We start from the raw sequence: 143,145 nt of genomic DNA, 5'->3' as shown, positions 1-143,145 counted from the left end.
CTCTCAGAACCACTAAATGTCAGTAGACTGTCTTGCCACCAATTCTGTTTCTCCTAAAGAAATCATTCCATCTTTAGGATGCTTAGGTTTGATATCTTTTCTGTTACTGAACCTGTGAAAAACCAACAAGTCTTTTCAGACAGCCTATTATTGTTTAAGGTCATATATATACCACAACATGCAGTCGACGAGGGGATTATAATGAACAACAGCAGATTAATGGAATAAGCTTATGGATATAACTTGTCTGTAGGTAAATTATTTTCAGCCAACCTCTAGCCTTAGGGAGATTGTGTTTCATTTAGACGTTGAATGAGCTTGCTGCATCAGCAAATCCATCTGTCAGATACTGCAATTTATTCCCATCCAAACCTGAACCCCATTATGGGCTGTAGGCAATGAAAATTGCTGATCAAAATTTGTGTTTTTAAAGTGTTTGCACTGGTGTGATAAACAGCAGTGAGCTATAGCTGATGCTTCTTGGTGTGAGGAAAGATACACTTGATATAATGGTGTTGGTTCTTGTTATTTGTGAACGTTTCTGTCTCGATTGCAATGCACTAAACAATTCTGCCCTTCCTGTTGAACAAAAGATCACGTGATCTAGTATATAACCAAATACAATGCTCTGAAGGTTTGCTTGCTTTGTTCTTTTCTTTCTTCAAAAGCTCAGCCGACAGGGAAATCTATCATTTCTTTCCAGGTTTTAGCAATCCGGAAGAGTCACCTGTCTATAAGCAGTGCCCACGTGATGTGACTATTTCCATGACTGCAAGTCCAACCACAGCCAAACCATAGTACCATGACTCTAACAACCCTCTGCTAAATCATGTCCCTGAGCACCACATCCAAACAGCTCTTAAACACATCCAGGGATGGTGACTCAACCACCTCCCTGGGGAGCCTATTCCAGTACTTGACTACCCTTTCTGTAAAGAAGTGTTTCCTGATGCCAAAGACCTTATGAAAAGTCTCTCATCCATGTCACAGAGACACTTTCAAACTTGAAATAATGCTCATCTTGAGGAACAGAGGAAGAGCCCCAAACAATTTCAGTTTCTTATTTTCAACCATGTGCTTTTGAATTCTGTACTTACAAAATGAACACTGAAGATTTTGCTCAAAATGATTTAAGTGTAACTATGCAGCCTTTTAGCCAGCATCCTTAGTTTGATGTATTTGCACTTGTGCAAATAAAAACGTTGTGGTTGCTACAGAGTGAACCTTCTAATTCATTACAAAGCAGGATTTCATTTGATATTTGAGACAGAAGTTCTTTCTGCACACAAAGAAATCATTTTGTCCACGGGCTATACAATCTCACTAGAACACACCCAGACATGCTGCAAAAAGAACATCCCATATAAATTGAGCCTTTTGTCTTCATCCTCGCTGCAGAGAAAAAGAATGCTGCTATCCAGTTCTCAAACTTTAATTCCATAGGAAATACTCTCCAGAAATCAAGATCTACAAGTACTGTTCTATAAAATGTATGAGGTCGACTACCATAAGCGTGGCACTCAACTGTAGATGTCTACAGGAAGCATGAAAGTATAGAAGACGTTAATTGTAAAACAGTAATTAACTTATTGTTATAGGGAACTACAAAGAACAAATGTTTTGGAACCCAAGACCCTTCAGTTATAACAGTTCTGCACTGTTATTTTATCCCTTGGATTCCCTCCCGACTCACAGCAGAATAAAACAAAAATTTAATCCTTCTCTCCATTTAGCAATGACTCGCATTATGACTAAATTTCTGTATTGGCAGAGATCTAATGCCTAAGTTACAGACTGCCAACTTGAGCAATCGCAAAACCTTTTTCCTTTATGCTGTTATAATTAAAGTTAACATTTCCTCTGCAAGCAGCTGCACTAATGGAGTAGAAAGCAGACTAGATCTGGTTGCTGTTTAAGCTGCATCATACAGTCAGAAAAAAACTTGTTCTGACTCCTTATGAGCAGGATAGAGTGTTTGATCAGATAGGATTTCCCTTTTTCCCTAAGATCTCTGAGCCTCAGGAAGATATACCTGTAAGAATGGTTTCTGACAGACTCTGGTTGCTGGCCTGAGGGAAAGACCATCTCACTTCAGGGACTGCTGCATGCAAGTCCTCTTTTAGTTAGACCACTACCACGATAAAACAGGCTGTAGTCTATTCCCTCTTGAAGGTGTAGATAATTTTTTAATCCTACCTGGGGCTCACGTGTGGGATGTGATTACTGCCTGGATCAAGAAGTAGGTGTGACAATTGAAACCAATTAGAAACACACCAACCCAGTAACAAGAACCACACTGGTTTTTGGTAAGCCGCAAGCGTGAGGCCTGGATGTGGCCTGCAAAGCAAGGTTCATGCTTGTAATAGCAGAGAGCAAATGCCAGCGTTTGATATGCTGACATCAAATGCAGACACACCTGCTTTATGGCAAGTCTAAGAAGTACATATAGGTTAGATGTTATGAAGAAATCTTTGTTCAGAGGGTGATGATGCACTGGCATAGGCTGTCCAGAGAAGTTGTGGATGCCCCATCTTGTAAGGCGTATAAGGCCAACCTGGTTGGGGCCCTGATCAGCCTGGTCTGGTGGGGTAGAACTAGGTGATTGTTGATGTCCCTTCCAACATAAGCTATTCTATAATTCTGAGGAACAAAATGGTAGATAGCTCTGAGACAGCTAACAGCAGTCAGCTAAACAAAATATGTTACTACTGCTCGAAATTACTGTGATGGAGAGCAGAGCTTCAGTTCAGAAGAGCTGGATTTGCACAAATTCTGATCTCTTTTTTAAGCAGTGACATGAGCAACAGCACTGTGCTAATGGTTTGGGTGACTTGTGTGTGTGATTGTTCTTGTTATTTGAATGAGTAAGTCCAAAAACTATCTTTAAATGGTGAGCAACATGCAAATCATGTTTCTTGCTACAGGAGACAGAAAAGATGGCTGTAAAAATAGAGCAGAAGATATAAAATAGATCAGAAGCACATGGATAATATCAAGATAGCAGAAGTAATCGCCAATCGCCAGAGGAGGGGTAGTAAAAGACACGACCCGCTACAATTATCAGCCTGTAAATTTACACAAATACATGTATCCAATCTGTAAGTGGAACTATGGGCAGAAGAAGAACCAAGCACAAGGTAGTCTCCAAAAAACAATGTTGCCTTTCAGTAACCACTTGCACTCAACTAACCTCATCACTCCACAAGGAAATAAACGAAAATTTAAATTCAAGTAAAAGGCAGGGAGAGCCTCAGGGAAAGTTCTGGATTACAGTGCCGGAAGTTTGTAATGAGTCCTCTGGTTATTATTATTATTATTATTATTATTATTATTATTATTATTATTATTATATGTTCTATATAGCTCCAGCAAAGTTCATGACTCTGAAGAGAGTACTGACAAAATAGATTTAAAAAGTCTCCCAATTATTATCATCAGTAAGTTGAATTAATTTATGGCAAATACTAATTTATAACAAAATTCTGTAACTTGAATTAGAATTATCAGAAAAAATAACAAAAATTAGCAGCCAGGCAAGGCTGCTGTGTTGCAGTGTACCTGATCACAAGTGGTAGGATGGACTGTTCTCTATGCAAACCCCCAAGCTCCTACTCTGTGTGCAGGAAGCAGACTTGCTACAGGTGTAACAGTTTTGGTTAAGCAAAGTGCAAATAGACATACTGACACCTGAGAAACTTTCCTAACAGAGTGTTTGTTTCCCCATCCCTATACCTCAGGTGTGGGGTACAGCAGGTGCTCTGAGGGCAGAGCAATACCATTCATTGTGCTTCATTTAAGATGGCAGCACACAGACAGTCCTGCTGGTATAACCTGAATGAACTCTGCTTGGCAGCATGCTCACCAAAAGTTACAGCAAGACCGTGGTTAAAGCATTTGATCCTTAATTAATCCTGAGGATCCTGGGGGAAAGCTTAGAGCACACTCAAAATCCCCTCTCTGATGCAAGATCCCATTAGTTAAAACTTCACTTATTTTCTCAGGAAAATTACAGCTTAATCACAACTAATGACTATTTTTATGCTGGAGTTTTTGGTATTAGCATCTACTTAACTGAAGAATCCTTGCATTAGTTTCTTTTTACTTAACCCGAGAACGTTTTAAAATAATTGCTTAATAACAATCTTGAGCAAAGTTTGCTCAGTCAAGCAGAAGAGAACCCCGGTACATGATCTGGGTGCTTGTGAAAAGGAATTCATTTCCCTGTGAAGAAGGGAGACAGTTAAATGCTCCCACTTCTCAAAGCAGAGCTATGAAACATTTCAGAGCACAAATCTTGAAACCAAATCTTATTTGTTTGAACTGAATCAAAATATTTTTCTGTTTTTTCTTTTTTTGTCTTTGGGTGTTACTTTAGCTCTAGCATATAATTCCCATCTTGGCAGAGAACAAGCTTTTGTTGTCAGCAGCTGTTGTGGCTGTTGCTACTGTTGTAGCAGTGTTGCTACATAGCAGTAAATGTACAAGTAGTCAATTGTGAATCCGTGTTCTGGAACGTAAATGTCTTTTAAGAACAAGAAAAAAGTAGACCTCACTGCTAAGTCATTTGTCATAGCTCATAATACAGCTCATTAAAACCGATTAATCTGTATATTTCCCAAGATCCACAGTGTAAGCAAGCAAATGAGAAGCAGAGTTACTGAAGTTTCTGTTTTGTTTTTTAGTGTACATGTGCAACCTCAGTTTATTCTTGTCTACGGACAAGGCAGTGGGAAAGGGGAGCTGGGTCTAAAAAGCTCAATAAATAGGTGGCTTCACATCTGTTTTCATTCTGGACGTGAATGACAAATGAGTGGTATTCATTTAGTAAAATAACTAGATTACTTTAGACTGGCTACTCACTTAACCTGAACTTCTATAGAAGAGCAGGACAGAACACATCCTCATCAAAACTGAAGCAAGTACCAGCTATAAACTGATATATTGTTGTAAATGTCCATCCCTGTCCACCCGCTTCTGTGAATCATATGGCAACAAAATTGCAGGTGATGCTTAGCAGTTGGTGAGAGCTCAAAAGTAATTCATGTGTAATTGGGAATTTCGCCATTCTAGTGCTTGCAGAGCAGCAAGTTTAAACAACACTGTCAGCCCTGACTTAAACCATCCCTCCACTGCAAATCAAACTTACTCCTAAGGACCAGGCACAGTCTGGGTTTGCTCCATATGGAGACACCTGCTAAAGCACCTCCTCACAGTGGCAACTGTCACTGTATGAGTCCAAAACAGGTCAATCATGGAGGATGCTCATCCAGAAATATTAGAATTAAATGCAGCACTTGGAAACCATCTTTGCTGTTCCATTGCTGCTGGAGCTCTGTGTGACTGTGTGCCCATCAGCACACAAAAACCAAAACCATTAACCCTGACCTTTCTGCACAAAATGGATGAGAACAGGACTCTGTTGGGGTGATATCCTCTTGCTTTTGCAGCAGATAATGCACATATGCAGGTTTGACATCAAGCATCCAAGGTCTTGCTTTTTAAAATGATGTTGTTACTGTATGGAGGGAAGGGGGGAGAGGGGAGGTAAAGGTTTAAGTTTTCTCTCTTAATCTAGCTGAGAATTTACTAATTATAACTGAGTTCCTGTTTCCTACTGAAATCTAAACCATGTAATTATGAATTGGTAATATTTACTTAGAATGTTTTATGATTTATCCTTATACTGAAAGAGTCTCTGGTCCCTGTTGAGTATGGTAACTAAGTTAGCAACGTGCAGAGATTTGTCTGGGCTTCAGCGGAATACATGCGTGATAATCCTCTTCACAATCCTCTTGCTATCTTGGTTGATGAGTGTGCCAAGAAATCACAAAAGTGAAGTTTGAACACAAACTGTATCCATCTTCTAGAGGACAGAAACAGAACCAATCTATTGCCTCCAGTGTACAACCATGGGACTTAGGCTTCCCCAGTTTTGCTGTAGTGAAATCATCTTTGCAGCACAGCCGGCAATAAAACTTAGGGACTCTTCGGTATATGAAGTTAGACAGCAAAGAATTTTAGTACTTGAAGTTTATTCTGCCTTTGAGTGCTCATTTTAACATTTGCCTTGTTGACATACAGTGTGCTACATAAGCCCACATAATGACAACACATACCACTTCTTAGAAGTACTTGTTACAAATGAGAGGATAATATGAATGACATAATGCACAGGTCTTCCAGAAGGACTGGAACAGACGAGGCTCGTGCGTGAGGGAAAAATGTGTTCTTTCATTCTAATTCTGTACCATTCTCAGAGCAGTTATCCAACTGCAACCCAAACACACACCGAATAATTACACAAAATGCTAAGCCTCAATGTTCATCACAACAGCTGCCATTCTGCTTTCCACCAAGGAAATACTGTTTTTTTAATTAGTGTAAATCAGCAGGTGCCTGAATACCAACCTCCCGATGATGCTGGAGACCTCCCACCCCCAAGTCAGTGATCTAGAACTTGTTTTCTGGTCTGTGTAATGCCACCTATACAGGTAATTCTGCATGTAGTGATTCTGAACATTAACAAAGATTAGAAAGCTGGTTTTTCTTTTAACATTTAACTCAGAAGCTGAGGAGAAAAAACAATCTTTCTGCTGATTTAAGATATGGGATAATACATCCCTCCATGCCTCTATTGAGATGATTGCTAGGAGTGGACTCGCTAGCGCTGACAGATCACACAGATCTCCAGCAGCTGTGAGAAGCCAATTAACCCCTCGTTAAGTGTTTCTAGCACACAACAACCTGGCAATCCTTACCGCACTTGGGAGTGCAGGGACGGAATGGCAGTTAGGTGAGTCCCCAATTAGCTAACGTGTTTTACTAAGGAAAGAACATGCAACAGTTGCCATCTGGCTGTATTTGTAGTATGAGCTGTGAATAAACTCTAGAGGCTATCTTGTGAAGCTTGTGTTGTGACCCAAGTAGTAATTAAGTTCTATAAATAAAGCAATTATTGCACGTCTGATAGATAAAGATCTGGAAGGTAGTCGCTTGGCAGCTGTGAATTCTTGCCCAATTGGCAATGCAAAAACTTTTTTTAAAGAGGGCTGTTCGTCTTAGATTAACTTTTATTTAGAGTCACAGTGCCATCTAGAGACCGTATAGGGCCTTCGATCAGCTTTCAGGCCTGGTTAAGGTTCAGATGGGAAGTACTTTGTTTTTCTGACCTTCCTGGCATGAGTAGTGCTGGGAGGTGCGACTGCTTGGCGTTGGCCAGCGCGCTGCTTTCAATCTCAGTGAGTGTCTGCGGAGCATTACGTCTGCCCTGTGCTGTAACCTGCCGGGAACAAACGGTTGGCGAGAGCCAAACTCTTTTAGTTCTTTTTCTAGCAATGTAAATAGAGACTGGATATCTCAATAATAATAAATACTGGGTGCGTGTTGCAGAAGAATTGCTGGCAGGCACTGCTCTATTCCGAATCCCCATGTTTCCCACAGGTAGATCTCTGTGTCTTTTTGAAGCAATTGCTTTTCCTCTAGCAGTGGGAGGCCCTACTTTTTGTTGCTCCCATGATAACTGTGTGAGGGTGCTCAGCTGTCATTTGCTGATCTCCCTGTTGCTTTTGTCTGGTGGAAGGGCTTTGTGTTCTGCAGGTGAAGAAGGAATGCTGCACTGAAAATGGCTACTACAGCTAATGCAGGCTAATCGTTCTGTATGAACAGGATCTGTGCATCCAGGATCTACCTCATTATCCTCATGCAAAGTAAGTCTTGATGTTTCCTGAGTCAGCTGGCAGTATCTATATTTGCCGTTGTAAGGAAAAAGATGGATCGACCCATGTTTTACATTGATGGTTCCTTCTTAGTTTTTATATACAATTCAGTCCTAATTTAAAACAAAGAACTGGAGGAATTCAGTAACATTATCCAAAAATCTGGTTTTATTCCTGCTATGAAGGGATCTTGTGTGTTTTGAGGGTTTAAAGTCTTTAACATTTGAGGACCTTTCTCAAGTGTTCAAGCAGTCAAAATCTACCACCTGTTTGCCCAGCATCAAATGTAAAAATAGTAACAAGCCAAGTGAGCTGTTATTTCACAAGATCTTCAGGAAACCTGCAGGGCTCCTTTAAGTTTGACAGGATGATTTATTGAATCACTTTGACATGACAAACCAGTGTGACAGACCTTCCTTAGTTTTCAACAGTCGAGAAGTGACCTTAAGCTGTCACACAAGACCCAGTCTGTAGTAAAGTGTGGGAGTTGTGGAGCAGAGGGCTTTAACTGGCCTCCCTCAGAGGGCACACCACAAACCAGATCTATTTCCTACTTTTCTGATAGCTTTGTTAAAAACTGCTTGACTTTGGCACTCATGATCACAGAATCACAGAGAAGCCTGATGGTAAAAGCTAGTTTCGCTGTAAATCTGTGTGTTCCACCTGTACAGGCTTCACAGCCTTGTTCATGGCTCCCAGGGGGCACCATCATAGTGGTACCACCTGCTGCATGAAGGCTGTGCTTGGTGCCCCTGTAATCTGTAATTGGAGGCTGTCTGTACTGCAGCTTGTTTTTCTCTTTGTCTTAATTATGATTGCAGAGCATTATGGTGTCTTTTTGGTTGTTGTTTGTTGTTGTTATTTTCTTTTGGTGTGTACACCAAAGGAGTGTCTTAAGGCAAGGTTTTTTCACAGGTGAGTAAACAGGCTTTTGTGAATTCACATCTAGTGGGTGTCTTCTCTAGAATACACAACTGAGGTAGTGAGCAGCAAGTTGATGGATGGACTTGAGAAACCATGCCATGCTTCTAGGGCTAGAGTGTCAAGCTGTAAGAGCTATGAGCTGAAACACCATGAAAGTGCACAGTAAGGTTAGTTTTGCACTTTTTAATGTAGTCCATCTGTATATACAGATTAGAGCAGTCTTTATGTGATCCCATACTCATTCTCCACTACAGAAATTAAGAGAGCTTTGTTGATATACTCCTGGATTTGCAACACAAAATGGCAATGCTCGTGCCACTAATTTTCATTCCTCTTCCTTTCTTCATAGTTAACCAGTGCAATAGAGTTATTTTCAGAGGCATCAAGTCAGAGAATCATTTCACGCAGCTTTTCATGCTGTGAGATGGAGCATTTGGGTTTGAATATGAATTTGATAGCAGCAACAGCAGCAGTAGGAGGCTTTATCTGTCAAAGAGTCGAAATGAAACAGAACTAAGAACTCCACCAACAAATGTTAGTGAGTTACAGCTGTGCTGCTACACTTCAAGTCCTTTTTTTTTCCTGCCTGCTATGTTCCTACTCACTTCAGTGATTCAAATGCAGTTCATACTGCTCTAACGAATTGCTTGTTTGCTTATGCATCTCTTTAAAAAGAGAGGATTAAATTGGTTTTTTACCTATTTTTTTCCTTTATATCATTCTCTTCAGCCCTTATGGAAGATTTGGGTATTGTTTCACTTTCCTTCTCTCCTCTCTCTTCCCCCGTGGTTTACCTCATCTGCTGACCTTTGTAAGGTTGTAAATTAGTCTTCAAGTACTGTGATGTTCTTCCAGTGTGATTAGTCCCTTCCATTGTAAGGACTCTTCCTGTGATCTCAATTGGGTTTCCTATTAAGTCCTTCTCATTTTGTGTCCCTTCTACCTTGCAGTTTTCTCTGTTAAAACTATTCATGCTAAGGTTTTGAATTTTTAAGATTTTAAGGGCAGTGACCTGACAGACCCTTTCAGTGTCCTAAAGCACACTGCTTCTTGTCTTTTCATTTCACTGACTCCAGGTCTCCTGTGTTTCTTTCTTTTTTTTTTTTTTTTTTTTTCCTCAAGATTCAAGATCGCAGCACCCTCTCTGATGCTTTCTCTTCCTCTCTAGCTTTTCTTTGAGGAATCTCAGTAAATTCTGACTGATATCTCTCTTTTTTGCAGTGGTCACAAATGCGAATTGTTGACAAGTTGTTGACGTATCCTAATAGTTAAAAAGCTTCAGTTAAAATCAAAGCTGACAGGTAGCTGAACACCACACAGCCCTTTGTTCACTCCTCCTCCCAATGGGATGGGGGAGAGAGTTGGTGGGGGGGAAACAGGTAGAACTGATAGGTTGAGATGAAAGGTATTTACTAAGACAGAAAAGAAAGGAAGAAATATTAGTAATTTTAATAATACATAGAACAATAATGCCCAAAGCAAAACCACAGATTGATGTAGACATCATGCTACAGTTACAAATTTTGCCAAATTAAATGTAATTTCTTTCTGTAATGGTTATTTCTTGTAAAAGCCCTTGTTGTACAGTAATATATTAACTGACATAGGCAAGGAACTCAGACTTTCAGGAGACTTAGCTGGAAGTCAGATCAGCTTTCTGTCTACATCTACATCTTGTTTTTTTTGCTACCTGGTCAAATTACCCTACACGCCTGCACTTCCTGCTCTCTTCACAACTTTAGCCATTTTCAAGCACATCGGCTTTGCTTTTAGCTTCTTCTGACCATAGCTTTCAATTTAACTTTGATCTCTGCCCCACAGTTATCCATTGAAAATGTTTTTTTTTCTTATTTCATGCTGTTAAGCAACTTAGTTTTTCCTTGGCCTTACTTTTCTTACCAGAGGTATTATTAAGAGCTTGTATGTGTTAGAGCTGCAGCCTGTATAGATGGCAAGACCAGAATGGTGAGAGTGCTTGCTAATATGAGATGTTACAATGAAAATGCCTTACTCTGTTTTACAGAAACTGAAGGGGAATACTAAAAATATTCTAAATACTAAAAATAGCAGCAGAAAGCAAATTGGAGTTTCAGCCAAGCAGAGCTTGGCATGCTGCAAACAAAATTTTGCAAGTCTAGTTTCAGTAGCGTCTATTTTCTCCTGTAGTCAAACTACTTTGTTCAGACAGAGGCATAACATTTTAGAGAAGTAGTAGCCAAGGTGGTGTCCAGGTACAAGAAAGAGAACAATTGTGAGATTAGATAAAGGAACCTGTGGGGAAAGACTGCAGGAAGTGGTTGCGTTTTGTTAAGAAGACTGATTAGAGTATGAAGTGTTTTGACACATAGGAGATAGTGACAATATAGCCTTTTTTTCTACGTGGAGGTGAGAGCAGGAAAAACTGCTCAGCAGTCTTTTCCTTTCTCTAACATGTAAAATGACAGTTAATTAGCAGGAGGCTAACCTAGAAAGATTCCTTCTTTCAGTGGATGATGGGGAAAACAAACAAACAAAAAAACCAATCTAGTCCTATTTTGGAAAAGAGTAAAATTATTTTAAGAGTGGATTCACGCCAGACACAGCTTGATTTGGTGCTGCTAAAAATGTTAGTGATTATGCCTGAAGGCTTATTCTGGTGTGACTACATCCATTGCACAAACCCTGTTGCAGTTTAGAAGGATGTAGCCAGTACATTGTGCCTCTCTTGTGCCTTCTCCCTTCCAAATAGGCAATTTTGTACCATGGATTCCTCATCATGTTGATTTGGGGTATCACTGCTGATACCTTCCTACATCTTTTGTTATAAATTACACATAATTTGCAGCAGCTCTCAGTCTCTTTCTCCAGGCACAAACTATTCTACTGTGCTCTAGAGTGGCTTCAGGCTTTGTCGCCACTCTGCAAGCACAGACAACTTGAGAAGTAGCTGCATCTGAGGAACAGGAACAGTCTCATTCACAACAGCTTATAGCATCTGACTGGAAAGGCCTCCTCCACCAACCAGGCGCCCGGGCTCCTGCCTGGATGCCCCAGAATTGTGTGATGAATACCATGAATTCACTGATGAAGACTGCTTCTCTCCATCATCTAGGCAACACTCTTTCATTTTTCTTCTTTTTCACGAGGCCCTTTTAGACTTAAAGCAGTCAAGAATTTTCTGTCAATAAAGAGTTGTGAAGAAACCCAAATGTTGCCTTCCTTAGCCCATAATGTGAAATACACCTAGATTTCAACAAAGTTAATACCATTAGCTCCTGTTTCTGGCAACTCTTTGGACTTTTCATAGTGTGCAACCTGGATATGAGGGGTTGTATAAGCCAAAAATACTTAGGAGGAAATATTTGGTCTGAATTTGTGGGTGAGTTTCACCCATGGAGGTATGTCATTATATGATTTAAGCATAGACAGTAGAAGCTAAATATCACATGCTACAGATCATGGTGAGGTTTGTGACATAGCCCTGAGGTGTCAGACAAGGCTGTCTCTCATCACATTCCTAGAACTTACACAGCATCTGTCAACAAATATCTACATTTGTGACCTGGAAGTCCTGTTATGTCTTTGTCAGTGTCTTGCATTTATTCCATGAACTAGCCTACCGGTGCCAGAGTAAAATATATACACTTCTATGTATGCATTTGAGGGACAGTGAGGAGTTTGTGTCTGATCAGTGAGTTACACACGTGGTTTAGCAATAGACCAGATGACATTTATGGTGTCTCTCTTCATTTCTGTTGTACATTTCTGCGGTTTCTGCTTTGAAGTCAAACTCCAACTTCACCTGAGTACTGCAGATAGGCAAAGTAAAAGGATCACTTGAATCCCTAGGTGACCCTCTTCTATTTGAACCCTGTTGGCAAGATGCAGGAACAAATTGTCTTGATGTACTCTTTAAATTTTGAACTTTGTTTGAGTTGTGCTTGCACTGTGCACACTGAACCATGATTTCACAGTGAGAATTTCTGTCTGGGATCATTACTTGTTATTAGAACAAAGAACCCAAAACCCTAAAATGAACTGAACATCTACCATTACACAACTCTTCCCTCATTTTTCTATGACGTTTTCTAAGGTAAGAGATTTTGAAAACAGTCATATTAGATTAAATAGAGAAAAGCTCCGATATTCCCACATCAAGTATATCACTGACCCTCTCTTTTGCTGAAATAAATACACCAGAAATAAGAACATGCTTGTAAATAAATGGAGTGTGTTGCACAATGTAAACTGCTTAACTAGTGGTGCAAGAAATTTCTTTGCTTCCTAATAGGATCTTACTGTGCTGATTCAAATCTTCAAATTGTTTCTGAAGTTTAGCAAATCTGGTTATGCAGCTATATACCAGTAACGTACACAATCCCACACTAACTCAAATGTGTAGTTGATGGGAAAGGAGAAGCTCTTTTTTATCAAAATCAGAAGTGTTTCTAAAGAGAAGTAGAACCAATACTATTTTTGTAGGGAGGAATTCCTGGAGAAGTGAGCAACTGTTGTAAAAAAAAACAACAAACAAACAAACAAAAAAACAATCTTTCCTCAGAAGGGAAAGATACTGAGCTCATCATATTTTATTTTTAAAAGAAGCTGGTGGTTTTACTTCATTTTTCTGTGTCTAGAGCAGAACCAATTCTTTGAGAAGCAAAGTTGTATCTTCCTAAAATACAACAGGAGCAATTAATCACCATCTAGTGCTTCTCAAGATGTTGTAGTCACTCCAAGTGACTTCCATCTGCCCCTCCCAAAGGGAATGGGTATGCCCATGCCAGCCCAATGGAGCATCTCTGATGTCCTAACACATCTACTATAACACTTGGCCCTCATAGGTGCCCAAATCCCAGCTCACAGAAAATTTTAGAGATTATTTGGTCCAGTAGTTTTCAGACTTAAAAACAAAGAAGATTGACCAGAGTATCATCAGTAGTAGTATCCGGAGTTGAATGTCGTTTTCATTGCTACGGTTGCTCCAATACTATATGAATTCAGTAACTGCCCAGGACCTTGAAATACAGAAGGAGGTTATGTGTCTTATTGAACACGGGTAATTACAATTGTCTTTTATTATGTTCAGTTATCTAATACAGAATCTATTAGTCTTTACTGTTCATTCCAGTGTCTTTCAGTTATACAAGCCCTCCTCCCTATTCTGCCCCTTCTGCTCTTGTTTCATTCTCTTCAAAAGCCTTTTCTGTTTGGAATACTGAATTATCATAGGCTAACTCCTTTTTCCCTTTAAAGTGATTTTTCCCTTTTCAGATGTTCCTTTTGGGTATCCTCAAGCTCCTGTCTACTTGTCCCTCTTCTCTTTCTTTGTTTTGTTCTAGTTTTTCTGTTGGGTTTTGTTTAGTTTAGTTTAGTTTTCTGTTTGCTTTGTTTCTGATTGGTTGGTTGTCTTTTAGTACTGTAAGCATTACAGAAATAGAACATTTTTTCATTAACTTTCTATTACTCCTTAGCCGTTATAGCACTACAATATTAGCCATTCTCTCAGCTGTTATTCCAGATTTACTCATCCTTTTGTGTCTCTTAAAATTGCTACAAGGACCTTGTGATATATTCTCCTTCATCAAAGCCCCTGTATATAAGCTCTCTTCTATGTCCCAGTTCCAGTTCAGCATTTTTCACTTTTTTGAGATCCATTCCTTCTTCCCTTTCATATTTTTCAGTATCCTTCTTGTAACTTTGTTGCCTATCTCCTTGTTCTGTTCCTCCAGTTTTAGTGGCTGCTGTTGCTGCACCACACAGAATGTCCTCTCCATATCTTCTCTTCCTGCTGCCGGTGAGTTTTCTCCATCCAAACCCTGTTGTCTGCTCACTCTTTTCTGATTCCCTATTCTAAGAATAAGGTGACATGTTCATCTCTGGCTCAGATTCCGTGACGGCACTATTTGGAACTGAAACATTGTGAATTCTCTCTCTGATTGGTTAAGAGACGGACTTGTGGCTAACTGGTGGCTGGCGAAACAAAACTGCAACAGACTCGTGAATGCCTCAGAACAAACGCTGTACTGCACCACTCTTGTGAAAGCTGCAGAACAAATAGGTGTTGTGCTCAAGCACAATGGGAAAGTCGGAAGTTAGATGTCATGCTTAAGGTCCAACCCCAACCACAACCATCATACAAAAGGAGAAGGGTGGCCAGTATGGCATTTGCACAGCACATAGGTCCAACTGGAAGGGACCATCAGGTGGCATAAAAGGCACTGCCGACCCCCCTACTGGTGGCATATGCCCTACCACATCCTCAACCACCTCAGAAGAAGGAGGACAGGAGCTCAGGACATCATGATATCCATAGTGGTGGCTTGCTTTTCTTTCCTTTTTTTCTCTCTGTCCTTTTCCTTTCTCACTCGCCAGTCTTTTAATAATGGCATATCCTTTCTTGATCAACACCTTGACTTCATTCCAATTCATGGAGGAATTGGGATCGCTATAATGAACCACAAACCTCTTTGACTCGCAACATCTGTGTATGAGTCTTGAAGATATCTCAAGCCTCACCACAGCTTTGTGAGTGCTATTTTAAGGCTTCTAAAGAGCATCAAGGGAACAGAAAAGTTCTGACTTAAGCACCAATGCCAATGCTTCATCTGCCTTTGGCAGAAAAAGGGAGGACGAAGATGGACATGCTGCTGCTGTGTAAGATGGTCAGGTTGTGGATAGTGATCACTGCTCAAAGAAGGCCCCATCCCCCATTTCTCTTCAAGCACTTTCTTCTTCACATGGGTTTCTTATCAGCAGAGGAGCACCTGACTAAGGGATCAGTGGGTAAAGTGTGGCTGCCACTTCCGTTTAAATAGCCTTGTAGATGCAGACCTGCAAACTGACTGATTTTACTGTATTCTGTTTCTGCACCTAGGTAACGAGGTCTTTAGGGAAGAACATGTTACTATTATGCTCCCAAAAGAGGAATCATTGCATTAGAATCATGAAATATCCTGAGCTATAAGGAACTCACGAGGATTACTAAGTCTAACTCCACATAGAATCACCCAAAATTCAATCCTTATATTTGAGAGCATTGTCCAAAAAGCTCCTTGCACTCTGGAAGCTGGAAGATGTGCCCACTGCCCTGGCAGCCTGTCCTGGAGCTTGACCACCCTCTGGTGCAGACCATGTCCCTGACCCCCAGCTGCCCCTCCCCTGGCACAGCTCCATGCCATTCCCTTGGGCCCTGTTGCCATCACACAGAGCAGAGCTCAGTGCTGCCCTTCCTCCCCCTGTGTGGAGCTGCAGCTGCCATCAGGCCTCCCCTCAGCTCCTCTGCTCTGCTCTGGACAGGCTCAGCAACATCATCTATGCCTCATATGTCTTGACCTTTAGATTGCTCATTGTTTCCATAGTCTTCCTTTGGATACTCTATATTAGTTTCATTTATTTACTTTGTTACTTGTTAGCTTTCTTATCACTGAAGAGGAGAAAGAATGTACCTGAAGATGGGCAGTGTTAAGCAGCTGCTGTTCCTTTTCACAGCTGGAATTCTGTGTCACCCACCTTGCACTGCCTCATGAAAATTTTACATTCATGAGATATTTAGAAAACTGTACACACAGTCATACACCAACACCCCTTATCATACCTGATCAGTTATCACACTTCACTTGCACAAAAGGAAGAAAGCTGTAATTTTGCCAGTAACACACTATAACTCTGACATCTCCTAACAGACGAGTACTTGCACTTACAAGTTTCTTGGAATTTTTGTGAAATGGAGGAGGATCTGTAAAGAAGAAGAGAGAAAATAGCCAACCATCACTTATGGTATCAATGTCAAGGATCATGAGTAAGGTGGACTGCAGAACTGTACCATAGAAGTCACCAGCACTGCTTGGTGACAGAGAAATGGTGACGTATTATGAGATCTTCAGAGTCATCCACAGGTTACAAAGCTGGGAAGTGTAGATGCAAACAGTGATCTTTGAAATCAAGAAGACCCCTGCCAGTTCCAGCTCTTGTGGACCTGGACCATTTTGACTTTGAAAGCAAACTATTGCAGCAGTCCCTGATCCTTTTCCTCAGCTTTGAAGACTGTCTCTCCTGCTGTCTCTGTCCCTTCCTCCTTCCCTGGAAACTTAAACCAACTCTATCTGCAAGATCAGTGCTTGTTTCCTTTCCAGTCTCACCTTCTGAATCATAGCTACTCCTGTATCTTTGGGTCCTCCCGCAGTTTCCATTCCTTCACTAATACTGCCCAGCTTGGTTTTTATCTCTTGCTTCTCCAGGTCTGTTTGCTCTCCACCCTTCCCCAGTCCTTGCCTTCCAGTGAGAAAAGCATTAAATCCCTGTGAGAGTATCTCCCATAGAGCTGGGTAGCATTTCCTCCATCAGGGAGCAGCAGCTTTCCACATAGATGTATCCTGTCACATTGAACTGACAGCAGCTTCCTAGGGGTACCAAAAGGCATTGTCTGACCATCACCTCCTTCCTATCATGTTTTCTCTGTCATGACATAGACATAGCAGAACTTCTGGATAAAATTATTACACTTCACAAATGAGAAGGAGGCAGCAGAGAGAATGCCTCCTGAAAAATCTAATTCACAAGTACTGCTGACCAACTTTCACTGGTACTTGCAAAATGCAATAAGCCATAAGAACAGCAACAACATCTAACAGCTGTGCTAAAAGGTAAAGTTCAGCAAGGCTTTGAGCAACTTCATATGTAGAAGTTACCTTTAAAATGTAACTGTGATTAGGTGTCTGCTAAACTATTGCATAGCTTAGAAACGTAAAACACAAATCAGATGTTAGCTCTGTCATATAATGCACCAGAAGAGTGACAGTAACAGTACAGATGAATCATTTCCCATTTCCCACCCTGCCCTCATGGTGCTCATCAGCCTTAAGCTGTTGGCTAGCTGCACTACAGACAGACCAGTAACCACAACATGAGCCCATGACCATACTTCAAACCTCTAGTTTCACTTCTTAACAACTGTTTTTAGAATAAGTCGTCTTTTAATGCCAGTCTTCCAGCTTTTTCTAGAATTGGTCTGAAAGACGAGAGACTTTGTATCTATTTGTCCATGGAGTTCCCATTTTTTCATGGAAAGATATCACGTAAAGCATGTGAAGAACTGCTGTGCAAGAAAGGAAAGAATGGTAGCTATTTAATACGAGAGAGCGAAAGCATGGCTGGAGCCTTGTGTCTGTGTGTTTTGTAAGTATTTTAATATTAAATTTCTAATGAGATTTCAAATAGATAAAAAACTAAGACTTCTCCTTTTCTAACGTTAATAGTTCTTCCCTAATGTTAACAGTATGTCTGTAGATGTATTCAAGCGATGTTGGTTGCCTTAGGTTTTCTTTATAGTGAGTGGTGAGTGGGTGACATTTGTAAAAACAATTCATACAACAGAGAATGGATGAACTGTTCTCTGCTGATGCTGTTGTCTCTCTGCAGACAATAGAGAGATCCCAGAGAAAATACCTCAGCCTGCCAAAACACGGTGAGGAGAATCTCACTCAGAGTTGCTACCTGTGTTATAACAATGAGTAAATACCATTTTAGCACTGCTGAGACACTGAAAAGTCCCACAGTTGGACATAAAAATTTTCTTTTTCATATGCATGCTGATTATCTGATGAAACATTAGCCTTGTGTTTCCCACAAAGTTTATCTGATGTGAGAAGATAAGCTGAGATAGAACCTGTCACGTCCTACTCAAATTCATGACAAGCCCGTGAACAAGATGGGGATAGAAAACTGCTTAGCTTAAAACAATTAAAACTGGATTATTTTCTTCTGCTGTTGGGAACAGCACTTTTTTCCTGTTCATAAAGTCTGTTTTACATTTTTTTTCATAAGTAACCAATCTGTTCTTAATGTGTTCAGTTTATGAACTAGTAACTAGTCCTTTTTGTGTGAACCCATTGAATTTTACACATTCCTTGAGGGTGTGTTTGAGAGTGACATGAAAAAAATAAATGTAGCATAACATTTAATGAGCTCAGGAATATCAGGAAATATGTTTTATCAATAATCAAAATCTCACTGCTTTTAAAACAAATCAAAGGAGAAGGGAGAAAAAGGGAGGAGGAAATGGAATACTGTTGGGTTGGTGAGTAGAAGAAAGGATCATCTGGGAATGACAGAGGAGAAATGGCAGATGAGTTACAAACAGAGACCTTGAAGAGGGAGCTGGAGGAGCCTGCCTGCAATGAGTGTGGAAGGAGACAATGTACAAAGCAAAGAGATCAGGGAGGGAAATGGCATGCATAGTCTGTCTGAATCAACAAATGGGGATCCTGGCACGGAGGAAGCAATACTAGGCTTTGATGTGGGAGTACAGCTGTTGTGATCTTATTCAGTAGAGGCAGATGAAAAAAGCAAAGAGGTGCTTATGTCTTCTGTGCGTTAAATGAGTTTGAACTACTGCAGTAATAGACAGCATATCTACAGAGTACATCATATAGCCAAAGGATGTATGTGACTTTAGTTTGTGCATTAATACATACAATTGTTGAAATACAGAGTAGCAGCAACAGCATGATAGATACTGGCTTGCAGAGGTGAAAGTACAGGTTGCTTTCAGATAGCAAATGGGATGATGTGGTTCAGAAGCTGGCTCAGAAGCTGAGAGACTGGCTGTCAGTGATAGACTAGAGAAAGAAAAGCTGCTTAAGGGGAATGCATCAGTCCTAAAATTGGAGACATCAACACAGAAATTCTCGGTGCTGTTTCAAGACAGCTTCCGGTCTAGAACTGCATCTTAAGCATTGCTTAGCATGTAACATGGTTGATAAGAAAAACTGATGCCCACCTTGCTAAAAAATAAATAAAATAGTTCTCATTTGATCCGTGGACAGAGACAGCAATTCACAGGCTACAGAAAACAACCACAATTTGTAGTTGACCCACTGACTGAAGGGGAGGATCTAAGGGTCAGAATGTTGGGACTGGTCCAAAAGCATCTCAGCATTAACCATGCACAGTGCACACCTCTTTCTCCGTGGCATTCCTTCCAAACTCATCCACAGCTGTCCCAGGTCTTGATAGCGCCTCAATCCAGATCTATTGCCCTTGCTTCTGTTCTTGTGATTCAATATGTCAACCTATCAAAATAAATTCACCTCATGCTAGTTTTCTGCCTCTAGATCTCCCTTGTCCTCAAACAAGTTAGTTTGTTAGTTTGAATCATAATATGCAGTTATTTATAGGCATTTAATATTTGATTTGGAATTAAAAGTTTTCACTGTAATGGCAGTTTCATGTTTGCTTTATGTTACAATGACGGAAGCAGCTTTCAGTGAGCTTCTAGGCTCTATTTTGTGCTTTAGTGTCTATGAACAAGTAACATTGACATCCAGGCCTTTCTGGATGTAACTAGAAGCATTTTCATTACTTTGAATTACCAGATCTATTTTGTTTAAGCTCTAGTCATGTGAAACTCAACATTAAAAAAATGGACCTATGAAGCAGGAGGAGAGCTCAGGCAGTTATCTGATGCGAACATGATTGCTCAAGGTCTTCCATAAACAACAACAAAAAAACAAGCAAGCAAACAAAACCAATACCTTAGTGTCATATTCATCTGTAGTAGTCTAAGCCCTTTCCTGTGGTCTGACAGTTGACACAAACATAATGTATACAACAATGTTTTTCATAGCTTTGAAGAAATGATCTACACATATCGTATCTTCAAGGAATACAATGGATATTATAAAATACAGGTAAGCAAATCTCCTTTCATCTGTAAAGACCTCATTATTTAAAATTTTAATGAATTTTTAAAAAGTATATACTTGAAAAGATTAACTAATAATATAGGAAGCCTTCTCCAAAAGTAATGCCTCCTATTTTATTATGTTGGCCAGCAATGTCAGGGGCGGATGTTGGTGGTATGGCAGTAAAGGTTAAACTTTCCCACCAATATTCAATTACGTATTGTTGCTATGCAACAGATAGCAGTGGAGGGGCAGTCTGACAAACAGCACCTGAAATGGAAGTGCAGATGCCACAAAGGCGGCTGTCTGGCTGTGATGTGTTTCCTCCATGCTATTAAAATTACACCCACTGACATTCACTGATGTGTGCCAAATATTTACGGAGACCAAACAGCAAATGTGAGCACAGTGAGGTGGTAGGTAGTGTGTTTCATCACTAGTGAAAATGCATAGCTAGTGGCGATGTCTGTGTTGAAAAATAGTGTTTCATAGCTGAGAATTTGCTCAATCAAATAGTGCTATTGTGTTCTTTCATATCTGTTGTACTATGAAAATAAATAGGAGATGTTACTTCAAAACAACTTATGCACTTCCAGGTTCCTTTTCTGATATACTTTCTCATATACTTGCATATGAGTTTATAAGTAGTTACTATCTCTGTAGAAATCCCTTATTACCTAAATGAATCAGCTGTCTGTTGACCATCTACTTCCTGATTTGACCATTTCTTTTTTACATTGTTGAAGAAAAAACTATAGCTTTCAGCACTTATGTTCCTAATTAGCTTTTTCTATTTGGAAGCTCTTCCAGAGCATCTAGAGTCTAGGGGCTCTGAATATTGAACATCCTGATTTTAAAAGACCTGCTCATTAGAGTGAAGCTGCCACAATATCTATAATTCTGTGCTTTTCTGCAGCACCGAAAGTAATTACTTCAGATAATGCTGCTCGCTGCTGGAAAAGGCATAAGAGCAGACTGTATCAATCAGATCCCTGCACAAAGAAATCTTCAATTTATAGGCAAGCCAAGAGGACATTTTATAAACTGGATCAAGCCATGACTGGGAATAGGAATAGTCAACAGGACTTCCAATAATTAAGTAGCATTTAAGAAGAACGAGGTCATCAAACTCACTTTACAAAGGCCATACCAAAATGTCATATGCTGGTCACTCTTGCTTATTAGTGGTTTGGATTCAGTGTGAGAGATACAATTTCTCATGAAGAACTGAATGATTTGTTTTCAAAAAAAGTAATCTATTTTGGATTATAGCCACTCTTCAGGTTTTGCTGTCGCACCTATCAACGGAAAATAAACTCTTTAAGTTTTTTCAAACTTAATTCTCTTTGCAGGGCCTAGCCTGTGAAAGAAGTCTTCTGTTCTTCTAGTTTTTAAGTCAGATTAATTTGGTTTAATAAAATATACTGAAAATAGTATACTGATGGAGATGTGGGGGATTGTTTGTTTTTTTTTTCAATAGCCAGGTCTAGCCATGAACTTTCTAGAATGTAGCAGGCTGTGCTGACCCTGACCAGCACCCCTACAACTGCTTGCCCACACCCTACTCCTCCCAACAGGTTGTTGATAGAAATGAAATAGGAAAAGCAAGACTGAAAAAACTCAGAGATTAAGATAAAAGGCAGGTGATACAAACTGGGACAAAACTGAGACAAATAACTAATTCCCACCTAAAAGTGAAAGCTGGTGCTCATTTGGGCCCCCAGATGTGTTAGCTGCTTCTGCAGGTGTCCTTTCTCAGTCATGTTAATATAGCATAAAACACTTGGCTTCTGCTTGTCACATAGTTGTCCAAATCCAACATTTTAAATGGGATTGAAATATGTTCCTGATAAACTTGTGTTCCAGAGGGAAGTCTGTAATGCTTTCACTCTACTGAACAATGCTGTAGAGGACTGAGCCAAGCTTCAACTTTGTACTATATTGTATTTAGCAATAAAGAAATAGCTACAGGAGTCATAATATCTACTAGACTATCTAGAAGCAGTGATGGTGGATGGTTTCAGATCTTCAACCAAAAAATTGTTACGTTTGTTCTTTCTAAGATGGGAAGCCTGTGATCTAAAGCCAGGAAGCAAGCACTAAACAGCTTTCCCTTGGCTGCAGTGCACACAAGCAGGGCTGGTGAAGGAGGTTATGCTTGGTACCATAACCACACCACCACACAAGTGTACCTATTGTGTACAGAACAGTATTCTGTCACCATACATGCTTACAAAATGTCCCTTAGTGAACAAGTTATGCACGGTTCTCATTACAGATACCGTATGGAAACACAACTTCAAACAAACTTAGTTTTTCTTTCCTTGCAGACTGCTGAAGGTGTTCCAGAAAAGGTCTTCAGAACATTAAAGGATTTAATATATAACTATGAAAAGCCAAACCAAGGGATAGTAACAAAGCTTCGCTACCCAGTCAAGAAAACAAGCTCCTCACGAAGAATCCAGAAGCTCAAGTTAGGAAATGATGACATTTACAATGGTGAGAAATCTTGTTTAGTCTCTGTCTTTTTATTAAGACAACAATTGCATTGACAGGTGAATAATTTCTATATATTCTCTGAGACAAGCTTGCATGGACAGAAACTCAAGATCCTTCCTTCTTTTTTACATTCACTGGAAACTGATTAGTTCTAGATCACAGGTTACATACACTCATCTACCATAAATTAACAGAATAAATCTAGGTACAGATGGTAAAGCATGGTATTGCCCAAAACTCACTCCATGAGTATCAGTGCTCTTAGACTACAGAAGGCTGAGAAATAGTCTTACACAATGTGGTTCTGCCAAGCTGACAGGCCCTTATATTTCAGTGATAGTTGAGACTGTCCTTGACTTTGTTGTCCAGGTCAAAAGCTACTTTTATACCAAAATCTAGCTTGTAGGTTATTGTGATTTGTGTTAGGACATGACCTTTTTTAGTTAGTATGCTGAAAATAAGAAGTATACAGCCTTGTGCTCAGGATGACAGATCTGGAACCAGAGAGTTTAGTCCCTGGGGCTGCACTACTGGTTGTTAGACAGCTTTTAACATTGTGTTCTAGACCAAGAAACACTTTTCTGAAGGTGGCTACTTGAAAAGATGGTAGGTTTCAACACAGTGTCCTAAGTGTTCAATTTCTGCCTTTTCCCTGGATTCTAAATAATAATAATAATAATAAATCTAGCGAGGTCTAAGATGGTTTTTTGAGCTCTCCTCCCAGCTAAGGGCTTTTCTGTTGGGAATATTTATTAAAAGAACAAAAGCTGTGTTACACTACAATCACAGCTACCAGCACTATTGATCTGATTTACTGACTATATATGATTCAAGATGTTTAACTTTCTCAGGAAGAAAGTGCCTCATATGGATACAACCATTTAATTACAAAGCTTGCTGATTTAGAAAGGGCAATACAGGCTTTGCTTCCACATGCGGAATTGCCTGGAAGACCCAGTCCATAGAAAACTAAGTCTAAACACTGGTTGTGAAATAGCAGACAGAATACTGATAAATCAGACTGGATTAATAATATCTACATAGGTACATGGCAACATGCCATCTTGCTTAGAGGGGTCTTTCAGAAAAGCAATTAGCAATGACATGATCTGTTTCTTTCTTCTTTTACAGAAATTGATGACAGTGATTATGTTGATGTCTTATCTTGAATGATCTGCAACCTGATGAATTGGAAAGGCACCATTTTAGGCTGCACCACAGCACACCAACTGGAGAGAGTTAACAGTTGGATATTCAAAGCTATCTATCTATACCACTAGAATTAGTGCCTTTTGTAGATTAACAGAGCAACTGCATTTTACCTCCAGTAGATTCAGCACAAACTACTATGTATTTTTTGCTCATCATTAAGAGAATTAGTTTTTCTGACATGTGGATAATTATATGGGGGAAAGGGTGTGTGTACTTGTTTACTTGTGTATGTGTATTTGTTGTTTTTTTAAACAAACTTTCCAAGATGCTGACTGATGAACATAGAATCTGTTATTTTATAAATCTTATATCTAAAGACAGCTGTCAAGTAGATGGGGCCAGGCTCTTTTCAGTGGTGTCCAGCAACAAGACAATGAACAATGGGCACAAACTGGAACATAGAAAGTTCTATATGAACATGAGGAAGAACTTCTTTACTTTGAGGGTGACAGAGCACTGGCATGTGCTGCCCAGAGAGGCAGGTTTCTTCTCAGGAGATCTTCAAGACTTGTCTGGATGTTTTCTTGTGCAACCGGGTGTAGAGAACTGGTTTAGCAGGGGTTTGGACTCATGGGTGTCCAACTTTTTGGCTTGCCTGGGCCACAATGAGTGAAATTGTCTTGAGCCACACGTGAAGTATATAATATAGTTATTTTATATAAGTAACGACATTTATTTTTTTATTAAAGCGTAAGAAAAAGAGGACAAAAAAAAAATCATGAGTTTAGTAGGTCAGACAATACACGGACTAGATAATCTCAGACATCCCTTCCAATCTCTATGATTCTGTGGTGTTGTGAATCTGTTAAGAGAGCATTGCAAAAATAATGAGTGTTCATAATAAAGCAGTAGCTTATGGCAAAACTGATATATGCTTATACAAAGTATACACAATAAAAATCTGACATCATTTGATGCTTATAACTTCTAAACTCCGTTATTTTGTAGTAGGGATATACAAGTAGTATTTCACTATGGCCACTCCCATTCCGTGCCCCCGGAAGGAAGATGGCTCCCGTCGTGCCCCGCGGGTAGGCGGGCATTCCCGTTCAGTGTCGTCAAAATGGCGGCGGCGGCGGGAAGTACGAACGGGATATGCTGCTCGAGCCTCTGAGGAAGCGTTTCTGGGCGTCATGGATGCTTCAGGTTGCATGAAATCCCTGCTCCTGGCAGCCACGCAGTACCGGGCTGCTAAGACGCCGTCCAACGTGGCTCTGGTCCAGCGTAACCTGGAGGTGAGAACGGAGCGGCTTGGTCGGAGAGACGGGTTGAGCGCGTTGTTCGTTCTCTCGTGTGTCGGTGTGTGAGCGGCTCCTCTCGGCGCTCCTCAGTGCCCGGCCGCGGCTGGCTCCGCTCCGTGGCGGTCGGTCTGTGCTCTGGAATTGCTTTGGGTTCGGCCGGCTCAGCCTCTCGGCCGCGGCCTTCCCCTCGGCTCAGCGGGTGGAGACTGATAAACCGCCTGTTGGGGTCCTCTCCTGCGGGGCGGAGGAGGGAGAAACAGCTTAGATCTTTCCTGAACTCTAACAACCCTCCACTAAATCAGTTCCCTGAACACCACATCCAAATAGTTTTTAAACACATTCAGAGGTGCTGACTCAACCACCTCCCTGGGGAGCCCATTCCAGTGCTTAACTACCCTTTCTGTAAAGAAGTTTTTCCTGATATCCAGCCTGAACTTACCCTTGCAGAACTTGAGGCTATTTCCCCTTGTCCTGTCACCAGTGAGAAGAGACCCACCCTACTCTCACTGCAATCATCTTTCATGTATTTGAAGAGAGCAATAAGGTTTCTCCTCAGCCTCCTTTTCCCCAGACTAAGCAATCCCAGTTCCTTCAGTTGCTCCTTGTATGGCACATTCTCCAAGCTCTTCACAAGCTTTGTTGCCCTTCTTTGGACCTGCTACAGCACCTCAATGTCACTTCTGTATTGAGGTACCCAAAACTAAACACAGTATTCAGGGTGGGACCTCACTAAAGCCGAGCACAAGGGCAGGATGACTTCCCTAGTCCTGCTCACCACACCATTCCTGATACAAGCCAGGATGCTACTGGCCTTCTTGGCCACCTGGGCACACTGCTGGCTCATATTCAGCTGACTGTCCATCCGTATGTCAAGGTCCCTTCCTTCCAGGCAGCTTTCCAGCCACTCCCCCCCAAGCCTGCAGGGTTGCCTGGGGTTGCTGTGACCAAAATGCAGGATCTGACACTTGGCCCTACTGAAACTCTTATGGTTTACCTTGACCCACTGATTCAGTCTATCCAGGTCCCTCTGTAGTGCCTTTCTACACTCCAGCAGATCAACACTCCCTCCTAACTTGGTGTAATCTGCATTCTTACTGAGGGCGCATTCAATCTCCTCATCAAGATCACTAATAAAGATGTTAAATAGAAGTGGCTGCAGTACTGAGGCACTGGGGACACCACTTGTGACCAACAGCCAGCTGGATTTAACTCCATTGACCACAACTGTCTGGGCCTGGCCATCCAGCCAGTGTTTCACCTAGCAGAGCGAACACCCATCCAAACTCTGGCAGCCAGCTTCTCCATGAGGATGTTGTGGGGGACAGTGTCAAAGGCTTTACTGAAGTCCAGGAAGACCACGTCAACAGCCTTACCCTCATCCACTAAGCGGGTCACCTTTTCATAGAATGAAATCAGGTTTAACAAGCAGGATCTACCATTTGTAATCTTTTCCAGCCTCAGTGATTCTGTGATTAACTTCATCTATTGTAGAAAAGTACAGGGAGGATATGGGGGAAAAAAAATTACATTGTTCTATCATGCATATATAACAAAAGTCCAGTTATGTTGCTGTGCAAGTCTGTCACTTTTACTATCCCCTTAAATGGGCTTTCCTTTAACTCAAGGTTCCATTTTTCATTGTAATTGTAGAATTCTCACTAAACAGCACAATCTGTTACCACTGATCTTCAAGCAGAATGAAACCTTTGTATTTCAGTCCAGTTCTTCAGAAAACAGGTTATTGAATCAAACTGAGTACCACAGGTATGTACCAGAGATGCATACAGAGGAGTAGGACCTAGTTTGTTTTTTGTTTATTTTTTATGTTTAAATTTACACAATACAAACCTGAGCGTCGTACTAGATTGACAGTTATGTTCTCATTCTGTCAGATTTGGCAAAAATCTATGTAATATCACTTTGTACTATTAAATACGCTTTGTATAATGAATACTCAGTAGCAGTTAAGTAATTGAGGTTTTTTTTTCTCCTTTTATCTCCAGGTTATCTCAGGACTGAAGCTTACAAGATTATTTGCTTCCAACCAGATTCTCCCAAGTGAATGTCTTAATTGCCTGGTAGAACTCCTTGAGGATGCGAATATAGATCCTTCTCTGACATTGTCTTTGGTGACTTTACTATCACAGCTGGGTAAGGTTTGCACTATAACATTAATCTTGGATCTGAGAAAGAGAAGACAGATGTTGATTCTGTGGCATGTGTGATGAACTTCTTGGAAAAACCAGAAGTATGAAAAATGTATAGCTTTTGAAGTGCTTGCCTGGCCCACCAGACAATGCATACAAGATCAGATAAGGTGTTAAACCACTGTTCAAAACAGATTTGAAGTCATTATTGTGAAACGACAGTGTTTTGTATTTATTAGAATTGCTCTAGACCCATGTGCTTCAAATCTCCCAGGTTGAAAATAGATTCTAGAGCTTTTCATTTGTTTGTTGGGGTTGATTTTCTTTCATAGAAGTGTGACTTCTTCATTTATCTATGGAGCTCTGTGCTCACCATAACTGCATATGTAAGTTATGTGTACGTGGAAAAAATTCTCTTATCTCTCAGCTTAGGCTTTCTTGGTAGATGTGGGTGGTTCTTTGAGATTCAAGTTGCTTAGGATGACTTGTTGTTTATCTTCTCTTTTTTAAATTTTTGAAATGATTACTGTAAAATAATACGTTGTTGGGGTTCGTAATCCAACCTTTTGGATTTGGAGAACTTTAAGAATCAGTTATCCTCCAATTGTTCTATTGTTTTATCTTTCTTCCTTGTTTGCTGTGTCTTTTCCATGACTGTTTAAGCAGAACAGGTTTTTTTTTGTATTACTATTGCTAGATAACCTTATCAAGCAATCAGTTTTAGTCTGCTTGCCTATCTTAGCATGCAGAAGGAAACTAAGTTCATTGATTTCGAGCTTTAAAGCTTCTCAAGATTTCAAATTAAGTTGAAACTTTGTAGTTGAAACTTTGTCATTGTCCAAACATCTCAAGGAAAAGTCTTAGTGTTTCAACAGACTGTGAGCTCAGAATTGAGGTGGAGATTCAAGTGTGTAGGAGCTGTGATTTATAATAGTGAAGTATATGTGGAAAACTGATGAAAGGCTTTAGGTTATGCTTAGATCAGTCACTAATACAATAATTAGTTTTGCTGTTGCAGAGGATTGTGGGTTGGTGGTTTATTCTTCAATAATTCTTAAATTCTAGCTTCAGACAATGAGACAAGAGAAGCTCTTCGGGACACCTACAGTCTGACCAATGTGCTGGCAGGAGTGGTTCATCGAAGTTCTACTAATCTTAGTGATCCAGTCTTATTACAGGTAACAGGAACTAATGCTTAATAGTTGAAACAAGCTGGTTGTTTTATTTACTGTGTGAATCTAGCATGACAGGATTTTAGCACTGCAGAGTTCTGTGTATTCTGTCTGTAATATTGCTTGTACTTCTTACCTCTTCTAATTCATTTAGAGAAAAAAGAGAAATATTTTTAAACTAGAAGCTTCTACTGTGTGAAACTACCAGTTGAGGGCTTGGAAGCTTATTTTTCATTCTGTTTTTCATTGTATTTATTTTCAGTGAATATGCAACATCTCCCAGTCCAATTTCACCAACTTGCACCTATAATTTCTGTGCGCTCAGCAACAAAGTTGGACTTTCTTTTTTCCTCATACGTGGCTTTGTGTTCTCAGTATGTGTTTGCTGGCCATTTGTGGTCACATCTCTTTTCTTTGTAAGGCAAACAAAATATCGGTGGGAAGATGAGTCAAGCATCCAGTGCAGTATAGAATATTTTTCTGATGTTTAGCATACTTCTCAAAGTATTAGAAGTTCCAGAAGCTTTAAGAATCCCATTTGACTTGTCAGTCAAGGGGGAAGACTTTCTAGCCACCAAGTAAATCCATTTATAAGCCCCTTAAGCTCTTATGTCAGCTATTCTACACAGTGAGATTTCAGCTGCTATCCTTAGCTATGCTGTGGTTTTTATCATGTCTGAATATACTTGTGTCACATTTAAATAAGTTATATGACAAAAGAATGCTGAATGAAAGACAGTACTATCACAGTATCACAGTCTGGTGTGAGTTGGAAGGGACCTTAGAGATCATCAAGTCCAACCCCCGGGATTTGAGCCTCCTGTGTAGCAGTGTGACACTTCTACCACTTGCGCCACAGGGGGGATTCGAACCCGGGCCTCTGGTGTTGCAAGTGGCATTCCTATCACAACGCCAACGCAGATCATTAAATCTGTTGTCAGTCCTTATGGTACAACACACCTGTTTTACTATAAACGTACTTCCTGCTAGAGACTATAGAATACTTTGGATTTTGGTGAAACTTCTAGGTCTTTCACTGGCGGAATGGACAATTGACTGATGAGGAAAAAGGGGAGAATTGGATGGGCTAAAGTTGACTCTCTGCCAAAATAAAACCTTGCTAATATGTTTGGTCTTTTACTAAGTACGTGGAGATCAGTGTGGTAGGATGTTACTCAATGTGCTTACAGCAGCTTGCCTAATTGTGATGTTAACATCACAACTGGAAAATGAATCAATTTGTCGTGCTTTATCTCTCTATTCAGCTTCAGCTGCAAGAAAATACCTTATGTACTTAACATTCTTCAGTGAGATGCTGTAGGAAAGGCATGTGAATAGCTTTTTATTTCCTCAGAGTATTCAGTTGCTGCAGAGGCTGACCTACAACGTTCCAGTCTTTTGCGCTGGTGCCAACATCGATGAGCTGATTTCATTTCTAATGCATCACGTGTAAGTTTGTGTTCACTTATCTTTGCTCATGGGAAATACCTGGCTAGGTTTCTAACCTTTCTGAAGCCCATGAGCCTATTGCACTAACGTGGTCTGCAGAGGGTGCTGTGATATTTTTGCTCTGAAGTTACCAGAGATGTTTCTGAAAAACATGTTGTTAAAGGTTATTAATGTGGTGGCTGTGCTACTGTAGGTGTCTGAATATTAATAGGCTTCTTAGCCCACCCCCAGGGAGGGGAGCTAACAAAGACAAATGCCAGGAAAAAAAATCATCCCTGTCACTGTAAGCATGTTTTCTCTAGAATAATACAAATTGTGCACAAGTCTAATGACTATTAAAGGCATCTGCTATAAATGAAAACATCTTTGTTTAAACCTCTGGTTTTCTCTATTAAGTCAATCTACAGAAGATGAGCTAACAATACCGTGTTTAGGACTTCTGGCAAATCTCTGTCGTCACAACTTACCTATTCAAACTCAGATAAAATCTTTGGTAAGTGTTTTGTTTCTCTCTGACGTAGGGGTAAGAGTGAGTTACTTACTTGAGCTTTTTTTTTGCAGCAGCAGTAATAATCCTGTCCTTGTTGTACAGTGTTTTGTCAAACGATAGTGGATATTTCTCTCATGTTAAGGAAAAAAATCAGCAGAACTGAAAGCTGTGTGTTTTCTCTTGTTGCTGTGTTGTTGCACAGGCTTGTATTATGCATTCAGTTACTGCTGCTGTTCTCTACAAGTGAAAGGTGAACCTGAAGTTTGAATATCTGTTCCTTAGAAGAATTAAACGTTGTAGTATATATATATATTTTTCCAAGCTGCAGTAACTTTGGCCTGTAAAGAGATTTGCTTCTTCAAAAGATAAATCCATAAAATACCACTGATCTTGATGTCAGGTCAGGACCTTTGAATCTTCGAGTACACATCCATATCTGATCTACACAGTCTGTCTGTTCATCCATCAGTGCAAACAGCTTATTTCCTCAGTGGAGGAATATAAATTCATCTGCATGATGGCAAATGTTGTACTACTTACCTTGGAAGAATTGCAGAGGAAAAAAAGGAATTGTGTTATTATTATTCATTATTTGTATCTCTTGTTTATACATATTTGCAATATGTAAGTTTGGTGCTCTTACAGAACAAAATAAAATTTGTAATACCTGTGCTTCTCTGCATTTTAGAATAACGTGAAGAGTTTCTATCGTGCCTTAATAAGTTTCCTGGCTCACAGCAGTTTGACTATGGTTGTATTTGCACTTTCAATATTATCAAGCCTTACTTTAAATGAAGAAGTAGGAGAAAAAGTAAGTGATATTTTGAAATCACTTTTATTTTCAAGTTGTCAATAAATCTATTGACCACACTCACAAAATAATTGTAGCTAATTTTAATGTGCAAGAGACCTGAGCAAGCAAAACACGTTTGCATGTGTAATTTTATTTTTCCTTTCAGCTCTTTCATGCACGGAATATCCATCAGACTTTTCAGTTAATATTCAATATTGTTGTAAATGGAGATGGTACTCTAACAAGAAAATATTCTGTTGATCTACTTATGGATCTCCTGAAAAACCCCAAAGTTGCAGATTATCTTACCAGGTACGGCTTCATTAAAATTCACAGCTGCTTCTTGAGTGTTACTACATGATTAACTGCTGTATCTGAAGCTAAAGGATTCTTGTGTTACCTGTTTTACACAGAACCATACATCAAAACCTGTTCTGTAATTGCTGCTTAAGAAATGCTTAATGATTGTGTTCAGTAATTCTCAGTATTGGTGGTCAGACAATCTGATGAAATAGCTATCATGGTATTTTTTTGTAGTCCTGCAGTATTTTGAAGTGCAGTAGTGTTGTCAAAGTTATAATAACTTTCCTGCAGGTCACCACGGAGTTATGCAAAATGCTTGTCTACTGGTTCTGCACATTCAACTAATAGAACTTAGTTGCTAAACTTCAGTCCAGATCTCTAGCAGTAAAAATACTTGTTCTAATTCTGAAAATATTTTTAAAATTTACCTCATATGGCACTGAAATTACACCATCAGAAGTATTACTCTATTTGAAGCGTTGGGGGGTAAAAAGGAAACTGGACACAGGTATTCATTACTTGAATGCTGTTAGAGATTGATACCAAATTCTAAACTATTTTTTTCCATCTTTCCTTCCATGTGTGCTGTAGATATGAGCACTTCACCTCATGCCTTGGTCAGGTATTAGATCTCCTTCATGGAAAGGATCCAGATTCATCATCTAAGGTACTTCTTCATCAGAAGAGCAAGAGGATGCAACTCATAATATAGTTCCACATCTGTAGCCATAAGTAGATGCCTTGTGTGTGAGGGCTGATAATGAAGTAAACTGATATAAAGACTCTTTATTGACCATACAGTGTTTATCAGCTTAGGTCTAATTTTTCAAAAGACAATATGTTTGAATTTTTGCTTGGTGTTTGTTTCCTGGTAGTTCTAAAAACTTAGAAATACATTCTTCCACAGTATTTGAACAATTTGATGCCACGTTGGGTTAAGCAGTTCACTGCTGCATTCAACTTTGTCTCACTGCCACCCTACGTAATTGAAATATCAGCTACGTGGTGCTAAATGCTAAAATAGGACTTGCCCGGAAAATGTTTCAAAGATCTATGTTGACTAAACAATCTTAAACTTTTCTAATGAAAGCATTTTGCTTCATGGTAAATGATGAAAGCTAATGTTTCCATGTGTGTGGTTTTTTTTGTTGTTGTTGTTGTCTGTTGGTTATAATTTAGAAATGAGTTGACACAGAGCTTGGAGCTTTCGAGGGGTCTTTCATCTTCATCTCATGGCTATCTTTCCGTATCTCAGAATAGCATTTCTGCAGCTGATAGGTTATTAGAGAGCAGTTGGTCCTTTTTCTTTTTTATTTTTGATCAGTGGCCTAATGGACTGTGTTTCTGCTGCTGACTTGACTTTAAAGAAAGAAAAATATCCTTCACAGAATTTTAAAATGTCAAGAGCAATTGTTTATAACTTAGATATCCCTTTAGATTTGTGCTATGGAGTTGCAATTTCTGTATGAGTAATTGGTTTAAAAGTATTTGAACTCTTTCATTCACTTCATACAGATCTTAGAACTGCTGCTTGCCTTCTGTTCTGTGGTAGAACTGCGTCATACCCTGCGACAGGCAATACTGGAACCATCTGTCTTGCCAGTCTCTGGAAATACCAGATTTGTGACTCGCTCAAAGACTTTTGAACCATCTGTTTCATTGGTGCATTTGTCAAACCAACCATTGGAAGGCTCTGAAGACTGTTCAGTTCTAGCACTGCAGCTATTCAAAGAGGTTTTTGAGGTACGAATGCTAATGATTGAGTTTAAAGTACTTCTGAGGTGCTGTATTTTTGCTTTGATTGATTTTTAAACTTTTATTAGTGTTTTACCTGAAAAGTAGGATGTAAAAAATATACCAGAAACATTTTTAAAATTCCATAATTTGTCAAACATCTGTTTTTAAACACATTAAAAATGTATTTTGAAGACTGTATTATAAATATATCTTTTTTCTGAAAATTATGTTGGCCGTTCGTGAAGCAGACACAAAACTATTTAATACTTGTTTTCAAGGACTTATAGAAGTGTGTTTCTGCTTTTTCAGTGTTATTTGTTATACTTGCTTCTCCAGTATGTTACTGATCATATGTCTTAAACCTGAATTGCCCTGGGAAAGCTTGAATACAAGCTGAATGCAAGAAGTAGAGTAGGCTTGTCTTCCTTATTCTGTAGTTCTAAATATTGACATAAAATTTGTTTATTACAGGATGTCATTAGTAGCGGGAACAGTGCCTCAGCTGAACACTTTGTGGATCTTTTGCTGCCTGTTCTTCTTGATCATCTTCAGATGCCAGAACAGACTGTGGAAGAGCTGTTAGTGAAGAAAAAGTGTGAAAGAATGGTCAAGGCAATTAACATCCTCACAGATATCCTTTTTTTATGTGCCTATTGTCAGTTAATTTATTACTTCTCCACTATGATCTGTTCTAAGGCATTAGAAGAAACATCCATCTCAGCTCACTCTAACAGCTGTTAATGGCAATAACTGTACTGATCTTACTTAGGACTGTCATATTGAAGGACCTTTAGTAGCTTTATAATTGCTGTGAATTTATTCTGTGGTTCAGGGATTCCAAATAAGGTGTGCTTGTTCAACAGAATAGAAGCACTTTACAGATGAAAAACATAAGTGTTTTCTACAAGAGGCATTTGGGTGGCCTTCTTAATTGGTGTAATATTTTGGTCTAGCTAAGTCCATTGCAGTGTCCAGCCAAATATGGTGACGGTTTTGATCAGTGGAGCAAGAGGAAAAATAATGTGAAGTTGTTCCATTTTATACTCCCTGTTTCTTTCATTAGAATGTAAGAGCAGTTTTCCTTTTTCACTTTAACCTCCTGTCTGTGACAGGATTTGCACCACATTTGGTGTGGTGTTTGGTGAATAAGCAAATGCATCATGTCAACTTCTAGCATCCAGCTATGAATTTCTTGAGAAACATGCCACCTTCTGCTTCTGTGTTGCTTTTTTGAATTTGGTGTCATGAAATAAGAAGAACATAACTGCGGGATGTAGTCTGGCATCTCAGCTGAATTCTGTGAAGAAGTCTCTTGATTGGCTCTCCCTTAAAGCTAGTCCTTTCTTTAGGTACTGATTGTTCAATCCCTCTTGTTCACATTCCTTATGCAGTTCATATTATTGTAGTTTCCTTGGCTGTCTGTTTCCAAGTGCATACTTGATTTAGCTCAACAGAGCAGTTGAACACTTGGCTTGTGTGTTAAGCATGACTAAGTGGTTTATGCAGTTGGGCTTCAAAAGCATTTTTGGAGTATATCATGTTTTGGTATGCTAGCTTCTCTTTTATTATTAAAATAATGCCTTACGGTGCCAATACCTAGCATAGATCAAGTTTTATTCTTAACTCAGCCTACTGCTTTGTAGAGATGATGTACTGAAAATGCACACCTCAAAGCTACTGACTGCCAACAAATGTGTGTCTCTAATTGAACACCAGTTTACCTATAGTGGGATCGATGCTGGTTTTGGGACAAAGGTAGTGGACTCTAAAATGTGGTGAGCACAAAGATTTATCTAAAATTTAATTTACTTAGACTTGTGTGAGAGTTGCTATATTGTTCCAATAGTAAGTATACCACAGTTGAAATTACTGTTTAAATGCAAATAATTCAGTACTGTTTTAAAATCAAATTTAGTATTTTTATACCAATAAGATGTAACATGCTAGTCAGTTCAATGAATAAACCTAGCTTAAACATTCTGGTATTGCTTTGTGTGTAGGTTGGATTTCCATTTATGTGGTACAGTGATTTTTTAAATCTCATCCAGAACTTTATCTGTGTTGTTGCTTATCAGAAATGATGTCATCCATCATCAATGCTGGGGAAAGAGGAGAGGGATGTGGTTGCAGTGGGGGAAAAATAACAACATACAACAGAAAACACATCCCTTCAGTTCAGTGTCACTGATTTAAATGTCAATAAAACTAATAGTTATATGCCCAATAAAATAAAATTGACCTGTAATTAAAACCTCTTCACTTTCAAGGTCAAAGTGCTTTAGCCTTCACTGCTATCCACGCTATGCTGGAAAATCTCAGTAGACCATACAAGGAACTGAACGATCTCTCATGGTATTAGCACTCATGCCTTGCTAGAGATAGTTTATTTATGATGGTACTTATTTGCTTTGCCTTAATTTATTCATCAGTGGTGATCTGACAGATTTCTCTGTTTTTTTTTTCCCCACTTTGCTTTTGTATATTAAAAGCAAACTTGCTGCTGATATTATTTTGAAAACGCTTGAACTTATGAGCAGACTGAAGCAGGATGTACCTGGTATGGAAGTCAGTTTCTACAAAATCCTACAGGTATGAGTGTCTAATAAAGTGTCTTATAAAGGGTATCTGTGAAGGAAAGTACTATGGAACTGTAGCCCATCTAGCTCTGAATGCATGCTTATCTCTGACAAACTAAAAATTTTAGGGAAAAGCTACAGTTCTTAAAGATTGTTTCATGTTAATTCTTCTAAAACACGGCTAATTTGCTATTACAACTCTTATTTCAGTAATGCATGTGAAATATTTCAATAGCCTGGTAAGAATTATCCTTCTAAGGCCACATTAGGATTGCGGTTTGAGGGTACTAAGTGAGGGATAAGTAAAAGTTTCCACAGCTATGTAATTGAATAGCTTCTGAGGTTATTTAGCGTTAAACATATCCACCTACTCTGTGACTGCACAGTCAAGTGTTCGGTTACTGTTGGTCAAGATGCTTGCTCTGTAGGTAGAAAATAATCTGGGTAGTCAAGCATTTCATACTGTTTGGGAGAGGTTTTTATTTGAAGAATGGAAATTGTTTAGCAATGAGCATTTCACAGTTATCAGGAAATCCTCATAAAACTTCAGCTTGTGACCCTTTATGATGAAAATCAAGCAGATGAAAACTTGAAGGAATTATGTAGTCTCTTTACTGGTCATGTGAACTGAAGAAAACATATTTCTAAACACTCCAAAATGTGGGGGGGTTTTTTGTTGTTGTTTTTTTTTTTTTTAATTGTTTCATTAACCTTAGTATTCTGAAATATAGAGCATCTTCATCTGTTCTCATAGGCCTTGGTGTTGAGAATTCTGAGGTTGGTTTTTTTTGTTGTTGTTTTTGACTGTTATGTATTGTTCTGACCAAAGTGGTTTCTTGTTTAGGATCAACGCTTGATTACACCTTTGACGTTTGCTTTAACATCAGACTACAGAGAACAGGTCCAAGTGGGACTTAGAATATTGTTTGAGGCTGCACCCTTACCAGATTTTCCTGCTATTGTGTAAGTTTGTTTTTGTGATAATCACAGAATCACAGAATTGTAGGGGTTGGAAGGGACCTCTAGAGATCATCGAGTCCAACCCCCCTGCCAAAGCAGGTTCCCTACACCACATCACACAGGTAGGCATCTAGGCGGGACTTAAATATCTCCAGAGAAGGAGACTCCACCACCTCCCTGGGCAGCCTGAATCTGATAAGATTATCAGAATATCAGAATTATCAGAACTGATAAGATTATCAGAATAATCTGATAAGATTTCATGTTTTGTGACCTTAGTGATGCTCAAATTTCTTGACATATTACTTTCAGTTTATATGAGGCAGAAACTTCAAAAAAAATTGTCGTTTCCTTCTAATCTACAGGTAAAAGACAGTAGTGGTTTTAGAGGCTGGAGGAGATAGTACTGACTGGTACACAATTAACATTGGATCCTTGACAATATAATAGTGACTTCTGTCCCTCAGAATTAACCTTTCTCAACTTTGTGTGATAATGCAAATGTAACTATTCCTGTAGACTGTCTTTTCAATGAAAGATAAGTTAATTGTGCTGTGAAGTATTTCTCATCTTCAGTCCTTTGGCAGATTATTTTTAATATCACTTATGTTTTCACAGGCTTGGTGAAAGCATTGCTGCAAATAATGCTTACAGACAACAGGGAAAAGAACGTGCATCAAAAAGAATTCAGCTGCAGTCACCCTTGATCAGCAATGTTACAGTGAGAAGTTCTTTATCTTGTGTTAATGGTGATGAATCCACAACTTCAAGTATTCAGGAATTAATACAAAAACTTCATTCTGGACTAGAGGTTAGTATTATTTTATGTTATCTTTGCTCAATATTTGACTTTTTAAAATCAGAGTATTAGGCTACAGCGTGTGTATCAGTTGAGCTCAATTTATCTTCCTACCTTTTTTAGAGTTTTTTTACTGAGCTCCTGAGCCAGAGGTCAGTGATGTTTCTTTGTACAATATCCTAAGTTGGGCTCCCTATAGGAATTCCCTTCTCTGGCTGGGTTTCCCACCTTTTCCTAGATGCTGGGTGGAAGTAGGTGTCAGATTTAGTTGCAAGCAGCTGAAGCTGCTGGAACTTTGTATGGGAAATTGGTAATCACAGCCTGAACCTCTGATTAATCAGCTGAGGCAAGTTTCGGGTCAGCTGTGGGAGCACAGGTGAGAGTAATTGAGCTGTGCTCCTGGAAGGGGTGGAGCTTGACTCCACCTCCTCTAGACCTCATTTAAGGGCTGACCACCACTGAAGCAGTATCTCTTTGAGATTGCTCCTCGGTGGAGATTGCTTCAGCATTTTCCAGCAGATTGAAGGCCCCTATTGGGTGAGTCTTTTCTTTAAATAACCTTTGGATACTTATCACCACCTCTCTTGTACCGTCTTTGCGTTATTGTCACTACACAGCACTGTACAGATGTGTACAGGGAGTTCCCTTCCCAAGTGCTTGGCTTTGATACATTAATGGAAATCAACACAGTCACAGTACCTAATGGCAGCAGCTTACATTATCGTGACAGTTCATGCAGCACTTGTAATTTTTGAGGTAGAGAAAACAATGGTGTTTAGTGAATCTTTTCTTAGGCCTTCTAAGCAGTAGAGTTTTCCTTTAATAGTGCATTAGTTAAAAATCAATTTATGTAATCACTTAAAATACCTGATACTTCATCTTAACATGTTCCACAAGGCTCAAATATGTATAAAAACATATTAATCACTTTCAATAGTATTATTGTAGAGAGAAAATAAAGGGATCTTACGGAAGCTCTTCTTGTAGTCAGTCCTATATGCTTTTACATGTTACTTCAACTTTGCGAGTAGGAAAAGAAACTACAGAGCAATAAAATTAGCTGAAAACTGGAGCTATGTGGGAGCAACTGTTAATATGCCAAAATGGTGCAGAGAGGGTGCATTTTTAATAGGTGTTCATTGTATGAACAGAGAGATAGCTTGCACTTGTTCACAGGATAGAGCACGTGAACGCCTCAAAATTAGCACTGTTATAGTACTGTCTAAGTTAAAAAATAATAATAACCTTGAGTTACCCAGTTATATTCTTAATTGACTCAGGCATATTCTAATGAACACTGACTTCTTGAACAATAGTTGTGAAGTACTCCTCTAGTAATTTGATGGATTCAGCTAAAAATTTCTGTTTTGGTTAAGTATTCTTCCAGAACTATTCACCTCAGCCTTTTCTGATGGTCTACATGCTGAGAAGGCTGTATATTGTAAACAGTGTTTTCATCTTTGCATTTTTTGTTGTTGACATTGAAGCAAATGTTCTATGAGGGGTTTGCTAATTCTCTAGCGAAGAATAGAGTAATGGGAACAAAGTTAGAGTGGTTATATTATCTTTACATGGTGTATGACTGATTTGACTTGATAGGCCCCTGCCTCTGAAGATGATTATTCACCCTAATAAGTTTATTTACAGACTTTCTGCAAGAGTCAAGTGAACGTAATTAAATAGTCAGAAATTAATATTAAATTAAAAAACTCTAATGGACAGATTAAAGTTCACAAAACTAAGCTTTTAAGACACGTTATTTTTCCAAGTAAATGCAGATTTACAGCAGCAGTAATTGCAAAACATTTCCACAGGTTAAGGAACCAATCACTGACATGAGGATTTCTGACATAATGGATATCTATGAGCAGAAGCTTTCATCGTTAGCAGTGAGTACAACCTAATGTGTATAGATACGATGCTGTTGGTAGTTTCAGATTATGTTAATTAATAACATTTTTCCTTTGTACAGTCAAAAGAAACTCGGCTGCAAGATCTTTTGGAAGCAAAGGCTCTGGCTTTGGCTCAGGCTGACAGGCTGATGGCCCAGTACCGTTGTCAAAGGGCCCAGGCAGAATCTGAGGTGAGTGGGATCTCTTTCTCAAATTCTGGTATCACAGAATCGTAGAATGGCCTGAATTAGAAGGGACCTCAAGCATCATCAAGCTCCAACACCCCTGCAGTAGGCAGGGCTGCCAACCTCCATATCTAATACTAAACCAGGCTGCCCAGGGCCCTGTCCAACCTGGCCTTGAACACCTCCAGGGATGGGGCATCCACAACCTCTCTGGGCAGCCTGTTCCAGCACCTTACCACTCTCTTGGTAAAGAACTTCCCCCAGCATCCAACCCTCCTTCAACTTTAAACCATTTCCCCAGTGGTTTGGGGCAAAGTAACAACTGTCTGGGTAGCTTTGACTGTATTTGCACGTGTGGAAACTCTACTGCTTGTGCCTTTTAATTAGTTGTCATTTCATACGAAGATGAACTCTCAAATGCATACAGCAGTGATGCAAGCTTTATTTGAGGTATGTTTTGAAGGTTCATGTCTGTTATTCAAATACAGATTTGATAATTTGGGTTGCAGTTTAGTGAAGCCATATCCAAACTATATCAGATTTTACTTCCTTTCTTGCTTCACCTCTAGCACTGGATATAGAAGGAGCTGAAGGAATTTGGAATGAATGGATGAAGTTGTATTTAATATGAGGAGAGAGAAGTTGTTTTCTTAACATGGCATTTTAGTGTTAGATGTATGACTTTAAATATGCCTATTGAGACACGACTTATAAGACAGAAATGTTTCTAATTTCTTTTTCTTTTGGGGGATGTTTTCCACTGAAAGGCCCGAACTCTTGCTGCAATGCTAAAGGATGCAGAACGAAAAAATGAAGAACTTAATGTTTTGCTGAAAGCTCAGCAGGTAGAATCTGAAAAGGCGCAGACTGATATTGAACAGCTCTTTCAACACAACAGGAAATTACAAACAGTTGCGGAGGAACATGAAATGCTGAAAAAATCATCAATTGATCTTCTTCAGAGGTAAGAAGCTCAGGATCTGAAAGGAAATTTGAAATGTTCAGCTAGAATGATGAAGGTCCTGGTTAAATTGGGTGAGATCTGAAGTGGTAGATGTTAAAGATCTGATTCGGGAAATGACAAGAATTTTGAGTATTGCTTTCTAAAACAAACCATCAGTGCTTAATTTCTAATGGTTTTACACCATGTTCTTGGCTTTTTCCTTTACCTTATATGCTGTTTTGATGACGTGCTATAAATTGTCCAGAGAAACAGACAACAAAATGAGTCTGTGTAAGGTAGGACTTTTCATCTTTGATTGCTTCTATAGTAAGCCTGACTGGAATCAAGTGATGTATGGAGGAAAGATGTACTGTGTGTGTCCTAAATTATTTATGAGCATTATTTCCTTAGGGTTGTAGGCTAAAAAACGCACAAGGCGTGGGAAACATAAGAAGTACGTAAGGGTAGAAATTTCTTATGGAGAAATAACATGTTTAGGAAGAATAAAGGCTCGAAAGAACTTTGGCATCTCAACTTGCATGAGTTGTTTTCATCACTAGGTGTCAGCAAGGCAAAGAAGCTGGTAAAATTGAGACCAGTTTGCTTGCTTAAAGGTGGGTGCAGGAGTTATATTAGAAATTTTGAAGTCATGCATCTGCCAGTAATAGCAATTGAGGGAGGAAAAATGTTTATTCAGGAAAATCCATAATGGACAAGATGCATACATCTAGTATAGTCACTGTGGAAGTTCCTCCTTTTCTGCTTGAGTTGTACGTAATTGTATACTCTATGAGCAATTGCATGGAATAAAGCGTATTTTAATCTGTTATCTAAAAGCTGTAAATTTCCCAAGTAGGAATAAAAAAGCTTAGTGATTTTTACATTGTATTTATGAAGTAAAACCTTGCTTTCTCAATCTGCAGACTTTAAGTGCTGTTCCTTAAACATAACCAGAAAGCTGACATGGGAGGAGAGAGTTTTCCTTTCAGAAAGTAGTAAAGTGATTTGCTTCAAGTGTGAGATCTGCCTCAAACTTTTATTAATAAACTTTACACCATCTTCAGTATTTTCAAGTTCTAGAACTAGAAACTTGAGCACCGTAAAACTGGTGCTCATAAAGTGTCTCAGAGGATCTCTTAAAAGGTGACTACAAAAAGTTTATATCGTTTTGTATGTTTTGAACATTTAAATAGATCTGTGGGGGTTTTTTGTAGTTGTGTGGGGTTTTTTTGTTATTCCTGAAGAGTTTTATACTGGAGGAAGGAGGGAAGATCATTACTAATTAATGAAGATTGTTCTGTTTTTTTTCCCCAAGTATGTACTTTTAAAAAATATGTCTTGTTTTTAACTTGAGGAATGACTGAACAGAAGAATTCAAGTATTTTTTGACAGGCTATTAAACTAAAAGCTCTTCAAAAGCACTTATCTTCAACCATAGGCCTCTAATTTATTTGTAGGTATGAAACAACTGAAAGACAACTTAAAGATCTACAGATTACATGCAATTCCCTAAATAAAGAAATTGAAGCAATGAAGAAACTAAATGAATCACTGAAGCAGCAGAATGACAGGTAAGTTAGATTCAGTCTCTAAGCAAATTAAAGAAAAATAGTAAAATGAAATAGCACTTGAGCATTCAATTTGTCAGTTATCTGTGCTTCAAGTAGCATATGAGAGGTCTATTATCCATCGTATTTGAATGGTCATGGCAGTCTGGTGAAATTCCCACTGACTGGAAAAGGGGAAAAATAACCCCTATTTTTGCAAAGGGAAAGAAATAATATCCAGGGAACTACAGGCTGGTCAGGCTCACCTCTGTGCCTGGCAAGATCATGGAGTAGATCTGCCTGAAGGCCCTACTAAGGCCCATGGAAAATAAAAACAATATGATTGTTGTTAACCAACACAGTTTCACTAAGGGTAAGTCATGCCTGACAAACTTGTGAGAGCAGTGAGACACTGGAACAGGTTGACCAGCCAGGTTGTGGATTCAAGGCCGGGCTGGGTGGGACTTTGAGCAACCTGGTCTAGCAGGAGGTGTCCCTGCCTGTAGCAGGGGGTTTGAACTAGATAATTTTAAAGGTCCTTTCCGACCTAAACCATTCTGTGATTCTAAGTGTAGCTAGAAGAAGTTATCCTTTAGAGTTGTTTTCTATGTGTAAATTACATGAGAATCTGTATTAGTGACTTTTATGATTTTATCTTTTCTCTTGTGCTGGTTTGGAGCAGGAGGGAATCCCCACAGACTACAGCAACAGTAGGAATTTAAAAGACAAATGAAAACAAGGTTCTTGTTGGGAGAAGGGGAGAGTGTCTTGGTAATTGCTGAATTCTTAAATGTTGTGAGCCAAGATTTTCATATATTCCTTTTTATCTTACAAGATTTCTCTGTGACATGGTCAGATAGCAGCAGAAGTGTTTATATGTTATGTTTGTCTATTTCTCTGGAGAGGTTCAGGAGCCACCAACCTGTGTGACCCTCTGTAGGCAGCCAGTTTTAACAGGAGGGTTGGATCAATAATCTCTAGAGGTCCCTTCCAACCTCTACAATTCTGTGATGCTGTTTTCTGAAGGAAAAAGTGAATGGGGGGAAAAAGAAAGAGAAACAGAGAACCTAATAAATTAATACACTTTAAAATTACACTAGAAATAGTGATGATCAACATTACATCCTTGGTACTTCAACTATAAAGCTAGCGCTACTTCTTCTTGAGAACAAATGATAACTTTTTTCCTTTCTGATGGCTTAAGATAGAGACCTGGTGTATCTTTCACCCACATAACGAAATAAATAGGGCTCTTATTTGAGAACTTCATAGTTTCATAGTTTCGTGCGGGTTGGAAGGGACCTTAGAGATCATCGAGTCCAGCCCCCGGGATTCGAGCCTCCTGTGTAGCAGAGCGGCACTTCTACCACTTGCGCCACAGGGGGGATTCGAACTCCGGGCCCCAGTGTTGCAAGGCGGCGTCTTTAACCACTGCGCCACCGGGGCACACATAACTTGTTTGATATGTAATTTTGCAGAACACATTTTTTAAATATGCCTACAGTCAGACCCTATATTCACTTCAGAGATAAAGTGCTATTGCTAGTTTCACTTTGAAAGTTCATGTTATCCTTCCAGCCTCTTGCCTTGTTAGTGACTGAGACTGCTCTGACTGCTGCCTTGAATTCTGATTAGAATAGAAAACTGTGAATTCAGATGCATTTGCTTGCTTGTGAATAAATGTGGGCACTTACTTTCATGAGAGCAATATGCAGCTGGATTGAGGAGGTATTCTGAGAAGGCTCTCCCTTTTTTTAAGGCAAATGGGTTAGCAGTTGCTGTATAAATATTCTTGAATAGTTACATAAAACAGAATGGGCTATTCTTCTCCCCTTTTTTTGCCGGAGGCTGCAGATAAGAAACTGGTACATAGTAAGTGAATAAACAGTTCAGCAAGAATGACAATAGGTGTCATCTAAGTGGGGCAAATGGGAGATGGAATATGCCTTAGAAGTTATGCTAGCTAGCACTGGAGACAATAAATTAACTCAATGGAATTTGAAGTGCTTGTGTTACAGCTGTAACACTGGTGGATGACAGTGCCTATATATTTTGTGAGATTCTAAATATTATTCTAACTAGTAAAGAGTGCAGTAAGCCCATATTTGAGCTACAGCGAGGTCTTATGAAACTCATTTTATTTTGCTGCATGTTGCACAACTGTCTGGAAATGTTCAGAATGGTATCAGAAAACCTTTATGCACAGATATGTTTATGTAGATGGTAACACTTACCTGAAACAGGTTTTAGTAATGGCATTAGCGATTCAGGAGCATACTAAGAGCTAAAAGCCCATGTCGTCAGTTGTTAATGGCAGTGAATTCTGAATCAGGTTGAAAGGTGATTTCATTTCTGCCATGAATGCATTGTGGCTGTAATCAAGAGCCAGTTTCTGGTGTCTAGGCTGTAGGAAAAATAAAAACATTTTCAGTAGTTTCCATGTTATTTTTTTATTAAGGGAGACAAATAATCTTCATGGCAGGGAAAAAAGAAAATGTCTGTGCTCACACCCTGCATATTCATTGTTTTGCTGATCTGAATTTTAATCTTGTGACAAGAGTTACAAATGATACGAAAATAATTCTAGCTTCTTAGAGCAAAGGAATGGTGATATATTTTTCTTTGGGAATTAAAAATTTCTCTCTTCACTATTAGGACTGCTGCACAGTTGGTAGAATCTGAAGAACAAAGAAACAACCTACAGCAACAGCTACATGATAGAGAAAGCAAAATAGCGAGTAAGTCATTTAACCAAAAGATCACTAGATCTACAAAGCTTTATTAAAAAGATGTTACGTGCTGTAGAAAAGCATCAATGTTTTTCTTAGTAACTTGTAAATCTAAAAGGTAGCCAGTGATGTGTAATTTAGCAGTTGATGTGACAGATATATCTATAGTTTCTTAAATAGAGAAGAGCATATATTGATTTCACTAAATCCATACACAGCATGATTTGGGCTTTGAGGATCTCTTCGCAGCATGTCCGTTTGACTTATTTTCCGTGGGAATTGCAAATTACAAGAGTTCAACTTAACTCTTCAGCAGGTACCAGAAAGTAACTGCTAAAACTCAGCATTAGGTGGCACTACTCAGTAATGCACTTATTAGCAGCTATGTTCAGTATTAAAAATACATGAGTATACTTGTTTCTGAGGCAATACAGTATTCTTTTAAGATGGACAACCGATCTTTTAACATGTTGGTTTTTGTAAGGCTTGCAACAGAAAATAAAAGTTCAGGAAGAGAAACTGAAAGCTCTCCATAAAGAAAAAAACAATATGGAAGAAACTGTTGATGTTCTTAGAAAGGAACTGAGCAAAACAGAACAAGCAAGGAAGGAGCTGAGTATCAAGGTAAGGAATTATTTCCGCCAACACTCTAGAAACTGGAATTTTAAGTATCTATATAACTGATCGAGTTGAATAATCATTATTTCAGTGTCGAAATAACTAAATAAAACTAGAACTGACCCTATGGTGAAGAAGAATTAGCTTTTTATTATGTACCTTTTGAGTTTGGAAAAGCTGAGCTTGAATTTAAGAGCAAAGTCAGAGTATAAGGGCTGTGTGAAGCATAGTCTGCGAGTACGTAGTATTTGGAAAGAAAAGAAACCTGTGGCACAATATTAAATAAGTAAGCACAGCACATTCCTTTTTAGTTTCTACTTAACTAACTCAGACTTCACAGTAGATGTTACTGTTTTTTTTTCCTTCCCCTTTCTTATGATCTGCATTAAGATACTACATATGAATGTACCTAAACACTTCTGATTTTCTTCATCTTTGAAATTCTAAAGAATACCTTCTCTCAAAGCAGAAATAAAGACCAGTTTGGCTGTACTACAAAGTTAACAAGATAATGTGTGGATTTTTTTTTTCCTTGTTTGTTTCTTTAAAAAATCTCCAAAACCTCAACACAGCTTGTATGTTCTTGCTTATCATTAATACTCCAATGTGTATCCAATACACTCTCAAGGTACATGAAAACTAATTAGAAATCATGAAGTATGCAGTCTTTCAAAGCATTAATGGTATTCTCGCTCCCTAGGACAATGCTATGTAGTGGATAGCACATACTTCCCATCTTGGTAAATATTTATCAGTGTGTGGACTGCAATGAAACATGGATGGATGAACCGTGAACATTTCTGTTACTTAAATGGGACAATGATAATGTGGGGTTTAGTGCATCCCATTGGTATACAATGTTTTGGTGTGCATCAGTTGCTGTAAAACTTCCTCGTATACCAAATGTACACCTGAAGAAAGTATTTCTGAAACAAGGTTGTAATTTTAAAATCAGTTCTTTTGATTGCTCCCTTAACTCATCACCAGACTACTTAGCTTTCACTGTGTATGTTTTTTCAGTTAATGATGGAGTGAATAGTAACATCTTGGCTGTTTCTGCAGGCATCTTCTCTGGAAGTTCAAAAATCCCAATTGGAAGTACGCTTGGAAGAAAAAGAAGCGCTTGTAAAATTGCAGAAGGAAGAACTGAACAGACATTCTGCTATGATTGCAATGATTCACAGTCTGAGTGGTGGCAAGTTAAGCACAGAAGCAGTGAACCTTAGTTTATAGGGCTCTGTCATAAAGGTTTTAATAGAAAATAAATATGAATTAATGTATATTTAAAAAGTTTTAAACACGAAGCTAATATACTATCTGGCTAAAGAAGAGCCACCTAAAAACTGAAGTAGTTCAATATCGATTGAGAATAAAAGATAGAATTATGGAAGTTCTTTTTGAAACCACTGAGCTACTGTACAGCAAACAGATCTTCTGATGAGCTTGGTAGAACTATTATTTATCTGTACTAGCACCTGGATGTTACTGTTGTTGGTGACTAACCTTCCCAAATGGATAGATAGCAAAATGGGAGTCACTCAGCCTTTTTGTTAGTTTATTCTGCTATTGGCTATCAGGAAAGTATTCTTCATAGGGTAAGCACTTTCATCATTTAATCTTGTTAATTTTCGCTCTTCTGAATACCACCTATTATTTGTGCAGAGCTGCTTCCTGATGCCTAAGGCACAAGAATAGAAATAAAATGGATTATTTAATTAGAATGCATTATACTGAAAGCTGTATTTGCCAGCATATTAATGCAAATACTTCCTGAAAAATAAATGTGTGGATGTGTTTCTAATTTTGAGGAGATTAATTTGAGCAAGCAGATCACTGAATTGGAGTGATTTCTATTATTAATTTTTAGTAGAATCATTTTGGGAAAGTTTGCTAAAATGAAATACATGGATTCAGAACTATTTTTTAAATACTAGATAATACTTTCATAAGCCTGCATCGCTTTTTATATTCTTTAAAAAGATTCTGCACTTTTTTTAACAGTCTTATCTGATACACTGTTAACTGTTGTCAGAATTGCCACTTTCTGCTCAAACAGAATTTCATATATTGCTTATAGTATAACTATTTAGGAAATTTCTTCTAAGGTGTAATTTCATGTGAAAAATCTGGACTTGAACTTGAGTTCTTGCATGGCTGAACACTTTCCTGTCCTTAGTTCAAGTATGACATGAATGTCTTTTAGCAGTTGTCAGAATTACTTCATTAATATATGTGTTTTGGTAGAACTAACAGAGTTTATTTCATATATATCCTCTTCTGTAGCATTAGTGATTTTATTTGTATCTAATTTGTAATGGCTAGGTCTCAAGACACCTGAGTTTCTTATCTTCCTTTGTGTCATAGATATTTTATTGTATCTGCTCAACTCATGACTAAGTATAACCTTGTGCATTCAGTTGCAATTATACGAGTCATATGAATTGCATCTATTTTAGCCTGCTTCTAAACTGTACATATTTTTATGACATAATGTGTACGGCTTTTACTTGTGGTTGTTCTGGTCTCTGTGAAGACTAGGTGAATAAAAAACAAATTGCTATGTGTCCTAAGTATTCTGTTTAAGTGAGGTAAATTAGTAAAACACACAGTTTGGCTTCCTCTTTGCATAAAACATGGTTATTGCTTAAAATGGTCAGAAAATAAGTGTTAAAACTGCTGAGTTGAGTGTTTCTCGTTAACTATGAATTTCTACTTAAGTGTAATGGATTAAGAACTTTGAGTGTCAAAATAAGTTTGCAGACATTAATTCATTACTATTTCAGTCTCTTGGTCACAAGAAAGAGGCAGCTGAATGGTATTTTTTCCTCACTTTCTGCCAGAAACTACTCCTAAAATAAATAAATAAATAGATCAAGTAGGAAATGTCAAGCATGTTACTAATTAAACTGATAAATGATGGTTTAATTTTGATTTCAGATGATGGATTGGAGGGCCAAAATTACGTGCTGCTCAACAAAGTAAGGTTATACTTTTTGTAAGGCTCATGGCCCCAGAAAATAAGTGATGATGAACCCTTGGAGTTTGCATTAGAGAATCCACACTAAAAGGCATGGTATACAAATAACGATTGTTGCTTTTTTTTTTCCCTTGGAAAAATGTGCTGTGTCAATATGCTTTTCTAAGCCAAGTGTCACTGAACTCTGTTGGGACACACTGCAAATAAATGTGTAGACATGTCTAGCTGCTTTGACAGTATTTCTATGTTCCTTCCTGGCAGTGTTTTCTCAGGAATGAGTAGTGGCTAACAGGACTAGCAAATAAATTGGTTTCTGTTTCAAATTTTCTTCAAAATCTATAGCACTTCTCACTGCAGTGCATTGATACAGCAGAAGGAAGGGATGCCATTCAGAGGAACCTTGATAAACTTGAAAGGTGAGCCCTGGTGAACTTAATGAGGTTCAACAAAGCAAAATGTGAAGTGCTGCACTTGGGTTGAAGTAATCCCAGCTGTATATACAAACTAGGAAAAGAACTCCTTGAAAGTAACCCTACTGTGAAGGACTTTAGGGGTCTTGGTAGATGAAAAGCTTAATATGAGTCAGCAGTGTGTGCCTGCAACATGGAAGGCTAATGGTATTGTAGGCTCCATCAGAAGAATGGTGGCCAGCAGGGTGAGGGAGTAGTTTGTCCCTCTCTATTCTGCCCTCATGAGACCCCAGCTGGAGTAACGTGTCCATGTCTGGGATTCCCAACACAGTAAAGTTGTGTATTTTTGGAGAGGGTCCAGAGGAGGGCCACGAAGTTGATCCAAGGGCTGGTGCACCTCTCCTATGAAAAGAGGCTGAAGGAACATGTTCAGCCTAGAAAAGAGAAAGCTGTGGGGAGACCTCATTGCAGCCTTCCAATATTTAAAGGGAGTTTATAAATAAGAGGAAGATCTTTTTACAAGGGTAGATATTGACTGGATAAGGGGAAATGGTTTTAAACTCAAGGAAGGAAAGTTTAGATTGGATGTTGGGGGGAAGTTTTTTACTTTGAGAGTGGTGAGGTGCTGAAACAGGTACCCATAGAGGTTGTGGATGCCCCATCCCTGGAGGTGTTTAAGGCCAGGTTTAATGGGGCCCTGGGCAGTCTTATCTAGCACGTGATCTAGCAGCTGGTAGCCCTGGCTGTGGCAGGGGAGTTGGAACTTGAAGGTCCTTGAGGTCCCTTCCAACCCAAACCATTCTACAGTATATAAATAAAAGTAAACCAGTCACTTTTTACATTTAGTTATTTCTCTACATGAATTGCGTTCTAAAGTTTTGCTTTTAGTCATGTTGGTATTATCAACATTGGAAACGGTTAACTAATAAAGCTCCCTGGGCAGTTCTTATTGTATATAGTGTGCTGTTGAACTATATTTTTTTCCCACAGGCTCTCTCAGTTAGTACAGAGAGCATCTGGCACAATGGGCAGTTCCTCAATAGAGTCGATTTTTAATTATGTGTGTATTGTGTCAGGTTGTCAATTGCCTGTTTTACAAGTGCAGAGACACTTGAGCTGTCTTGATTCAAAGCAGTATCAAGTCTCATTATTGGGCTTTCTAGTACTTTTTATCTAAAAGTGGGTGCCTTTAATCCTATAAAATCTGGAGAAGGTTTTCAGTGTGCATGTGGTTCTGTCTAGCTTTGTACGTGAATCCTGCTGGTGGAAAAATAACCAGTTCTTTTTCTGTATTTATCAGCCCTACCCCTTGCTTTTGCTTGAGGAAGTCTGGCTTGCATTTAATTTGGGAGTCTTCTCTTGTGTCCTATTTGGATCTAGTAGTATAGAATCTTTTCCACCTCTGGATAAAACAGGTGGCTTTACTGAACTCAAACTTTGAGGTAAGAACAGTTGGTCATCTCTGTGTACAAGATGGGACATAAAGATTTTCCTGAACCAGACCACATGCCGTCATTGTCCTCCTGCTATGCTCACTCCTGTTACCAACAAGACAGAACGTATTTTTATTGGCACGGTCAAAATATCTGTGTTGTTGTACTTGTTATCACGGGCAACATAACAGGCTAAACAAAAAACCCTTTCCTCACAGGCATATGAATCTTAGTCATAGTACATCCCAAGTACTATGGGGATCTACAGGGATCTACAGGGATCATCATGTACAACTCCTGGCTCCACACAGGACCAAAAAATCAGAAAGCTTGGCTGGATTTTTTTCCCTTCATCCTCTAATATCCTGCATAAATAATACAGCTTCTGAGTCTTATGAATTGGGTGGCACGTACTACTTTAAGAAGTGAGTTCTAGGTGCAAGCAGTGGTAAGTAAACTACTTTAAAATGAGCGATACAGTGAAGCTCTTTGATGGATGCTCAGAAAGTATTCAGTACTGTCTGTAAATCATAGGACTTATTTCGAAGTAGTGTAAGCAAAACATAAAATTGTGCATAAAGAGGTCTGAAAATCCACTTACTGTACCGATACATCAATGCCCGAAGTGCTATCTGCTGGCCAGGACTGATGCATTGTTTATGCTTATGATTTTCTTGATTCAGAAGGGAGTCTCTACTCCAGGAATTCTTTAACAGTGTTCTTTTCTGAAGCAAGTGCAAGTAAAAATGAAACAAAATCTGGTGAAACTGCAGCGTTTGGCTTATGCGTTCTTGTGAAGATGCAAGGAGGTGTTTTCTGCTTTTTCTTACAAGTGGTTGTTGTTAGTGACCAAATATATATATATTTTAGACAAATACTTATTTCACAGAAATTTTCAACCTTGCAAATTTGGTTTGTGCATAAACAAAGTGCTCTGTGTGCTCCCATCTGGTTACTTTTCCAGATATAAACTGGATCCTTTCCTAGGAGTACACAGGAATGAGGCACAACGTATTAGGCTGAATTATGTAGAACTGAGAACTGTATAGCTATTTACGCAGATATCCTGGTAATCCTGGACCAGGCCTAATAGCTGGAGCAAGGGGCTTTTCCATTTTCCAAATGGTAAATCATAGAATCACAAAATGGCCTGGGCTGGAAGGGTCCTCAAGGATCATCAAGCTCCAACACCCCTGCAGTAGGCAGAGCTGCCAGCTTCCATATCTAATGCTAGACCAGGCTGCCCACGGCCACATCCAACCCGGCCTTGAACACCTCCAGGGACAGGGCATCCACAACCTCTCTGGGCAGCCTGTTCCAGCACCTCACCACTCTCTTGGTGAAGAACTTCCCCCTGATATCCAACCTAAATCTTCCCTCCTTCAACTTAAAAAATAAAAACGAAAATCTGGATTGTTTGATGACTATAGAAAATTGGCAGCGTCTTAATCAAAGAAGGTAGCCATCCCTGAACAGAAATAACAGGGTGTTATGACCCTCATTTGTATACTCACCTTCTGCCTAAATCTGCTGGGCCTGAGGTTCTCATCCTTGCAATCTCTTAAACTTGTCTTCCTAAGGAACAACCTTATGTCTCTTTTGACATACTGCTCTATGACAGCAGTGTGGGCTGGTGAGCTGGTGTTCCCTTGCTGGAGTGTTTTGCTGTCTTGTAAAGGGGAAAGAAGGGGAGAGAGCATTTTCCTTCTTTTCCGGTTTTGTTTGGCTTTATGGCATTTGTCTGCAAATGAAAGTGGGGAATTTGGGGAGCTCTTGGCAAGAGGTCTCAAAAACAAACTCTTCAGTGTCTGATAAACACGAAGATGGATTATATGCCCCTTGTTGTGGGCTGGGGAACCCAGGTAGATGGCAGGTGGAACTGTGGGATGTTCCCAGCATGTTCCAGGAAATGATAAGTGGGGAGGGTGTAGGGAAAGGGAGTATATTGTCCTAAATAAGTTGATAGGGTGGAAAAATCCCAGACTTTCTTGACTAAGCCACTGTAGCATAATAATTGGTTGCAGTTTTCTTTTAATGGGGCTGGCTTGTGTCATGGAGCCTTTGTTCTAACTCCAGCCTGCGGGCTGTCACCTAATATGCACTGATTACGCTCTGTAGGATCCTGCCCCTTTGAGCCAAGGCACATCTCTGAGAAGGTTATCTCTGCGTGGAAAGCAGACACCTCACAATGCTGAGATCGCCCGCATAGCAGAAGGGCTAGCCCCTGGTTCCCTCGTATGTAACTGAGCCTTTATGAGAGAGTAAATACCGCATTAGTGAGTTTTCTTCCAAGTAACTGAGCTTACGATGTGTTTTAGGGTTTCGCGCTGCATTAAGTTATTAAAAATTCATTTTGTGAGTAAGCAGCTGTTGTTTTGGCTCAGTTTCGCTTCGGAATAATCTATTTGGATGTATTGTTTTCTCATATTGATACTCAAGTGTTGCATTTCGGCCGCTTTTTACAGTACAGCCAAAAAGCCTTACAACCTTTGAAGGAAGTAAAAGGTTGTTGTAATTTAAAAATCCAGAGGCTTACAACAAGCCCCAGGGGAAAAACAAAAAAAGCAAGTGCTACTCAGTTACAATATTTTGTTTAATCTTTATGGGGGCTGGGGCCATCATCAGGAGCCCTTTCTGCTGCTTATATGTCATATCATGCGCCTTAATTGTTTCTCTTTATATCTCTAGAGGATAAAGCTGTGGAAAACATCTTTGCTTTATCACATATCTAATGACTGAATTTGAATGTAAGTTTTAAAAGAAGCCCTTAATTTTCTTTCTTATATTCAAGCTGAAGCAAATTAATGCAGGTTCTTCGTGTGTATTCTGCAAAGGCCAAACAAATTCCTTTATACCTTTCACTGGCAGAACAAAAGTCGCTCTTACTGGGGTGGTGTTAGTACTCCGTGAAGCAGAATCTTGTGCACACGGGGCTTCTGTCACTCCTTGACCTGTTCAATGTCCATGGCTGAAGTGCCATGTATTTTTAGGCTTGGTGTGCTTAGGGAGCACAATCTTTGAGCTGACAGATACAAGGTGGCTGTATTTCCACAGAGAGGTTACAAGCCTTGGGGAATGCCAAGATAAACATTGCTTTTGCCTCTCTCCCTGCAGGACATGACCACAGCAGTACGTGCTTGGATGTTTGCTGCTGTGCCCAAGCATTCGTAGGCATGTGAAGAACCTGATCTGTAGCTATCTATTAAACGAAGACAAAATATCAAATGCATAGCCTACTATCCATCACTTAACTTCATTAGAGTACTTATCATAATGTACCTACCCACAGTTCCCTTATGTTACCAGCAGAGAGCCAAGAAACAAGTAGAGGTAAACTGCTAATTTCAGGTTCCTTATGTGAAATGTCAAAGCTCACTATTTTACACATGTGTGAACAAATACATCTTCTACAAGTACCTATAGCTCCAAAAAGTGTTTCTTGGTGGCACTGGCTGTAGCTATGGGATGTAGTACATTCATGCACTCAGAGTTTCTGTACAAACCAGCAGGCTTTTGCAAGATAAGAGCATTTCACTGAGCTCTAAGGGGTTTGAGGGAACCTCTAGAAGTCACCGAGTCCAAGCCCCTGCTAAAGCAGTTCCCTACAGCCAGTTGCAGAGGGAAGTATCCAGGCAGGTCTTAGATATCTCCAGAGAAGGAAACTCCACAGCCTCTCTGGGCAGCCTTTGCCAGTGCTCTGTTGTCATTAAAGTAAGGAAGTTCTTCCTCATGTTTGTATAGAACTTCCTGTGCCTGTTGCCCCATGTCCTGTTGCTGCGCACCACTGCAAAGAGTCTTGCCTCATCTACTTGGCCCCTGCCCTTAATATACGTATAAACAGCAATGAGATTCAGCCTTCTCTTCCCCAGGCTGAACTCTCTGAGGACTCTCAGCCTTTCCTCCTTTCCTCATACGAGAAATGCTCCAGGTGCTTAATTATCCTCATGGACCTCTGCTGAACTCTTTCAAGAAGATCCTTATATTTCTTGAACTGGAGAGCCCAGTACTGGCCTCAGATGTGGCCTCACCAGGGCAAAGCATAGGGGAAGGATCACCTCCCTTGACCATGTGCTTTTAATGCACCCCAAGATACCATTAGCCTTCTTGGCCACAAGGGCACACTGCTGACTCATAGCAAGCCTGATAATCCACCAGGACTCCTCGGTCCTTCTCTGCAGAGCTCCTCTCCAGCATGTCAGTTCCCAGCCTGTACTGATGTGTGCAAGTATTCCTTCCTAGATGCAGGACCTTAAATTCAACCTAGTTGCACTGAAAACACAGCCAGCTGTAGTGATTGCCTGTCTAAAGGTTAGTGTGAATGCCTTGCTTGCTGTCACAGCTGCTCTGTGGCAAAGTGTCCTGGCTTGCTCATGCAGACAGCAGCTACTTGGATCTTAAAATCATCCTCCTTTTCTCGCTTCTGACTCATGCAGAAGTGTTGCTGATACAGAGCGAAGGGGGCATGCCGACAGCAGTGTCTGCCCCATCACCCGCCTGCCTTTCTTCCCACTCGAGCCTCCCTCACATGCAGGCCTCCCTCATGCACAGAGTGAGGCAGAGTCTCAGGGGAAAATAGCATCTAACCACATTGCTGAGCAGGGAGTTTGCGCAGGCAGGTGCTGGGGAGAGGTCACGCAGCCTCCCATTTTAGTTCCATTTCTGAAGCTGGGAGTACTCAAATAGCATTTTCCCTTTTCCCTCCTGCTCCTAGGCCTTGTTTATTAGAATTCTAACAACTCAGCCTGCTACCATTGTCTTTATTCACGAGTTGGTGTGAAGAAAGGACAGGAGCTTGTCCTAAACTGCAATGATCAGATGACTTTCATTACCGAAACTGGAATATCACCTCCCTCAAATTCTCCTGTTTCTCAGACCTTAAGGTAGGAAGTGATCCAAGGAGAAATGGAAGGAATGGTGATAATCGTTGGATAAGTATTTTCTATTCATCATACTGTTGAAGTGTGATTAAAACGTTAAAGCAGGTAGAGACGAGTGCCAGACTTTGGCTGTTGTTCAGTGATAATATTTTCCTGGATTTCTCCCAGACTCAGTCACAGGCAAATCTAACAAGGAGACGTTAGATGAGAACTCCAGTTGGATGAAATATTAAGCAGTGATTATTGATACCACTGATAGCAACTGGTAGGTTTTTGTTAGATTGGGCACAATGGTGTCTTGCACCTTTGGGATGAGTGAAGGAATTCAATGGATTATTATTATGTGCCAGCTGGACTTCCAGACTACTTCTGCCCTTGTCCATAACCCAAGGTAAGGTTGAGCTCAGCAATTAAGGTCAAATCTCTTATTTCCAGGTAAAGTCAATTGCATCACACTGTTCATACTAATGGTTGGCTTCCATTCCACTCAGCCAAGGCAAGGTACTGTGTAACAGCAGAAAATCACAAGAGCTTTGAGATTTCTCTTAGCCTACCCATACTGTTCTTTCATGCAAATGTCTCTGCGATCTCTTTAGCACTTTCTGGAGATGGAGGTAGGACTTGCCCTCTTCCAGGCACAGTTCTGCTACCCTCTGAATCATTAATTATACATATAAACACAGCTGTGTGCAATGAGGATTTCCAGCTGAAGCAGTGCTTGCTGTATGCAATACTGAGGTAACCTTGCTCAGCTCTGCTCTTTGCAGTGCATGTGAACTTCCCTCTTTGAAATGTTTTCATCTCCATAATGGGTAAGAAAGGATGTATTTATTTTTACCTGTTTTGAAAGGGATAAAAACTGAGTAGGTCTGGGCTTGGACTCTTATCTTGGGTGCCAACACTTATGCATGCTGATGTGTGCAAGTGAGACTGGATTTTATTATCTTGTGTTAAAGGCTCTGACACGCTTCTATCTTTCAAACACTACATGCTAAGTGTCCTCGGATGTGAGATGTTTTAGGCCAACAAAATGCTAATGTAAGACTAGTTATAAGCCCATTTCATTGTGAAATTCCATGGATTCATTCAAGTTGTTTTCCAGTGTCTTTTAATACCTCAACTGGGACTTTTGTTTGGAGATATTTCTGCACTGTACTGTTGCATTTTTAGTAACCCTGTTAAGCAGAGGAAATATTGGCTGTTCTATGCGGATTCAAGTGGATCGATAACAGATGCATGTGACGTGCTGGAAAACCACTTACAGACCAATAGGCAAGGTCACTCCATGTCATTGCTGTAGCGTGTCACAGAACAGTGGAGCCAGCTCTCCTGCCTGTATGCTCCATCTCACAGATCCGTGCATACCCATCCTTCAGAAGAGCTGAAGAACTTGGAGAGAGGATCTGGTTACTGTGGCTCTATGTGTTGCTCACTGCATGGAGAAATCAAGCCAGTGATATCTGTGTGCAATAACTTTGTTTGTATAGGAAGATAGCTCACTTCTGGTGGCTGTGTGAAGCTGCTGAGCTAAAACCCAAAACTTTACTCATGTCCGTCAATGACTTGCCAATCTCCGTGCATTTTAAAACAATGCATGATGAAAGCTACAAAACTTTGGGTCCTTGTACTCCTGAAAACTCTTTTTTGTTCCACAAAAGTTGAGCTCATCTTCCTTGCCTCTGTGCCACTGCAGATATTCTCACTTGAGGAAGAAATGTCATGTGTTGACCTTGGATTAGGTGGCCAAACGGGCTCTGGTATACAGAATCATAGAATGGCCTGGGTTGAAATAGACCACAAAGATTATTTAGTTCCAGCACCCTGCTGTGTGCAGGGTTGCCAACCACCAGCCCAGGCTGCCCAGAGGCACATCCAGCCTGGCCTTGAATGCCTCCAGGGATGGGGCATCCACAACCTCGTTGGGCAACCTGTTCCAGTGCATCACCACCCTCTGTGTGAAAAACTTTCTCCTAGTATCTAACCTAAACCTCCCCTGTGTCAGTTTAAAACCATTCCCCCTTTTTCTACCACTGTCCACCCTCGTAAGCAGTCATAATACAGAATATGACAAGACTAACTTCTGCCTGTGTTGGTTTCCAGCAATTAACTTGTAGAGCTATTGCTTTAACTTCTCCTATGATAAGTGTCATTAGAATGGATTACTGAGGCTAAAAGTAACTGTGAGAGATCCACAGCGCAACCATCAGACTTATTTTTGTTGGCTACTAGATTAATCATTGTGGTCCTTTTCAACCCGGGCCATTCTATGATTTTATGATTTTACTTTCCCTTGTTGAAGTTATCCACTGAATCTAGTGTTTCTGTGGGTATCTACCAAACTCATTTTCCTTTATTATGCCACAGGGTAACTGCCAGTGGCTGTCAGAGCTGCTCATTGATTTCCCTATTCATACTGTGCAAAGATAACTGCTGAATAGGAGAAGGTACTTACCCCAGGCTGCTCCACTGATGGCTGTCTCCAGTGCTGAGATTTTTATATGAGTATGTGCAGTGGTGCTGGGTGTCCTCAGGAGGCTGTTTGTACCTTGGAGCAGAAGAAGTTTTTGCACTTAAAGTAGATACTGAATCTTTAATCTTAATGGAAAGTAGAGCATATTTTCTACAGGCTTAAAGTTTTGCCTTTTGAAAATGGGGTATGTTGTTGGAATCTGCAGATCTTTTAATTAGCCTGAGTTCAAATTAATAAGAAACTGTCATTTGAAAAATTAAGCATTTGTGGCTTTTCTGAATGATCTTAGCGGAATAAAACTTGAAACTTTCCATGTAATTACAAATAATTGACATCTTGTGAGTGCATGTATATAAAGTAATTAGAAATAATTATGCTAAGATATCGGCAGTGGCTGTATTTAATGTTACATATAGAGTACAACCAGGCTAAAAGCTCTTTGATCAGTAGTCCAATGTGGTATCAGAAATAATGCAAAACCTTTATTTGCAGGCAAGCAAGTTGCTGGCTGAAATGCCACTCACGGGGGAGAGAAAGCATATGTACATTTTCACTGCTGGATTAACTGTACCACTTTGCTTTTGTCCTTAGAAGTTGAATATCTTCATGGTTGAGTGACTCACATACTACTGCAGGAAATATCCTCTATACCACTGAAGCTTGGCTGCTGATGAAAATGAGGCAGAATCACAAAGAGCAGCAGAAGTTCAGTGCCAGCAGGACTCAAAGTGGGATCTTAATTCCATATCTCTGTATGTGTTCTCCTGCTGCAAAGTGAAAACCAAGTCTGCAAGTAGATCTGGCTGCTTTGCAAGGCTCCAGTCATGCAAAGTAGGTGAAAGCCTGTTTAGAGGACTGGCAATTGCTGCTTGCTTTACACTTCTTCAGTAGCTCTATTCTTAAAACAGTCCTGTGCCGTTTGGCACTGTGCTTCTCCAGATTGACAGAAATCTGGTGCACAGCAGCAGCCTGTGTTGCTTGATGAGTCTCACCATAATCCTTTTAGAATTTTCAGGTTTGAGATTAGGAGAAATATATTTGCATAAAGAGCAGTAAGGCAGTGGCACAAGCTGCCCAGGGAGGGGGTGGTGTCGCCATCTCTGGAGGTGTTCAAGAGCTGTGTGGATGTGGCACTGAGGGATGTGGTCAGTGAGCATGGTGGGGATGGGCTGATGGTTGGACTGGGTGACCTGAGAGATCTTTTCTAACTTTAAATATTCTTCCAATAGAAACTTCCTGGAGGAGGAAAAAAAAAAAAAAAAAAAAAAAGGAAAAAAGAAAAAGTAGAAATGAAAGCCTGTTAAAATGAATGTAAAGCTAGCAATTATTAATTTAATAACAAGGAAAGATGCAATCAGCTTTAATAGAACTAGTAACAGAAACAGATGCCTTAGTCATAGCCTGCATTTGCTATATGGCAACACTAAGGCTGTTAGAGCACTCTCACTGTAATCTGTTATCTGCTTTAATTTTGTCAAGTTTCTTTTCATCTGATCTCATAGATTCCTGGATCAGTGATGCTTGATTTGAAGAGCTTGGTTTGAAAATAGCAGCAGCAACCTTGTCTTATCCCTCTTTGTGTTCCTAATTTTGATTCCATCATTAGGAAGTATTTCTCTTTAAGTTGAATGCATGAATACCAAGCTGAGTTTACTTAGGCAGCTTGATCAGAGATGCTGTCAGTACAGGAGGATGGTGCATCCTCTGTGTAAATTTTAACACTGATGAACAGTTCCCATTAGAATTTTCGAGTTTATTGGGTTTTAGTTTTTTTTATTTGTTTTTTTTTTTGTTCTTATTCATTTATTAATATTTAAGATCCCTAATTCTTCATGGCTAGGAAGTACTCTCTCAGCAAGCACTGGCTTTGGATTTCACACTGGTAAACTCGGAAATGATAAGTGCTGGATCTTGAGAATGTTAAACAAATGTTGGTGCTTAACATGTTCTGTCAGGTTGTAAGACATCGGAGGTAGTGTGTTCTGCCTGTTGTTTCAAGGAGGGTTTTATTTTGGGGGAGGAAGTGGGAGTCTCTGAAGACACTAATGAATAAAGGAGGAGCAAGGATGAAATGATGTCCATTAATAACCATTCATTGCCTTTGTAGGGTTGCCTTTTATTTTCTACACGCAAAGCCATGAGTGCTGACCTCTCACTCTGCTGTCCTTCTGCCGTGCTTTTTCACCTGCTCCAAAAAGAGAATGGTATGGAGAGAGATCACAAACAGATTTCTTGTTTGCCTTAAGGCAGGGAGAGTGGGGAGGTGATGCTAAGGAAAATTAAATGGTTTTCATATGTTAAGGCAAAGTTGAATGATTAGTGTATGGCTCTTGGTGGCTCTCACAGCTGGCTGACAGTTCTCCTGTATGCCCTGGTGCGCAGGCACTGTCTTCACATCCTTTAGTTGCAGAGTTGGAAAGCATGAGGCAGACAAAACCCTATTCAGCGAGAGTGTGCTGAGCAAAAATATCTTGCCTTTGCTAATGCCTTTTTCACCTCTGGTTGTGATAACAGTGGTGGGAGACATTTAATGGAGACAGCTGGATTAAGGCAGCCATTACTTGCTACTGAGGCTTGGTTATTGTGAAGAGACAGAGGCTTAGCCTTTTTTTTCTCCCTCCACGTTATGACTTTATCAGTGATTTAGTGTCAGAGGTCTGGAGCTCATCTCAGCAGAGCCCTGTGTGATATGTTGCATGTTGTTACTGCTAGCAAACAGACTGCGAGATGGGGAATGGGAAGAGAGTGGAGGGTTTTGTACCATTTGCCCTTTTGCAACCTCTCTTTTTTTACGCGGTACAAAAGTGCTCTTTCAGACGTATTTTATAGTCTGTAATGCTCACTAAAAACACATATTGAAGGTGCAGTCTGAAGGACTGCTTCCTTTCTGGTTAATGTTTTCTTTCCTCTTTGAACTCTACATGTACCCTGCGTTCAAATCAGTAAGACCTGTTTGGATCCCACGGCTATGGGACAACTGGTGCCCACTGGTGGGCGCAGTCTCAGCGTTTCATTAGCTAAGTGGAAGGGATCAACATGTCTGCCTTCTGATGCCTTCTCTTTTTGAAATAAATTCATCTTGCATTCCAATTCGAATGTTCGTGTATTTTTTAACCACTCCAAGCCCACATCCCCCCATGTGGCAATAGAAAACTGGACGTAGTTCAAGTGCACTTGAACAGGTTGCCCAAGGAGGTTGTGGATGTCCCATCCCTGGAGGCATTCAAGGCCAGGCTGGATGTGGCTCTGGGCAGCCTGGTCTGGTGAAGGAAAAAGGTATGTCAGTAATGGATGCGTGTATTTAGATTATGCTGGAAATGCAATGGAAATCACCTGCACTTAAGTCTTGCAATTCCTTCTCTAATATTCTTCTGTTGCATGTTTAGATGACTACAGGGGTGGGGATTTTCTGCTTTGGAATATCCCTGTTCAGCAACTGCAGCATGGCAAGAAGGACTGGAGTTTCCATCAGAACCAATTTATCCCCTCATAAGCATGAGGCAGAACAATCCACCTTATAAAGTTTTCTTTATGGATGTTTTTTGTTAAAATTCTGTCAGATTTTGCAGCTCAGCCTTCTGCTATAAGTTTGGATTCCATGAAAAATGTGTAAAATGATACACATCTACTACACTGATAAAAAAGTCAGCTGTTGCTGCGTAGAAGCTGTTACTGGGATAATGGCAGAGGCATGGGACCCACAGGACAGCACTGGGAGAGGTGAGACTAACAGCCTCGTGCACATATGGGGTCATGCAGATGCAGCCCTATGAATCGAGGTTGTTCCCAATTGATCTTTTCGCAAATAAATAGGTTAGAATAGTGAGCTGCTGGTGAGATCTTTCTGTGGGACGTGCTGGATCAAAGCCTGAGGTTTTCTGTTAGGTGAGTTTTGATGAAAATTTAACAAGTTACTCAGCTGGGCTGGTGGTCCTGTCAAATGTGTTGTTTGGTGTTTCCATGCCACTGAGTTACAGTATTTAATGCAAGGCTTCAGGGGCCTCCACTGATGCAGGGCATAAGCTCCATTCCCCCTCAGTGTTTTCCCAGCACTCAGTACTTACCTCGTTCTGCCAGAAGTGCTATTTCTTTTCTTCTTTTACTTTTCTCTTCTGGAACATTGTGATACCGAAGTGCCTAAAGCTGTGTGTGTGGCAGGTACTTCAGCTCTGTGCAATGTCTCAAGCACATCATTTGATTTTTTCACCTCCTTCATTTCTTCCCTCTGAAGACATAATGTATATTTAAATCACACACACACACACACACACACAAAAGCATTTTAAATCAATTCTCTTCCAACAGGATTGACTGAAGAGCAGTGCACGTAACCTTGCTGCAGTTTCAGCTGATGTTTTGTTATGGCACCATAACAGGTAGGTTTAGCATCATAACAAGGTATATTTAGACTAGATATCTGGAAGAAATTCTTTACTATGATTGTGGTGAGACACCAGAACAGGTTGCCCAGTGAGGCTGTGGATGCCCCCTCCCTGGAAGCATTCAAGGCCAGGCTGGATGGGGCAGTGAGTAACCTGGTCTAGTGAGAGGTGTTGCTGCATATAGCAGGGGGTTGGAACTAGGTGATCTTAAGGGTCCCTTCTGACTCAAAGCATTCTATGATCCTATGATCAGTTCTCTATGTCAGTTCCTGTCTCTGCGGGAAAACTCTCTTTTATCGAGTATTAAGCTCTAAGTGTGGAACACCACATTTGAGAGGAGAAAGGTGGGAAGATAAACTTTTTTTCACTTAAGTATGCATATGAGTGTGTTTAAATATACACACACTGAAGCATAAATATGTATTTGTATACGCACATCAGCCAGTTGTTTTCAGTGCAGGGAAGAGTGGCATGTCCATTTTTGGAGGTGCTAATGCTTCTTGTCTATCAACTTTTAGTCACTGGACGATGTCAGAAGCATAGTGCTTTTTCAAGCTTATGGCAGGATGCAGTGTTTCTGGAAATAAGTCTTGTTTTAAACCCAGGTTTGTTTTACCAATCTTTGGCTGCTCTTTAGCTGAGGTGATCATTTCAGGAAGAAAAAAGCATCTTGCCTTTGCTTATGGAATGTAAATACTGAGGAATCACACAGCTGGTTTCCCACGGTGGCTCCTTGCTATTTAGTGTCACGTCAATCACACAGGGTCTATTTTCTCAGCTCTCGTAATGTTAAGTATCTCCGCAAAGCAATTTTTTCCTCGATTGAACTGTTGGCATATTTTTTTTTATAGCTTGCTTTTGGCATAAGATAAATACGGCAGTGAGACAGCAAACAATCCTTGACAAGGAGTCAAGCTAACAGGCAGAGCTACAGAAGCAAAACACTGAAAAACTGCTTGTGTTTAGAAAGGCAGGAATGTTTTCTTTCCTTCTCTCCTCCTTTGAAACATAAACAGCAGCAAAAATGGGCAATGAGCAAGAGCTGCGCCCATCCCTACCTCACTTTACCCAGGCCCTACATCCTTGAGGCTGCAGCACAGAGAAGACAAAGGGAGGCTGTCTTGCAGGAGGTTGGCACTAAGTGCTGGGATATGTTGTGTCTGAAGGCCTCCAAAGTAAATGAGGGCAGTGCTGCATATTGACATGGAAATGTAATTTGCAGAGCAGAGAGAGCAGATCACAGTCCTGGGCTGGCTGCCCAATGCAGCACCCTGCTTCCTGTTTGGGCTGCCTAATACAGCCCTTGAGAGAAATGGATGGCTTTGTTTTTCCTTTTCTGCCTTGATCAAGGCTACAGCACTTCAGACTAGAAGCTTCAGAAGTGCGTAATAAAGCTGGTGAGTGGGTTATGGGAATTCTAATGATGTGCTGTGCAAACAAAATGCTTAGTTAATAAATACTGAAAAGATTAACCTGAACTACTTCCATATATTATTGAGGTGTTTAACTCCTTGCCTTCCCCCAGGGTTAAGAATAATGTAGAGTAGTGTGAAAGAGTGGTGGGGAGGGGAACTCAATGAAAGCAACGGGTGTGTGTGGAGGCCAGTAAAATGATGCGCAGCAGTTCTGCAGCCGTGCCATTGTGCAGACTCTGACCTCAATGCAGGGTGACGTTGTTGGCAATTGGAAACTTTTTGGAGAAAGGAGGGGGAATGCCAACTTCTGGAAGGCACACAATAGACTTTCCCTTCTGCAGAATATCTCTATAGCCAAAGAGCTGTGACTGATTACATTCTGAGGCTTACTTCCTCTTGTTTTCCACCTCTTTTATTTTTCTTGGGGCCATGAATCAGCCCAGTGCTGATTTATCAGCACCAAATAATCCTCGCTCTGAGCATCACCAGCGTTGCTCCCAGGAGATGTGCTCCCCATTAGAGCCCTGACCTATTCAAACATCCCAATGATAGTGTGATGGCCACATGTCAGCAGGGATAGGCACCCGTGACAGCTTTCAGATGCGGCTCACCCAGCAGGGAAGAACAGCCAAGCTCCGCAGCCCAGCTGCTGGCCTCATGCAGTTTCCTGCATTCATCCCCTGCTAGTGGCTTCCAGCAGTTCAAAGCATGAAGAGATACTCAGGCTCTGGGATCTGCATACTGATAGCCATAGGTTACCAGTTTCAGTGATTCAAAAGGCATGTAAGCATTTTTGTGGCTATTTTGGAAATAATTTCCCCCAGTCCAGTGGCATAGAAGAAAACACTTTCTATTTCCCATAAAAACTTACATTGCCTTTGTACAACCAATGGCAAACTTGTGCACTACACGATAGCTATAGTCAAAAAATTAAACAGAGGAAACTACTTAAAATGATCACCCTGAAAGGAGCAGGAGCTGCTGCTCCCTCCCAAGGATTCAGACATCTGTGCCCACTGCTTGAATGTGTACTACAGTAGAAGGGGCTTAAAGGCATACACAAGCCATGAAATCTCCCCTTCCAATAACTCAAATCAGGCTGTCATAAACTTTAAATGGAACGGCTAGTGCCAATTTTCTCATCTTCTAGAGATGTAGCAGAGAACAACTATTTTTAAGGTTAAGCTTCTCTCTCCCTCCAATTCCTTTTCAGGTCTCAGCAGCTTGAAGAGTTAAACTGTAATTCTTCACTAGAGAAAATGCATCAGCCCATACGGAATGGGCTTGGATGTGCTGCTGGATGTGATACTCATGTTTTCCTTCTACCAGAAGCATTCTTGCGTGGATGACATTTGCTTTTTCAAAGAGTACCTAAGTAGTTTGTTTTTATTTGTTCCCGTGTGCCCTTGAAACAGCAGCAAGGATCGATGACCACAAAAAAAAAGCTCTAATTATCACTTTAGATATGGTTACTCAGATGCATCTCATGGAAGGAGATAGCCCAGAGTGGAGAGGTGAGAAAAAAGCAAGTTTCACATCAGCATTTAATCTCCATTCTGAGCTTTTAGCTGACATAGACAGATTTTTCATTTCTTTGACAGACTCTGACGGTGAGGGAAGATCAGTTCTTCTCCGTGAACCCTCCCAAGTATGATGAAATGGAGGACGTGGCCATGATGACCCACCTCCATGAACCCGCTGTGCTGTACAACCTCAAGGAGTGTTATGCAGCCTGGATGATCTACGTAAGTACCAGCAGCTCTTCCTTGGGTAGCGTATCTGGGGAGGACTGCTATGCCAGGCTCAGTGGAAGCCCAGCATAACCCAGAGCACAGCAACTCTGGAGATGCTTTCTACTAGCATCTGTATCTTATCTTGCACTACTCTTTCTCTGTCTCACTGATCCGTCTCTTCAGGAGTGACAGGTTATTGCACTGCATGCTTAGCAGACACTTGTCTAAAGGCCAGCTTCATCATAACACAGTAAACTTGTTGATTTTGGTTTTTTTTTTCTAATAAAATGGAAAAGGTTTCATAACTGGGCTTTTATGGATCCCAGGTGTCACCTTTTCTGTGTAAAGCCACACTATTGACACTATCTGTGTCTGGAGCTGATAAATGTTATTGCATTCTTTTCCAATATGTAATGTTATTAAAAATAGGCTTGTCACAAGCACTTCTTATCAAAGGACCTTGTTTCCTCAGAAACAGTGACCAGCATTAACCTTTCTAAAAGTAGCTCCTGCAAGAGACAAGTGTCTTCGGTTGTCACCATTACAAATGTAATCTAGTGGAAATACGCTGTGAATTCTGTTTCTTATTAACATAAAGCTAATAAGCTCCAGAAAGGCAGGAATAGCATGTACAGGGCTAATTCGCTTCAGGTCAGCAAGGAAAATAAATTCATCACATTTGACCCACTGCTGAATTGTGTCCCTTTTATGTGACAAATGTATTGGAAGTAAAATGGGATCAGCCATAGAAACAGCTGTTTACAGCCCCAGAAAAGCAAAGGGAGGCATGGGAGAGAGACTGCAGTGTTCATGCAGGGCTGACAGAAGCTGAATGTTTGCAGAACAGAAAACATGTAAGTGATAACAGAGTATTTGTAAAAGATGCCTTCTACATGAAGTAGGTGGTAATGGGAATACTGTGCTTAGAAGTAAAGCTGCTGGTAGCACAAGGAAAGAGCAGGAGGGAGAGAGCACCAGTGTGCTATGTGCTCATGGCATGAAATAATCATATTCTTCACCTTGACAGCAGATTAATGCTATCCTGGAATCTCGGTGACACATGTAATTTACCTTGTTTTGAATTATGTGGTTGGGAGCATCTCCTTGATCTTTACAGAGTCACTCACTTTTCATTTCAGTTGGAAGTATGAGCTCTGTTTCCTTTGTTGCCAAGTATAAAAACAAAAAGGTTATGAGTTGAATCCAACATCAAAATACATCCATGTTGCAGAGCACTGAGTACTTATAAAGCAGCAGGGTGGGAAGTGATGCTGACTTAAGAGTAAAAATGAGAAAAGCTTGACCACCAGTCAAGTGCCAGAGTGTAACACACAATCATTTTCAGCTCAAGCTTGGGCTGCTTTTCCAGAGTAATCCAGGACTGAAAGCTTCACCCTGAGCCTTAGCAGAAAGCCCTTTCCTTAGCTTATATCCTTCTGAAGGTGGCATGTCTGTGGTGAAGCAGTAGCTATTCTCTGCCTCTTGGTTGCATTCCCCAAATGATAAAAATACCAGGACACTGAAGCACTCAGATCCTCAGTCTCCTGTCTTTAAGTCCATCACATCCACAAATCCCTCAATTTCTTCCGTAATTACTTTGCGCAACCCTCCATCTCCCAGTCCTCAAAGCAGCAGCTTTAAAAATAGCAGATTCGGTATGCAAATATTTTTCTTCTTGCCTGGTGACAAACAAAACCATTTGTTCCTGTGGGTATCTAAGAATTCAATGTAGCTGTAGGTAAACAACCTCTCTGCTCCCCCTCGCTTCCTTGGAATTGAGTTTTATGGAGCCCTAATATATTATCTTCCCTTGTGGAAAATAAGCATTGCCCACGGAATTTATTTTTCCTTTGAGCTTTCATATTCAGTTTATTCTGGAACAAAAAGAAACCTATACATGCTGGTAAAGGCAAATCAATTTCAGTGTGTCAGTTGTTTTGCTTTTTATGTACTAAAGTGAAACGAGACCTGTGTTACTTATGGCACTTGTTTAACGGGAAAAATGAGTTGATAATAAGAAGACCTAAATTCAACCATAAACAAGTTTTCTGAAGCAAAGCAATCACTAAAATTGATGCTTACTTTATTCATTACCTGTATTTCCCTTTCCAGGCAGAATCAATATATTCTTAAAAACCTTCTCCATCTCACCTTTGTTATAAGCAGCAGAATACCTGTTTGTCTCAAACCTGAGCCGACAGGATTAGTTTTTATTCTCTGAGGCCAAGCAAGGGGATTTAAGATGTTTGCTTTGGATTTGAGAATGCACATCCTAGCTTTGTTATTTGAACGCTGTTTGGCTCACATTACCAAATTCCCTTTAAAGTCGCTTGCCTCTTGCATAAGAAGTTCTGCTTCTTACTTCCTAGGCGAGTTACATCTGTGCAGACCTTGATTCCTCTCTCCCCAAGCCAACACTAATCAAGCCCTCAGGCATGTGGGGAAGCAAATCTTGCCCCTGTGCAAACACAGTGGAAAGGCAGGGAAGTTTTCTCCCATGAAGTCATGGATCAAGAATGGAGCGACAAGGGGCAGCAGGCGCAGAGCACTCCCCCTCTGGCATTCCTTCTGTCCCTTGGCCATGAGTGCTCCCTGCTCAAGCATTGTCTCCTCATCCGACAGACAAATATAGGCATAAAGGAAAGGTCCAATGCCTTTATAAAGCCATCTCTGGTGACCTTGAGGTGGTGCATATAAAGTCTGGACCAGGCAGATCGGTGTCACTTTGTGTGCGCTTTACAGGGTGAGTACCAACCTCTCTCACTTCTGAGTGTGTGTGCCCAGCTGTGCTCTAACACTTTGCCTTAGTTTTGATGTGATACATTTTTCATGGGGCTTAAGTTTTATTAGTAGTTTTACCTCTAAACCTATAGCACTGTGTTGGTTGTCCTGTGATGCTGCTTGAATAGTAGCATGGAAAATAGGTACTTCTTTTCTAACAGCATTTCACTCATTTAGTCAGCTAGAATAGCAACTTAGGATGGTGTCAAGTCACTTGTAATTGTGTATCTGAGTGGACTGGTTGACCAATAGTTGTAAGTCATGTTTGTTTCTTCTCTGTCATCTGCAAGAGATAACGATGACTTATGTAGTTCACAGTTTTAAGCAGCATGTTGTACCAAGGATTTCTTTAGACCCACCCTTGGAGATTTACTGATTTTCCTGTTGAAGGCAGACAATGATGGGTTTTGATGCTATGGCAGATGAGCTACCAGCACTACGGTAGCTCTTCCAACAGCCACAGTAGGGAAAGACAATATCCCTGCTTTCCAAGCTTGAATGCAACACCAAATTTTTGGTACTCTTGGGCGTGCTGCTTAAATTTGTGTTACAATACTGGCCTTCTAAAGAGTAGATGTAACCAGGGAACTTCCAAAATTCATGTGCAAAGGCTACCTCCTTGTTATTAGACAAAACAAACTGAAAGGAAAGTGAATGTATTTAGCTCTGTCTTGTCCTTCCTGATTATAGCAGTTTTTACAAAGAATCCTTTGACCATAAGTCAAACACTTCCAGTTTCTCATATCTTTCAGTGGATTGGCTTATCAAGTGCTCCCTGGGCCCTGGGCTCTGTCCTAACTCTTGGCACATGAGACTGCTGCAGAAAAAGGGATTCTCTCCCATCTCAGCAGCACTTTGTTATACCCTATTTTATAAAGTACTTGCCATAGTGGTAAGCCCTAAATATATATTAAGATGAAATTGCATCAGAACGTGATAGCTGAATAATTGTCCCAAAGCAGCCTACAAGTGGAACAGGTCTACATAGGAAAGGTCTGGATTATTATATTTGGACCTGTAAGCATCTCTCCTAAATCCTAGAGATAATGACTGGAGTGGCACTTCTTATCTTTGTGTGTTTAATGTGGAAAGTTCTAACACTCTTCTGTTTAGATGCGTGATGTCGTTTCTTTGCCCAACCAGAGCTGAGCTAAACATACTTCCCATAGGAAAGAGACTTTGTCATGCCAATTTTGACTTGTTTCCAGATGGGAAGTTTGCTCATTTCAGATGATGTTAGAATTACTGCTGATAGTTGTGCATGTATAAACTCTTAATTCCAATGATCCCAAGGTTTCCCTGTGGCACGGGGAGAGGGCTTGATGTTAAATATTAGACAGTTCTGCTGTCTTAGGGCTTTGCACTCCCCTGAGAGAAATATGCTCCGGTTAAAAAAAAATGCCTTTGTTGGTAAGGAGCTTTTAGATTTACAGCAATTTCTTAGGAAGTAATTGAATTAAATTTTAAAAGTCTTGACAGGTTTCTCGAAACTTTTTCAGCTGTTCTGGATACTGCATAATAAACAGAATAAGGGAAAAGATAATACCTGAGGGTCCTTTGTGTAGCTTCAGGTAGTAATTGAAGAGTATCTTGATCTGAAAGAGAGAATACCTGAATTTCTTAAACTGGGGATGGGAGCTGGAAGGGGATGGACATCTTTTAGCAATGGAATTTCATGGATGTTCTATGGGCAGCACCCTGAGTATTTTATATATGTGTGTGTACATTTTTATATGTACTTGTGTGTATACATCTATGTCAGCTCATTGATGCAGTTGTAGAAAGGACACGGGAATCAAATTAACTCTTAATAAAAAGCTGGATATGGCTGTTTGGACTAATTTTCCTTAAAGATGATTTGTGTTTATAAAATTTTCATTATATGAAGCACCACCGACTTGAGTTGTCTATATGCTTTCTAAATGATAAAATTAAGAATAGGATAACCAGTTAGCTCCTTAGTGCTCAGAAACCCAGCTAATCAGTTGCACTCGTGTGACCCTAGCCTTTCTTTCATGATAAGAAATCCCCAAATACCATGGCTGTGTTATCTGAGAAAACAAGCACTGTCGGCATTAAGATGGACTAATAAACTCAGACCAGAATGAAAAGCTTCAAAGCCATTGTGCCAGCATTGCAGCTTGCCCTCTGCCCTGCTGTATGGGGATTCCCGTGGTGGGCAAGCCCTGGGTTTCTGCCAGGCTGAAGGGCACCATCTGAGGGCAGCACTGCTGGGACACCAGCTGTACCCAGCTCCAGCAACAGTTTTCTCCACCAGGAACATGGGCCTGTGTCCCTGGAGCCTTGTGCTGGAGTTTCAAGTAAGCAGCTGTCCAGGAGGATCTAGTGCAGGGTTTTCAGAGTCACAGCCTCAAGTGGTGCCTTTCATCTTCTGTTCTAAAGCAACATTTGTGTCATAAAAAGATTGAATTCTCCTGTGGAGATGACTGCAACCAGTGTCAGGGCTTTGAACCACACAGGATCTGGCTGGCTTTAAACTGAAACAGGCAAGGGTTTAGCTAAGGGTGCAGTAAAGCCACCAATCTGCAGGCGATATTGCCATTTCAAATTAGTCTGTTTTAATCAGCCACCTGCCACATTCTGGTACAAGAAATACATTTTTTCCTCTTCTTTCTGTAGACCAGGTCCTTTTCTTTCTCCTCCTTGAGCTGTACTACCTTGAAACCTTGCCAAGATGATGGACATGTCGGAATTCGGGGAGGCTGCTCCCTTTCTCCGAAAGAGTGAGAAGGAGCTGATGATGGCACAAACTGTCGCCTTTGATGGTGAGTTGCAGTACCATATAGGCACTCAGTGGCCAGCTAACCCAGATAAGGGTGGCATCCCTAATATATCTGGGGGATGGAGAGCAAACCAGGTTGTGAAGCCCTGTTGTTATTGCTGCTCTTTGAGGCAGCTCGCAACCAACTTTGTGATTCTTTTTCCTGCAAAGCTACAAGAAGCCTCTGATAGTGCTGAAGGGAAGCAACCTATCAGCTTGTACTGATAGCAACTGTCTAGTTTTAGAATTAAGATGTATTTGTACTGTACTGATAAAAGAGAGATTGCTTCTTCGTCTTTGTCCATTTGAAAGAAAATCATCATGCATTGATGTTCCGGTAATGCAAGGATTTCTGTGATTTGAATATATGTTTCCATCTGCTTGATTTATACATTTTATAGGCAAACCAGTGCTAGTTTTTAGCTTCCCAAGAGTTATTTTTCATGAAATGCATTCACATGAGTTCTGAGATGCAATAGTAAAAATAAATATGCCGATAACCACAGCAATACTAATAATTTGCTGGTGGACAGTCAGCTGGATATGAGCACAGCAGTGTGCCCAAGTGGCCCCAAGAAACCCAGTGGCATCCTGGCTTGTATCAGGAATGGCGTGGTGAGCAGGACTAGGGAAGTCATCCCGCCCTTGTGCTTTTCCAACCTGAGTAATTCTATGATTCTATGAATACATTGTTGAGAGTAGTAGCTGTAGTGAGCCATCTGAAGTCTAGTCCAGATACTCCAAACTTCTAAAAAGCAGCAGACACAACCGTGTGTGAGTTATTAATATTGCTATTTTTCAAGACAAACTTCAGGAGAATGTTCAGGAATAAGGTTAAATCTGATAGCTGGCAGGGCTGAATTCCTCATTCAGATAGCAATGTTCGTTGTGAGTTTTTAGCTAACAGATTTGTATGGGCTTGGATCTCAGTTCCTCCATCTGCACATCAGTGCTAGTGATTGTGAATTTCCCTTGGAGGCTGAGAGTCAGCCAGCATTTTTGAAATATTGTGACACCTTGTGCTGGGAGGATCTAGGGAAGCCAAGTGGTGGTTTCAAAGGAGAGACAACATTCATGAGCCCTGCACCTTCTGTTTTGGCATGCAGCTCCCACAGCTCTATGATTGGCTGGGGTCCTTGAGGTTTCGTGCTGCTTCTGTGGTAAAACTAACCCTACCAATCCCAGTTCAGCATGGTGTTATTATTCTGTTCAAGTCTGTGAACCCTTCTTCTCCTTAATTTCACAGGGAAAAAAAAATGTTGGGTTCCTGATGACAAGAAAGCTTATGTTGAAGCTGAAATAACAGAATCTAGCGGTGGCAAAGTGACCGTTGAGACAACAGATGGACGGGTATGGAAGCATTTTTGTCTGACCCATGGCTAAGGAGGAGTGAGCAGCAAGCCCCAGAACAAATCTGGCTCAGTTTAAGCTCTGCTGCCTGGTTCACATCATCTGTGAAATGGTTTGTGAACAGGAAGCCTCAGTAGCTGGTGACAAATGAAAACCTGCCAAGAGAAAAATAGGAGTTTGGTGGCACATCAACTTCTGCACAACACTGCAAGCAGAGATGTGCAACCAGCTTTGGATCCCAGGAGGTAAAACTCCACAGTTAGAGCCAAATCTCATGGCATCACAGCCATACTGCTCTCCTTCCCTATAGCATCTCAGCCTTCCCTGCTTCTGTTTATGTCTGTGAGATCAAATGGAATTACCTACTTAGACCACATTGAGCAGGAGGACCTCCTCCTAGAGAGCTAATACATTCACCTCTAAGGAGGGGAACTGATAGGGATTCTAAGTGTTTTCTAGACTTTCTATTCTCTGTCTGTCTTCGCAGACCATGACTATAAAAGAAGATGATGTGCAGTCAATGAACCCTCCCAAATTTGACATGATTGAGGACATGGCCATGCTGACCCATCTGAATGAGGCGTCTGTGTTGTACAACCTGAGGAAGCGCTACAGCAACTGGATGATTTATGTAAGGGTCCCTGTTTTGTGTATTTGAACACACATTTCAAGTGCTATGAAGAACCTAACACAGGTTCTTCACATTCAGCTTATAACTTGCATATGTCATAAAATTGAGGGCCTTGCTCAATTGCTCCGAAAGCAAAGAAGGTTGTTGCAGTACAGACAAACAAAAGTGAATGAGTAAGATGCTGTCTAGCCCTGTTTTTCTCTTCTTGCCTTGAAAGGGGGTGTCATAGCACATATTTTCTGCAGTCAAGGCCTTTGGGAAACCAGTTTTATTTTTCTTCTCCTAATATTAATTCATGACAGTACAAGCCATTGCAATTTCCTTGTTAAGAAAAAATGCCTCAAGCTTAGAGCACATGTATAGCTTCTTTTAACCTTTTAACCTTTCTATCCTTAGTTCAGTAAGTTTCTTCCCTTCATTTTCAGTGCTGTCATCTGCTTTGTTTTGCTCTGGTCTTATTCATCACTCTGTATCTTTCCCATGGCATCATTAACATAATTTCTGTCATCACCAGAACAAGCTTCTGACATGTATTTCCTAAAACATAGCTATTTCTTGCAGATCATTATAGTTAGGAAATGACATTTGTCATCTTTTAATCCATTTACAGGTTGGAGTTTTTTTCTCTTAAAAAATTAGGACTGAGGACTCATATCAAGGGCATTCTGAAGTGGGTCCAAATGCTATTTTGGGGGGAAGGCTCCTGGATTTGTTAACTCAATAATCTACAGGCATATGGTATTTATGCCAATATAGCAGCTGGTTTCTATGAAGTTTTCTGCTCGGAACCAGACTAAGTGCCTGAAAAGTTACCAGCTAACACGAATTCCCCAGAGTTACAATTGGAATTGCATTCTGTAGGCTGATGTAGAAAGCCCAAAGAATCACTATAGATTTTTACCAATTACTTATTTTTCCAAAAACTGAAAAAGCATCACAGCTTTGGAGAACAGTGCTATGAAGTTTACACAGAATGATAGAATACTTTGAGTTGGAAGACACTTTTAAGGTAATCAGGTTCAATTCCCCTGCAATGAACAGGGACACCTACAGCTTGATCAGGTTGTTCAGAGCCCCATCCAACCTCACCTTGAATGTTTCCAGGGATGAGGCATCCACCACCTCTCTGGGCAACCTAGTACAAGTTTTCTCTTTGAACAAGCAACTGAAATTTACCCCAGGGTGCTCATAGCAAGTTGGTAATGACAGATTGTTTCTCTCAGATTTCTTCTTCTAAGAATAGTTGTTTCTCCCAGATTTCTCTTCCTAAGAATAGAATTCAAATAGAAAAACTGTGATTTTTATTTCATAATCACTGTTTTCAAGAGGAAGCAGTTCTTGCTGGGCAGACAGGTAGAAAATCAGATGTAGATCTCTTTGCTGTTCCTCTGCTGTGCTGAAGGGGCAAGCTTGTCTGATTGTCACCTTAGAAATACTTTTTTCTCTGTTTGGAAAACAGCTTAGTAGCACCTCTCCTATGAAGAAAGATTGAAGGAACTGGGCTTGTTTAGTTTGGAAAAGAGAAGGCTCTGGGGAGAACTCATTGTGGCTCTCCAATGCTTGAAAGAAGCTTATAAACAGGAGGGGGAACAACTGTTTATGAAGGTGGATAGTGATAGAACAAGGGGGAATGGTTCTAAACTAAGACAGGGGAGGTTTAGGTTAGATATTAGGAGGAAGTTTTTCACACAGAGGATGGTGACGCACTGGAACATGTTACCCAAGGAGGCTGTGGATGCCCCATCCCTGGAGACATTCAAGGCCAGGCTGGATGTGGCTCTGGGCAGCCTGGTCTGCTGCACATAGCAGCGGGGCTTGAAACTGGGTGAGCATTGTGGTCCTTTATAAACCAATCATAAACCAAACCAAGTCATTCTGTGATTAATATTTGTAATACTGATGTCACTGATTGCCAATAGGAAGCCACTTAGCAGATTTCTATTTCAGCCTTTGATCTGAATTTCTAAAACTCCCAGTCAGAATTCCAAGTCACATCAGAAGCTGGCAACACCAGTTTCTGCTTGGTTAACACAGATATATTTTTTTTTCTCATTCCTTGAGAGTCTGTTCTTCCCCCTTGTCTTGTTTTCCTCTCTAGACCTACTCAGGCTTGTTCTGCGTGACTATAAACCCTTACAAGTGGCTGCCTGTCTACAAGTCGGAGGTTGTTGCTGCCTACAAAGGCAAGAGGCGCTCAGAAGCCCCTCCTCACATCTTCTCCATTGCTGATAACGCATACCACGACATGCTGCGTAGTAAGTGGCGCTCCTTGCTTTTAAATTTAGTTTCGCTTTATTTAGCAGACGTGACTGATACCAGATGGCCGTTAGAGAGAGAAGTGCGCACCAAATGTGCAGATACTCGACAAGCAACAGGAGCTTGGGAGTTTGCATCCATATTTTTTTTTAATTACTGTTGTTTTTTTTTTCTCTCACTCTCCCCTGCCAATCGTTGTGAGGGTTCTGGCAGCAGCGAGCTCGTTCTGATGCTCATCAGACGCAAACATTGAAAGGTTAATGAAGGGCAACCATGGAGAGTGCTGTGCACATGTCGCTCGCAGGAGCCTGCTGTGGATCAGCATTGTCTGAGTGCCTCGGGGCTATCAGCAGGGGGCAGCAGTGATGTGCTTCCACCGGGTGCTGAGAGGCTGCCAGAAAGTCCCGAAGAGAATCAGATTAGCTCATTCCTCTCACCTGGTTTTCATTAAATGGCTAATCATAGTATCATAGTATCATAGTCTCGTGCAGGTTGGAAGGGACCTTAGAGATCATCGAGTCCAACCCCCGGGATTCGAGTCTCTGTGTAGCAGAGCGGCACTTCTACCACTTGTGCCACAGGGGATTCGAACCCCGGGCCCCAGTGTTGCAAGGCGGCTAATGTAGGAGGATGGGAGGTACTGGGGCAGAGGAGGTTTACATGTGGCTGAAGAGAGGTGCTCTTTTATTGCATAAGAGTGAAATATCACCAGGCTGCCCAATGTGCAGCTGGTCATCCAATCCCTGGAGTTAGAAGAGGAAAGAGGAATTTAGGTGCAATGATTAAGGCAGGTAATGTTATTTCACATTTGCCGAACTGGATTGTTAACATACTGATTGCAAACTGTTCTTATAATTGTTTGTTTCTGCTTGGGCCCATTAACAGAAAGAAGGCTGTAAGACTTTATTTCAGTAGCATAGCTACCAAACAAGAATACATACATAAATAGTGAGTCCATTAACGAGCAGCAGAATTGCTTGGGCTGGTGCAGTGCTGCAGGGCAGAGGGGTCAGGTGTGAGCAGAAACCTACACAGGAATAAATAAATAAATGTTTTGCCAACAGGAAATTACTTTCTATTTTATTGTTTCCCAGGCATAAGGGAATTTTCATGACTCAGATTTTTAATGCTGACTTGAACAAAACACAAGAGGGAGAGTCAGAGCAAGGGTAGAATTGGCACTGCTCAAAGCTGAACTACCTGGGGCTTATTTTTACTTTTCCACCACTACTTCCTGTGTTTCTATGCTTCTCTTTCAAGACTGTTTCTAAATTAGTTGGTGCAGATTTGCAAGGTTAATAAGCAAAAAGTGCAGCCTGCTAAGTTTGTCTCATTTTTTTTTCATCCACAGATCGGGAAAATCAGTCTATGCTGATCACGTAAGTGCTTCTCTTTTGACTGATTTGAGACTCTTTCGCTGCAAAAAACTTCAAAGAAAAAAAAATCCCCCTGAAATACAAGTTGACCCTTGAAAGCTCAGCTAAATTGCCTGGAACTTAATCCAAGTCAATAATTAGCACTTTGGCCATTTGATGTCTGCTTTGAGTCTTGGAAAGGAGTAGCTGAGGATTTCATTTGATGGAGGCCAGCCTGTTTCTGATCCCCATTTAGTGTTCATTCCAAGTGAGTATGGTAACAGCTCTGCAGGCAGTTAAAGAAGCTCTTCTGGGGTTGTCCTTCCTGCCTGCCCTCTTCAGGCTCAGAAGACTCCTCCCCAGCACAGTTGTTCTTGCTGCAAAACACAGTTAAGGACAGAGAGTTGACACATCTGTAGGGAGGAAGACGACCAAGACAGGAAAGAAGAGGCCCATGTTTTTACTAGCAAGCATGAAAGACGGAGAGCTGTGTGTCTCTCTGCACAGCTCACATATGATTCTGGACGATGCTGGCAAAGTGCTGCAGATTTCCTTTGGTTTTTAACTCATTAGCTGCACAGAGGTATGCCTCAAATACCGAGTGTGGATGTTTGCAACAAAGTTTTATACCTTTAATGGAATCTCAAAGTAGGGTGCATTTGTATGAGATTTCTGAATGCAGTCTCAGGAAGCGTTATTTGTCACTGACGTGATTTTCACTGAAATGAGTAAACAGGCTACAAAAATCAGTTGGTGACTCTAAGAAAAGCTTATGCAGTACATGGAGCTGATGGGAGGATGGGTAGGTGAGAGCACAAGTTACTGCTAGTGGAGCAACAGTAATGTTCTCTTCCTTCTTCCCATAGTGGAGAATCTGGTGCTGGCAAGACTGTCAACACAAAAAGGGTCATCCAGTACTTTGCCACAGTGGCAGCCCTGGGTGAACCTGGTAAAAAGAATGTAAGTCTGCCAGCAGATGCTTCATTTCAGGCTTCCACAGTTTTTGTTGTGTACAACTAACATTGCAAGTCTGCATCCTGAGCACTAGACCACGTGCTAAACCTCAGCAGGCATGGCTAGGATAAGCATTTGTTAGGAAAAGTTACTGGTGCTTCTAAATGACATTACTAAGACCATATGGCTCTGAAGATAGAAAAGTAATTCTTTTCCAAATTTTCCATGCTGCATGTGAAGCCACAAAATAACTTCTGGCTCTGAGCTAATGCTTGTTGCCGAGTTTAATTTTCACATGTATTAAATGTTTCTGAATGTATTATAGCTGGTTCAAAGTTAGGGATACTATGAAGATTAAGAAAAATAATTGATTCTTTTCACCTGGAAAAGTCTTCAAAAAAGCTTAGCTTTCATCAGAGTGTCTGTTTTGTTGAAAAGCCTTTTATGACCACAAAAATAGGAGTGTTTTGACAAAAGAATTTAAATCAGCTTTTCTATGTTCCCCTTTGAATAAGCACTGTTCTGCTTAAAAGTGCTAATGTTACGGCGAATAGTTCATTCATGTTGCTTTTTATCTTGTGTTGCTCTGAGCTTATTCACTATCTGTTTCATTGCATTTCAAGGTTCAGTGTTCTTTGTGGTGAATTAACTGATTCCTAGGAACCATATGTAAAAGGCCAAAATTTCAGCCAGTCTTGGACACTGTACGCTCAGCTCATGTCACCAAAATCTAATATGCTTTCATCTGAGGTCTGCAAAGCTCTCTTAGCAAATGATTGAGTGGTCCAGTGCTAGCCTTATATGTGCAATGATCTAGATGCTCATAATGGCATCTGAAATGTGGTGTGCTTGTCAAACAGTTGTGTTAATAACAGATATTGCAACTGAAAAGTTTTTCATTGTAATTTGTCAGCTGAGGTCACATCTTATCTTTGCTATCATCATCCTTTGCTTCCAATAATCCAAGAGTTCTAGTGCAGCATGGTTTAATTGTATGTATTTGCATCTTTTTGTAAGTGTTTTTCACCTGGTCCCAGCTTCTTTTCAGCCCTGTGCTTTCTTCTCAAACAGCTCTACAGTAAAGGCACTCGGATGTGTTTGGGTTAGGGGTTAAAATAACAAGCTGAGTAGGAACTGCACTGGGCTATTTTGTGACGTGTGGTGAATGTGAACTAAGGTTTCAGAAATCTCTAATGGTATGTTGGCACCAACTGGACATCTAACCTTTCTAACCTTTATTTTCTGTGATGCCTTTTTTGTTCATGCCCATGTTGGGTTTTTTAATCTCTCTCTTTTTTTTTATTTTCCCTCCTTTGATAGCAACCAGCTACCAAAACTGGGGTAAGTGATCACCTTGCTATTTTATCTTTTTCATTCAGAATCGCTATTCCACTCCATGAACCTCAGAATTTCACTCTGCATGGTTCCCCCAGTAAAGTGTTCCCTGAAGCCGAGGCAGTTGCAGCTTTCTTCTGCAAACTAAGTTTTTGCAAGCAGAAGATAATGCTCTTCTCATCTCCCAGTATTCCAGGCATTACAAGTTCCGAGTGCTTTCAAAACCACTGCGTTTCAATGTAGTACTTGTCACAGTCTTTAGCAGCCCGTCTCCTCTAAGTGTTCAATGGTTGTCCCCAGAGACTCCATACTTAGCACACAGGAAGACATGGTGATGCCATTCATGTGCAGATGGTATAAATTATCAAACCTAAAGCAAAGCAGCAAAGAGCAGCTGAACATCTGAGGTCTTTCAAGCACTCCTAGTTGGCAGTTGTGGTGTTAAATCACTCATGCTGTGCCACCCCTCTGGTGTGGCTAAACCATTGTGCTAAGGAGGCTTTCTATCAGTAAGAGAAGGCAAAGCTGAGTTGTAGAGGCCAGCTGAGTTTGTGGGCACTATGTTTCTCAAGAGTATTTCAATCTTGATTTCTAGGGAACCTTGGAAGATCAAATCATTCAAGCAAACCCAGCCCTAGAAGCTTTTGGAAATGCCAAAACCCTGAGAAATGACAACTCCTCACGTTTTGTAAGTCCATAACGTAACATATCTTCAACAATAATCAGTTAATTACTTAATAAGATCTGTCATAATCTTTTCATAAATTGCTTCTAATTTTGTCTGCTAAAATGGTTGGGTTTTCTTCATGTGGAAGGAATAACAAAGTAAAACATGACTAGGAAAAGCTACTGAAAGAAGTAAAGAGAAAAAAGACCTTCCCACTCTGCAGACCCCAGTAAATGGCAATTCTCCTACCTTTGGTCCATGCTACCTACCTTTTTGTCTCAGTAAGCTGCCTTTGCTCGTTCTTCAGTGTGGTCATAAGCTTGGGCCTCTCTCCTTGTTTCCATTAGACCTACAAGAGATCAGTCTGCTGGGGTTCCCTTCCCCTGTCACGTTTGGTTGATGTTGGTTCAGAGGTCCGAAAGGTGTTGAATGAAGGATGATTGCCTGAGTTTGTAGCCCATCTTTTCCCTAAGAAATCTGATTAAAAGTGAAATTGGAAGGGGTCATGTAGAGAATCAGAGACTGTAAGCATCTGTGGGAAGCTACACAGTTGGTGTAAGTTTTCCAGCTGGAATGCAAATTAACTTCAGAAAAGCTGATGTCTTTGAGTGTGATAAATAAGATGAAAACTGGTTTGATTTAAATTAATTTAGGGGGATGAATATTCAAAATTAACAGGCAAATCAGGGTAAATAGCACAGCACGGTTCTGACTAGGCAGACCATAAAAGTCAGGATTGCAGATTAGGGAGAGTCAAACAAAACATTAAAAAAAGAGAGAGCTAGAGTGGCTGTATGTCCTTGCCAGGCTTATTGGCTTACTGTTCTAACTCCTGCATTCCGGCAAAGCTGCAACATGAAACTGGAGAACGTGTGCTTTCCCAGGCTTTCAGCCTGTCTGAAAGGTGCTCAGTTATCCTTTCCCCACAAGCCAATTACTCAGCTGTATGTATAGACCCTGGCTTGGAAAATTATTATATCACTGTTCGGTATTTATCATTGGAAATCTGCCTGAGCAAAGCTAAGGAGTTAGCGTAAACTAATTCTTTGATCCAAATGATTGCTTTCTTATAACAACTTTGTTCCCCTCTCTGTATTCACTAATTAAAATATTCTTGTGTGTGAATTAGGGTAAATTTATCCGAATCCATTTTGGAACCACAGGCAAGCTGTCATCTGCGGATATTGAGATCTGTAAGCACCAAACTCTCTCCTCTTTTAAAAAATACAATCGCTCATATGAAAACTTAGGGAACTTTTCTCACTGAATTTCTTACTGTGCAACTAGATTTACTGGAGAAATCCCGAGTGATTTTTCAGCAACCGGGTGAGAGAGACTATCACATCTTCTACCAGATCTTATCAGGAAAGAAACCAGAGTTACTGGGTAAGCATTTCATGGATACACAGCTTTTAAGAAACAGCTTTTAGCTGAATAGAGTAGCTGAAGAGAGGCCAGGTAGTAAACTTGTGTTCAGAAAGGCCCTTAAGCTTCCACTTCTCAGATCTGAACCTCCACTCACAGACATGCTCTACTTAAGGTACTGATTCAATGGCAGCAACAAAAGAAATTTTTCTCTGGTGTACTGATTCAAGTGCCCAACAAAGTGAGGCGACTTTACACATTAGAACAAGGGAATTCAGTGGGACTTTTAATATGTTAACATTGTACAGTTGAAAACCACCACATTAAATCTGTGCAATTCAAGCTCTCAAAGTAGCTGGAAAAGTTTACTCTTCCAAAAACACTGGGGACATTACAAATTTAAGCATGCTGATTTTATTGTTGCTGTTCCAACACATGCTAGAAAAAAGCAGGGAGTGAATGAGGTCTTCCTGTTCCCATCTCCTCATGCTTTGAATAAAACCTTTTGGAAAAAACCTCATTTAATTAGCATGTTTATCTAACTCTTGTATTCTGAGAAACACATCTAGCACATCTTGTAAAAGGCATTAAAGAGTCACTATATTGCCACATTAAACTTCTGATAATCTTATCCTGGCAGTGTGTGGTCAAGTCCCTGATCCTCTTAGCTTGTATGTGGCCTAATTAATTATGGGAAACATTTCAAGGAAGTGTTGCAATGGGACTCCTCTGTTAATCCCTGTGCTGGGATGATGTGGTCCTTCTCATCAACTGTCTGTATACTCCACAACAGCACACACCTTTCTGGCCAGCAGGAGCATGTTTGCAGGCTTTTGAAGAGACTGAAACCAATGGTAGCTTTGTTTTGTAGACAAGAAGTGTGTCTTTGTACATCAGTGCACAGATATCTCAGCATAGACACATAAATATAGACAATGAAAATGTAAATAAGTGAATGCATATCATATTGACTACATGGCAAACATACAGACAGAATGTGATTATATATATGCATATTAGCAGAAGTATTTACACACATACTTAGATATGCATGCACGTGCATATACAAATTGACATCTAACTTGGTCAAAGCTTTGTCTGCTAGTATGGCTGAAAATTTCAGTGGATTTAAAGAAGCAGGACTCTCCCTGAAGTGCTGGAGTTGTTTTCTAGTTTTCTAGATTTTGTGATGTGAGGGAAAAGGAAAGAGGAAAGAAATAGAGCCACATCCAGACTTCTGTTCATTGAGAGACAAGAATCTTTCTCTAAATCTTGGCCTTTGGACTGGAAAAGTAGAGTGAAAGGGTTTGTTGCTGTCACACAGTTATAAAAAGCATTGCATTCAGGTTTGTGTAAAGACAAATGTTGGTCAGATTTCATCCTTTCAGTCTCTGTTTTTTTCCGGGGGGTATATCCTGAATAGACAGTACTTTTGATCTTGTCTGTTCTTTTACAGATATGCTACTGGTCTCCACCAACCCATATGACTACCACTTTTGCTCCCAAGGAGTAGTTACAGTGGACAACTTGGATGATGGAGAAGAACTGATGGCAACAGATGTAAGCCTGTATTGATTTGACTCAGTGGTTGGGTGGGTGTTAGGATAAAAAGCAATAGCAGAAGCCTAACTTATTCTGCTGAAACTACTGGAATAAAATGGAAGCAGAAATGGGTCTCAACTGCATTAATACCATGAAGCATAAGGTCTGATAAACTAGGATGCTTTTGATTCTGGCCTTGCCCCACATAATGTACAAGGCCTTGATGTTCTTATAATTTTGATGTTTAAAACTAAATAAATGTGAGATGTCCCCTTGCTTCCCTGCTACCGCTGAGTCGTCAGGGTATTCCAAGGGCTGCTGGGAGATAATGCCCCTGGGCAGGTTAATAATACCTGCCATGCAAAAGTAGTTTTTAGGACTGAAAAAAACCCACTGTCATTGAAGAGTCATATGACAAAATATCAAATTGTTTTTTTTTTCCACAGCAAGCTATGGACATTTTGGGATTTGTGCCAGATGAGAAGTCCGGTGCCTACAAGCTCACAGGTGCCATTATGCACTTTGGGAACATGAAATTCAAACAGCGACCCAGAGAAGAGCAGGCAGAGGCTGATGGCACTGAAAGTAAGAATCACACCTAACATTGCTCCTTTCATTCAGAATGCTGGTATGTATCATACACTGTATTCAGGAAGAAGCAGCCCATTTCATTTTACCTTGCACAATGTAGCCACTGATCAGCCAAAAGTGCAGTTCTTTCATCTCTAGCTGTGGTTTGAACATTGTCAAGTAACACTGCTTAGTAGAAGGTGAATAGATGCAGTCAGACCGGTGCAATGAAACTCCATTTTGTAACTATTTGAACAAAATGATTGTACGAAGTTGTTGCCTTAGCTTTCTCTTTTACATTTTCAAGTCTCGCCTTTTTGCATCCTCCAGCACCCTGAATAGTATTGATTGAATTGCCTATATCCATTGTGAAGATATGTTATCTTCCCTATGCGGCAAGAATTTCTAAAGTGTGTTTCTAGCTGACATCTGCCGTGGGAAAGAACACGGGCACATCCAAGATAATGTATTACAAAATTAGCAAGGTCTTAGCTTCTCTTTGGAAGTGGACGTACTAAACAGTTTTTCTTGGCTAGGGATGTTGTCATGTAGCAGCTCACATCCAGCTAAAACCTTGTTTCTCTTGATCAGGTGCCGACAAAGCTGCCTACCTAATGGGAATCAACTCCTCTGATTTGGTTAAGGGTTTATTACACCCTAGAGTGAAAGTTGGAAATGAGTATGTGACCAAAGGTCAAAGTGTTGAACAGGTAAGGAGAAACCATCATAGTATTTGGATACTCATTACAAAAGCCTTAATGCTTCTGCAACATCTCAAAGATTGAAGCAGCTGCTAGAAGCATTAGCATATACGTGCCACTTGAATATTGGATCCTCTAGTGCCTGTTTTCTTTCTGCATCCTTTCACTTGGGCTAACAGACAGTGGAAGAGCAGGAAATGGGTAAAGAGACTAACAAGGAAATAGTTTGTCTCTTTACTATCAAAAGCACTTCTTTTGATTGATTATTTTTCTGGTGCACTTGTAATAGCCACTTAAAGAAATTAGGTGCAGTAAAAGCAGTGGGAATTGGTATCTGGATTTATAAACTCATTCATTATTCATGTAATTTTAAGTTCTGTGTGACCTCAGTCAGCTCATGGCAATATCCACTTGAGTACCATTTAATTTAGGAAACAAAAGTCCTTGGGTTGGTACTACTGCAGGCTACAGCAGTACTTTAGAGGATGCTCCAGTTTTTTGATTACAACAAAAATTGTCCAAAGATAGACTAAGGTACAGGCTCAGTTACTAGACAACCACTGGAGAGAGTAGGTTTAGGTGTGTATACTGTAGACTAAAGAAGAAAAAATGGCAGTTCCTTTTAAAATCTCCTGCCTTAGCATCCTTCCAAATTAGAAGCAAATGCTAACTAGTAACATAAGCACAGACGTCCACTATGGCTATAGCAGTTCTGGATATCATGGCTGCCATCAGGCTCACAAGGTTTTTTCATTACAGTTAAAGAGATTAAACCATTTGCAACCTTCTGTTTAGCTCTTTCCCAAAAGGTATTTACTAGCATTTTGTGTACACATTTGTACATACGTGATTGAAACATGCATAACAGATAATGAGAGAAGCTGTACTCTATTAAATATGCTTTGGCAGTTACAAGAAAAAACTGTGATATTTGACTTAAAATAGAGATTGGAAAGGGCTGCACTAAAATTCATGTGTTCCACAGTGAACACTTGTATGTAGTTGTATTTTGAAATCTGTATTTTAGGTTTTGTATGCTGTTGGGGCCTTATCCAAGGCAGTGTATGATCGGATGTTCAAGTGGTTGGTGGTCCGTATCAACAAAACACTGGACACTAAGCTGCCAAGACAGTTCTTCATTGGAGTCCTGGACATTGCTGGCTTTGAAATCTTTGATGTGAGTATTAATGTGTGAGGACTTGAGGAAAGGACATAAAATTTACAAAGTACTGTCTCTCAGGTGGGCATTTCTTCTAAGTGGACAGGAAGTAAAAAGCTCACATGACAACACTCAGCATTCGGCACAGCTGAAGGTGCCAATGGTCACTGGGGGAGAAGGGAAAGTTAGCCTTCAGGAAACACAACATTCTGCACTATTTGTGCTGAATTTTAGGACAGTGTGCTGTACCCACTCTCTCTTTGAGAAAAGAAAGTACTGCTACTCAACTCTGTCCTTCCTTCCCTTCAGTGTTATGCTTGGTAGTTGCTCAACAGATGGTGTTAAGCTTTTATATGTAACCAGCTTCCCTCTTGCTCTTTCACTGAACCCTCACTGTAGTTAACCATGTACAAATGCTTCTCTTTTTAACTCCTGCAGTTCAACAGCTTTGAGCAACTCTGCATCAATTACACTAATGAGAAACTGCAACAGTTTTTCAATCATCACATGTTTGTTCTTGAGCAAGAAGAATACAAAAAGGAAGGCATTGATTGGGTATTTATTGATTTTGGCATGGACCTGCAGGCCTGTATTGATCTAATTGAGAAGGTAGGTACAGGGTCCTAGGGTGTATTTACTGAATATTTTTTTCCTCGTGATGTACCTCTAGAGTTGTCTTCAAAGCTCAGGGAACAGAGCAAGATAAAAAGCAGGATGAGTTTCTCACCATTCTACGTGCAATACGAATCAAAGGAAAATCAGCATTTGTGACTGCTTGCCTTTTATTTCAGTGAGCTTGCCTCACAGAGCCAACAGCAATCGGAAGTTGTACTGGTGTTTTTATGTGTGTGTATGTTGCCATACAGTCTTCCTTATGTTTTACTTCCTCTTTCTCTCTTCCTACTGTTCTCTCATTTATACTGTTCCGCACATGCTTAATGTCAATAAATGTCTATGCCAATAATCCTAGTTCCTCAGTCTGCCTTGTCAAGTCCTAGGAAGTTAGTCCATCTTCTCCTGAAAGATGAATAATAAAATATGACTTGGTCCAATCGTCTTAAAATGTAAACTGAATCATTTCTGGAAGTCATCACAAAGCTTCCAAAGGCAGAAACACCCTATGAAAGCCAAAGGTGTGGTTACTGTCTTAACTCAAAGATTTCCTCCTCAGGATGAGAAGAAATTTTGCAGGCTTAAAGTTCCACTGGATCAAAATTAAAGTCTGCACTTAAAGCTCTTGCAGACAGCCTAAACATTTTCCAACAATGATCTTTTTTTAACTCAACAGCCACTGGGAATCCTGTCTATCCTTGAAGAAGAATGTATGTTCCCAAAAGCTACAGATATGACGTTCAAAGCCAAACTTTACGACAATCATCTTGGCAAGTCACCTAACTTGCAGAAGCCCAGGCCTGATAAGAAAAGGAAATATGAAGCTCACTTTGAACTTGTTCATTATGCTGGCTCAGTAAGTTCCTCTGCTTGCAGGTAGATCTTATATTAGATGGCTTCCAGGTGGGGTTTAGCCCATGATATGCAGTGAAGGAGGGTGGGAAGGCTGAAGGGAGAAACACAGAAACAGTGAGGACTAAGAGCAGATGTCTGCTCTCTCTGCCTAATTATTGCCACGCAGTATGATGCCATCAGCCTCCAAGACATCTGGTCCCTGGTTGCACAAATAAAGGGAATGAACCGAGAGCTAATAACAGTGCTGCTGAAAATACGGTTCATCTTTTTTACTTTTCCAGTAATCAGACTAATGATTTAATCTGTAGCAGCAGCAAACTTTCCATCTTAATTCCCTGCACAAATGAACTGAGCTATCTCTGTCTAAACAAAGAATTTTAAATGAATAAATAAATTTAACATCACTTTTTACTTATGTCAGGACCACTGTATTGGTATAGCCAAAGGAAATGTGGTTGATTTTGCTGTGAAGGTTTAGTTTACAGGCCTGCTGTTGATGAGGTAAAGAAATACAGTTCAGTACTGTAACATCTGAGCCAAAATTTACCTGGTTTCAAAGCTGCTTCCAGACCAGATGGCAGAAAGAATTTGAGAGGGATATAGGATTACTCATTTTTCTTAAAACAAAACTAGCATTGGTATGGAGGCTCAATACAGCAGAGTTGGAATCTAGATGGTGCTCGTTTAAGATGATTTCTAAGTACAGTTGAACTTTAAGCAAACTCTGTATTTATTATGAGAAATAATGCCCATCTTACTCTTTATCTGCAGATGTTACTGTATTCTGCAAAGAAAATGAAAAATTGCATCCTCGCATGGAGCTGCTAATTTTAAGCATAATATTTCTGTTAAAGAATCTTAGTTATTCCAGTGTAGTATTCTGTTGTGAAGTGAAATCACTACTTGTGTGTTTTATAGTTCAGCTGCTATAGGTAGGGCTCCAAAAACACAGATGATATGGTATATTTACAGCCAGGCATTTGAAGTTAACGAGGACATGCAGGGACCAGAAAGTTTGGAAGAGATGTGAAGGATTCAGATGTCAGTAATTAGGAAGAGATACTTGGCAATTAGAAAGCAAAGAATTGGATGGAAAGTGGTGAAAAACTAAGTGGATGTTCCAGCTCTGAGAGCAACACTTCACAAAATGCCATTGGCTCTGAGCTAAGCAGAAAGAACTGCTGTGAAGGAAAGCATTTGTAACCTCTTGTTTGTACTTTCAATACCTTGCTGCAGGTTCCCTATAACATCATTGGGTGGCTTGAGAAGAACAAAGACCCACTTAATGAAACTGTAGTAGGTATTTTCCAAAAGTCGTCCAACAGGCTCCTGGCAAGCCTGTTTGAGAGCTACATTGGTGCTGACAGTGGTAAGCAGAATTGGCTCACGTGGATCTTCTTTCATTTCTGGAATGTGTGCTTGGAAATATATAAGAAACAAAACAATTCTATAAGCTGCAATTGAGTCAATGCTAAATGAGGCAGTGACTAGTTATTTAGATGTTAGCAGCATCTGTAGGAGTCTGCCACGCTATCCTAAGTAGGCTATTAACTCAGATTAAATGCTCAATGCCTCTGAGCAATTTTGGCAAGGAAATCTGTGTTGTGAACATTCCAGTGAGTGTTTGGGCATGCAGGTGTTCACATATGGAGGCAAGTGTTGTACAGAACATTCTGTGCACAAAAACGGCTCATGTTTCCTACACTGTAGTGTTCTTTGCTACCCATCCTGAATAAAATAAGAAGAGCAAAGTTTTAGAGAGAAATTTGGAATATTTTGTTGGATTAGTGGTGAGAAAGCAACCAAACATCGCTCCACCTTGGCCAAAGCAGCAGAATATTTTACAAATGCATCTTTCTTTCGGGTTGCTGTCACTGTTGTGGATTTTTTGGTGGATTTCTTTCATTTTTCTCAAGATTGGTGTTTGTCTGAGGATATTATTTCAGCTGTATGTGTTATACAGAGCTGTTTTTTTGGAGAGAAGTAGCAAGCATCCAGAAAATTGATGTTCAGTAAATAAGACCAGAGCGTGTCACAAATATGTGGCTCTTATGTCCTGAAGTTGCAATCACTTACAGCCTATTTATTAGTAACCTCGTCTCCGTAGATGTTATTGTCATGAATCATAAGACACTTGCTGAGGAAGCAAGCAGACTGCAAACTTCATAATGCAGAGAAGAGATGGAGTTGAATATAAATAACAAAAATCATGCCACTAGCAATTTCTTTTAAGTTATTAATGCTCTACTTGCCTGTGGATATTCCTGACTGTCAGAATACTACCTTGCTTTTATTTGGTATCAGGAGAAAAGAGCAGCCAGCCCAGATTAGCCTCTTCCAATCTAGGCAGTGTCAGTTTCAAAAGGGGGGAGAGGATTTTGATAATTGCATCAAACACACTGCACTCTTCACCTCTCCTTTAATGTTGACTGCTGTCGACAAGTGACAGAATGCCAGACCTCCTGGGAATGATCTAATAGTCCAGCGTATGGAAAGCTGGAAATTGCTGTACATTTTTGGGTCTTGCTTGACTCTTGCATTGTACAGCTTCACAAAGGTCATGTCAAAAATTAGCATTCTCTTGGAGGACCAGAGTGATTTTGACTCTGAAGTTTTAAGCAAAATTCAGGCAATGCAAACCTACTGTATCTAAAACTACAAAATAAATATTTATTTCCATCTATTTATTTCTGTCTGGGCAAACATTACTAGCAGTTCAGTGTCTCATTAGCAGAAGGTGTTTGTACAGTACAATGTACAGCGCAGATTGTCACTAAGCATTACTTTTTTTCATTCTGTATCATTTTATCCATGCTTCTGTGTAATACTTGAACTCATGTAGCCGTCAAGTTGTTAAGTGTGCCTTTCATTCGAGGAAGTTGTGCTGCTGGGACTGTCTGTCTCTCATGCCCCCATCTGCACTCTTTATTGAGATACTGATCATGATTTTTACTTTTCTTTTCTTAGCTGACCAGGGTGGAGAAAAGAAACGCAAGAAAGGTGCTTCTTTCCAAACAGTGTCCTCATTACACAAGGTTTGTTTACCTCGCTTCACCTGATGGTTAGAGTTGAGCCAATACTTTTGAAGAAGGATATTAAGGATTGTAATGGACAAAAGAGACTGAAATCCAATATCACAGTTTGATTCTTGGCTTGAGTTACTGGCTTATGATTATTAAGGACCTGGAGCATCTCCCATATGAAGAAAGGCTGAGTAACCTGAGTCTGTACAGCCTGGGGAAATGAAAGCTAAAAGGGGATCTGATGTTTAAAAATATCTAAAGGGAGGTGGGAGGGAAATGGATGAGGCCAGGCTCTTCTCAGAGGTGTGTAGGGAAAGGATAAGAAGCAACAGCCTAAAACTTGAACAACAGAAGTTCTGTACTAAAGTGCAGAAATACTTCATTACAGTAAGGGTGACAGAGCACTGACCCAGGCTGCCCAGGGAGGTTGTGGAATCTCCTTCTATGGAGATATTCAAGACCTGTAAAAATAGCTGACAGATGTGTTCACAGGTGGTAATCCAATAGTCCACTAACAGAGGACACAAGGAGCTGCTAAGTACCCAGTTCACTTTGTCTCCTTTTGTCATCCTGACCAATGATGATAGTATATATTACTTCTAATTTTCTTTCTTTTTCCCATGCTGGAAAAAAAAACTTTCCCCAGAGTTTGGGGATCACTTGCCTGCCTGGGAGATATCAGATTAATCTTAATAAAGGAAAAATGTTTGTCGAAGAAGACAAGAATTTTTTTAAGGAACAGATGGGAAATTTGAAGTGACTAGGCAAAGTTCAAGTCAGTCTTATTAGGTGAAAGAAATGTGATCCTCATACAAGATGGTACAAAGTCACTACACAGGCAAGATGGGATGAAAACTGTTAGTGGGCACTTAAGTGTGAAGAAAGAGTCCTGACGCTTAAATTCACCATAACATTTTATGACAAACCAGAGTTTAACATCAGTGATGTGTTAATTAAGTTAGTCATCAAGGCAGTACAGCTTATTGAGGGTCCTCTTTTATTCATGTACCATCACCTGAAGAATATGTCCTGTAGTTAGTGTAAGAAAAGAAAAATGGCAAAGCAATGGCTTTACAGGAGTGTTCTGTGAGATGATCTTGCATCTTGCTGGCTGTTCACATGCTTTGTGAGACTTTTGGGGCTGTAAGTAAAACACATCTTCTTTATATTTTGCTAAAACAAATGCTGATTCCTACAGTAAAGCTAATTTATGTTTTGATTTATTTGAAATAAATGATTATTTTAAACTTATAATCTTATTGAGAATTACTTAGAGAAATGACTTTAATAAGCTTAACCAAGAAATCAAATAAATAAGTGATAAAAATTCAATGCCATCAAAGCTCAATGTGTTTTTGTATGTCTGTTCCAGGAAAATTTAAATAAACTGATGACTAACCTAAAATCTACAGCCCCTCACTTTGTACGATGCATTATTCCCAATGAATCAAAAACACCAGGTATGGAAAAGAAAGCTTTCTTAAAACCTCAGTATATTTGAACAATGTGATTCCAGTATTTACTTGCAAGCCTCCAAGAATGTATTTGAATGGTGTCTATGTTGTTCACGTTAACCCATAGTGTTGCCTTTTCATAAGATGATGCCTCACATTTTTCAGTTCCCTTGGTGAAATGAAGATTAAGCCCTATGGAAGAGTTTATCTGTGTTTCTCCCCTGTAGGTGAAATGGATGCTTTCCTTGTCTTGCATCAGCTCCGCTGTAATGGTGTCCTGGAAGGCATCCGCATTTGCCGTAAGGGTTTCCCAAACAGGGTGCTTTATGCTGACTTTAAACAAAGGTAATGCAGATCTGTGTTGTCACCTGTCCTGTTCCAACAGACAAAATAAGCAAAGCACGCCTTCTCATTTTTATTGGGGATGTTTTATTCTGTTCTAGTTTATTTTCCATTCCGTTTTCCTGAACGTGGAAGGCAGAACTCTACTCTTGCTTGTGGTTGAGTAGATGCAAATTAGGAAATTAGTCCAGGCCATTATGCTAATTTTACTCATTGCTCCCCTGTTGTTAACAGGTACCGCATTCTGAACCCAGGTGCAATCCCAGAGGATAAGTTTGTGGATAGCAGAAAAGCCGCTGAAAAACTACTGGCATCTTTAGATATTGATCATAACCAATACCGTTTTGGGCATACTAAGGTAACCAGAAAAAAGATCATTAATGAGTGTGTGAAGAGAAAGGCAATGCATCTAATTTGCAGAATAAGGCACTATACAACCTCTGGTCGTGTCAACTAATGAGTCAATAATACAGGAGCTAGCAGTATAGCAGAAGATCAAAATGAATTTTAAACTGTGCTAGAGAAACTTCATTTCTCTAGCTTAATCTTCCACAAAGCTTGTATTACAGCAACAGTACAAACACAAGCAGCTGATATTCCACACTCCTCATTGAAATACTAGCTCGTTTGGACCATGAGGTCAGCTGTAACTTTTTTAACAAAGCTGTGAGACGTGATCCCATTAGCAGGGGCCTGACAGTGGGGAGCAGTGGTTTAGCTGACCTGCACTGAACCCTGTCACAGCTGAAATGTACCATAGAGCGTGTCAATAAAACAGTTTGGCTTATTCAAAACTAGGAAGATGAGACCTGGTTTTAAAGAAACTGTGGAACAGTGCAGTCCCTAATGCAAGTACCTTATTCCTTATTAATGCAAGTACCATCTTACTTCCTTTGCTTAATAAATGTGCCAATTAAATTATCATTTTTCTGAACAATTACAACAAAGTCTGTACAGCTAACTGTTGGTGTACTTTGGAAGAAAATTAATCACTGTCATCAAATGGCATCTGTGCACGTACCAGGTGTTCTTCAAGGCTGGTCTTTTGGGCCACCTAGAAGAAATGAGGGATGAGAGACTTGCAAAGATCCTTACGATGATCCAGGCAAGGGCACGTGGCAGACTGATGAGAATTGAGTTCCAGAAGATAGTGGAGCGCAGGTATGAAGTCACCCTCTTCAATCTTAATGGATAATAGTCATTAGCATTTAATTATATGTTGAGTAGAGCCATTATTACTGTCACTAAGGCTCTAACTAATCCTAGATTAAAGGTTTAACATGCATGTCTGATAAAACCAATGGCAACTGTTTCTTGGTTACCTGAAAATAGGATTTAGAAATTTTTCATGTCACTGAAAATCAAGAGCTACGGGGAACATTTCCTGTATATGTTGGAACCCAGAACAAGTTCCCAATATAACCAGGGAGCAGAGCTGTAAAATCAACTGAGAATGAAAAAACAAACAAACAAACAAAAAAAGGTATCACATTTTCTCATTTCACGCTAAGCAGTAAGGCATTTTGCTTTCTTCCTTAAACAGGGATGCCCTTCTTGTAATCCAGTGGAACATCCGTGCCTTCATGGCTGTGAAGAATTGGCCCTGGATGAAGCTTTTCTTTAAGATCAAACCACTTCTGAAGTCTGCAGAAACTGAGAAAGAGATGGCCAATATGAAGGAAGAGTTCTTGAAACTGAAGGAGGCCCTGGAAAAATCTGAAGCAAGGAGAAAGGAACTTGAAGAGAAACAAGTCTCTTTAGTTCAGGAAAAAAATGATCTGCTATTGCAGCTCCAAGCTGTGAGTAGATGTATACTTATGTATTCATTAGATGTACTTTCAGGATCAAAGGCTTACAGACCATGATGTTATTTCAGTTCAACTAAAATAAGCTGTTGGACTTGTAAGAGTCTTGCCAGAAAGTAGAGTAGATCGAAATTCTCATTCTCTGGTATAAAACTGGGTGGACTAACAGTGCAAGTCTTTACCATAGTTCTGTCCAAGGCAATCACTGTGGCAGTTATACACAAAATCATAATTAGTGAGGCATGCATGACTAGTCATTCTCACCACCCTATTGTCCTGCTCTGTTAATTAATTGTTGGTCCTATTTTCTGAAGTTAAGAGTACAGAATTGAGTAGAGCCTTGATTGGATCAAGCCCTGTGACCACTATACAGGATAGGTGAGGGATAAGGCAGTGACTACTTGACCTCTTCCTTTTGCCACCCTAGGAGCAAGACACTCTTGCAGATGCTGAGGAGCGATGCGACTTGTTGATTAAATCCAAGATTCAGCTGGAGGCAAAAGTCAAAGAGCTGACAGAGCGAGTTGAGGATGAGGAAGAGATGAATTCTGAGCTGACATCCAAAAAGAGAAAATTGGAAGATGAGTGCTCGGAGCTCAAGAAAGATATTGATGATCTTGAAATAACACTTGCAAAAGTAGAGAAAGAGAAGCACGCTACTGAAAATAAGGTACCTGTTGAACTTTGCCATATGTTCAAAAGAGGTCAGGCAGGGATTATATTTATGACAAGATCTACTGGTCTTCTTGACAGCTTTATACTCTGTTACATAGGCCACACTGAAAGATCAATAGACATAGAGTAATTTGAACTTATGTGAGGAAATCTGTAAGTCTGAATCTGAGTTTTTCTTTTTCTGAAATGAGTTCTGCTGCAACACTTCTAAAGAATTATGTCTTGTTTCGGCATTCTAAAGTAAACAATTTTCTGCTGTAACCTTGAGTTCTTCCAGCTCTTTTTCTGAGGATCTCCTATTTTTCCCAGAGAGAATCAAGAGCTGTAATCTACCACAGAAAGAGTAACACTGAAAAAATAATAATAATAATAATAAAGCCAATACCTTTGATATAAAAAAGTTTGCAAAAAGAACTGGCACGTACTGGATCTTCAGCTGGCACTTTCTCTCAAATTGCCACAAAGGGGTGAAGGGAAAGACATTCCTTTCATATCCCTTTCTTTTCAGTGTCTTCTTCCACACACAGATTCACTAAGAGCATTCATTTGAAACAGGTTATGATAATCCTTTTCTTTAGAATCCTACAAATACACCTTCATTCTCCACATAGGTGAAAAATCTGACAGAAGAAATGGCGACTCTTGATGAGAACATCAGCAAACTTACTAAGGAGAAGAAATCCTTGCAGGAAGCTCATCAGCAAGTTCTGGATGACCTTCAAGCAGAGGAAGATAAGGTCAACACACTGAGCAAAGCCAAAGTGAAACTGGAACAGCAAGTGGATGATGTAAGCTGGCTTGGCCTTCATTTTTCAGCATGCTTGTTTGTCCAAACACTAACAGTTTTCATGAGTCTGAAATGTCACAAAGCTTCGTCCTTTCAGAGTCAGTCACATATTTATAAATGCAGCTCTTGTTGAATTGTCTGTAAAAAGTAAAATGACACGACAACATGAATCTTACCTGCATGCTCATGCCTCTGAAAGGAATGTAATAAAAAAGGGAAAATCTACTAAGTTTGCATTTGCAGTGTAACTTGACATGCAAACAGAACTTTGCTTCAGGGAGAACTAACTGCAGTGCTTACTCAGACAGCGGTTAGCAGGGACTAGTCCTTATACTTCTTTAGCTCATACGTCCATTGGCTGCCAGAAAACAAAAACACACAATCATATGCCTACACTTATGTACTTCTTCAACACTTGCTAGGGCTCAGAATGAAGATGGGTTTAGTATGCAACTGACTGTTGTAAACAATCTGTGTTGAATATATTTAATGAGTTCCTTTGTGCCTAAAGCTTGAGGGCTCTCTTGAACAAGAGAAGAAAGTGAGGATGGACCTAGAAAGGGCAAAACGCAAACTGGAAGGAGATTTGAAGCTGACTCAAGAGAGTGTCATGGACTTGGAGAATGATAAGTTGCAAATGGAAGAAAAGCTGAAAAAGTAAGATTTTTTTTCTGTTATACTAAATAAAGCATAATTACTACTGTCTGATGTATTCAGGTGTGTCATCATGGCCTGATGGTGGCTTAAAGGAAATTCCATCACAGAGAAGAGAGTGATGGAGAGGAAAAACACTGTTACTTGTTTGCAGTATACCTGAAACATCAGAATTGATTAGACTTATCAGCATTAAATATATATATATACATATGGTTTGTGTTTATTGCTTACAGGAGAAAGGAGTCTTCTAAAGAAGTCATTCCTCCTAACTATAAGAGTACTGTTGAAAGGCCTAACTCAATTAAGCATATTGTTCCTTTGACCATGAAAATAACATTCCTCTTTATGACATAAAGAACAAAAAATGTAATTGCACAAATACTTGCAGAGTCTTGACTTGGAAACGACTGCTAAGACAGTTATGTATTTTCTTGCATATGGTGATACACAAGGATTGTTTTCATTTTTAGATGCATTAGGAGTTTTGTTAAACAACTCTTTAAAAACTGCATGAGCCTAGCTTTGAACTGTGGAGAAAACTGTCACAGTGGGATTTTCCTTTCCTTGGCAGGAAGGAGTTTGAAATGAGCCAACTGAATTCCAAGATAGAAGATGAACAAGCTATTGTAATGCAGCTGCAGAAGAAGATTAAGGAGCTTCAGGTTTGCTTGCTTCTTTCTCATTTCTCTTAGGACAGACCTCCCAAGGCTGGATACAACTTTGGGCAGCCTTTTCTAGTGGAAGGTGTTCCTGTTCATTACAGAGAGGTTGGAAATGGATGGTCTTTTAGGTTCCTTCCCATCCAAGCCACCATATGATTATCTGCCTCACTAAAGGGCTTTGCAGAGATTTTCACAGCAAGCTGCCACTCAGCTTTGAGCCCCACAGTAGTGCAACTCCAATCCATTTTCCCTCAAGGAACTTATTCCACAGGATGTATGACTGCAGAATGCTAGTAGTTTCAGGAAAGGCAGAAAGGCTTACAACTCCTAGAGAGAAGTTACTTCTGTCGCATAGCTCTTAGACTGGAAGCAAAGAGAACTCTTACGGTTCCCCTCAATGGCAGACAGTTTTACTCCTACTAAGAAATAACTTCTCTCCCATACTTGACCTACATGTAAAGTACATGACAGAATACAAGATGAACATACTTTACCTGAATGTCTTGAACTAAAGCTTGTGGGGAAAATTGTAGAACTCATAGAGCTATTTACTATGAGAAAGGTGTCTTGCCCTCTGGTTCCTCTATTGTAAAGTGTTGGGTTGGCAGAGAATTTCACTGTTTGTAACATGCTTCAAGGTTTTCTGCTGGGAACCATCTGGAGGGTGACTACAGGGTTCTCCTCTCTCTTTCATAGGCTCGTATAGAAGAGCTAGAAGAGGAGCTGGAAGCAGAAAGAGCTGCTCGAGCCAAGGTGGAAAAGCAGAGATCAGATTTGGCCCGAGAACTGGAGGAATTAAGTGAGCGGCTTGAAGAGGCTGGGGGTGCCACTGCTGCCCAGCTGGAGATGAACAAGAAACGTGAAGCTGAGTTCTTGAAGCTGCGGCGTGACCTTGAGGAGGCCACGCTGCACTATGAAGCCACAGCTGCTGCTCTGAGGAAGAAGCATGCAGACAGCGTGGCTGAGATGGGGGAGCAGCTGGACAACCTACAGCGCGTCAAGCAGAAACTGGAAAAGGAGAAAAGCGAGCTGAAAATGGAAGTGGATGATCTGACATCCAACATGGAGCAAACGGTTAAGGGAAAAGTAAGGGTCTTGAGACTTCCCAAACCCCCCAGTGGTCATGTGTAGCCAAGGCTTGTCTAAAGGCTTCCCAGGACAGCTGGTAGGGCTGGCGTGTTTCAGGAAGTTGTGTCTTGCAATCTGGTGGTGCTTGTGTGTGCTGTATCGCCCCTTTCCCAGCTGGTGGTATAGCCCTTCTCACTTGGAGACAGGTTAGCAAATGAAATGACCTAACTCAGATGTAGTACGTCCTCAGTCCCAGACATATCAGTTCTTCATATATCTCAGAGAACAAAACCATGCCTGCTCTGTGAAACTGAAGACAGGATTTCAGTATTCTGAGTACAAGAAGGCTGACATCAAACTCAGTTTATGATAAATAGCAATTACAGCAGAATCAGTAAAGCAGTTTTCACTGGAGATGATTTTCCCATCTAACACTTGTGATGAAGCTTATGTCTGAACTTCATAGGCATATGGTTGGTTCTGGAGGTCTTGCAGAAGTATTTCACTTCAAAACACAGTTAAGGAAAAGCAAAAGGGGAAGGTGTTCTGATGGGGGACCTCTTCCTGGAGCTACAGACAGGATTTCTATTCCCAGTTCACTGATGTCTTCCAAAGTGACCTGGCAGTTTTCGTTATCACAGTTCCAGTATCCATGTCTTTAAAACAGTGACAAAATGCACACACACAGAATGCTCTGATGAATGAGATTATTTCTTCTTGATTACTTTTAAAACTGAGCCAAATCTCAAGTTCTTTATTCATGTTCCAGGCACTCAGTGTTCCTGTATGGTGCATTTCACTGTTATTTTATTTGGTGGAAAACAGAAAAGTAGTATTTTCTAGGTCAGATTGCTCTTTAAACCAGGCCTACCAAACATGATATAAGAGTTCTTGCTGTAAAGCTTATGAAGATCAGGCCTTACCCTCTCATTATCATTCATTACATGCTGGTGGTGGAAGAGATATTTGTGTCTTTGTTAGCTGCTGTTTATTGGAAAGGGGCACACACAGAAAAGCCTGTTTCAAAGGCTACAGCTTTCAAATGGCTACTTGGAGGCTGCAGCTTTGTACATCTCTTCTCCTGATTCCCATCTAGGCAAACGCAGAAAAACTTTGTCGCACTTATGAAGATCATCTGAATGAGACAAAAACTAAACTGGATGAAATGACTCGCCTCATGAATGACCTCACTACTCAGAAGACCAAACTCCAGAGTGAGAATGGTATGTGTAGCATATGAGCGTTCAATCCAAATAAGTTACTGAAAAGCAGAACGTCAAGTGGCCACGTCAAAGAGAAGTGGTGTGCGGTGGCATTAGTACTGAATGTGACTGGACTTGGTTTGCTGAATAGAGTTGCAGCTTTGCATCTTCCAGTTTTCCTGTCTTCAGTATTGTTGTAACATTGGGTGGAGATACCCTGCCTTGAACTTGTCTTTTAAAACTCATCTGTAGTCATATCTACCAGCATGTTGTGCTACTGCCTCATGAGCTGAAGTGGATGCGCTGGCTAAGTACCACTTTTACAAACAGCACATCCACTGCAAAGCTAGAGGGAAGATGAGGGAGTTGCCATACTTCTGTTGTGTGTGTGAATACACCTTCCTCAGCATGGCCTCAGGCACTGCACTCCAGAGGATGCTCACATCCAACCAAAAAATTCATGCTACATTTTTTTGCCACAGAACTCTTATCTCTGCATCCCCACCAGATACCACTGTTCTGCTAAATTAACTTCATGTTCATTTTTAAAGACATTTCATTTCCCATCTATTTTCATGTTAGTTCTCTGGAGTCTTGAAGGGCTGCAGTTTCTGCCCAGTAGCGATGCCCTTGTGATGAGTAAAGTTTTCCTTGTGTATCCCTCTGTTTTGTATGCTGGCAGTTGTGAGGTTATTAGAGTACTTTGGAGCCCTCCAGAAAGAAATCCTTAAAGACAAGTGGAGAAAACAAAAGCAGCTAGCAGTTTCATGTAAAAGTAAGCATCAGTCTAACCTGATTCATGAAATTGGCTGAAGTTCCTGAATCAAAGTAGTGACAGTACAAATATGAGTAATCAGGAAAAAAAAGGAAAGAAAATCATGCTGGTTAAGTGTCTTGATAGGTACAAGTTTGGAAGATACTTCACAAAAGGTCAGCCGTAATCATGTTTGATCTTCCCTTCGGTAGAACTGTTTAAGTTGGACTTTGATTTTTGGCTCTGGCTGCAAGAGTGTCACTTCCTCTTCTTAAATCTTGTGACAGGGGAATTTCTAAGACAGCTTGAAGAAAAGGAGTCACTGATAAGTCAGCTATCCCGAGGAAAAACATCATTTACACAGCAGATTGAAGAACTTAGGAGACAGCTAGAAGAGGAAACCAAGGTAAGGCTTTGATTGTTCCATTCATTGAAATGGAATAGGAAAAACTACTCATATTCATTTGTATCCTGGTTAAAAACTGAAATGAGATATAGGAGTGAAAATACTACCTGCTAACTGAAGAGATATAAATTTTTGCCCTGAGAGAAGCAAGTCAAGAGAGAAGAGTTTGGAAAAATAAGCAGTGTTTGTAATTGCTAAATAAAGCTGACCTAATAGTATATGCAAAATCTCAGATCTTGCATCTTATAAATTTGGATGTTTCTCCAAAGGTATGAGAATACCTTCTGTTTTGGTAGTTTGCCCAGCATGTTACCTGCTGGGATGACTTTTTACCTGACTTGACCAGGACTGACAAGGGCAGAAGCAAAAAGAAACAAAGACTTGACCCTTGGTTTGAATTTCTAGGGCATGTTTGTTTGGGTTACGCTGTAGGTAACCCTGTAATATTGTGACCTTTCTATCCCTACAGTCCAAAAATGCCCTGGCTCATGCCCTGCAAGCAGCCAGGCATGATTGTGATCTCTTGCGAGAACAGTATGAGGAGGAGCAAGAAGCCAAGGCAGAGCTGCAGCGGGCTCTCTCCAAGGGAAATGCAGAAGTGGCACAGTGGAGAACAAAGTATGAGACTGATGCCATTCAGAGGACTGAGGAGCTGGAAGATGCCAAGTAAGTGACTTACATGGGCTTCATTTGGCTCTCAGCTGAGAATAAGAGAAGGCCCCAGGGAGACCTCATTGTGGCCTTCCAATACTTGGAGGGAACATATGAACAGGAGGGGGAACAGATGTTTACAAAGGTGGATAGTGATAGGACAAGGGGGAATGGTTTTAAACTGAGACAGGGGAGGTTTAGGTTAGAGATTAGGAGGAAGTTTTTCATACAGTGGGTGGTGATGCACTGGAACATGTTGCCCAAGGAGGCTGTGGATGCCCCATCCCTGGAGGCATTCAAGGCCAGGCTGGATGTGGCTCTGGGCAGCCTGGTCTGGTGGCTGGTGACCCTGCACATAGCGGGGGAGTTGAAACTAGATGGTGGTCCTTTTTAACCCAGGCCATTCTATGATTCTATGACTCTGTGATCTACCTCTGAGCATCTCCAGTCTGCAGGATCTTCCCTTGCTTCCAGTACATTTTCTCTATCAAGGATTTTTACTGTGATCTTTTTGGAGCTCTTCCTTTCTTTCCATTATGCCTTCTTGCTGAGACTACCATGCCCTGGCTTTCACCATCTAAATAGCCTATGACCAAAAGCCCAAGGCACGATCAACTTCCTAATCAGCAGCTATGTCTTTTAAATGGAAATTTCAGTACATGGCACTTTCATTTGACTAGGTTCTATCAAAATTCACAGCCAGCCCATAGTAGTCACAGTTAGAAATCATGGCAGGCTTGTTTGTGAGAAGTCAAAAGTTCAGTTTTGAACATTCACACACATGCACAGAATTGTCTGCCACTTGTAGCATTCACAATTTTGGTTATTTTTTTGTCTCCGATAGTCCCTTCTCTCTAGAGGCTTGATTTTTATTTTCCCTTTGGAAACTGAATTATTGAGATATTGCCTTGGTGTCAGCTTTTCTGGACAGACAGCAGTCATTGCCCTCAGTCATTTTGCTGTCTCTTCCCATCTGGCAGGAAAAAGCTTGCTGCTCGCCTGCAAGAAGCCGAGGAAGCAATTGAAGCTGCCAATGCCAAGTGCTCTTCTCTGGAAAAGACAAAGCACAGGCTGCAGAATGAGCTGGAAGATATGATGATTGATCTGGAAAAGGCCAACTCAGCAGCTGCCTCCCTGGACAAGAAGCAGCGTGGTTTCGACAAGATCATCAGTGACTGGAAGCAGAAGTATGAAGAGTCACAGGCTGAGCTGGAAGCTTCCCAGAAGGAGGCCCGCAGCCTCAGCACGGAGCTCTTCAAGCTGAAGAATGCCTATGAAGAGACATTGGACCATCTGGAGACTCTGAAACGGGAAAACAAGAACCTCCAAGGTAGGCTTCATTCAGGATTCTATGGCTGGTGCCAGAGACACAGCACTGAGAACAGCGGTAGGGAAAGGCATTTCTCTCATCCTTAGAACTTTCAGGTGTGCCTGGAGACACTGATGCTGGAAATGAAAGTTTAAGCACTGAAAATGGTTTTGCCAGAGGACTGACTAGATCTGTGTAATCTAGCGTAGCTAACAGTTTGAAACAAGAATAATTGTAGCAAGGGAGAAGACACTTAAGTGTCAGTGTAGCCTTTTTACTAGCAGTACAATCTTTGCTTGTTACACTAATGGAACAATTCACATCACTGAAAGCATGTTATAATCATAACCACTGCCTTTTCCTCCTCGCTGGCAGGGGAAGAAAGCTCACTGCTTGCAGGGGTGTCAGCCTCAGAGAACGAACAAGAAAGGTGGCAAAGATGCAACAGATGAGGCCTACATAGCTCTCGAAGTAGGGCACCGTGTGGCTAGCCTGCAGATCACAGATACAAACTAAACTGCTTCAAAAAGTGCTTATGAGAAAATCTGTGCCCTCAAGTTCATCAGGCCAAAGAAGTTGCTGTACAAGTAGGATGTACACAACCTGTCTTGCATACAGATGAGCACTTGAGGTGGCAGTCTGAGGCATGGATAGTATATTCTCATTCCATGAATTGCTTTGTGTGGAATACTCAAATTGACACTAAATCCCCCTAAACTTTTTTTTTTTTTTCATTTGTTTGTTTCAGAGGAAATTTCTGATCTGACCAATCAGATCAGTGAAGGAAACAAGAACCTCCATGAGATAGAAAAGGTCAAGAAACAGGTTGAACAAGAAAAGTCAGAGGTTCAGCTGGCTCTGGAAGAAGCAGAGGTAAGGAGAGAGAACTCAAAGGATTGAGAAGTTATTTCTTTATCACAAATTTCCCTCCTTTCTGATCCTCTCAGCTACACTGCAGATGTGGTAATAGCAAGTAGAACTGCCCTCCAACCAGCTCCCCTGAGCTTGCTTAGCCAGCCTTGGGTTTCAAGAGAGCCTGGTGACTTTTGGAGATCTCAGCTGAGATCACCAAATGGAAGCTGCTTCAAAGGAGGTGTCTCGTAGGGGTTGGCATTGTTTTCTTCTTTTCTTTTTTCTTTTCTTTTTATTTTCATGTCAGGAAGCATAAAGATCCTCTGTTCACCTTCTGAAAAACCAACAGACAGCATTCCATTTCAGGAAATCCAGGAACTGTTGTTTTACAGTATTTTATCAGATATTTCTAGTGCCTAGTTTTCATCAGCATGTTCACCATTTCCTATCATAGGGCGTAAGAAAACAAACCTCCAGATGACATCAAATCCTACAAGGCTTTAAATATTGCTTTAGATGCTGCACTTCGCTTTAAAAAAATGAAGTGGTCCCAAGCTTGGAAACAAGATAAAAACAGGCCATCCAGAAAATCTTTTACTCCCATAGGAGTTTGGTAAAGACACTTAACAACGCTGTGTTTCTTTTTATAGGAACAGACATGCATGTATCCAATAGGGATGGCCCATCACAGTTTACAGAAACAAACCAACAACGCAGAACAGACTGACTGGAGATTCTGATTTATTTCCAGGGTTTTTCTGGGAGCTTGGTGCATTGCAGAGATAGGAAGGGGGTGTAGGTGTTGCTGGCTAGAAACAACACAGCAAGGGATTGTAGGGGAGGGCTGTGTTTCATTTGAATTGTTCTCTTCATAGCATCTACTGAAGTGAGCATCATGCAGCAACAGGGATCCGTTAATGCCTTAAATGCTGTGCAACTTCTTTTGTCTATTACAGGATGCTTTACAGTTTGCAGGGATTTCACGGCCAAACAAACAGGTCTCACAATCAGAGCAGGGGAAATGGCATGTCTGTCTCCCCCAGCTCTGAGTCGTGAAGGGTGATTACATGCTCTGTCACTGAGCTTCTCTCACATGAAAGAATACATCGGTTCTGAGGGATCCAAGGGGCATGCTTTACTTTCATGAACAGTGTGAAATGGTTTCCTGAAATCTCTGGAACTGGCAGCTAACTAAAGTAAAGCAACGATGTATCTTAATTGTGATAGAAATGACTTAGTGCAGACTTTCTCCCTCCCTTGTGATTTGGGATTCTGGCCATCATCATTGGTGCTTCTGTGTGCTGTTTCCAGTAACATGGGGTGGCTGCTTGGCATGAAGTGGCATGAAAAGTGACCTGTAGCTGCTGCACAGTGGCCAGAAATAAGCAAGGATTTTGAGCAGCTTTGCTTTCAGGAACCCCACTCTATTTCCACCATCTCCTGAGGGAAACACAGCAAAGCCAGAGCACTTTGACCCTTCAGAGAGCACTTTCAAACTATGTGGTGTTCAGTTCCACTTGCCTTCTCTGGCAGCAGTGAGTCAAAGTGGCCATGAACTTGGTTTGTGCATTATCTGAGAGTCAAAGGCCTGGTGCTTAACTACTGGTTGCCACCAGCACAGTTCTTGACCTCCATAAGTGAGAGAGAACATCAGAACAAGGACAAATCTCCCTTGTTCTGTGATGTTTCCTTCATGTTAACTGATGCCTGCTCTGTGTTTCCTTTAAGTCATACTCCATAACGAGATTGCACATGTGGGAGGTTTTCAATACCCCCTCATTTGGAGAGATCTTGATGAGCTGTAAGTGGACCCCTTCAAGCTCCCAACAACAATCTGGCTTCAGTTTCTCCCTCTCCCTTAGAAGCCCATGCATTTCCTGAGAGTGTTGGCACTGCAGTGCAATGGAATACCTATGTTGGTATCAAAACTGTGTAGGCAAGGCCTAAAGCACCTGGTACTTTGGTGAGCCATGGGCTGACGGAGAATTTGTACTGAGGAGCTTTCTGCTCCATTTTCCAGCTGCCAGGTTTCATCAAAGGTGAATACAAGCATTGCTTTGCCAAATAAGCAGCAAGGGATAAGTATCCCTTGCTTAGAGATAGAAGCAGTGGAGGAATGTTGCTACTGGGAACAGTGAGAAAAGCATGAAGGGATCATCTTTCTGCTTCAGTTAGTGATTTGAAAAGAAAGGGAAAGCAACTGCAAGCTCATGGTGCTTTCTGTTCCAGGGAGCTTTGGAGCATGAAGAAAGCAAGACCCTTCGTTTTCAGCTTGAGCTTTCTCAGCTTAAAGCTGACTTTGAAAGGAAGCTGGCAGAAAAGGATGAAGAAATGGAAAATATAAGGTACTGTGCAGAGAGCTTTTATCAATGTTTCTTCTGCTAAAAGCATCGGAAATATTCCCAAGACCCAAGCCAGCCAAACAAACCACAGCTACTTATGCCACCAAAAGCAGATGCTGGTGGTACCAGTAACTAAGGCAGCTCTAGTTATTGCCCTCTGCCAGAGGGTAGTTCTACCACAAGATCTTTTCTTAGTTCAGATATTCCTATCAGTCCGGCCTCTGCCAGTGTACATGTAAACCCACCAGACACATCGCAAAGCAGCTGCGGGAAAACCAGATGGCACAGTCATGGGAAGACCATGAGCTGCTAAGCCTGTACATTCACAGCAGGAAACAAGCAGATCCAGCCTGCTTTCTCCTCCCGATCTCCTAGAATGAGCCCCAACCCAGGAGAACCACAAATCAGCAGAACTGTTGCAGTGCTGCTCAGGCTGATGTTACCTGAAGGCAATATTTAATTCTGCATCTAGTTCATTTGTACAGTCATGGCTACAATGTTTGCAGGAGGACACAAGGAGTTTGCAGTTATTCATGCACAATCTGGGTAAGCAGTGAGATTTGAAGAGGTACACGAAGCGTGGATATAAAAGGAGAGGAGCTTGCAGATAAAAAGAGGCGAGCAGCAGGAAAAGGGAAAAATAGTCAGATGACAGAAGGATGAAATCTTTTCCCCTCTTTACCCTAGCACAAACCATAGTCTGAAGAGTTAAACTGATTACAAAGACTGCTGAAGTATTGCCAAAGAAAACATAGGAGAAGGATAGGTGCTTACAGATCGGGAGTTGGCTGAGGGTGTAAAACATAGTAGACAAGTACGCAGCAACAAGGTGCTAGAAACCTATGCTATGTATATAATTCAGAAATGTACTGCTGCTTCTAGATGAGACACCTCTTGAAGGTTAAGTATGGTTTCGTGTAGCTCTGCGTCCCTTCCCAGAAAGTAAAACAATTCCCTTCACCCTTAATTTCCCATCTACTTTATCCAAAATTAGGAGGAACCAACAACGCACCATAGAGTCTCTGCAGTCCACCCTTGATTCTGAAGCCAGGAGCAGAAATGAGGCCATCCGGCTGAAGAAGAAGATGGAAGGAGACCTTAACGAGATGGAAATCCAGCTCAGCCATGCTAACAGACATGCTGCAGAAGCAACTAAGTCAGCACGTGGCCTGCAGACACAAATCAAGGTACTTTGATAGCTGGTTTTCATACCAAAACAGTAATGGTGATGAAGATCAAGAGAGAAGCTACTCTCAAGGACATGTAGTAAAGCCCTTATGATCACATCTGATAAGAGAATACTGAGCAGTAGATTTCTTCCAAGATTTGCACACAAGGTGGGTGAGATCCAGGCATGAAATCCTGCTGGCTACAGCCTCCTGCAGGGTCAGAGAGCTACAGCATGAGGTGCTGAGAAAATGTGATCTCCTTGAGAGCCTGTAAATCCTTTAAAACCGGAGAGCTAATCAGTTGGCTGGAGTACAGGGAGTGTGTGTGTACGTTCAGCTTTGTCACCTGCCTCAATATTGGTTTTTTTTTTTTTTTGTTTTAAAAAGTTTTGCTAAGAGATCTCTCATGTCACTGCCTGACTCTTGTCCCTCCTGTGCCCATGCTGCTGGTTCTGCCTGGGGTAGAAGTGCCAGCTCTGACAGACCTCAGCTCAGGTTTTTCCCTGCTTGCACCACATACCATAAAAGCTCTTGACATAACAGTCTAGAGGACTGTTTTTATTTCTCCAATAAAGAAACACTGCACCTTTGGAGGTGGGCCCCAGGTGATCTCTGCAGTCAATGGGTACTTTTATAAGCACAGGGGCTCAAAATTGAGTTGACCTGGTAAAACCTGGCTGCTTTGTTCTAGGAGCTCCAGGTGCAGCTGGATGACTTGGGACACGTGAATGAAGACTTGAAGGAGCAGCTGGCAGTCTCTGACAGGAGGAACAACCTTCTCCAGTCAGAGCTGGATGAGCTGAGGGCTTTGTTGGATCAGACTGAACGGGCGAGGAAGCTGGCTGAGCATGAGCTGCTGGAAGCCACCGAACGCGTGAACCTGCTGCATACTCAGGTTGGCTTTTTCTAGATTAAACTGAGCTTCATGTTTTAAGCACTGACACTGTTCATCCATGGGCATCACAAGACAGATGCTCCCCGCATGCCTTCTGCTTAGAAAATGAAGGAGAGAAAATAAGCCACTCTGCAGATGTGCCTCCTCCTTCCTGCCAGGGCAGCTGGAACTGATGGCTCAAGCAACTGCTTTAAGCGGTTCCCAGAAAATAGGGATGGGTGATTACAAGAGCAAGTTATAGTTCTTTTCCTCTCTAGGTGCTATAAAACCACCACTTTCCTGCTTTCAATTGGCTGTGGCTGGGTTAGAGAGGCAGACATGGTGTTATTGCTGCTGTTACTCAGCAGAGAAGACTGCAGAGCCTGGGTGCAGGCCTCCTTTGCAGAGCAGCACAATGTGCTCAGCTACACCACAGGGAGTGGTCTGTTAAGAGAGGCCTTTGGACTTTAAGAGTCATGTAGGGACACCTCCTGACTCAGCAGCATTTTTGCTGCAATATCCAACCTTCTCTTCACCAAATTTGCAATACTCAGAAGGGAGAATGAGCTTTTTCTGCTTTGATGACACAGGGTTTTTTTTCTAACCACCTCATTAACTAACAGACTATGGATCATTAGTTCTCCGAGCTGGGCTGTCTTATCCATTCTTCTAATTCAGTCTCTAGCTTATTATTTTATCTGAATCAACATCTGAATGTTTACAGCTCTGTGGGTACTCTTAACAGTTCCTAGGTCTGAAGCTAGCCGGGTAGAAAAGCCCTTTCCACACTGCTGGGTCTCCCCAGATACTGCAAAAATATTTAAGCCTTGGTGTGCTATTGTATTTAGAGTAGATAGGTTTCCAATAATCACTTTTCTTCCTTTTCTGCTTCTCCTTTGTGGAAAATGCAATGAAAGAATACAAGCCTGATCAATCAGAAGAAGAAGCTGGAGGGGGACATCTCCCAGATGCAGAATGAAGTGGAAGAATCAATCCAGGAGTGCCGGAATGCAGAGGAAAAAGCCAAGAAAGCCATCACAGATGTGAGTAGCCTGGTTCCTTGCTCATATTGTTTCTGCTCCACAGTGTCCAAGAAGGACAGCTCAGCACATCTTAGGTATGTTACAAACCTGGTATATCCCAAATGCTCCACAATAATCTGGAGGCAGCTAATAAAACTACAATGTTAAACAGGCTGGAGGCAAAAAGAGAGGAAAGAATTCTGCTTCATTTAATTTGTTTTGTTTTTTCAAGAATGCAGATTCCGCTGATCCTCGCAGCCGCAAGTCACATCACCCTTTGGTTGAGTAAAGTGCATATTTCTGTAGGGTAAACCAGTTCAGACTGATCTAGAGCTAACTGGTTGACTGGCCCACATTGAATCTGATACAAGAAACAAAATTAATGAGTCCAAAATGATTTACCCCGTAACTAGGTGTCCATTAGGAAAACATGAAGACAAAGATCCAAGAAGACAGAGTGCATTCTTCCAATCAGGAGGAGGACATCATTTGGATGTCCTTCCATCATTAGAGTATACTTTAATTTCCCACAGACCCAGAGAAATGCAGAGTTGGGCTGACATATCACATCATGGAGTGCATGAATGAAGCTATTCTTATACCACGGCCTTCGCTTCTCAGGAGGCAGAGCTATTACTGCCTGCCAGAGAGACGACACTGATTGTCCTTGATTCAACTCCAGCTTGGACTGCAGCAATTGCTGGCTTCCAATGGCTGCTCAGTGATGGATACAAAATCTGTAAATGGCTCTTGGTAGCAGGGAAACATGTCAAATCAGAAAAGAGCTAATAGGCGTGCTTGTTACCAGCCTTGCAGAACGGCCAGGGACGATGACACAAGATGCTGAAACTGAGCTTCCTATTGCAGCACGTTACAGAAACTGCTGTGCTGTTACAGCTGCTCAGGAAGCGCTCATCTATGGCTGTTCAGGGAAATTTGCCTTCCAGTTGTTTTAATCTACTACCTACCAGGACCCCCTAACTCCACTACTAGACTTCTTTAATAAGCTCTAGTTGAAATGTCTGTAGTGAGTTGTACAGATCACAGATATTGTAGATCTACACACACAGCAAGGATTCCAAATCCAAACAAATAACAAGTAAAGCAAGCAAACAACAATAACAACAAAACCCACCTCAATTCACAGCATTTAGAATAGAGAGGGGGAAAAAATGTATTCTCTCTGCCCGGGGGATACATGCAGACACAAACTATTCTTTGGAGCTCAGGGTGTAGTGAATGATCCAAGTAATGGATGATTCAAGATCTTCCATCAAGTTTTTACTGAGGTGTAATTCAATAGCATAATAAAGGTGCTGTAAAGTTTGACTGTTTTTCAGGCAGCAATGATGGCTGAGGAGCTTAAAAAGGAGCAAGACACTAGCGCTCACTTGGAGAGAATGAAGAAGAACATGGAGCAAACCATTAAAGATCTGCAGAAACGACTGGATGAAGCAGAACAAATAGCCCTGAAAGGTGGCAAGAAACAGATCCAGAAACTGGAATCCAGGGTAAGTTTGCAATCAAACTACAGTTCACTCTCCCCTGTCTTACAGAACTGGGACTGAGTAGGTGGCCTAGGGCTGCCTGGTAAGTTCGTAGTGACCGACAACAGATGCTGTGAATGCTTTCCTGTTTCACAGAACTCAGGTGAACAGTTCTTGGACACGCGTTTCCCTTTTATCATCCAGTTACAATGAACTGTTGTAGCACAGCAGTTGGCCGACTTCTTGATTAAAAAAATAATGACATATTTTAAAAAGGAATGGCACAACATCTAAAACTGGGAAAGGACTCTGCTTGCTTCCCTTAAACATTTTTTTTCCTCTTGACAAAGGTTCTGAGTAGGACCTTTGACTGCTAGTTCAGCTGAAATACAGTTAAGGAAAATAGAATGGGAAGAATGATCCATTTTTGAAATTCGGTTATATTAAGATGCTGAGAAAACAAGCAATTCTTGAGCTGTGAAGTACATCAGCTGCTGCTTTGTAAGTGTAACTAAGGGCAAGAGGTTTTTCTTTTTTGCAGGTTCGTGAGCTGGAGAATGAACTTGAGAATGAACTCCGCCGCAACTCAGATGCCCAAAAGGGAGCCCGCAAGTTTGAAAGGCGCATAAAGGAGCTGACTTACCAGGTGACCATGGACTGCATAGCCACTGGGTCCCAGTGAAGAATAAAGGAAGGCATTACCCAATGCTTTCTGATTGCAAGAAGCTTTATGGATGGGAATAATATCTTTGTAGGGCTACTATTGTCTTGCCTGACTCATTCTAATTACAGTTAGGAAGGATGCTATTGCTGGGATTTGGATGGTTTTAGCATGGTTTAGATGATGATTTGCACTGCAATGGAAGAAAGCTCAGCTGTCTCTTAGAGATGCTGCTAAAGAGAGGATTCTGATGCATCACCATGTGTAGGGCTGCCCAGTCCCAGAGCTCTGACACTTACCACAGGCTTACAAACAGCTGCTCATGCTGCTTGCCTTTCAAAAAAAAAAAGGACTTCAGTACAGAGCACTGCTTCCATTGCTTTTGACAGTGTTCTTAAGATCCTATTCATTGATCTGTTTAGTCTATTATTTAATGTCACACATGTTGTTTGACTTCTGTATGCAGAGCCTGAAAGCTGCTAAGAAGGCACAGGCAGATAGAATTAACTGGCCTGCCTGTTTATGGCCTGCAAAAGCTTAAACTTGGCTCATTTTACCAGAAATGCCTTCAAAACAGATTTAACCATCAAATTACATACAATTACATAGACCTGTTTCACTCAACAATGACACACTCTATAAGAACAAGTGCTTCTCACCCCCAAGCAAGGAATCCTCTGTGCATGTATAGGTATATATAAGTATATAAATACAGACACTACTCTCTTTTAGTCCCCAGCCTCCAAGATCTCACACATCATCTTCAATCAGCCTACAGAATCTATGCGCAGGTTGACCACAATATGACTTGCTCATACTTCAGATGACATGTTTGCAAAATAATATACAAGCCAATATACTGCACTGTGGGAGATGCTTTTGACCTTTTTACACTATTAACCCAATTACTGGTGTTTTGGTGCAGTCAGAAGAAGATAAGAAGAATCTGGCCCGAATGCAGGATCTGATAGATAAGCTACAACTAAAAGTGAAGAGCTACAAACACCAAGCAGAGGAAGCTGTAAGTGACTACTTTACTTTGGCCTTTTTTTCCTAGCTGTGTTTATATGAAGGCTGGATTTATAAATACATTTATGTATAAAATATATAGCATTTGTACTGATTACTTTAAATTATTCCACTTTAGCTCAAGATTGGGGAATAATTTGCAGGATGCAAAGAGAAGGGAAGAACAGGAAAGACTTTTTTTCCTAGTACTCCCTCAGGAGGTTTGTTGAGAGCCTTCCAGTACACTTAAAATGAAGAGTGCTGCTGAAAACATCAAATCCTTTCTTTGTGGAGAAAAAAAATCCCTAACCACTAAAAAAAAAAACAAAAAAACCCACCAACCCTTGGCCCTTTAAAAGTCAAGTGGGTTCCATAGGGCTATTACTTAGTCATGCTGAGCCCCTTTTGTTACATTTGATATGGAAAGCTTTATTTCTTAGGTACTGGAGGAAATCAGCTCTGTTTTCTCTCACTAGGAAGCACAAGCCAATCTGTACCTTTCCAAGTACAGAAAACAGCAACATGATCTGGATGATGCTGAAGAAAGGGCAGAAATAGCTGAATCTCAAGTTAACAAGCTGAGGAGCAAGTCAAGAGATATTGGCATGAAAAAGGTACAGTTTTACTCTATGGGGCAAACATGACCGGTCAATACACCATAGCCGAGAAAAATGGTAGTATAGTAAGACTGATGAAAATGAAAGGTGTTACAAAAATCAAACCATGCCTGACTGTACCTGCCTGATAGCAACCAAGGAAAGGAAGGGTAGTGTTGCTACTTGTAGCAGTGATAGAAGACGAGCAGGGTCACTGCTTTTATTTGCTTCATTTGCAAAGGTAACAAACTCCCATACTTAACATCATATAAATGTAATGGAGGTGAAGTAAGAAAAAATAAATTTTTCCATATTATTTATCTGTTCTTATCCCTTTCCATACCACTACTTCCTTCATTCTTCTGTATCCACAATTCTGTGGAAATACTCCAATTTCTGCTTTTACACTGGACTGGTAGAGTCATCTTTAGCTGAAATAAATTACTGTAGTTTCACTGTCTACAGCAGGGCTACATTAATACTAGATGAACATCTCGTCTTCTACACATCTGCACACTTTCTTTAGGGAGAGGATGCCATAGGGAAGCCTTCATTAGTGTTATTAGATTAGCATTAAAAATAACTTTCTAATACTGCTAACCCCTATTCCTGGAAGTATGTATGATTCAGAGCAAACAACATTGTATTGCAACAAAATCATCTGCTTTTAAAGGATACAAATGCTAGCATTAGGACAAGACACCTGTATTCTTCACTAAGTAGGACAGAAAAGGTTGGCTAGATTCAATACAGTATGTGTATTTAGTTCTAGTGTGTTTCAGCTATAAGCTGCTAAAGCAAAGAAGCACAAGCATTAGTGAATGGAAGTTTCTGTCATTTACTTGTGAACTTACCATAAATCCCCTGCACAGTGTTTTGTTTTTCAACAGCTTTCTACTTTCGCAATTGTATTTCAGGTTCATGAAGAGGAGTAAGCGCAGTCCTGGCTCACAGACACAAGATAATTGATACCATCAAGCATAACCAAAAGCAGATGTACAAAAACAAAACTAAAACAAGCACTTACAAAAATAAATATCAAGCGAAAACCAAAACACAACGTATAGTGTATTGCATTCATCTTTATATATTTTCATTTTGTTAAGCCCCAGGGATCAATACTGGATTACATACTGCCAATAGCCCACTTCATTATTTAGGAACAAATCCCAGTTGTCAGATCTCTTGTGAAATCAAACAGGAGGGCAAATCCAGTCATGTTTCCCAGTCTCAGAGGACAGCATTTAAAGCCAGAATATCAGGCTTCTAGCTGCCCTGTTTGCTGGTCAGAGGCTGTAGCAGTTATTTTACCACAGCAGAAGCTAAACTCCAGATCAACGATCAGTTTAGAAGCTTCTCCTACAATTGGCGAAAGGATGTTTGCTCTCTCGCCGCAGGACAGGCATCAGAAATGCTGTGGAGGGACTTGTCACATAAAGACTGCCTGTGGTTCAGAAATAGTGTTCTTTTAGATCTCTTCCTCTTTAAAATTGGTGTTAAAACATTCAGTAAAGTGCAAAACAGTACATAAGTCCTCTCTTCCCCTTACAGATTAAAAAAAACCAAAACAAACAAACAAAAACAACAACAACAAAAAAAAAAACCACCAACCCTCAAAATTTGATTTTCCTTGAAATGTTCCCATTGTCCTTTTAATACACCCAAATTTCACGTACAAACGTCAGTTGACTTGCATATGATTTCTTCTGTCAGTTTACTTGCTTGTTCCTGCTGCTCACGTAATTCGCCTTCCATTGTGCTCCTAGTGCTGCTCAATGGGAAAAAATTCCTATGTTCTCCAAGCTTATTTTCAGCAACAAGCACAGGAGCCTCCATTTGCAGTGAAAGGGTTTCCTTTATTATGGCGAGGATACTCATAGCACTCCTTCTTTGTGTTTCTGGTTAAAACAAAAACTTCCGTGAGAACTACTTACACATCAAATTAATCCTCTGTTGCAAACAGAACAAGACATTCTTGTGACAGAAGTCAGTATTTTCCATTTTAAGACTAGGCTGAGCAAAATAAACATCTTCACAACAACACAGAAACATTCCCGTTTCTTCCCTCTACCTTAATCAATGTCACCAGTGCTGTGTTAACCTCTCAAATTGTTCTGTGTCCTCTGATTATGAGATAAAGGTCTCAACGAGTCCCAAGATGAAAGAGTACTGCTTAAGCTCTTCATATGAAACAGTTTCATTTCAAATATACGCTACCATCTCCAAAGCATATCAGCATTACTAAAACTGGCTGGCATCCAACAAGAATCTCTACATGAGAGCAAAACAAAGTAAAAATGACAGAAATTAAATCATTTTGTAAGGGCATTTAGCAACAGGATGAGGGGAAATGGCTCTGGACTGGAAGAGGGTGGACTTGGACAGGATGTTGGGATGAAGTCTTTGCTGTGAGCATGGTGACACACTGGAGCGAGTTGCCTGGGGAGGTTGTGGATGCCTCCTCCCCTGAGGTGTTTAGGGCTGGATGTAGCTAATTGTTTGAGTTGGAATGGACACTTACAGGTGACCTAGTTCAACCCCTCTGCAATGAACAGGGAAGCAATGAACACATAGCAGCTAGATCAAGTTGCTCTGAGCCCCACCCAGTCGGATTCTGAACGTCTCCAAAGCTTTGGTACATTCAGAGACATAACCCACCTCTGAGCAACCTGTTCCACTGCCTCACCCACCTTATCAGTAAAAAAGCAAACAAACAAACAAAAAACTCTTCTTCCTTATATTCAATCAAAATCTCCTCTCTTTTAGTATGAAACCATTTCCCCTCGTCCTATCACAACAGCCTCTGCTGAAGTTATCAGAAAGTATTTGTAAAGGACAATCTACTTCTTCATCTTTTCACAGAGAATGGGAGAGCAGTCTGGTTAACGGAAGGGCATATTTCAACACAATTACAACCAAAGTATTATATCCAAGAGAGCTTTCAGGACATAGAAAAGAACTGAAGACAATTTTCCTATGCAGAGATTTATCACTCTATATTTTCAGACTTTTTTCCTACTTGCCCCATTTAAATAATGAAAAACAAATTTATGCTTATATTTCAGTTTAATGCTTTCAAAAATAAATCCACTCGTGATTGTACATACCTTGCAGATACAGAATACCACTATCACCATCAGTACAATGATAACGATCACAGTCACTGTCACTATCGCAATTGTCAGGGTGTTACCTGTGTGTTCTTTAAAAGCACAAATTGCAAAATGTTAAACAAAAGCTTTTTATATGGCACATCAACACCCGCTGCTTTTCAGTAAGTATATCTAAACTATAATTTTTCTCTCATTTATAGAGAAGCCTATTAATTCAGGGAGAACATCTCAATTTCTTTATAATGTCACTGATACAATGGTCAAGTTACTTGACCCATGCAATAAGTGAAGACTATAACGTGATATTTTAATGAATATCTAGTATGAATATCTAGGAGCACATTACTTTTCCTTAACTCTGCTGATAGAAAATCCTGCATTCTCATAAGATAAAATCTGCTAACTTAATTTCCTGGAGGTTGAACCTTGACCCTTGAGGTCTCTTTCAACCCAAGCCATTCCATGACTCTAATATCAGCCTGGTAAACAGTGCTTCCAGGTACAGTGCTCAGTGTCATTAGCAGCACTGGAGATTTCCAGTGCAATGGCTCTGTGTTTTTCAGCCCAGACAACAAATCTAATCATTCCTCATACCAAATCTTTTCAACTTTCATCTAGAATGTTTTCCACCTTCACGATGCAACCATGCAATCCAGATGCATACAAAAAACATTAGATCCTCAAATGGGTGGTAACAACGGATTCCGCAGGAGACAAAAGCCCATCTAAGCAGTGAATGGCTCTATGAAGCACTGAGCATTTCCTTACTTCAGCTCCTAACACTCACATTTGGAGGACTCAGTCTTTTACATGTGGATCTATTTTAGGCTTCACTTCTTCTGCTGTGTCTTCTCCATGTTTTCAGCCCATGCTGACACAAAAATGCTCATCAGCTTGGAAAATATTTTTCCTGTTCTGCATTACGTATTTCTGGCCCAAAATTAGGAAAACATGAACAGCTTTAGTGATTTAGCCACCAAATGAGGAGATGATTGGTGTCTCTGTGGCTACTGTGAGATCCACCTGCAGAGTAGCCAGAAGAAAGGCAGCTGGAGGATAATCAAGGTCATATTTCCAGTGGAAAGGTATGTGTATATCTCTCCACTAAGGGTACAGGGAGAATAACATAATTGTGCACACACGTTAGGAGCATCAGTTATATGTGCAACACCTTGGAGGTATCCTATACTCTCAACTTCAGAAGCACAATATCAGACTAATAGGATAAGAAAAATCATTCTGGAATTTGAGTTTCGAGGAGATATGTTTGTCTGACTCAGAAGTTTTACTTAAACTAAGCATCCTCCTTCATATTTCATATAGCCAATGCCATTTAATGCATATTTTTCAGTTGTGAATTAAGCTGCCATAGGAGAAGACAAATATCTGCAGTTATTATAACTTAGTCAATTCCCTTTTATGATATGTTGCCCCAGTCAGTTGGAAGTTGACTACAGTTCATAAATTTAAAGGCATGCAGAAATACCTGTGTATTTCCAATTCTGAAAAAGGCCTACTATGTAAAATTAAACCTTTGACAATAACAACCACAAGGTTCTCCTCAACAAGGTTTCTTCTGCATTAAAAAAAAAAACAAAAAAGAACGACACCACATCTTTGGGCTTGCCTTCATCTCCTTTCTACTGCTGAGAGGCTTTACTTGCATTACAGCAAGTTTTAGGACACAATTCTGTAAGTTTCTTTATGCTCCTGACAGCACAGCCCTCCGTGCAGAGAATGAGAAGAAAAAACCCGCAGATCCTTAAACAAATACACCTTAATGTTTTCCACCTGGGATAGTAACAATGAATTGTCTCTCCCTCTAGCCATTACTTATTATAAAAAGCTATTTTACTGATTTCTGATTGATGCTTTGGTTCTGAACTCCCATCATTTGTCTCCCTCCCTTATAATAACTTACCAACTTGCAGCGTTGTCACGGAAAGTCTTGTGCTGTGAGGTGCTGAAATATTGCACACATAGTCTCCACTGTCATCCACACTAAGATCAGTAATTCTGAGTGAAAAGTTGTTTTGGATAATTTGAACTCGAGGCTGGTGATTCTGAAATGTACCATTGAAAGAGGCCAGGACTGAGATAGAGGCATTTTTGTTTCGTTTCCAGACAACAGTGAAATCTTTAGCACGTAAAGCATTATTGCTGTATTCACAAGAAATGACAGCGCTACTTCCTTCAGCTTTTGAAAGTTGGTCTGAAATAGATAATTACAAAAACCCTCTATAATTACTTCAGAAAACAGTATGAAAGTTAGAAGAAGATATTTAAAAGAGGAAAAAAAAACAACAAAAACCCACAATGGTCAAAAAGTACCTGTTTCAGTACCTTGATACCACAGTCACACACCACAGTATGTTTCTGGAAGGTTTTTGTTTCTATCTTCAGATGCTACCTCTTATCTATTAAAAAAAAACCCAAACATACACATTTCTCCCCTAATGTGCAGGACCCTGAAGGACTCATTAATAGAATGGATTTGATCCATTTTAGGTGTAGTCTGAAGTTATATAAAATTCTAGACACTGGGAGCAACTGAATTAACAGAGGTGTGGGGCTGAAACTATTGAGAGGAAAAAAACAAACCAACCACCTGTATCCAACAATGTTATCGTGTAAAGAACAGGAAAGAAATTTATTCCCAAAATGCTCCAATGAGATGGCAGACATGCAGTGAAAGTCAAACAAAGGTGTAATGAAATGCAGCATTTTCACTTGTGGATTGGAAAGACAAGGTGTAATGAAATGCAGCATTTTCACTTGTGGACTGGAAAGACAGATTAATGAAACAGACATTTATGGTGCACTTGTTATCTGCTATGGTATCATACTTGAAACCTTCCATAGTCATACACTACTGTGCCTAAATTAAAAACACCACTCTTCCTCTGAAGCAAACACAGTGGATTAGGAGCTGAGACTGTTCTGGGCGTGCTTTAGGGAGCAATCAGGGCAGCAGAGGCAGTCATGCATACATCTGACAAGGAGCTCTTACAGTGTTCTTCATCCAATTAAAAACATTTCCTAAAATCTAGTCTAGTTCTACCCTCTTCCAGTTTAAAACCATTTACCCTTGTCCTGTCACTACCTGCCATTATAACCATTATAAAAAGGCCTTCCCCAGACTGTCTACAGGTATCCTAGAGTTACTCCAAGCTGCTATAAGTTCTCCTCAGAGCCTTCTCTTCTCCAGGCTGAAGAGCCCCAGCAATGTGACAACCAATATTTACAGTAATGATGTAGGAAGAAGCTTTATCCCTTTATCCTTACCATGCATACTCCACACAGCAGTCCAGTTATCATGGGAGAGATTAATATGACAGTAGTAAGTGTCAGATGTGTTTATAACGTTCTGGTCACTTCTAACAGAAGAGAGAACTCCATTCCTGGTTTCCTCCCGACCTGTTTCTGGGATGTATGCATTGCCTCGTACCCAAGTTACATTTGGTGTCAAGTAAGTATGAAAGGCATAGCACTTCAAAATCCTTGCTGTTTCTGTCTTTTGGTATTCCAGTGCACAAACAGGGAGAACTGTAGATCAGAAAAAAACAAAACAACCAAAAAAAACAGACCTATTAATTTAAAAATCCTTTTTAAATTGAAGCAGATGGTGGTTTTAAATAACATTGTAAAGAATAAGTAAAACAAATGAAAAATTTAGTATATGTGATTTCAAAGGAAAGCACAGCCTTACTTATCGTCATTACTGTTCTAAGACACATTATGTTTTAAGAGTCAAGTGTACTAATTACTCCTTCCAAACAACTGTGCAGTAGATTCTGATGTCACACTGTGTTTTTCTAACTTGTTACGTCTTACTAGAGGAAAAGCGAACACCAGAAGGTCCAAGAGGTGCTCTGTTAGTTGGAGGATTTCAATTCCACGTGAGAATTAATGCCAGCAAATCTGTTAGAGTCAGCCAATTTCTACTGGCTGTTCTTTTTGTAGTTTTACCAACCTTGTACCCGCAGCATGACATCCACTTCTGTTTTAGCTTTCTCTGTTCCCACATAGCAATGATAAAGGCCCTCATCAGTCAAGGTCACATTACTAAGTTTCAAGGAGGCATTTCCATGAGCAATGTTCTGATGAAAAAGATGTGTTCTGTTTCTGTAATCTGGGTGCTGGCCTTCTAGCTGGTCCTTCTGCTCATAGTAGCTGAGTACATTTTTGTTCTCTTTCTTCCAGTAAATTACTTCATCGTTCCCAGGTGGAAAAGGACAAGGAAGGATGACATCCTTAGAAAACAGCCCTGTTACAGTTTGCCGTTCTCTAGAACCTAAAGCACATAAGAACAAATGACTAAGTTGCATTAAATCTAGCCCATAAGAATTTTCTGCACCTCCTTATCCCTGACTGAAAACTCTGATATTTAATGATCTACATATATGGCAACCCCGGCAGAGCAATTTGGGGGACCTTTCCCCAGCCATCTCAGCACAAAGTTCATAGCACATGGAACCATTTTCATTTCTAACTGATAACCAGTGCCTGACTTGGGGCACCAGTCAAGCAGGCACTGGTTATCAGTTAGTACTGAAAATGGTTCCATGTGTAAATGCCCCAGCCAAGTCATGTGGCAGAACTGCAGGAAAGTAATGGTCTCTGTGCTTAAAGGCCAAGGCCATCTGAGTCACAATGTTCCAGTCTTCTTCAGCATCAGGAGTGCTTTACTCCACCTTAGCCATTAACAATGTTTGAATAATTCCTCACATAAAAAATTAGTAACAGCCGTCATTCTTATTTTTCTTTAAAAAAAAGAACTTTAACCTACCCCAAAGCATAGCACAAAGAGAAAGTAAATGGAGAAGGAGATATGGTATTTTCTGTCCCTTCATATCTTCCTTGATTCATAGTAGATTCACTTCAAACTGACAACAAAAAAGGAGGGGAAAAAAAAGCAACACAAAACTGTTTCAATGCAAATAAGTCTCTCCAGCTGCATTGTTTTCTTTATACAGTTTATCAACTACCATATCTTTCTGCAATAGGTTTTGACACGTTTCTTGGCATTAATGTTACAAAGTACGCTATACATTTTATAAACATTTAGGCCTTCTTATTGCCAAGCCATCCATTTTCAGTCTGTTTTTGAAGTGTTAACGCTTGCTGCTGATCTTCAAAATTAATGAGTAGAACACAGGGGAAAAACAGCCAAGGGCCTTTTCTGAAAGGAGACAAACCAGTTTTTCCATTCCCTGAAATAGACTCCTTCAGTATTTGTTTTTCTGAAGTGGGGAGTTTGCCTGATAGTCCAAACACCGCAGGTATAAAGAATGTTCAGCTGAAGCCCTTTTGATCAAGTGAACTTCTACAAATACGCAATATGGAAGTCTGGGGTAGGAACACAGACAAGAATGAAGCTCCCCCATCAGCTTTTTAGGTTTGTTGGTCAAATGACAACAGAGAAAACTCACCTGTATAACAACACAAGAACTTTCCTGTAACTGACAGACCACGCTCTTCCTCCATCCAGGTGCATTACTTCAAAATACAGCTGAGCATGGTAAAGAAATTATCTCATGACCCATATAGTTTACAGAGAGCCTAAAGGGCTTCCCCTACTCCTCTGTCCCTCCAGAAAGGAGACCTACACACACTCTAACTTAGACAAGGCACAGGTTTGGCTGGGATTGCTGGTCAGTTCTTCTATCCTACACCAATACTGACAAAGAGTTTTGACTGGTGTGTGCAATTGTATTTATGGTGCGTGTGAATCTTACATCCCAAGGATTTTGCATGTAGCTTCTTCCGCAAAGCAAGAGTGATTTTATGTATTACCACTTTTTGTGGAGGGGGCCAGAGGGGCACCAAATTCTTAAACCTGAAGAAGAGATTATGCAAGAGTAAAACAACCTCAATATATTAATTTATTTGTACCTTTAGCTACAGTGACTAACTAGCAGCAGTTGCCAACGCAAGGAGAAAACAAGTTAGATACTGGAAAACTGTATGCATCAGGTTTTCCAGCATTTGCTTTGACCACCATATGAAACAAACAGCAAAAGGCTTTGTCACCTTGTTGGAATGTGACATTTTGTTTCCAATTTACCTGTACCCTGGCCAAAGGGTTCACCTAGCATACTTACTTCTTAGCAGCATGTGGGAGTGGTCACACATTACAACATTCCCTGTCTTGTCAGACAAAAGTTATTAGTTCTTAGGAAAAGGATTGTTTCTTTGCTTTTTAAGGTAACTTCATAGTAACTTCATAATGGCACATTCCAAGCACGTGCAGCCTTAAGAAAGCTAGAAATGCCTGAACACATCATGTTTTACTAAGGAAGAATCACACGCACAAAAAGTCCGTATCAGCAGTAAGCACAGAAAGGCTTGGAGCCAGCCATAAAGATCACCTACCATGCACGTCCAACCTTTTGGCTTGCAGGAACCTGTTCCTGTAGGGGAAAATAAGATTATTAAGACAATATATTAAATAGCATTAATGCTCACCAATAGAACATGCCTTAAATGCCAACTGCATGCCAATGTACCAAACGCAGACTCCAAACACAACTTCAGCCAGTGAGAAATACTCCCAATGGAACCTTTCTTAAGAAGCAGACCTGAAACGTCACATTTTACCTCACACATTTTGCTTCTACACCCCAGCTTTCACCCTTTCATGCCAGAGTGTTGCTCTGAGCACTATTTAGTTTTACCTCTTCAGAGTTCACGAACAGCAAAGCACCCGGAGCTCCTCTTGGAGGCAGGGAGCGAAGGTACAGCTTAACAGGCTTATATAACTTTTCTTCGGGGCTGTGCCCTTTCCCTTTCCAAAGCACTCCCATGGCTACAAGTCCTCTGCCCCACTGCGCTCTCTGGTACTGTATATCAGTACATACACTCAGAGCGAGGAGCACCAATCCCTGCGCTTTCTCTCACAGCAGCAGCCAATCCAGCTCCTGCCAACCCTGTGGGATGGGCGGAGAGTTTCCGAGCGCTGATTCGCCGTTGACCTGAGTGCGCTGAGCCGCCATTGGTGGCATGGAGGAAGAGGCAGACGGTGATTGGTAGAGCCGGTTGCTTCGGTTACGGGCTGTGGCGTGTGGTTCCAAGATGGCGGAGCGCGATGAGGACGGCGCTGTGGTGGAGCGGGGTCCCGGTGCGGCCTACACCGCTTTCGTGCTGATGGAGGAGCTGCTGGACAAGCTGAAGCTGCTGAGCTACGAGGAGGAGGTGCTGAGGCGACACAACGTGCGGCCGCTCTCCAGGTGCCCCTCGAGCGCTCCCAGCGGGATGGGGAGGTTGTGGGGTCGCTAGGGGGGGTGGAAGTGCCCTTCAGGGCGCGTTAGGTGTGGCAGCAGAACACCTTATTCTATTTAGTTTGATCCCAAATAGTGCTGTTTGTATAGATCGCACAGTAGGTGGGAGTGAGTGGAAGAATTTAGAAGCTCCTGGTCCAGGCTGTGCACGAGTGTAGGTACACCAACCTCTTGCCCATCTGGTAGCTGGGGAGTGTGGGGAAAGTTTGTTTAAGAGTCTGTTTTCCTAGCCTGTGCTCACTCATTGTGCTGTAATTAGGAATTAGGAAGTAATTAGTAAGTATTACTTCTCGGAAAGAGTTGTCAGGCATTGGAATGCACTGCCCAGGGAGGTGGTGGAGTCACCGACCATGGAAGTGTTCAAGAAACGCTTGGATGTGGTGCTGAGGAATATGATTTAGCCTGGAAGTATTGGTAATGGTTGGACTAGATGATCTTCTAGGTCTTTTCCAACCTTGATAATTCTGTGATTCTGTAATTACCTCAGTAGCTCAAAACACCATTGCTTACCATTTCCCCTTTCTTAAACAGGCACTATTTTGCACTGCCCACTAATCCTGGTGAGCAGTTCTTCGTGTTCTGCACTCTCGCCGCTTGGCTGATCACTAAAGCTGGGCATCACTTCGAACAGCCTCAAGAATATGATGACCCCAATGCAATAATATCAAAGATACTCTCGGAACTGCGATCATTTGTAAGTGCTGAACATGCTGTTTTTTCAAGTGCATTTCAGGCACGGACGTGACCTTCATAAATATCAGGAATAACATGTTTCCTGTCCTATCTGATTATCTTCCCAAGGACTGGACAGGCTTTTCCTCTCTGTGCGTTTGAACAATGTTAATTAGAAGTTATTAGATATTTATACTGTCTGTATGTACTACTTTGTTTTTTGACGCTACAAAAATGGCCATAGAATATTATATTTAGTTTTGTTCCACAGTCTGTAAAATGGATTAAATCAAGATTTAATCTTGATTTGCTTCTTGTAGTGTTACAAGTGCTGTTCATTTATAGTGGCATAATTTACACAGTTTACCTTAGAAGCTTACACAATATGTACTCACATTCTGCTCATGCCAAGTTCAAAAATGGAATTAAGTGCAAAGGAAATATTTTAAGTTGTGTTTGTGTTCTCTGGAGAGACATCTGCAACAAACAAGGCAGTGATTAAAAGAAAAAGGAAAAGCATAGGTTTAATCTCAGTACCCAGGTTCCTCTGTAGCTGATCTTACCTTGCCAGGATGGCACTTTTGTTCTTAACCATCTAGTTCCCTTACAGTTTGATTCTTCTGCTCACTAAACATCACTTACCATGTTTAGGATTTCTGCACTGCATCTGTCCCTTGAGTTGTTTTGTTTTCCAATCCTGTTGCCTGACTGGAGCTCCAGTGGAGAAGAATGTGAAATAGCATTGGTAAAATCTTTTGGCATGATGGACGCTTGGGTTTTAGTTAAAAAAAAAATCTGGTTACTGCTTTGAAATGAAATCGATTTATAGCCATCAGTAAACAGCATCATATCTTTTTGTTTTAGGGAAGGCCTGTGGATTTTCCTCCCTCAAAATTAAAGGCGGGTTATGGAGAGCAAGCCTGTTATGTTCTTGATTGTTTAGCCGAAGAAGCCTTGAAATACAGTGGCTTTAGCTGGAAAAGGTATAGTACACTTGGAAGAATCCTCATATACACAATATTTTTCAACAAACGAATAGAAATGGCAGTTATAAAGGGAGGCACACAAAATATAATATTGTCCAGAAATGTTTTACTTGACGTTTCATGAGCTGCAAAATTAAGTTAGGCTTGAAGCAATGGAACAAGGTGATTCCTAATACCACTTCATGCATCTTAGTCTTTTGCCAGCAAGAGTGAGTTTGGGCTGTCAGTAGATTAAATTAATTAATTAAGATTTGACCAATAGCCTCTATTTGGTCTCTTTTTTTGCGAGTAACTGCTTGTTAATCTAACATTTGAGTTGAAATGTTTCCTTATCTGTCTGTTTTGGTCTCATCAATCAGTAGCTAAATCCAGCTCCTCAGCTGGAAGCTCACACAACATGTGATCCTATTACAAATAGACTACTATAACGTTATGTATTGAATCCAAAAGAAATCTTCACAGAGTTCAGATGGCAAACGATTTCAAGTGTATGGCAATTTGTTTAAAATTGCTCTTGATTTCATCCCCTCCCTCTGGTGTGTTTTTAAATTGTATGGCAAAGTAATTTCTACTTTTAAAGTATCTTATTGCTACCAACATTTAGTACACAAATTCCAAAATAGGCTACAAATGAGTTTGTGGAGACTTGCACTTGAAGTTTTAGAAGTTAGACCAAAGGAGAAGATGAATGAAAACTTAATCCCTAGATGTCTTAGCAGCATGAATACAATTTATTGCTTGGCCTGATTACTTGTCCTCACTTTTAAGACAGTCTGAGGTAACCAAAGACTTTGAAGGTTGACAATAATTTAATTTGTTTAAATGTGTGGTACAACCACTGTCTGTTCATGTTCCACATTATTCATACTTAACCTGAAATCCTTTGTTTGCTTGGGAGCAGCTCACTGAAGTATTTCCTGTTTATTTTTGTCAGTACTCTTTTTGAACTTATTTCAGGCCAGTGTACCCAACAGATGAGCTAGAAGAAGAAGAAATAACAGAAGATGATATGGAATTAACACTTAATAAACTGGAAGAGGATGTTGTGGTATGTTTGACTATCCATTTTATATAATATTAGTATTTATCAGCTGTGAAGTTTTTTACTTGCTGTTCATTTTCTTTAAGAATCTACTGGCAGTTCTGTTACTCTTCTTTCCTGCGTCCCTTCTTTCTCCTTCATTGTCAGCTTCTTTGTAGGAAAATTTCAGATAGAGTGGTTAACACCTAAACTCTGTGCCGCTGAACTCAACCACGTGAGCTCTACTAGTCAGACAATTCTCAGTCTACCTCACTGTTCACTCAGTTATCCCATACTTTCTAAGCTTCCTTACAAAGTTGTATTTATCCTTATGTATCCCTTATTGTTGTGGAATACAGTGTCAAACACCCTGCTGAAGTCAACATATACAATATCCACAGCTCACTCCCTGTGTACCCAGCTGGTTATGACATTCATGACATCATGGAAGGGTAACAGGTTGGTCAAGCATGATTTGTCCTTGGTGAATCCATGTGGACTGCTCCTCATAACCTTCTCTTCCAATTGCTTGGAGGTAGCATCCAGAACAAGTTGTTTGGTCACTTTCACTGGGTCAGAGGTGAGGCTGACTAGCCTGTAGTTGCCAAGATCCTCCTTGCCCTGTTTGAAGACTGAAGTGACACTGATTGTCCTCCAGTCTTCAGGGACCTCTCCTCCAAGACCTTTCAAAGTTTTATGGGGGAAAAACAATTTTGTGCAGTCTTAAGGACTAGAAATGGGATGAAAGTACATGCATAGGAAGTTCCGCACAAATGTGCAGAAGAACTTCTTTACAGTGAGGGTAACGGAGCACTGGAACAGGCTGCCCAGGGAGGGGGTGGAGTCTCCTTCTCTGGAGATATTCAGGACCCGACTGGACGCCTACCTGTGAGATGTGGGGTAGGGAGCCTGCTTTGGCAGGGGGGTTGGACTCGATGATCTCTAGAGGTCCCTTCCAACCCCTGCAATTCTGTGATTCTGTGAAATACTAGATAGAAATGCCACAACTTCCCCATGTTTGTGTCCACGTTTTTCAAGGGCTTGTGAAAAATTAAAGGTCATGTAAGTTGGAATCAAAGTGCCAGTAAGAGTGCCAGTATTGTTATCACAGGGCTGTGATTGTAGCCCCAATTTATATGTGATGGTAGTCTACAAGACTGTTGGAGTAGAAGAGTTTCTTTTCTTGTCATAGTTTTCTAAAGTATTATACTTTTTCCCCCACATTTTTATTAGCCAAGAAAAATTCCGTCCTTTTATTCTTAATTTTTGCACCGTATGGAAATACTGGGATGTGAGTGTTAATGGTCTGGTTGCATTTTAAAGTCCAGCCAGAAAAATTCTTGATGAATTCTGAGAACAATTGGAGGCATTCTGTGTTACATAGTTGACAAGCCACAGAAATGTCAGCTGTTGGCCAAGAGCTATAAATGCAGAAACAGTCAGCTGTCTGCTCTTTTCTGTATCTTATTTTCTGTTTACATGGAGAAATAGAGAGGAAACAGTTAACCAAAGCACAGCTTGTGCCTTTCAAAGAACTTCTGGATTTGGTCTCAGGTACTTAGGCTGTTATTTTTACTTCTGATATGCTCTATTATCTTTTCTACGTTTCTTTGTTAGTAAAACCACTGAGCTAGGTTTATGCCAAGCAAATAACTTTTTGGAGCCTGTAATAGTTCTACAGGGATTAATCATATGTAAACATTTTCCCAGTCTTGTTGTAGACTATATGTTGATATGTCCCGGATATATTAGTTTTATCTGTAATTGAGTTTAGTACCATTTCCAGTAGTTAAATATTAACAATGAGGTTGATTGTTCTTCTGAGTTAGATTTTCCTGAATAAAACTGATGAGGCTGACAGAGAAAGCCTGGTTTATTAACTCTTGAGGAATCTGGTGAACAAACTCTAGCCAGCTCAAGGAAATATCTGTTTAGTGCCTTAGTTCCAATCATAAGTCTTTTTGTTGTTGTTAACGATGGTGTTGTGGTCAAACATAGTCAAGACTTGCGTAATGTACAAGAATAAACTCACAGGTTTTTACTGTGCAGATCTTGAAAGGTTCTACGCTAAGGTGAGCAGTGTTCGTGGTTTGTTTAAAAGGAATGTGAATGATGAAATTTGTCTTTGGTGGAAAAGATGAAGGCAGACTGAGGAAAAACTACAGGACTGCATAAGCATGAAGTACATGGATGATAAAATAGTGGATGAAGTAAATACAAGCTCTGTTATCAAAAACTTTCTATGTCTTGTTTTGTTCAGTAATTTGGAATGTAGTGCATATTTACTCCCGTGAAGAAAAGTTTTGAAGAAACATTGTGTGAAAGGAACATTCACTGATATCTCTTTGCAACATTGCTTAAGGAAGAAGAGTCAGATAATGAAGAAGACTTCATTGATCTGAATGTTCTAAAGGCACAAACATACAGATCGGTAAGTTGCTACCTGTCATTGCTCTCTTTAGAGATTATTACTTCTTCAGCAGGAATGTATTTCTGTTGAAGTCCAAAAACACATACACAGTCTGTGCTTGAGGAAAAACTTGCCAACTGAAACACATCTGCTTATTTTAAAAGAAAGCTGTAGAATTAGAATTAGAATTAGAATTAGAATTAGAATTAGAATTAGAATTAGAATTAGAATTAGAATTAGAATTAGAATTAGAATTGGAATTGGAATTGGAATTGGAATTAGAATTCTAAACGTGATGAGAAAATACATTTAATTCCTAATATTTAAGAATTCAAAGAAAGACATTTAAAGATTCAGTTGTATCTGTAGGTCTAGTGGATATATGTGTGCTTCTGAAGATGAATGCTGTGAGTCATTGTAACTTGACTTCTAACAGTTGTTGCTGAGTATAACAATGATGTTTTGTATGTATAATCTGTGGGTTTCGTGCAGGATGTGAAAGACTCCACAAAACAAGAAGAAATCTTGCAGTCCACAACAGATGCAGCAGAGTGGAACCTGGAAGTGGAGCGCGTGCTTCCGCAGCTGAAAGTTACAGTCAGGACTGACAATAAGGTTTGTGAAAGTGGATTTTCACGTGTATGCATGGTGATTAAAGTGCTGTTTGAATCAGCAGTGTTATTTTTCCATTTCCATTCTTTTCTTCTTTTGTCATGACAGGAATTCTAAATCATGGGCTTTCCAATGCTGTCTTCTCTGAACCTTTGTCACTTACTTTGAAGCTAGAAGCAATAATTTCCAATAGGGTGTTTTCCAATATTATGTAAGAGCAACAATTGCTTCTTACTTTATTTCTGTGGAAACTTCTTAATGCGTTAAACACTACTGAAAAATTATCCCTTCAGTTTAGCAACCATTAAAGCATTTTCCTAGAAGAAAAGAAGCTTCTTACCTTGCAACTGTTTGATTTTTTTTTTCAATCACTTAAAAGGTTGATTTCACAGAACTTATCTTGCTGAACTTTATGTAAAATAGGTGTCTGTACCTTTGATCTGATCATTACGTTCCTTGTGTTTAATGAAAAGAAGTGCATTTTCAGTTTAATTCTGCTTACCTATCCAGATAACTACCTCAAGATGAAATTTTTCATTTCTTAGAAATGTGTTTTTCTCACCATAGTCTGTTCCAAGGAGTCTAGAATGAGCAGCTCAGAGACACACATTTGTTTTTGACACATCGGCATCCAATACTAGGATGTATTATTCACACTGTCACAAACATTCTTTCTGAGAGTTTGCATAGCCCACATAGATGAGTGCAGTATTGAAACTGTGTGTTTGTAGTGGCCCAGCTAGATTGAGTTCCACAGTTCTTTGAAAGGCGGTTATAGAGAGGTGGGGATCAGCCACTCCTCCCAATTAACTAGTGATGGGATGAGAGGTGATGGCCTTAAGTTGCAACAGGGGAAGTTCAGGTTGGATATTATGAAGAAATTCTTTTCAATAAGAGTGGCGGTACATTGGAACAGGCTGTCTAAGAGTGGTGGTAAACTGGAACAGCTGTGGGAGATGCTCAGCTATGTTCATACAAGATAGAGACAGAAGCACTACCACTGTGATAGTTACATGCATTTGAAACCAGTGGAATTCCTTTTGTTTGAGGGATGGCACATGTTTAAGCATGCAGCTGTGTCAAGCCAGAATTCGTTTTGTTCCTGTTAAAAGTGGCCACATCCTTCAAGAGCACAGAACCTCTTGCTCAGGTGGGCTCCCTTGGGCAGACATACTGACCTGCAGTAGCTTATATGTGGCCAGCCTCTCTGTTCCCCAGGAAACCTTTTCCAGGGCTCCACCACCTTCTGGTGCAGCACCTGTCCCTGACCCCCAGCTGCCCCTCCCCTGACACAGCTCCATGTGTTCCCTCAGACCCTGTGGCTGTCAGAGAGCAGAGCTCAGTGCTACCCCTCCACTCTCTGTGAGGAGCTGCAGGGTGCCATGAGGCTTCCAAGAGATCAGCTTCTTCTGCTCTGCACTGAACTAGCCAAGGGACCTTAGTCTCTCATTCACCTTGCCCTCCAGACCTTTCCTTTCTCTAATAGTTTTGTCCTTCTTACATTGTGGTGCCCAAAACTGTACACAGTGCTTGAGATAAGGCTTAGCAGTGCTGGGCCTGATACATGCCAGGATACAGTTGGCTCTTTGGGTTCCATGGCACACAGCTGACTCAGATTCCACTTGCTGTCAGCCACAACTTCCAGAGCCCATTCTGCATAATTGTTCTCCAGCCTCTCACCCCCCCAGTCTGTACATATATATATATATAACCAGGGTTGCCCTGTCCTAGGTGCAGAATCTGGCACTTGCTCTTGTTAAACTTCATGTGGTTGGTGATTGCCCAGCCCTCCATCAATATCTCTCTGCTAGGCATCTGTAGCCTCAGGAAGCTCCTTCATATTCTCCTTCTTTTACATGCTGCTTTACCAGTTTGCAGAGTTGCACCAACCTTTGCTGTTAATGCCTGGGATTTACAGGTTTGCATTATTGTCAGTTGGAAGGTACAGCTGTGTCCACTTTGAAGTGTTGTCTGGAGTTTCTTGATAGCAGACTGGTTAGTGTGACTGGTGATGTTGGCTTCTTTCCAGTATCCCTTACTGTTTTTCTGACAAGTGCGTCTCTCACTGTGTATTGATTATTCCCTCCCTCTTTTCTTTTTCATTCCCTCTAGATGAGGTCCTCAATCAAAGGATATTACTGAAATAAATTTTCATATGTTCTGCATATCCATTAGTGTAACTGGCAAGATGTTTGTTACCTCTACTATTATCTGTCAGTCAGGCTTGTTCCTCTTTGTTTTGGTTCCCCCCTTTTCTTCATTATCCTGTTTGATAAGGTCCTCAATCAGGTAATCTTACTTGAAGCAAACACTGTCATCTTCCATACTTATACACGTACCCTTACAGTAACTACTTTACAAGGATGTATCCTATGGTTTTATTTCAAGTGGTGAAGTTTTGTTAACATCAGTTTTCTTTTCATGTCGACCAGAGCAGTGCCAAATGTTTAAAAACCTTGGCAATCTTTTTTCTTTCTTTTCTTTTTTCTTCATTTTTAAACATTTTCAGAAACACAATGCTGAAATGGAGATAATTCTGCAGTGCTTCTGCTCTGCTTTGTTTTGAACTCACAGTTTGCAGCTGTGCTCCGAGTATGAGAGGCATAGAAAGTCTGCATTGATAAGCATAAATTATGATAAATGTTGGGAAATCGAATTGATTCCTAATTAACAGGTGCCTATCTGACAAGTTAAAATAGCAGCTTTTTCTCATTCTCTGTACCTGAATCCATGTGTGTTTCCTATGACACTGCAGGTACAATTATCCCTGTTCCAGTTTTGTCCCAGTGTTGAAAACAAGTTCAGTTATTTTTGCCCATTTCATTTCTTCCTGTTCTTATGATAACAGTTGGGGTTAAGTAGGAAGAAAAGATCTGATAGTCTGGAAGTGGTGGTTGTTAGGCAGTTGAAGCATCTCTAAGAGCAAGTTGAGCTTGTGCATCTGTAATCAATATTGTCAACATTTGTGCCTGTAGTGGTTTCTAGGAGAAACAGTCCCATAAAGATCAATCAGACTCTAAAAAATATTGCTACTGTGGTATTAGTGAGGAGGTCAATGTTTGTTTATGGGCCTGAGTGTCACACTGGGACACTTAGGAGATCAATGAACTGTGTTGCACTATGCCAGTGCATCTAGATACGAACATGATGTCAGTGGAAGAATCGCATATGGTAACAGTAGTATGTATGAGAACTCACCTTGCTTTGCATACCAGTATTTGTTTAGTTACTGGAGAAACATAAAAGCTGTATTTACTTATGTTTTACTTCATGGCATCCTGTTTTTAGGATTGGAGGATCCATGTAGATCAAATGCATCAACATAAGGATGGAATCGAATCTTCTTTGAAAGAAACTAGGGTATGTGTTTTATGTGCAGAATATTTCACTGGTCTGTTAGCACTTCTGTTTTGTTTTTCATTTTATATGCCTGTTTTATTTCTTCATTTTAATTACAATAATGTAAAACTGAAATGGGGGACGTAATAATGATGATTACAGATAATGGCAATGACTGAGGATCTTGCGAGTTATGGAGTTATATATGTTAACAAAGCTGCCAATGTTCATTAATGTATCATTTTGCTCTCTTTTCAGTATGTTATGAATACGGAGGGCAAATGATATAATATAAACTGAAAATTACAGCTAATTAAAGGAAAAAAACCACCAAACTTTTCAAATAGTCTTGCTTGAATAATTTACCAACACTGACATTTGTAATTATTTGGATACAAAGGATACTAAGAGATTGATGAGATGCTGGAACAGACTGCTTAGAGAGATTGGGGATTCTCCGTTCCTGGAGATGTCTAAGACAAAATGAGATAGAGCAGTGGACAGTCTGATCTAGTACTTGATGCAGTGGTTTGGCAACCCTGCCTGTGGCAGAGGGCTGCAACTTTATGATCCTCAGGGTCCCTTCCAACACAAGCAATTCTGTGACCAAAGGAATCAGTAGGAAAAATGACATTGGGGCTATTTATTCACTGGCCAGACACATCATCTCTGTACTACTTTTCACTATTACTTGTAGCATTCCATGTCCCTTCTTAATTACAGCACCATTTTAATACTTTTTGGGTAATGTCTGTATGCTATCAACCAACAGAATATGATTTTTTTAGGGTTACCTTGACAAATTCCTTAATGAAATCAACCGAACTTTAGAAAAGATCAATAGCAGGGAAAAGTACATCAACAATCAGCTGGAGCATTTGATTCAAGAGTACCGTTCAGCACAAGCCCTGCTGAGTGAGGTAATGCACTCATCTGTCATTTCCTTCTCTAATATTAACATGGGGGTAAAGGCAAAGAATTGGAGGAGTTATCTGTGAATTCTGCTTTTGGATATAAAGCATGAGAAATGCTGATTGGCTGTTGAATTATATAGTTTTTAAGCTAGATGAGCAATTTTTATTCAAGGAAAAGGGAAAGTAAATGTTTTCTTGACTGAACACTATGTAAATGGGCTGCCACAATCTTGAGCAGCTAGTAAATTGCTGGTTCTGCTTTCCCTATAAAATTCACACATCTGTGATGAGTGAAAAAGCTACAGTTTCATTGCAGCATTCATCTCTTACATTGATTACTCATGCTAACTTGCACAAAGCCCTCTGATTACTTGTTTACTTCATTTTGTTTTTATGCCAATAGGCTAATGCTTGAGAGTCTTTTTGATTCCTTAGTTAGTGGGCCTGTGTAAGCTACCAGTTGGTTAGCTTGACATAAGAATCAGACTAGGATTTGACCTCTGAGCTGTATGTTTATCTTGCTGTTAAACATCAAGACAGTAACTTACTGAATAGAAAGAAGCATTCTGGGTTTCAGGATTCAATTCAGTCTGCATTCTGGCAAATTTTCTTTCTGTATGTTTCCTCAATAAAATTATTAGGAAACCTATTTCTTACTGTTATGCACTGGGGCTGTCACTTACAACTTTTAAAACTACTTTCGTATTTTGAATGATGGTCATTACATAGGATGATGTATTCAAGTCTTCCCTTATATTTGTAGTGCTGTAAATGTCATTGAGATTTCATGGGAGAATTTCTGGAATTGGAACATGTGAAAGCAAATTTTGGTGTTCTCTCTGAAAAATTCACGTAATTAATTATTAACAATTAATTATTATTAATGATTCTGATGTTTGAGATTTAGAAACCCACTTTATTTAGTAGGTACTGAAATGTCTGGAATGCATGCATCTCTTCAGCAAAAAATGCGTTTCTTTCCAGGCTAAGGAGAAGTACCAGGAGGGAAGTGGAGGAGTAACTGAAAGGATTAGAGTCCTTTCTGAGGTAAAACACATCTTCACAGTATTTCTTTAGCTTCCTTGAATAAATCATCGAAGAATTTATGTCTAACACTCGCGAATTTATGAACGAGCTCTTCCTGATATGTTGAGTTAAAACTTGTGTTCTTTTAGTGCGAGCAGATTAGCCTGGCCCCTAAATGTTAAACTGGGGTTGCTATTGCTTCTTGGTTTCCAAGTTTGGACAAACTATTATGAACTCTAAATTTCACCAGTTTGTGAAGGTGTGAAAATATTCTGTAATTCATTACCTGTGTCCTGGAATTATTGAGGATTCATCTACTCATGCCTATAAAGTCTTTGGAAGACGAAAAGCATAACTTTTATTTTAGCAAAAGTAACCAATAGCAATTTGAAATTTCAGTCTTGAAAGCAAAATGCCATATTTGACTAAAGAGTAACTTCTTGATACCAATCAAATTATACTAAAACTGTCTGTTTGATTGATGGTTTGACAAATTTAAGAAAAAAAACTCCTAATTGCCTTAACATGTGGACTGTTTCATAGTTTTCACTCAGATTTACTGATAGATTTCCAAACATTCCCACCCTTTGTGCAGTTCAGCTTTTTTTTTAACAACATGAAATAGATCACACCATAAGAATATGATGGAAATTGTACAATCAATTTGAGTTATTTTTTTTTAATTTTATTATAGTTGCAGAAGTTTAACAAGGGTTTTCTAGCGATGAGCTCTTAGTGTGGCGTTGGTAGAATTAGACCTTCTTTCTGTTTGATTCTCAAGGCAGTTGACTTCAGTTTTACCTGTGTGATCATTTTGTGCCTTAAAAAGTTGATAATTAAAGAAGAATGTTACTAGTTGGTACTTTTCGAACTATGTTGATGCAGCTGAGCATATCTGAGCTAAACTAGGCTCACTGGATATCACTATTGATCTGCTTTCTGATAGGCTGTAATCAGGGTTTATTTTCATTGAATCAAATCTCAGCACACTTGGCAATACAGGTACCACTGCAGGTATGCAATAAAAATGCAATGATGTTGTTTTTATTTAAAGGAAGGGCTTACTGAAACATTAATGAAAGAAAGGCCTTGTTTATAATATAGACAAAAAATTGTAGTTTATTATCTGGGTTCTGCCTTGGACTATAGTTGCTTTGTCATCAACAAAAGCAAACTGGTCAATAGTGCTGAAATGTATTTTTATTACTCACACATGGATTGACACATGTCAGTGCCAGTAGGCTCGCCTGCTGCACCATCTTTTGCTGCAGTGCTGTTTCTCAGTTTTCTTGTCACCTGCTGAAGTCCTGCCACTTTTAGAAGGGCAGACTTTATGGTCATTTGGTAAGTCTTAGTCTGTGAGGATAATGGTTCTTTTTACCCATCCACTGTGCAGCAACATTTGCACTTCATCTTTATTGGTTATGAATCCTCAGTAATGCTTCTGTTTGGCTAATGTTCTGCCATATGATTTATAACAACTGTGGTTCAAAAGGCTAATTAAGATCTTCCTTTTTACAACAAGACAGACACCTTTTTTCAACTGACGTTTATTCAGGGGGGAGTTTTACGTTTCTTTTTAACTTTCAATTCATCTTGTTTAATGAATGTAAAAAATCTCTCATTAAAGATTACAGAAGTTTTAGAGAAAGTGAAGCAGGAAACAGAAGAGAAAGGAAGCAGTATGACTGATGGCAGTAAGTATGATTTTGCCTCAAACTATCCACCCAGTTTCTCAGTGACAGATGCACTGTTGGTCCTCTGTGAAAAAATTAAACAACCAGAACGAGTGACAAGTCTGAAATATCCATATTAAGATTTTAAAAGATGTCTAAGAAGATTAGACATCTTTACCCTCTTTGAAAATGTTACGCAAGTCTGTTGAAGGCTCAAGCTCAAGTCATTTTACTCTTTAATCGTTAATGAGAATAACTGTTAAATTCCCTGGCTAATGCTAATGGAAATGGGTGAGGAAATTAATTTTGGTGCTGAAGTTTGAATTTTTTAATATTTAAAACTATGTACTGAGAATGTGGTGATTTGTAGTTTTTCCTGATAAATGCATTTGTTTGCAAATGTGACAAGTACTAACACAGAAGTGAATAGATGCATGCTATAGCAAGGCTAAATATGCGAACTGTATCTATATTTTATTGTAACCAGTGTGGCTAATTAACTTAAGTAATTGTAAGCGTTACAGTGTAAAGAAATTTGGTTTGCTCTTCTTGAGTGAAAGAGCTACTCAACTACCTCTCAGCACCTTAACTCTACTATGACATGGCCAAGGATCAGGATGAACACTATAGCCCAGAATTACAAGGAGCTATGTGATGCAGCAGCACCATCTATAAGATGATACTAATGGGAAGTGAGGGGTTACAAATAAAGTATGGAGCGCAAAATGTTTTAGTAGATTTTACAGGTAAAATGACCCCCTGCTGAAGGTGTCTTTAGTTCCCTACAAAACCCCAAGCCAGATGTGGGGGTAAGGCTTTTAGCTGAGCAAAACACATCACTGGTAAACCAATCTTAATGATTATGCATGTATTTATGCAGATCTTAGTTGTTGAGAAGACAGCAAAATTGTTTTTGCCATTTCTATCTTTAAAGTGTCTTGCACATTAAACGTGATGTGTCGGTTCAATCATGTCTTTAAAGTAGAACATGCTTTTGTTCAATCATGTTTTCAGTTTTAAGGAGTGAATTGTAGAACGTAATGCTTTTGTGTTAAGTCACCTGACACGAAGATGCACTATTTATCTTTTCTTGGACAGCTCCTCTGGTGAGGATTAAGCAGGCCTTAACAAAACTGAAGCAAGAAACTATTCAGATGGACATTCAAATAGGTGTAATGGAACACACATTGCTCCAGTCAAAGCTTAAAGAGAAATCCAACATGACTAGAGATATGAATGAAACAATGATACCAGAAGCCACAATAGGTGCCTACTGAAATTGTTTGGAGCTGACTTGGTTTGCCCAAAATAAAGTTTTCTAACATTTGCTTTTATGGTGATTTGGCGGTTTTCTTTGTGGGGAGAGGGATGCTTTCCTTTTTGCCTTTTGTTTTGCTTTGTTGTTAACAACATGCTTGTCATTCCCTTTTAAAAAGTAGAATGGACTCAGTATGGAGCCATGTTTACTTTTGGGCTGTAAGGATTTGCTGCAGATCCCTTCCAAATATATTAATGAGTTATTATTACTGCACGTGTTTTTCTGTTTTGTTGGAGAATGTAGTGTGAAAATCTATAGAACATAATTGACAGCCTGTATTCTTGATATTCTGCAGCGTTGAAAGAAAAATGCTTGCAAAGGACTTAAAAAGAATTTCTGCCATTCACTTGCATTGAGTAGAAAGTATTTAATTTTTGACATTGAAGCAAAGATTAGTGTCAAGTAGTGTCTACTGTATCTGACATTCACTTGAAGCATGGATTGTGTTCCCAGCCCTGCATGACTTTGGTCTACTCATAGAGTAGCTTTTTTCTGTAGCTCTGTGGTGGGTGGATATATAGTATTCCATTCAAGAACTGCTCTGGTGCTATTCCTATGAAGTTCTGCCTGTTGATAATTATTCACAATTAGAACAAAGCAGGATGTGTTCTACATAGGTGAGTAGTTGGATATGTGTTTCCAGGTTGTTTGGAATCAAATGAACCAAGATTCTTTTGTCCTCTATCTTCAGTAAGGATTACAATTCGTTCTGTGACCTTGATGTTTGGGTGACGTAAGCGACTTTACTCCTCTCTTTCTGTAAACTCGCTGATAAAACTGTGAGTAGCAGAAATGCAAAGGAATATTTAGTCGGTAGGATAGGTGGAAAGGAGGGCAGCAGCAACACTGCAGTAATTTCAACATGTTCCCAGGTCAGCCTACGCAACTTTGTCAATAGACAATAGAAAACAGCCCTTTCTTTTTCCCTTTTTTCCCTTTTTGTGGAGTGGGTGTAAGGAAGTTCTCTAGGCAAACTGTTGGGGATGGTTTTTGTAGTTCTTTTCATGTTTACCTTTCTTGTAAACAAAGCAAGTGGTGTGATGCACTGGAACAGGTTGCCCGATGAGGTTGTGGATGCCCCATCCCTGGAGGCATTCAAGGCCAGGCTGGATGTGGCTCTGGGCAGCCTGGTCTGGTGGTTGGTGACCCTGCACATAGCAGGGGGTTGGAACTAGATGAGCACCACAGTCCTTTTCAACCCAGGACATTCTATGATTCTATGATATGTACATCCTTTTGATTACCATTGTTCATAAGCCATGGACAAAATTGGTACAGTTCCAGTAATGTTAAATTATTCTCCTAACTTTTTTAGGTGATTCCATTCATTTTACAATCCAATCTACAGTTCTCTCACTTAGAGGAAACTCATCAGGTGAGCAGTACTTAACAAAACACATCAGCTGTTCTGTATGTGAAGGCTGAGATACTAGATACAGTCAGTAAGATTGTCCAGTTTCATAACTTCGTTGTGCTTCAGCATTTCATTTGTCAGAAAGAATAGGACTTAAAACCATCGGGTTTTAATAAGTGAAAAGCTGTATGTAAGAGCTGAATATTATAATTTGCCTGTACAAGCAACTGTTGAAAATCTCTATGAATCACACTGGAAATCAGTTTCCAACTTCTTTTGCTGCCTACCCACATCCTCCCACACTCAGTTTAAATTAGAAAAGTATTATTCATGTTCACATTGTTAGGTGGTGTTGTTTCTGTGTATCTGCTTCAGCAATGGGTTTACTTCAACTTAAGATAAAGCAACCCCCTTCTGTATTGCCTGCAGAGCACAATGATGCTTGTGGATTGAAAATGTTGTGTTGTTTGTGTAAATACTTACCCAAAAAAACCTCCTACTTCACATTAACACAACAAAATTAATAAAAGAACACTTCCCTTACCCTTATGTGAATTGAACCTCTTTCAGTATTAGAAGTGAATCTATTGAGGGGTGAGTCAGACAAGCATGGCCAGAAAAATTAATGTGGTATAAAAGTCAGCAGAAGAAAAGCTAGTCTCCTTTTATCATAGAATCATAGAATGGCCTGGGTTGAAAAGGACCACAATGCTCATCCAGTTCCAACCCCCTGCTATGTGCAGGGTCACCAGCCACCAAACCAGGCTGCTCAGAGCCACATCCAGCCTGGCCTTGAATGCCTCCAGGGATGGGGCATCCACAACCTCCTTGGGCAACCTGTTCCAGTGCGTCACCACCCTCTGTGTGAAAAACTTCCTCCTAATATCTAACCTGAACCTCCCCTGTCTCAGTTTAAAACCATTCCCCCTTGTCCTATGATTATCCACCCTCGTAAACAGTTGTTCCCCCTCCTGTTTAGATGTTCCCTCCAAATATTGAAAAGCCACAGTGAGGTCACCCTGGAGCCTTCTAAGCTAAACAAGGCAAGTTCCCTCAGCCTTTCCTCATAGGTGAGCTGCTCCAGCCCTCTGCTCATCATAGTGGTCTTCCTCTGGACCCACTCCAAGAGCTCCATGTTCTTCCTGCTGTACTGGGGACCCCAGGCCTGGATTTAGTGCTCCAGTTGGGGCCTCACAAGAGCTGAGTAGAGGGGACAATCACCTCCCTCTCCCTGCTGGCCACCCCTTTTTTAATGCAGCCCAGAACACAGTTGGCCTTCTGGGCTGCAAGCATGCACTGCCAGCTCATCTCTAGCTTCTCATCCACTATTACTTATATGCCAAAGTAAATCTAAAATAACATGTTATTTATGTGCAGTTAGTCTACATTATTTTAAATGATGCTTCTTGAAATTGTTTTAAACTAAGCAGGACACCTGTGTTGTCTCTGGGGTCATTTGTTGCCCTCAGTGGTCATCTGACAGAGAATGCTGTTTGCTCATTTAAATTGCTAAAAAGCAGTTTGCTAATCCAGCAAGTAGCCACACCACCTTCCTTAAAAGCACCAGAGCAAATGTCTCTGTCACAGGCATCTGTTCTAAAAAAGCACTTATCTGTGTGATTATTCATCTGCTGCATGAGTTCAAGAAACAGAAATCAAACAGAAACTAAATCACTTGAGTCATGCTATTTCATACGTTGCTCATACCTAATGCAGTGTCAGAACCGAAGACCAACAGAACAAACGTGTCCCTAAGGCAGCAGGATACACGTGGAGCTGCGCTGTGCTATAATAGTACTTCATCTGGAGAATTCTGGGGGCAGAAGCCCTACCCATAGGAATGAACTCCTATATGGAGCTCTCCTCTTCCAAGGCCCTTCGCTGTTTTCAATCCTCTGAAATGCACCAGCGAGGGAGCGCCATGTCACTGTTACATGACATCTAGAAGCCAGACAGATTGTAAGTAGTGCAGATGGAGGAGGAACAAGGAGTTTGATTTGATGCATCTGGTGAGAGGAGCTGTGGTTTTTGTCCTTGCCATGAGGACTGCAATAGTTCAGTCTTACATATGGCCCTAGCAAGAGCTGAGACTTGGCTCTTAGAAATGTGTGACTGAGGGGAGCTCATCTGGATCCAGCTTACTCTGCTGCACTTACTCCCCAAAGCTCCAGAAGGAGCATTAGCAGTGTTTTACTTCTTAGGCTCTCTGCGGTTCTGACATCCTGCTGAACCTCATGTTATGATTAGTCTCAGTCCTGAGTGTGTATTATATCCTGTGCTCTCTTATCTCTAGGCCAGAATGCAAGGCGTGCAAGTGCCCTTCTAGGAACTAGAGTGGCCTTGGTGCTTGTTACCATATTAAATGTGTTGCTTACAGTCCATTGGGTATGTTTGAAAGTTGTATCATATTCACTGAAGTAAGAAGGTATTGCATGTATTATTCCAGTTCCTTTACCTTCTGATGTCAGGGGACAGCATGATTTGCTGAGAAGTGCATGCTGTGCTGCAGAGTAAGGGCTGGAATTTTACCTCTTAACCCCATTCTCACATAGAGAATGAACCTCCTGTGGAGTTAGTGAAATAATATTGACTTCACAAGTGTTTAATGGTGGCTATTCAGTCCTATGCCATGAGTTCAGTACTTCAGTAATGAGACATGAGGTAGTTCCTTGAACTTGTATCAGTGAGAGCTTTGCAGAAAAGGTGAAGTTCACATGGACTTGAGAAACTACTTCCTTTTACAAACAATTCCCAGATCTGATTGAAGAATCACCACTTCCTTCTGCTGACGACATTAAGAATCTTTGCTCCACATGAAACAGAGGGGCCCCAGGGAAAAATCCTTGGAAATGGAAGTAAATATACACTTACTATTAAACATTGCCGTGAGTTTTCAGAGTGCAGCTCTGCTGCACGCTGACATACAGTGAAGAACTGTTGCTAATTGTGAGTTACAGTAAGAGCAATTAAGTAGTCTCTGCGTGACCTATAAAAAGGACGAGGCATAAATAAGGAGCCTGTATGCGAACATTTCCAGTTTCAGAGCTGTTTGAGTTTTGCATCCAAATTCTGCAGCCTGGGCTTTTCTCCAAACTTGACAAATGTTAATTAAAAAGAGAAGAAATTAGTGTGGTGCTGTTTCTTTTCGTGCTGGCTCTCCTCCCGCTCCCTGAATGTCAGTGCTGCAGCGTGCCTCCACAATGCAGCTGCACGTGTGTGCGCGCATGCGGCGTGCATCCTCCCACCTGCCGCCCTGTGAAACCAGCAGTAGACTTTGACAGCGTGAAAACATGACTGTGGATACCCTGCCCATACCTGCTGACGCATTCAAGTTCTTCCAAACGGATGGGTGCTTTCTGGAGCTGGCTTGAATCAAAATGTGAAATAAGAAAAAAGCCTGCTCTATGACATCAGTGCCTGTGAGCTTGAGTAAACGGGCACTGAGAGCCAGCTTTTCGATATGAATATTCCCCATAGGTGGGGGATTTCCACAAGAGGTTGCAAAAGGTATTTTTGTCGGCCGCTTCTCTCCTCTCTTATGCAAACACCATTACTATGGTTACTATCTAAATAGTAGTTAATGCCAGATCTTGGTGTTGCTGGAAATGTCTGACTTTCACACCCACATACCTAGTAACATCCCTGCCATTTTGGAAACAATTTTCAGGAAACACAGACCTAAGCAGGGTTTGAAGCTTTTCACTGAGAGCAGCTGAGATCAATGTGAGCAATGCGAGCCTTTCACTCCCTGGCTATTGTTTTACTCCATTCTTTTCCACTCCTGGTCTGAAGTAAACAAGAGTGAGTGGTTCCATACTCCATCTAAGACATGTCTGAGACATGCTTGTCGTTCCTGCATCTTTTCTGTCTGCTACAAAAATTGACAAAGGTGGTCAGAAGTGCAGAATAAGTTTTAATGCTATTTCTCTTATGACTCACTAACTGTAGTCATTCATTCTGAATGTTTTCCTTCTTTCACGGCTTTCAAAAGATGACAGTCAAACTGCATCTTAGTGTTATTCAGTAGTGACAAGAAGAATTAAGCTGTAGATTGTAGGCCTCCTGTAGACCAAAACTTTCCCATTTCTGCTCTAGTTTTTGGATAGGCTGATTGTAACATTTTGCAGGAAATTAGTGCCAAAAAAAAACTGATGCAGAAGGTCTTGAGAGGTTTTACAGCATCTGTTGGTCATCGTTTCCTTTGTTATATTAGGAAGCACGCAAGTATGATCACAAGGGTAATTTCTGCTGTGTCTGACAAATGCTATCAAGCAACAGGAAGAACAGTGCAAACTGGGCATTATTAGGAGTGTCATTCACTAATTCTGTGCTAGTTTGCGTAGTAGTTCTTCCGTTTCAGTTTGCCATGGAATGTCCAATATACGCGTTCAAGTAAAACATGCCTGGAGTTTATAATTATCTTAAGCTGTACCATGTTGGCAATAAAGAATAAAGACTATTGATCTGAAAGGACTTTGTACTTAGGGCAGGAAGATGCGCCCTAGGTTTAGCAGATCTGGAGAGTTTCATTGCTAGAAGTATTGCAGTACTCCACATTTCTGCTTTACTGAGAAGGTACTTAACTCTAAGTATGGGCTTGTGAAATCTTGATTGAACAACAGGATTGCAGGTAACTGTGCTAGAAAAGGTACATAATTGAAAGTCAGATTTTCTCTCAGCTGTTATACAGATAATGAGTTCCAACTAATAGAACGAACAAACCTTACTTGAGAAGCTCTTCTGTGTCGTTGTAACTTGCATATAGAAAATATACTTTGATTTAGTACATTCACTGTATTTCTTCTAGTTGGTCTTTGTTCTCTCATCCCTCTTAGCACATAGATAATGATTCCCTTCAAATACTTAAATATTCAGCACTTTATAGTTAGAAAATCTGCCAGCCTTTAAAGTCTTCCCTTATAATAGGTATGAGCCAAACGCATGGTGGACATAAAACAATTTCCCATTAACCTCAATGCAGGACCAGGTTCTATCCTGTGCTTAGCAACCAAGAAACACTGAAATGGTGTGATGTTAGTGCTTGTTCTACATTTAAATAGTGCTATGGAAGGGAGTGGCTTTGAACACTCTTCTGCATAGTTGTGCTGACAAATCTTTGCTGAGAAAAGCTTCCAGTGTAACACTGAAACTTTTGCAACGTTAGCGGTTTGTCCCAAATTTTAACAGCCACGCCTCATGTGGTTGCAAAAGGAAGTTTGAAATGACCTAAATGTAACTGAGGCCGTTAATCTGTCTGAGCTTCTTCTAAACTGGAGGGAAACTAACTGGTATGTCTCTTTAAGGGTGTCATGATTGAGCTGCTGGGAGACCTGCTGACATCCTTCTAGTGTGGGTGTTGAGATTGGGGGTTGGAACTACGATCCTTGAGGTCCCTTCCAACCCAGGTCATTCTGTGATTCTGTGACCCACCTTTCCTGTCATATATATCTTATCTTCTCCACAAAGACAGCTACACATAAAGGGAAGGTGAGCGCCACAGTGCTTGGTGCCCTTTGACTAAAAGCATCTCATCAGATTTCAGTGCCTCATGAGTTGCCCTAATAAGCAGGTGATGAAGCCAGGTACTAACTTCTGTGCTCAGAATAAATCAAACAAAAAAGAGAGAATAACAAGCACACAAACTATCGAAATTCAAATTATCTAGTAGACTTATCTCTTGACTTGTTCTTGGGGCCAGGCTACCCAAACTTCTGAGTCAGGATTGCTTTTCCTATGTCACCTGTTTTATTTTTGGGTCTTTGCTGCCTCTCTCTTCGTACACTGTAACCTTTGTACTAAAAGCACTCAAAACTCTGGATGGATCTGTTTGTTTCTTTGTCTAGAGGAGACACTGCCGTGTTGCAGCTTTCAAAAGCCCTCATACATGAACCACCTGCAGAGAAACTTAATTCTTACCTGCGTCTTGAAGTGTTATAAGGATATGTAGTGTTTCAGAGCAGCTTAACTTGACCTGTATCAAGCATAAGTTTTGTCTAGGAGGAGGGAACATTTTGTTTGTGTAAAACAATGTTCTGTTCAGGCATGCAAAAAGAAATGTGAGGAGATAAGGCCTTATAATGAAGCCTTTAGAATGATATGATGGACCCAGGCTTTTGTACTATGGCCCTACAATTGAAGGGGTCTCTCTGAACTTCTGAACTTGCTATTTGTGATTTTAGCAGTGACCCCAGTAAAAAACTCGAAGAACACAGCAATGAAGAAAACAAAAAAGAAATGAATAAAAACACAACAATGATAGAGGTCTATGCAGTCATTTCACTACGCTCTATTTTATATTTCATTCCACGATACTCCTTTTCACTGTCTTAAGCATGCTGGCTCTATTATATAGATCTTGATCTTTAAGCCACGCATTGGTAAAGTATCCTGTCTTCTACTTCTGTGATCGATT

General features: G+C 40.4%; 5 protein-coding genes across 7 annotated transcripts; 4 read left to right on the top strand and 1 right to left on the bottom strand.

The window, feature by feature from the left end:
- The first annotated feature begins 17,157 nt into the window (after nt 1-17,157).
- Nucleotides 17,158-24,867, top strand: SH2D1B (SH2 domain containing 1B). Its single transcript, XM_015877808.2, has 4 exons — nt 17,158-17,795; nt 20,245-20,308; nt 22,633-22,801; nt 23,933-24,867. Exons 1-4 carry the CDS (start codon nt 17,662-17,664, stop codon nt 23,968-23,970), a joined length of 405 nt encoding a protein of 134 aa, XP_015733294.1. The 5' UTR covers nt 17,158-17,661; the 3' UTR covers nt 23,971-24,867.
- A 173-nt stretch (nt 24,868-25,040) lies between these two features.
- Nucleotides 25,041-48,472, top strand: CIP2A (cellular inhibitor of PP2A). Its single transcript, XM_015877793.2, has 21 exons — nt 25,041-25,248; nt 27,258-27,405; nt 28,467-28,579; nt 29,928-30,022; nt 30,419-30,515; nt 31,201-31,323; nt 31,472-31,617; nt 32,200-32,275; nt 33,124-33,351; nt 33,817-33,976; nt 34,979-35,120; nt 35,835-35,934; nt 36,766-36,884; nt 37,500-37,692; nt 39,495-39,569; nt 39,653-39,763; nt 40,525-40,721; nt 42,158-42,271; nt 44,903-44,985; nt 45,461-45,600; nt 46,657-48,472. Exons 1-21 carry the CDS (start codon nt 25,147-25,149, stop codon nt 46,825-46,827), a joined length of 2,733 nt encoding a protein of 910 aa, XP_015733279.1. The 5' UTR covers nt 25,041-25,146; the 3' UTR covers nt 46,828-48,472.
- Nucleotides 48,473-67,936: 19,464 nt separating this feature from the next.
- Nucleotides 67,937-112,067, top strand: MYH15 (myosin heavy chain 15). The gene is made up of 43 exons (XM_015877821.1): nt 67,937-68,034; nt 70,713-70,858; nt 72,101-72,204; nt 72,692-72,835; nt 74,934-75,090; nt 76,443-76,470; nt 77,313-77,406; nt 78,721-78,741; nt 79,331-79,423; nt 80,532-80,595; nt 80,690-80,788; nt 82,224-82,327; nt 82,756-82,894; nt 83,471-83,589; nt 84,608-84,757; nt 85,178-85,348; nt 86,028-86,207; nt 87,443-87,575; nt 89,174-89,241; nt 90,602-90,689; nt 90,911-91,028; nt 91,260-91,383; nt 92,050-92,186; nt 92,569-92,824; nt 93,258-93,500; nt 94,117-94,293; nt 94,804-94,949; nt 95,521-95,611; nt 96,308-96,697; nt 97,776-97,902; nt 98,923-99,041; nt 99,511-99,707; nt 100,673-101,022; nt 101,750-101,874; nt 104,083-104,198; nt 105,190-105,382; nt 106,056-106,259; nt 107,156-107,281; nt 108,601-108,771; nt 109,289-109,393; nt 110,334-110,429; nt 110,893-111,030; nt 111,930-112,067. The coding sequence occupies exons 2-43, from the start codon at nt 70,768-70,770 to the stop codon at nt 111,945-111,947; spliced, it is 5,814 nt and encodes a 1,937-aa protein (XP_015733307.1). The 5' UTR covers nt 67,937-68,034; nt 70,713-70,767; the 3' UTR covers nt 111,948-112,067.
- Nucleotides 98,460-120,968, bottom strand: HHLA2 (HERV-H LTR-associating 2). Of its 3 annotated transcripts, XM_032447982.1 has the most exons (9): nt 120,803-120,968; nt 120,501-120,538; nt 118,915-119,011; nt 118,099-118,419; nt 117,411-117,671; nt 116,047-116,337; nt 114,120-114,214; nt 113,857-113,858; nt 98,460-98,607 (listed from the first exon to the last, which is right to left on the bottom strand). In XM_032447982.1, exons 3-9 carry the CDS (start codon nt 118,976-118,978, stop codon nt 98,460-98,462), a joined length of 1,182 nt encoding a protein of 393 aa, XP_032303873.1. In that variant the 5' UTR covers nt 118,979-119,011; nt 120,501-120,538; nt 120,803-120,968. The 3 variants fall into 3 exon arrangements, with proteins under 3 accessions (XP_032303873.1, XP_015733332.1, XP_015733343.1); XM_015877846.2 differs by lacking the exons at nt 98,460-98,607; nt 113,857-113,858 and adding an exon at nt 112,077-112,910 and having other exon boundaries at nt 120,803-120,966; XM_015877857.2 differs by lacking the exons at nt 98,460-98,607; nt 113,857-113,858; nt 114,120-114,214 and adding an exon at nt 114,230-115,148 and having other exon boundaries at nt 120,803-120,967.
- Nucleotides 120,969-121,142: 174 nt separating this feature from the next.
- On the top strand, nt 121,143-135,395 carry IFT57 (intraflagellar transport 57). The gene is made up of 11 exons (XM_015877834.1): nt 121,143-121,354; nt 121,937-122,099; nt 122,942-123,060; nt 124,021-124,111; nt 126,447-126,515; nt 126,987-127,109; nt 130,395-130,466; nt 131,234-131,365; nt 132,344-132,406; nt 134,016-134,082; nt 135,160-135,395. The coding sequence occupies exons 1-11, from the start codon at nt 121,200-121,202 to the stop codon at nt 135,336-135,338; spliced, it is 1,233 nt and encodes a 410-aa protein (XP_015733320.1). The 5' UTR covers nt 121,143-121,199; the 3' UTR covers nt 135,339-135,395.
- Nucleotides 135,396-143,145: the final 7,750 nt, after the last annotated feature.

Source organism: Coturnix japonica, chromosome 1, assembly GCF_001577835.2.
Source record: "Coturnix japonica isolate 7356 chromosome 1, Coturnix japonica 2.1, whole genome shotgun sequence".
Lineage (NCBI taxonomy): Eukaryota > Metazoa > Chordata > Aves > Galliformes > Phasianidae > Coturnix > Coturnix japonica.
Note: the sequence above shows the minus strand (reverse complement) of the source record. Positions and strands in the feature narration are given on the sequence as shown.

Excerpts from the sequence above, each read along its gene's own strand:
- HHLA2 (XM_032447982.1), bottom strand. The coding sequence starts at position 118,978 with ATGAAGGGACAGAAAATACCATATCTCCTTCTCCATTTACTTTCTCTT. Across the intron at positions 117,672-118,098 it reads TGTCATGCTGCGGGTACAAG|TTCTCCCTGTTTGTGCACTG; the intron begins GTTGGTAAAACT and ends TCTGATCTACAG. Across the intron at positions 116,338-117,410 it reads TGCTGTGTGGAGTATGCATG|ACCAACTTTCAAAAGCTGAA; the intron begins GTAAGGATAAAG and ends TATCTATTTCAG.
- SH2D1B (XM_015877808.2), top strand. The coding sequence starts at position 17,662 with ATGGAGTTCCCATTTTTTCATGGAAAGATATCACGTAAAGCATGTGAA. Across the intron at positions 17,796-20,244 it reads GCCTTGTGTCTGTGTGTTTT|CTTTGAAGAAATGATCTACA; the intron begins GTAAGTATTTTA and ends TGTTTTTCATAG. Across the intron at positions 20,309-22,632 it reads ATGGATATTATAAAATACAG|ACTGCTGAAGGTGTTCCAGA; the intron begins GTAAGCAAATCT and ends CTTTCCTTGCAG.
- CIP2A (XM_015877793.2), top strand. The coding sequence starts at position 25,147 with ATGGATGCTTCAGGTTGCATGAAATCCCTGCTCCTGGCAGCCACGCAG. Across the intron at positions 35,935-36,765 it reads GTTTCTACAAAATCCTACAG|GATCAACGCTTGATTACACC; the intron begins GTATGAGTGTCT and ends TTTCTTGTTTAG. Across the intron at positions 40,722-42,157 it reads TCAATTGATCTTCTTCAGAG|GTATGAAACAACTGAAAGAC; the intron begins GTAAGAAGCTCA and ends ATTTATTTGTAG.
- MYH15 (XM_015877821.1), top strand. The coding sequence starts at position 70,768 with ATGATGGACATGTCGGAATTCGGGGAGGCTGCTCCCTTTCTCCGAAAG. Across the intron at positions 92,825-93,257 it reads TGCTATTGCAGCTCCAAGCT|GAGCAAGACACTCTTGCAGA; the intron begins GTGAGTAGATGT and ends TTGCCACCCTAG. Across the intron at positions 99,708-100,672 it reads GAGGAGCTGGAAGATGCCAA|GAAAAAGCTTGCTGCTCGCC; the intron begins GTAAGTGACTTA and ends CCCATCTGGCAG.
- IFT57 (XM_015877834.1), top strand. The coding sequence starts at position 121,200 with ATGGCGGAGCGCGATGAGGACGGCGCTGTGGTGGAGCGGGGTCCCGGT. Across the intron at positions 123,061-124,020 it reads AGTGGCTTTAGCTGGAAAAG|GCCAGTGTACCCAACAGATG; the intron begins GTATAGTACACT and ends AACTTATTTCAG. Across the intron at positions 134,083-135,159 it reads AAGCAGTATGACTGATGGCA|CTCCTCTGGTGAGGATTAAG; the intron begins GTAAGTATGATT and ends TTTCTTGGACAG.